The 121,896-nt window shown below is 60.7% G+C and overlaps 1 protein-coding gene across 1 annotated transcript; it reads right to left on the reverse strand.

The window, feature by feature from the left end:
• Positions 1-25,292: 25,292 nt before the first annotated feature.
• On the reverse strand, positions 25,293-109,451 carry ADGRB1 (adhesion G protein-coupled receptor B1). The gene is made up of 31 exons (XM_045561042.1): positions 109,004-109,451; positions 95,922-96,916; positions 85,381-85,542; positions 84,446-84,556; positions 83,854-84,018; positions 83,481-83,645; positions 82,877-83,041; positions 82,332-82,496; positions 82,054-82,155; positions 80,431-80,537; positions 80,025-80,219; positions 79,674-79,742; positions 78,896-79,004; positions 75,137-75,280; positions 74,521-74,596; positions 74,212-74,314; positions 72,634-72,677; positions 55,476-55,617; positions 48,827-48,930; positions 46,784-46,886; positions 45,630-45,780; positions 45,035-45,104; positions 43,354-43,420; positions 41,207-41,292; positions 35,711-35,882; positions 33,238-33,333; positions 31,061-31,100; positions 28,015-28,697; positions 26,868-26,903; positions 26,525-26,632; positions 25,293-26,065 (listed from the first exon to the last, which is right to left on the reverse strand). Exons 2-31 carry the CDS (start codon positions 96,694-96,696, stop codon positions 25,868-25,870), a joined length of 4,713 nt encoding a protein of 1,570 aa, XP_045416998.1. The 5' UTR covers positions 96,697-96,916; positions 109,004-109,451; the 3' UTR covers positions 25,293-25,867.
• Positions 109,452-121,896: the final 12,445 nt, after the last annotated feature.

Genomic DNA, 121,896 nt, shown 5'->3' on the forward strand with positions numbered 1-121,896 from the left:
AGCTATGTGGATGGAGGTGTTCGACCTTGGCTGGAGCCAGAAAGGTGTCTGAGCTGTTCTTACCTCACCAGCCATTTGGAGTAAACTCACAAAGCTGTGCTTGGGCACATCTGAGCCGTCAAATTCCAAGTCCCTTTCAGAGGACTCCGAGTCCTCTCAGGAGGATGAGGTACCCATGACTGCCAATATTTCTGTAAAGAATAAAGAGCGGGGTTTCTCTTCTGCTGAAAGTGATTATTTTCTTAGGGTATTTCATCATGGGTGGTGAAAACATGCAAAGAATAAGGCTTAAGAATCAGAAGAGGTAAGTTTGGCTCCTGACAGACTTTGCACCTCCCTACAACACTTCCTTAGGCAATCTGCTTAACCTTTAGAGCCTCTATTTCTTCACATGCAAAGTAAGTATAATAAAAATTAACATGAGAATCAAAAGAGGTGAGATTATGTGCTATTAGGTATCAAATTTCAGGATCTCAGCCTGTCCTTTGGATCACATCTTTTCTCTTGAGCTCATAAGTGCCTTTTATCAGTGGTAGAGAATTGTAGGGGTGAGGAGCGCTAATCCACAGGACTATGAAAAATTACTATAAACTACAAACTTATATTACAGTCACGTATACCCATAATCTTAGTTAATAGGGGTAGAAAAGAAAAAAAAAAAAGCAGGCCAGGTGTGGTGACTCACACCTGTAATCCTAGCACTTCAGAGGCAGAGGTGGGAGGATCACTTGAGCTCAGGAGTTCAAGACCAACCTGACCTCCCGCCCGCCACTCCATCTCCACCCATCATGTTTACAGGGTTTGGCGGCTGCCTCTCACCCAATTGCGGTATAGAGAGATATGCATTTTATTTTACTTGTGTAAAAATATCGGACGATGTGGAATAAAGAGCTCGTTTCTTAAAAAAAAAAAAGAAAGAAAGAAAGACCAACCTGAGCAAGAGTGAGACCTGTCTCTACTAAAAATAGAAAAATTAGCCAGGCATTGTGGCACACACCATAGCCACAGCACTCTGACCTGGGCAATAGAGCGAAACTCTGTCTCAAAAACAAAAAGAAAAGAAAAGAAAACATAGCAAATTAACTTAGGCCAGGATCAGTTTACAACCACAGGAATTGTTTGTTTATTTATTTAAATGTTCTGATTTATCTTCATTAAAGATTTTAACCACTCCATGTCTTATGGAATAGACTGTATCTCCCCAAATTCATGTGTTGAAGGACTAACCCCCAATGTGACTATATTTGGAGATAAAGCTTTTAAGGAGGCAGTTAAGGCTAAAGGAGGTCATAAGGGTGTGGTCATAATCCAACAGAATTGATGGCTTTATAAGGGGCGAAAGAGAGAGATCTCGGTCCACCATGTGAGGACACAGGTAGATGGTGGCTGCCTGCAAGCCAGAAAGAGGCATCACCAGGAACCACAACTGCCAGCACACTGATCTCAGACTTCTCAGACTCTGGGGCTGTGAGAAAATAAATTTGTCTAAGCCACCTCGTCTGTGCTATGTTGTTATGACAGCCCTAGACTGAGGCAACTGTCTTCTAGGTACTACAACACTGCTGTGCTCCTAAAATGCTTAACTTCACACCGGGAAAAAACACACAGCCCCAAGAGAACAGCTTTTCTGCACCTGCTGTTAACCCAAAGCCACATCATACTGCAGTGCTGCCAGGCTGCTGCCGCCGGGGGACAGCCTGGCCCATAACAGCCACATTCTCACCTTCCTCTCTCCTGTCTCCCCCCGCCATATCCATCCTCTGAGCTCTCACTTTGTGTAGGACCCAACCAGCTATTTATTAGTATTTCTGTCCACTCCTATGACACTTCCACCCACAATCTGGCCAACTACATTCACCCCAGTCCTCTTTACAGGACCCTGCTCCACCCCTATTCCCAGTTCTAAGGGCGAGTAGAACTGCAGACCCTTAACAGGATGGGCTGTGGGGTCAGATTGCCTGGAGGGGGATCCCAGCTGTGTCCCTGTTTAGGTTAGCGTCTGGAAGCCTCAGCTGCCGCATCTGTAAAATGGACATGGGTAATAGCGCTCACCAAAGTGCTCTAGACAAGATGGGTGATAGTGTCCCCAAAACGTTGTAGAAATCGTCAGAGAAGGCAAGTTTTGAAAGGGCTTGGCTGAGCCGAGCCGGATTAAGAACTGACAGGTAAAACCCGTTATAATGAACTCCTATGAACTGGTGACAGTTCAACCGTAGGCGGCGCGTTCCTTGAGCTGCCGTTTCTTCTCCCATTGGCCTCTGGGCTGTCAATCAGATGCTGGCTCCGCCCCTGCAGTGCCTGACCGTTTTTCCACCCCGATTCGCCCCGCCCCTTTGCAAATAGGGTCCCAGGTGAGCGCAGCCCCCTAGCTTATCGCGAGGCCACGCCCCCGGCCGCGGAGCATGCGCGCTCTGGGGCGCGCGCGTGCATGGTATCTTCAGCGAAGCCCTGACAGAAAACGTTTGGTTCATCAGACTGCTCCCTCCCCAGTCCGCGGGGCTGCAGCCCGAGGGGTGGGGCGCTCCCTCGCCACCACCGCTAAGCGTTCCCAGACCCGGGAGAAAGCCTGGGTTCCCGCTCCTGTACCTGAGCCGTCGTTGACCGTTGACGCGCCCTCCGCGCGCAGCGGGGCCGGCGGCGGCTCACTCCCCGCGTGGGACTGCCAGGGAGCGCGGTCATTCCAGTCTTGGGGAAAACAATTCTTCCCCAGGGGAAAGTTTTTGTTTTAGAATTAGTCCAAAATAATTTTGGTTGCCCTGTGTGAAAACCTGAACCTAACTTTTCAGAGTTTTATGTTACTCAGGGATGAAAAGAGGTTCACTTTCAAATGTACTCCACGTTTTAAGAAGGGACTGTGGCCGTTACCGTGTTCACATAACTCAGAAACAGCCCGGGCATAACATCAGGACTTGGCAGAAAGGGAGTTCTTAGGGAGGGGGTTAAACCGAGGTAAACTGCAGGGAAAGTCGGGCAGTTGGTGCAGTTGTGAGGTTAGGAACCTGCTAGATGCCTTTTACACCTAGCGCCGCAACTGGGAAAACAGCTCACTGACGCCGGCGCGCTCCGTGTGCCTGTGTGCACACTGCACGTGCCTGTGTGTGTAGTAAATGTGCGTGTGTTTGCGAGCGTCCCTGGGTTTGCGAGTGTGCACGTGTATCTTTGTGCCTAGAACACCTCCACCCGGGCAGGCGCGCTTGGTGCAGGACGCAGGAGCCAGCGGCCGGTCCCCCTCGGACTCTGCGGTGCCTCTGCCGCCTGCTTCCGCCACCCGAGGTGGCACAGTGCCACCCACTGCTCTGTCCCTCGCTTGTGCTAGGTGCCTGACCTATCCCGCTGGAATCTCCTTATCCTCTCTTTAATTTCCGACTGCCCAAGGCACTCTCTCCTCCGCCCCCTCTGTATCTCTCTCTCTCCGCACGTCTGGGTGGCGGAAGAGGAGAAGGAATTCTTTCCCCGCCTAACATTTCAAGGGACACAATTCACTCCAAGCCTCTTCCCTTTCCAAGCCGCCTCCCAAATGCTCCCGGTGCCCGCAACTCCTGATCCCAAACTGAAAGAAGAGCCTCTCCAACCTCAAGCCTTCTTTCTCGTCCTTCGCTTTCCTCCTCCTCCTCCCCTCTTCTCTCTTTTTGGCAGCCGCTGGACGTCCAGCGTTGACGGTGGCGGAGGTGGCAGCCTAAGCCACAGCAGCCCTGGCAGCGCCAGCTCCAGCGCACCCAGCCTGCTTCTCCAGCCCTGTCACCTGATCTCCGGAAAGGAGCTAAGCAGATTCAGGCAGCTGAGGCTAAGCGGCTGCAGCTGCGTTAGAGGCTGCGGCGGCGGGAGGCGGGATGAGAGAGGAGCGCACGCGACGGAGGAGCCCAGCAGCCGTCCGCTGCAGCCCAGGGACAACCTACCGCCAGGCGCCTCAGAAGATGGGACACAGCTGACGCGGGAAGCCGCAGCAAGTCCGTAAGCGGGCCAGTGGGGACACCAGCACACAGCCGGTTCCCCCCTGCCAGGGCCCCGCGACGCGCCTGGCGACCAGAGCGCAGGAGCTCAGTCCCTGCGGCCGCTGCAGGCTGCCCGCCGGCGCGGCGGGGGAACGGGCGGCGGAGTCTCCCTACGATCGCGCCGCGGAGGCCCGAGCGCCAGTATTTCTGGCGGGGAGGCGGGGAGCCGCGGCGGGCTGCAGTGGGAAGGCGGAAGGTGGGGTCGGGCAAAGCGCTTCATTGGACTTTTCGCTATTGTGCGCAGCCCTGAGTGGCGCGGTGTCGCCTGGTGACGGGAAGCGGCCGGGGTCCGACAAACCAGGGCTCGCCTGTGCTTTCCTACCCACTTTTGCAGTTGCTCGGGGAGAAGGAGGTGCCGGGGACCGGGGCGCTGAAGGGGCTAGAGTCTTGGGGACCGAAGCTCTTTCTCCATTCTCCTCCCGCGCGGGCCGCACGGGCTCCGGCTCCCCCTCGCGTCGCAACGGCCCTGTGCAAACTCCGCGCCTGCCGGCAGCGGCCGCAACTCCGCGCTCAGTTGCCGCGGCGGCTACGCGGGGCATCGGGCGGAGGAGCGCGGCGACGCGGGGAGCTGGAGGCGCGGCGGCACCGGGGGCGGGCCAGGGGGAGACGCGAGCCTAGGATGAACAACGCCAGCCGGGTGCCGCCGCACCCCCCCAGGCTGAGCCCCGCGCCGCCGCCCCACCGCCCTACGGCCGGCTGGTCTTAGACGCGGCCGGCGTTCAGCAGGGGCCGTGGCCGGCGCGGCTGAGCCCTCAGCAATGCGGCCAAGTACCTGAAGGAGCTGACCCGGATCATCGCGGGGCATCAGGGAGCTGTGCAAAGGCCCACTCGCTAGGTGACCTATGTTCGCTTGACCCTTGTCTGTAATTGGGAAAAAGTACCCTGCAGAGATAAATCAAAGCAATTAACTTGTAACTGATTGTATAAACTTTCCAGCTGCCTGTCATAACATTTGTTGTGCTTGCTTAATGCCTGAAAGAATGCTCCTTAATTGGTGTCGTTTCTGTAAACCTGCTCGCTTAAAGATTGCAACCGAAACGGGGGTCCGAGGCTGGTCCCAGACCCCGCAGCTGTGGAGAAGATGATATAATGTTGTTTCTACCACCGTGCCTGAAGTCAGGAGGCTCTAACTTAGGATAGTATAAAACCTCCCTGCTTTTTCGGCTCAGCACCATTCTCTGTACCTGTACCCTAACAGGGCAGGGGGTGGTCGCTGGCCAGCTAATAAAGACTCATACTTTGGCTCAATTCGGTCTGTGGGTGGTCATTTCTCGCACTGGGCACTATAACAAGCTGGAGCCGCTAGAACGCCAAGCTGCTGGAGCGCACCAGCGACACCTGGTCATGTGTCCCGACTGGCAGCCACTGGGCGCCATTCCAGAGCTTGGGGCCACCGTGGGGACGAGTCGGGGGCTTGGGAACTTCCTGGGGACCTCCGCTTCTCTCGGGGCTCGCCAGGGAGGTGGGCAGAGGCGGGGAGCACCCAGGCCAGACAGGAGGCCGCTGGGCTCACTCCAGGAACATCCGGCGGGGTCGTGCCCCCGACCTGGAGCTCAGGGTCGGGTGAGGACTGGGGTCCCCAAGAAAGGGGGCTCCAGGGAGCTGCCAAGTGGTCCCAGCGGCCCACTTTCCGCCGACAGCGCGGGACTCTGCCATGCCTGGAGCTCCAATGTTGGATTGGCCTTGCCTCGGGTCGAGGAGCGGTCCAGGAGCTGACCAGGGGCTCTGGGCAGCAGAAGCCAATGGGGAGCTCTAGGCACAGCTTTACCTGCCCAGCATGTGACTGCCCCTGAGCCAGGCTGAGGGGCCACAGCAGTCAGCAGCCCTAGGAGCTTAGAAAAGGGAGTTTAGGGGGGTGAGCTTATCAGGAGCCTCATGAAGTTCCCAGGAAAGTACTGCCACCGTGGGCTCTGGGAGCCAGTGAGGGCCTCAGAGCAGCTGGGAGAGACTGGCTCAGATGTGATGTGATGAGGTTTAACATCTGCCGCACTGAGGTCACTGACACAGCCCTGTGTGTGGTCCGTGTGGATCCTGCAAGAGTGTGATGAGACAGAGGGAGCCAGCCGGATAGGGCCAAGGCGGTGGGAGGGGGTTGTTCTGAGATGGTGGCAGTGAGGAGCAGGGTGTCTCCTTGAGAGAAAGGAGAGCATAGGTGGTGCCTTCCCCAGGCTCAGTCCTGGCAAAGTGACACCTGGGCGCAGCCCTGGGCCCTGTAGTTCTGCATGCTGCCTGGAGCACAGGGCCTGGCAGGTAAGGTTCTCTCTAACTAGGAATGGAGGGAGAGGCCTGTGTTAGGCTCCCTGAAGCAGCTCCCACTTTGATGCACAGAAGTGAGCCTGTCTGCCTTTCTCATCACTCCTGTGGCCTCTTGTAAAGGTCAGCCCTTCCCCTGATGTCACCAGCCACCTGGCAGGTGAGGAGGCTCCCATCCTCATCTCTGTTCCCTCCCTCCCCCCAGGCTCTGGCTGCTAGGGGACAAACAGACACCTGGCCTAGACGTGCCTGCAGTACACACAGGAAATAAAACCTGCTCTCTTTTCCAGGCATTTGACAAGCTGCTGCTGCTCAACCCTGCAATAGAAGCAGAACAAATCTTAATGTCACACAACTCATTATGAAGCTCCAGACGAACAGGTGCGTGACTCAGCTCTCGTGCTCAGTAAGGCTGTGACGCTGCACTTGCATCCAGTGACGCAGGTGCCACAGCTATCAGGAGCCATGGGGGCTTAACGGGAATGGTTGTTGGTGATGTGCTTGGAGAGGGGGTGGCCTCTGTGTCCTTCTCTTCACTGTGGACTCCTCGGCTCCTCTACATTCCTCCAACCCATACGTGCCTTCTTCCTCCCTGTAGCCTAGAAATGTTTTCATGCTAGCCACTGAATTCAGTATTCAAAAGGGGCAAAAATACCAACTTGGAAGTGTTAAATTTTCCAAACTCCCCAGTGTTTCCAACTTTTGCCATTGAAAGTGTAGTCCACGAGCCAGCCATGTCAGCATCACCCAGGAGGATGGAAATGCCGCTCTCAAGCGCCAGCCCCAACCAGCCCAGGGAGCAGTTGCGCTCTGACAAGATCCCTGGGCAATGGGGGTGCATGGTACCATTTGGGAAGTGCTGTGTTAAAGCATGTCTACAAACGTGATTCCTACATTTGCTTCAAAGGGGATGCCTTTTGTAGGCAGACACATTTATTTCTATTTGTGTGGTGAATTGCATTTATAGATTTGCATATGTTGAACCATCCCATTCTTGAGACATCCCATCTTGTCTCCAGGGCCCTCTTGTCTCTAGGGCTCCAGGCCATGCTGCAGCTCACTCTACTGTGGCTCAGATGCCTCTGAAGGCTGCAAGCTGCTTCTTGCCCACTCCCACCCACAGCTGTCACAAGGTGTGATCTAATATTAACCACAAGCACCATCTACTAGCCCAGAGACTAAACTGAGTGTGTCATTATCTAAATAAAAATCCAAAGGTAAGTTGCAATAAACAGATTCTCCAGATGGGAAAGAATCAGCAAAAGAACTGTGGAAATATGAAGAAGCAAACTGAAAGGACACCTCCAAAAAGGAACACCTGCTGTCTAGCCATGCATATCACCCAAATACAGAATACTAAAATGACAGAAGAAGATTTTCAAATATGGGTTGTAAGAAAACTCAATGCTTTGCAAGAGAAAATGGATAACCAACACCAAGAAACCACACACAAAAAAATCCAGAACTTGGAAGAAAAATTCACTAAAGAAATTGAAATATTAAAGAAAAATCAAACAGAACTTGTGGAAATGAAGAATTTATTCAAGTAATTACAAAACAGTGGAAAGCCTCAAGAATAGGGTAGATCAAGCAGAAGAAAGAATCTCAGGGATTGAAGATAACATCTTGCAATTAAAGAATTTAGTCACAGAGATACAGCAGAGAAATAAGAGAAAAGATCAGAGCCTACAAGAAATGTGGGACTATGTGAAGAGGCCTAACATGAGAATTATAGGAATCCCTGAGGGTGAAGAAGAATATACACAAGGGTTGGATAAACTATTTGATGTCATGGAGGAAAATTTCCCTGGCCTTGCTATAAATCTAAATACCCAGGTAGAAGAAGCTCAAAGGACTCCTGGGAGATTCATTGCAAACAGGAAGACACCACAACACATCGTCATTAGACTAGCCCAAATAAACAAGAAAGAGGCCCTCCTATGAGCTGTAAGCTGAAAGAAGCAGGTAACCTTCAAAGGAAAACCCATCAGACTAACTGCAGACTTCTCAACTGAGACCTTACAAACCAGAAGAGACTGGGGCCCTTTTCTGACTCTTCTCAAACAGAGTAATGCCCAGCCTAGAATCTTGTATCCTGTAAAACTAAGTTTATTCTATGAAGGGGAAATAAAGATCTTCTCAAACAAGCAAAGGCTGAGGGAACTCATCAAGACAAGACCTGCCCTCCAGGAAGTACTCAGAACAGTGTTACACATGGAGCTGTACAATAAACACCAGTGTAAAAGCATCCAAAAGCTAAAGGTCAAAGGCCAGATGCCACAATGGCTCAAGAGAGAAAACAAAGTAACAAAGTTCAACTGAGCAGGATGAACAGAAATCTTTCCTTACTTACCAATTCTTTCAATAAATGTAAATGGCTGGAACTGCCCACTAAAGAGACATGGGGTGGCCGAATGGATAAATATACATAAGCCAGGTATCCTCGGTCTTCAGGAAACACATCTAACCCACAAGGATGCCTTCAGACTCAAGGTGAAGGGATGAAAAATAATATTCCATGCAAATGGAAGCCAAAAGAGAGCTGGCATAGCAGTTCTGATTTCAGGTAACTTAGTCTTCAAATCAACACAAATAATGAAAGGCAAATATGGACAGTATATAAGCAATTCTAAATGTTTATGCACCTAACTCAGGTGCACCCAGATTCATAAAGCAAATCCTACTTGATCTAAACAAAATGATAAACAGCAGCACTGTAATAGCTGGGGACTTCAACACCCCTCTGACAGAACAGGACAGATCCTCCAAAGAGAAAATAAACAAAGAAACAATGGACTTAAATAGAACTCTAGAACAAATGGGCCTGACAGTTACAGAACATTATACCCAAAAACCACTGAATATAAGTTCTTCTCATCAGCTCATGTGATATTCTCTAGGATTGACCATATCCTAGGCCACAAAGCACATCTCAAAAAATTTTTAAAAATAGAATTATACCATGAATCTTCTCAGACCACAGTGGAATAAAATTGGAAACCAACTCCAACAGAAACTCTCATCTCTACACAAAGTCATGGAAACTAAACAACCTTCTGCTGACTGATTATTGGGTTAAGGAGGATATTCAGAGAGAAATCAAAAGATTCTTTCAACTAAATGATAAAGAAGACACAAGCTATCAAAATCTGGGGGAAACAGCTAAAGCTAAAGCTGAGAGGAAAATTTATATCCATAAACACCTGCATCCAAAAGACAGAAGGATCACAAATCAACAATCTAATGAATTGTCTCAAAGAACTGGAAAAGGATGAGCACATCAACCCCAAACCCAGCAGAAGAAAAGAAATAACAAAGATCAGAGCAGAACTAAATGAAATCGATAATAAAAAAAACTGTATGGAGGATTAATAGAGCAACAAGTTGGTTCTTTGAAAAAATAAACAAAACTGACAGGTCTCTTGCTAGATTAACCAGAAGTGGAAAAGAAAGGACACTAATAAGCTCAATCAGGAATGACAAAAGAGAAATTACAACTGATACCATGCAAATACAAAACATCTTCTACGAATACTACAAAAACCTTATGCACATAAACTTGAAAACATGGAGGAAATGGACACTTAGGAACACACAGCCTCCTTTGCCTCAATCGGGAAGAAATAGAATTCCTGAACAGACCAATATCAAGTACCACAATTGAAGCAGCAATAAAAACCATTCCCAAAAAGAAAAGTCCTGGACCAGATGGTTTCACACCGGAATTCTACCAGACAACAAAGAAGAACTGGTGTGTATCCTGTAAAAATTATTCCACAATATAGAGAAGGAAGGAATCCTCCACAACATGTTTTCTGAAGCCAATATCCACCTGATACCAAAGCCAGGAAAGGACTTAAAAAAAAAAGAAAACTACACATGGGATGGTTCAAGATATGCAAATCTATAAATATAATTCACCACACAAATAGAAATAAGTGTATCTGCAGGAGTGTGAGTAGACATGGAAGGTCCTCTGAAACCATGTCACAATGAAGAAACCAGAGGCTCTTACAGCAGAGGGAGAAGAGGTTCCAAAGTCCTAACCTCCAGTCCCAGGTCGGATACCTCCTGGCTGGGCCTCCCTGAGGATGTCACTCAGCATCTCTGAGCCAGATTCTTCAGAAGAAAAGCAGAGATTAAGAACAACCACAGAAACCATCTCAGGGCTGCTGTGGGGCTACCTGAGGCAGAGGATGTGAGGTAGTTGACTCACAGAGAATGCCAGTTGGCTTGGGGACCCAGAGAGTGAAGCTGGGTCTCCCCTATAGTCAACTAGCTAGACCTGTGGTTAACTCCCAACTCAGATCATGCAGCTATGGAGTGGACTTCCTAGAAGGTAGTGAGCTCCCTATCACCAGAGGTATTCAAGCCAGATTTAGATCTGTACCCTCCAAACCATGAGCCACCAGCCACATGAGTGCTTGGAATGTCACTGGTCTGAACTGCGATATGGTATAAGTGTAAAACAAAAGTCAGATTTCAAATACTTATTACAGAAAAAATGTAAAATATCTCAGTATTTTATATTGATTACATATTGAAATGATACTGTTTGGGATAAATTTGATTAAATAAAATATCTTATTAATTTCTACCTTTTCGATGTGGCAGGTAGGAAATGTTACATTACATGTGTGTCTTGTATTATCTAATATTTCAACTGGACAGCACCAGATGGAATCCTGGGTGCTCAAAGTGTGGTTCCTGGAGCCGCAGCATCTGCATCACCTGGGAATTGATTGGAAATGCAGAATCTCAGGTGTCACCCCAGCCCCACATATGGAATCAGAAGCTGCGTTTCCACACACTCCCCACGGGACTCATGTATACACTAAGGTTTGAGAAGCCCTGCAGAGCACTCGGCTGGAGGTCTCAGAGGGGTGCCCATCTTTAGGCAGAGGGGGTGGGAACACCTGGCCTGAAGCCCAGCCCATATCCTGTGACCAGTCTTCTCTCCTAAGAGATGGCCTGGGTGGGGCTGCCAGGCCAGGCCAGCAAAGGCGCAGTTGCTGGCCACTGTGATGTGTTTGGGATGGACACACCACCAAAAGTCAAGCCCCATTAGCTGATCATATCAGAGTGAACCTCAGGACTTTTGCATGTGCCACTGGGGAAATGCCAAGGCTCTTTCTGGGGGACTTGAACCTGGAAGTAGCCCTGGACCTGCAACGGCCACACTGCTGCCCCGAGAGGTGACCCTGGGGTTGCTGGAAGCCAACACTGCCTCTGTCCAGACCATCCCCTGGTTTCCCGGTTCCTCAGGCCTCCATAAAGTCCCCTTTCACCTGACATGCCTTGAGCTGGGTGTCAGTTTCTAGCACCCAAGGGAGCCCTGCCCCCTGCACGCCCATGGCCTGCTCCTCAGATCTATGCAGGAAAACCAGAACACTCAGGGAGACATGGCTGCCAAGCTCAGGCAGAGCTGGGGACCTGACTGGAGGGTGAGGCAGGGGTGTAAGGCGGGCCTTTAAGTCTCGGCATGGGGTGGAGAGCCCTTCCTCCTCAGTCCCAGAGCCTTAGCAGCTCTCACAGGTGCTCTGACTAAAAGACTACATTTCCCAGCATCCCCTGCTGTGGCCAATGAGGATATACGCAGAAGTGTGGGGCGGAGCTTCTGGGAGTCTCTCCAAGGACAGGTGATGGGTCCTGTCCTGTTGGTCAAAGTCAGGACTTGAGGGCCACAGCTCCAGAAGCCAGCCCTGATCCTCACCCCAAGAGGCAGTCCTTGTTAGTGGGTCATTCCCAGAACGAGGCAACCCACAGGGTGAGAGCGCTGGTGAGGAGCCCGTGACCCTAAATGTGAGGCTTGCTGCTTGTAAAGGTGCCCTGGTGCAGGAACCCTGTTTCCGTAGCAGGAAACCAAGGCTCAGGGGGAAGTGACTTCACAGACTGACGGGGTCTCACTCGACTCCTCTCCCTCTGGTCCCACGGCCACTACCCTAGAAGCCCAGGCCAGGATGACTCCTTCCTGCTGGCCTGTGGGTGCTCAGCCTCCCTTCATCCTGGCAGCTCGCTTCCGAAACAGCTCTCCACGGCCAGCACTGAGGCCCGAGCCTGAGCAGGGGGAGGGCCCGGGGAGAGGAGAGGGCTCAGGGCTGGAACGTTCTCAGGTGCATCCCGCATCACTGAAGGGCTGTCAGCAGGACACCCACATGGTCCGATGGCCCCTGCTCCATGTGGGAAAGGACTGGGTGCCAGGGCAGCAGCAGGGGAGCAGGCAGACTAGAGGTGGTGGTGGCTTGGCCTGGTGGCAGTGATGGGGATGACCATAGGTAGAGCTGGTGGCCTGCCGGACAGGGAGGGGTCAAGGAGGGATGCAGAAGGTACAAGGGAAAGGGAGGCATCAGCGTCACTCCTGGGCATCTGGCCTGCTGGTGGTGCCATTTCTATTGTCAAGATACCCCCAAAAGTTCATCAAGGGAAATTTTAAAGAGAAGACCCCTCCCCTAATGCCTCACTTTGGTTATAATAACAGGAGCTTCCACTTACTGGGGGCCACTGCCAGCCACGGGGCAGGCACCTCACCCTGGGGCTCCACTGCGGGAAGCTGTTCTGGATTTGGGATTTGTCAGGGCAGGGCTCCCCTGTGTCAATGGCACCCGGAGGTGACATGGACCCACTCCCCTCCACGTGCACACCCGACTGCTCCTGCCCTGTTTCCCTGGGCTCCCGCCACACAGCAGCCTTCTCCCAGCCGTAGGCCCTTTGTCCTGGCTGGCCCTGTCCCTGGAAGCTCCCTCAGCCCGCGTCAGCAGGTTGGCTTCTTGCTGTCATTCATGTGACCTCAGGGTCACCTCCCCGACCGTCCCAGCTAAGGGAACCTCCCTGCCCTCCCCACCCTAGTAACTTCCTGTCACAGTCTCTGTTCTGTTTCCTTGATACCCTTGGTTATTCATGGTCTTCCAAAATGTTTCAATGTCAGTGTTGTTTTTAACTTGAGTGCTCACTTGTGTATCGCCTGCCTTCCTCATGAGACTATGAGCTCTTTGAGGGCAGGGAGGCTGACCGCTGGTCCACTAAAGGGCTCCTGAATGAATGGATTGTGGCACTTCAAAGATGTCACTCAGGCTGAGTGCCTATTACATAGCAAGTGCCCCCAAATATGCCTACAATCCATCAGTGGACTTTTGGGGCATCCCTACCATGCACCAAGGCAGCATGGGCGGGTCCTGCCACACACATCAGTTCATTCAAACTTGTTAAACAGCCCTGTGGGACAGGAATCATCATGTCCATTTCACATATCTGGAAATTGAGGCTTTCAAAGGTTGAGACCTGGGGAAGGCACTCAGCTAGCAGGAGTTAGAGGTGGAAGAGCCAGGCTCTGCCGCATGCACCTGTGCCCAGGCACAGGTAGGGGCCATGTGTCAGTGCTCCAGTGCACAGTCCCAGCTGAGTTCAGCATTGGGGTCATCCAGTGGTGTGCCAGGCATGTGACTGAAGGTGCCCCCAGATGATCCTGGCAGCCCAATATCATGTCATCCTGGCCTTTGAGTCTGCCCAGCTGAGACTTTGTGGACAGTGGCCTGTGTATCAACCCCAGTGTGTCCTGCCCAAGTTCCTGAGCCACTCCCAGGGAGCTCAGTTCGCAGACCCAGAGAGGAGCTCTGCACACGGAGGTATGGACACTGCCGCTCCTAGAGACTGCACAGTCCCCAGGTGGCAGGTGGGATAGGTCTGTGCAAACAGGGAACAGGTACTCTGAGGGAACGACGTTAGCTGGGAAAAGGATAAACTGGTGCTCAGACATCTAGCACCAGTCACTTTCCAGGGACCCTCAGACTCCCAGAGATCCTTCTCTGGCCAACTGGGACAGTTAGGGTGGGGGTGGGGTGCAGAGAGGAGGGAAGGACCGGGCTGTGGTCCTGGCTTGGTGTTCCTGCTGGACCTGGCATCTCCAGGCCGGATCGGAAGGGTGCTTGGGATAGGCTGACCCTTGCCAGCAGCTGGCCCTCTCAGAGTCCCCCAGGCTGGACCGTCTCTGCCGGCTGTCTCGTGTTCTGGGGGCTTCCACATTCAGATGTCTTCCAGATGGCCGGTGCCCCTGCCGGAGTCTCCTGGGCATCTACCTGCTGGATGCCTTTGTGCATCCACTGGCCTATGGGAGGCTTAGCCAGTTGGTGGCCAGCAGCAGCTGGAAGGCGGCCCTCTTCCCTCCTGGGTGGTGTCAACTTTTCCTGGGCACGTGGGGAGGGCGCACAGGCAGCCAGTACCCGACCCGGAGGTAGAGTATGTCCAGGCTGAGAAAGAGGTGGCCCAGGCAGCGCTGTGCTTTCCAGTTTGTAGTCCCTGCTCTGGGCCAGGCCCCGCCCGTGGGAGGCGGGGCGCAGAGCCAGGTCGGGCTTAGGTTGGGGCCAGCTAGCACAGGCTCGCACCCACCCGTCACCCATGTGCATCGCGGGGCGAGCGGGCGTGTAGAGGCTGCCCTCGGGTGGAGGGGATCACACTGGGCCCAGAGCCCTCGGGCCTTGACCTGCTGGCCTGGCCAAGCCTGGATCGGAAATCTGGGGCTGGTAGGGCGCACCAGGTTCCCCCGCCCCAAACCCAGTCCAGCTTCAGGGGAGCGCGCCCCCTTCCGCGGAGCTGCTGGCCCAGCGGGTGTAACTGGCTCAGCCTATTCCTGCCCACCCATGTCGATTCGAGGGTGCGCGCAGCCTTCTCTGGGATCCCGTTGTCAGCCCGGCCCCCGAGTGGGCAGAGGCCGGGTTGCCCGCGCAGCGCAGCCATGGGGCGTCCGAGCGCCCAGTGTGCGGGCGCCGCGGCCTCTCCAGCGCGCTCGCGGCGACACCTGGCGGGCGTGGCGGGTGGTGCAGCTGGGCCTCGCTCCGGGGACGGACCGCTCAGAGCAGCCTGGCTGACCAAGGTGCTGACCTCTTCCTTTGACGGACACCCGGTCCAGGGAGCTGGGGGTGTCGGACTGGGCTCCAGGTGGGAGGTGGGCGCTGGAGGACAGAGCAGAAAACTCAGGCTCAGGCCACCTGAGCAGCACAGGGAGGCGGGGGAAGGGTCTGTGCCGGGTGCCCAGTGCTGACTTACAGCCGTTGGGGTGGAACTAAGCCTCCCGACACTTTGCAGGGCTTGGTTAGCCCTGGCTTGGGGTCTAAGAGTGTGGCCCCCATGGGTGAGCGGGGCACAGGGAGGCAGGGCCGTTGTGCCAGATGTCAGGCATTTGCCCCGAAGATCTGCCCACCACCCTGCTCCAGCCTGCTGTGTGTCCGGGGAGGTGGCCTGTATGGCTGCGTCACTGGACTCCCTTACCCTCTGGCTTCTGTTAGGTCTGGCCAGTGGGGAGCCCTGGCAGGATATAGAGTGAGGGGGAGAGATGTTAGTGTACTTAGTCTCCCTACTCCCTCCCTCAGGGTCACCTAGGCTGGCTGCATGCCTGGACCACAGGTGACAGGTCCTGTCAGGAGTCATCTCCACACAGCTGTCTCTGGAAACCGTCCCCTCTTCCCACACCCTTCGGGACTAGGGTGGTAGTGAAGGAGTCCCTGCTTTTGCTTGCTGTGGGGAGCTGCCCCGTCCTTTGAGGTTTCCCTGCTCCTGCCCACACCTTTTTAAAGTGCTCCTTTATTAAGTCCCTCTTCAAATCACAGGGGTGTCCCCAGGGTGCTGGCTGCTCCAGTCCCCCAGAACCGCAGGCCGGGGAAATTGCAAAGGGACCCTGGAGCAGGGCCCAACTGGAACTTTGTCCAGAGTCTGATTGGATCTTCTCACGCTTGATTTCGCAGGGGAACAAGCGTGGCCTTCTGCCTCCAAAATTCCCAGGTTATATTTCTGGATTGAGCGAAGGGCAGGGAGAGGGGAGGAAGCCCAGCCAGGCCTGGGAGATTTGTCTCCTCAAAGGGGGGCCCACCTGGGCTTTGCGGGTCACAGCACCAGACACCAGAGCAGGGGCTGCAGACTGGAGAACCCATGGGGGGCCATACAGGTGGGACTGGGGACCATTTGTGGGTCTAGAAGGGACAGCGGCCCTGGCTCCCACCCTCACTGTCCTGCTAGCATGTGGCCCAGAGAGGCAGCCCTCCCCAGAGGAGCCAGAAAGCCCGACTTTTGCGTGAAATCCCTCAGTTTCTAAATACTGGCATTGGTTCAAAGAGTAAATTCTATTTAATATAGATTTAGGGGCACAAGTCCAGTGTCATTACATGGATGTGTTGTGTAGTGATGAAGTCTGGGCTGTTAGTGTGGCCGTCACCCAAACAGCCTGCACTGTACCCATTAAGTAATTTCTCACCCCTCACCCCCCACCCTCCTGCCCTTCCGAGTCTCCAGTGTCTATTGTCGCACGCTCTGTGTCCCCGTGTACCCACTATGTAGCTCCCACTTATACGTGAGAACATGCAGCATTTGACTTTCTGTTTCTGAGTTATGAGTTATTTCACTTAAGATAATGGCCTCCAGTTCCATCCATGTTGCCGCAGACAGGATTTCATTCCTTTTTCTGGCTGAGTAGTATTCCATGGTGTATACGCACCACGTTTTCTTTACCAATCTTCCATTGGTGGGCAATTAGGTGATTCTAAATCTTTGCTATTGTGACTAGTGCTGTGACAAACATATGAGTGAGTGCAGGTATCGTTTTGATGCAATGATTCCTTTTCCTTTGGGTAGATACTCAGTGGTGGGATGGCTGGATCCGAATGGTTGTTCTATTTTTAGTTCTTTGAGAAAATCTCCTTAGTCGAACAGAAAATTTTAAACACTCTTTCAGCCAAATCTGAATCCCTGGCCACCATTCTGGGACTTGGAAAATATAAGCCCCCTGACGTTGTTTCTGATCTCATTTTCTTGTAGGGTTCCCTGCTTAGATCATGGGCTGAGAGCCCCCAGGAGACAGTGAGTGTGAGAGCCCAGAGCCCGGGTTCACCTGGTGGATTTAGAATCCCACTGGCACCTGTGTGCACAGTTGGAGCCGCTGGTGGCCGTGATTTGGAAATGCCCAGTCTGCAGACTGCCTGTCTGCATGGTTAGCCACCCCGGCCGCACCAAGCGCCTCAGCCTCCCTGACCCCCTCCCAACACCACAGCTCTCAGCAGCCACTGCCCAGAACTCCTAGCAGCAGAGGCAGAGGGAAGCCAGAAGCAGATCTGGAAGCTGCAGTTTGGGCTCATTTCCTGCTGGTGACGCCCCCTCCCCAGGCCACCCCAGAGTCACTCTACCTTGGCATGATATAGTCTACCAAAAGACAAGTGTGCTTGGATTACTAAATGTCCTTTTGAGATGAAGAGCAATGTTCCTCTGTGGGTTATGTGGCTACCATTTCAGTCATTCACTCTTTAGTATCTTTTAATGGCATCAGATTATTTTCCAATTATTATGTCACCGAGGTCAGTACCCTGAGGGGTTTTGTTGATCTGAGGTCTGAGAAGGGGAGCTGTGTGCACAGGCTTGCTCCGAGCTGGTTCTGGGAGCCCCATCTTTGGCCCCTGTCATAGTCAGTGGGGCCTCTGTGGACTAGCCTGAAACCCTCACCGCCACGGTGTCCCTGGGAAGGCATGCTTGCGGCTTCCAACCACCTGTTTACAAACCAGCATTTGGAGACAGGTCCCCTTTGCCTGGGGGACTGCTGAGAGTCTCTGGGACAAGCCAGCAGATACCCTGCCAGTGGCCCTGGGTTGCCTCTTTCCTTCCATGGGCTGGGTGTGTGCGGAGCTGGCTTCGTTCCTGGGCAGAACCAGTGGCTGCCCTGGGGGCTGATGGGAAAGCATCTTCCCCAGCCCACACCCCTCCCCGGGGACCTGTCACTGTGCCTAAAGCAACACCATTTGTGTCACTACCTGGAAGAGGGTGAGGAAGCAGCTTTGAAAGCTCAGTGGCCCTAAGCCAAGAAAAGGGGCGAAGATAGAGACAAACTTCCTTTTGGTGTCTCTGCCTGCCCTCCCGGTCCCAGTCCGGTTCTCACGGTGGGGTGGGGTGGGGGAGGCTGGGGGGGCCGCACCCAGCAGAGCAGAGAGCACAGCTCCCCACTGCTGCTCCAGGAGAACGTGGGGGCGGTGCAGGAAGCAGGTGTGGCTTTGGAGTGATGCAGCCATAGTCACCTCCACCTGAGACCTGCTCCGGCCTGGCCAGACTTTACCTCCAGTCAGCACTTCAAGAAGCCCAGGCCCAGAAATTTCGTATGTCAGCACGAGGGCTTACTTCTTGTTGTGTCTTTAGCTTGGAAACGGAAATTGCTCTATTTTTTCTGACAGCCCTCCACCATTGCAAATACCTCGTGCTCAGTGTCCCTCCTGTTGGTCAGGCGCACGGCTGCTGTGGCCTGGACACCCTCATTCAGACCCCAACACTGGTTTCCGCCTGTGGCTTCGGCCAAGTCGCCCACCCGCTGCCTCCATGTCCTCTCCTGTGAAGGGGGGCGATGATGATAGTGCCTGCTGCCCCTGAGCCCCGGCCCCTCATGGGTGCCGTGGGAAGAACACACGTGGCTCCGTGACTGCTCCTGTCCTCACCAAGGCCCCCTTCTCTGGGAGCCTCCGCCAGGAGCCCCAGTGCCACCCCCAGAGTCCCTGCAAGCCCGGCGCATGCACGAGCAGTGCTGCACCCAGATGAGTGGGGCCCGGCTTCGCTGCCCCTCTCAGCCTGGCCCCACGGGCCTCTCCGTGCCGCCCACTCGCTCACTCCGCCAGCCACTCCTCCAGTGGTTGTCTATTCCTGGCACATCGCAGCCGGGCCTGGAAGCAGGGGAAGGTGGTCTGTGGACCCTCCCCTGTGTGCTCTGGTGGGCCCCTCCCAGTCCACCCGCAGTCAGATCCCACAAGGGCATGCCCCACCCTGAGGGGGACCGAACCCCCATACCAAAGCCTGGTGTAGAGCACTCAGTGGCTTTGGAGGGACTCAGAGCCAGGGGTGAGGTGAGGTGAGACCCGTGAAGAGGGAGCCCTGCTAGCTTTGGGGCCAGGAGCCCTCTGGCAGCCACAGGCAGAGATGCCCGGAGGTTGGTGAGGGTCTGGGGGACAGGGATCCAGGAATCAGGACATTTCTAGGGTTGGTCAAGCCATGGTCCAGGCCTCAGCTGTGTGACCCTGGCCAAACCCTCTCCTAGTGACCTGTCAGTGACCTGGGTGGGCCAGAGCAGCACCTCAGGGTGGGGCCTTAGAGCTGAGCCTCTCCTCCTGTCCATCCAGCAGGTGGGGCTCTGCTGAGCACCTGAGTCCCCCAGGCCTCTGAGGACAGGCACCCTCCTGTGCCATCAGTAGCTGCCTCCAAGCCTGGCCTCCTGGTTCCGCCCACCTCCACCTCCAGGCTCAGCCTGTCCCTGCTCTGCACCCCTCCCCCTGCTCTCAAGCTCCTGTCCCCTGGCTGTGCCCCTCCTCTCTCCGACAGTGCAGCCCCCAGGACCTGTCATACCTCCCCTTTCCTGCCCTGGGCCCCCAGCCCACTTGTCCACAGGGAGGTGAAGTGTTGCCCTTTGGGGGCACTGGGTGGAGTCCGTCACTTGCTTCCCCTCTAAGGGCTGGGGGTCCCTGAGTCTGGACATGGGCTGGGAGGGCTCAGGAAGGACAGAGAGGAGAGGCGGGTGGGGGCAGGTGGAGGAGCACCCCACTCCCGTGCAGACCACGAGACCAGCTGGGACAGGCCCCTGTGTCGCCAGCACCTGGACCATCCCGGAGCCCTGGTGTGTGGCCCCTGAAAGTCCAGGCAAGAAAGCCCAGGAGGTTGCTGAGGGGGTGCTGCTTCCTGCCTCCCTCCCACCCCCTTCCTGGGCGGGGTCCATATGGTGTTCCCAGAGAGCCTTCTTGAGCCCGCAACACCTCCTCTGCCTTCCCGGGACAGCTGGCCTGCGGGGGCACCCAGCTGCCTCGCCACCCTGAGCTGGGGTCCCTCTTCCCCCAGGAGGCCGGGCGTGGGGTGTGGGGAGGGAAGGCCACCTGACCTCAGGAGGTCCTGTGCCCGTTTGCAGCCAGTGTCCTCTGAGATTGGGGGCATGTGTCTGAATTTGATTGTTCTGAGATTCCATACATTTAAATATAAGTTTCTAGAAGAGTAAATTCTTAGATTCCGTAATTATAAATTCCAGAATCCCAAATGCAAAGAGCTGTCATCCCTGGTGGGCTCTGGGCATCTAGAAGGAGCCAGACTTGTCAGGCCCCCAACCCAGCGGCCTGGAGACCCTGGGGTGCTGGTAGCTGCCCTGCTTGGTGGCGGCCCTGGCTCGGCTTCCGGCTCTGCCATGGCCTTATTTGGAAGTGTTTCCGCTGCGCACGCGGCGGGTGACTTGTTCACGAGCTATTCGGGGATGTTCCTCCCTCCTGGTTATTTTTAGGGCCTGACAGGGTACTCGGGGAGCCCGCTGCTTCCCAACTCCTGGAGAAGTGCCGAGTCACAGACTGCTGGCCCCAGAGGGCTCTCAGAAAGCACCCAGCCCTGCTCCTGCGGCTCCCGTGGGGAAACTGAGGCCTCGAGGAGGAGGGTCCAAGGCAGGGCCAGGAGCAGGCTTGGCCCCTGCCTGCAGCCGTCCCTGGGTGCCCAGGCGGTGGGAGCACAAGGCTGAACCTCCCACCCCAGGCCCCCATGGCAGGGTCTCACCTACCTCCGTGGGCAGCTCTGAGCAGACCCAGCTGGGGACACAGGATGCCCCGGTGGGCAGAGGCACAACACATGGGGTCCCAGGAGGTGACCCGCCCCATCTCTGCATGGTTCCCCAGCTACAGGTGGGTCTGAGGCCCCCCAGTCCACGGGGAGTAGGTGGCAGAGCAGGAATGTGGTGGAGGCCGGGGGCCCCTCCTGGTTCAGTGCACTCAAAGGCCTGGGGCAGCTCCCGGCAGGTTCTTGGCCCCCTCCCCAGGATCCTAGGGTGAGGCCTCCTCAGTTCAATGCCTCAGAGCTAAGGAGCTCACAGGGGACTGCAGGGGGCTAGGGCTGGCATCAGTCAGAAGAGGGCTGCCTGGTGACTCCTGACCCTGGCCACCTCCCAGGGCAATGGATGGCTGAGCTTGAGGGTGGCATAGCAGTTTCTGGGCTTCTTGGGTGAGACATAAGCTGCTCTGTCATACTGGAGGCTCTGTGCTCCCAGACACAACTTCCCATTTCAGGAGGAGCTGGGGGTGGGGGGAGCAGGGCTGTAGGGCACTCCTGGCCAGTGGAGGGTTCTGGAACAAATCCTGGAGCAGGAAGCACACTGTATTTGCTCCTGTCTGGAGTCAAGCCCTGTGGGAAGCAGGGCCGGGGGAGTGGGTGGGCCCAGCCTGGAGGGTCCAGGCGAGGTTGGGGGGTGGACCCACTAAATGGGCATGGAGCAGCCATACACGGGTGAGAGGGTGGCCAGTTGGGATGGACAGAGGGGATGAGTAAGAACTGAGGAACAAAATCCGCTGAGGGGAAAGGGAGCCCTCTCATATACTGCAGCACAAACCATATAGGTTAGACTCAAGGAAGGACTTACTGACAGCAGGCTTGACTGCTGCTGGGTGGGGGGCAGGGAAGTGGGGTGAGGGAGGTGCCTGTGAAGGGCTTTGCCAGAAGGAGTCTCTAGCCTGCCTAGAAGCAAGGCCACTCAGGGCAGGTGCGGGGAAATCTTCTTCAACACTATTTGTGTCGGTGACAGGAAGGGGAAGGAGAGACAGAAGTCAGGTGAGAAGGAGCTTCCTCCACATCTCAGGAGTGTGGGTGCTGATAAGATGCACAGTGCCTGGGCGGCTGCTGCTCCTGTCGGTTCCATCCCCCAGATGACTCAGAGACTCTAGTCATTGTCCTTATGTATCCTTCCTTCCATTCCTCCACCCATCCATCCATCCATCCATCCATCCATCCATCCATCCATCCATCCATTCATCCGTTCACCTACCCACCCATCCACATACTCAAGCATTCATCCATTCATCTAACCATCCACCCATCCATCCATTTATCTAAACATCCGTCCATCCATCCATCCTCCAGACACTCTCAGTCTGTAGGAGTGGGAGACAGAGTAAGCTGGTGAGATCATCATTTCCAATCCCATAAGCACCATCACCAGCAACAGAGATCATGGTGACTGCTGTCTCGGGCATCACAGCACCGAAATCTCTGTCCACCACCATCACTAAGCAACCACCATAATCAGTTCTATTACCATCACCATCTCACCATCATCATCATTGTCACCAACACCACCACTATAATCAGCTCGATCACCATCACCACCACCATATCCAGTCCCAAATCTAACCACAAATCTATCACCACCTTTGGCCCCTCACTGTCACCATTCTCAGCCCCACGGCTCTCCCTAGGGCAGGGTTAGGTGCCGATGATGGCAGAGGAGGTGCTCTCAGCTTCACCAGTGACAGGTTGCCAAGGAGGGTGGCACTTGCACAAGGAGGCCAAGACAACCAAGGGAACACAAGGCCCAGGAAGATCTTTCTGATGACCTGGTCAGCTCTGGACTCCACAGGAGAGAAGTGGCTTCTGGTGGGGGATGGCAGGTGGAGATGCCACTGCTGCTCTTGGGAAAGTCACCCACTGTGGGGATGGTCCAGAATTAGAGCCAGGGGAGCTGGGTTCCTGGTGCAGCCTTGCTCTCACTGCCTGTGGGACACTGGCAGCATCCCTTGGCCACCCTGGGTCTGGGTGTCCTCACCTACAGATAGGATCACGGTCCCTGCCTTGCTCAGAGCACATCACTCTGAGCAGCTGGCTGAAGCAGAGAAACCAGCAGCGATCTGAGAGGCACCTGTCCTAGCTCTGAGCGTCTCCATGGCCCTTGACCCAAACACCAGCCAGCTGTGCCACAAGAAGGTGACTGGGCAGACCCGAGAAGGGCTCAGGGGTTTCAGCAAATCCTGTGGGGCTGCCCCTGGCTGGCTCCCTGCTCTGAGAGGCATGGAACAGACAGTAATTTCTGTGACGAGTCATCACGAGAGGAGGTCATGGAGTGTAGAACAGCTGTGAACACTGGGGCAGGGACATGGGATGTGGCCTCTCCCAGCACAGACAAGGCCTCCTGGGAGGGAGGGACAGCAATGGAAGAGAAATTAGATTCCGGCCACAGACTGAGTTTTGACTATGGTGACACTGAGCCCTGATCCTGGTCCCATACTGAGTCCTGACCCTGGCCACACGCTGAGGCCTGACCCCAGCAGTGCACAGTGTTCTGAGTTGTTCCCCTTGCATGCAGGAAATGTGTGGTTTGGGTCCTTCTTGCTGTTTTTTGTTGTATTTTGTTTTGTTGCAGCTTCTGTTGCAAGTGGTGCTGGGTGTGAGCAGGGGCTGGGGAGGTTCAGGGAGCTGCCCCAGTCACTCCGCAAGGACAGTGGTGACCCGAGTGCAAGCGCAGCCCTCAGACCCTGGCCTGTGCCATGTGCTTCCTTCCGCAGGAGGGGAACCGGGGCTCGGTGCTTTCTCCATGTGCTCCCAGGTTCCTTCCACCTTCCTCTGTACCTGCGGAAGGATGAGGACGTGACCGCAGCCCACAGCTTGGCACCTGAAACCCTGGGGCCGGATGGGTCTGGGATTCGGGATCTGTCTGGGTTCAGAGAGAGAGTAGGATGTGTGTGACATTCACTGAACATCCCGGAGGGGCCACAATAACTGCATTAACCTCCCTGCAGCCCATGTACTCGTGCATTCTGGGGTTCAAAGGGACTATGTGGAGCCCGGCTCAGTTTCGGTCAGGTTTTGTTGCCAAATCTGACCAAAACATTTAGGTTTGGGGGTGTTTAGATTGTGGCTCAGGGACTGTGCTTTCTGACTGCCACACCCGGGGCCTTTGCTCCACCTCCTCTGGCCACTGCAGACACACTGCCTCCCTCCCTGTCGTCCACTCACCATCCTCCCACTCAGTGTGGTCACCTGTGGTCACTTGTGATCATCTGTGATCACCCTCAGTCACTGTGGTCACTGCGCCCACCGTGCCCACCAGGCACCTTCCCCGTGCCGTCCCTGCCACAGGCGAGCACTCCGGGGTTCACACTCACGTCCACACGCGGGAGACCAGCAGGCACTGGGCAGAGAGGGTGTGACAAGGCCCTGTGTGGCTGCAGAGGGCCCAGGCCAGGCTGTGCCCCCCTTAGCAGCTGGGCTTGGCGGTGTTTTCATTTGGATGACATAGTTGGGGGCTATAATCTCGGGGTCCTCGGGCCTCCCAACGGCCCACCCTGCACACCCTCTGTCCTGGGCCGGCAGCCTCTGTGACCACTGCCTCTAGTGGCCTAGCGGGAGTGGGGAACTGTGGGGTTTGAGGAGGGGGCCCCACAGGTCAGCCCCCTGCCTGTCTAGGAGCAGGTTGCTCTGGCCCTGGCGACCCCCAGGGTGGGGAGCATGGTCTGAGGGACAAGGCCTGGCTAAGGCTAGTGTTCCCCAGCCTGGTGGCTCTTCCTGCTCCCACCCAGCCAGGCTTCCTGCCAGGGCTCGGGCGCCCCCTGCTGGACATGCGAAGAGAGGCGGGATGTGCATCTCAAAGCTCCTCAGAGATGTGGCCCTGGGACAGGATGGGGTGGGGCAGGGCAGGGATGTGCCTCTCCTGGAGGTTGGGGGCTCTAGGCATGTTCACATGTGTCCCCCACACCCGTTCCCAGTCAGACAGGATCCCGGCCTGGGGACAGGAAGTGCCCAGCGATGGAGTTCGCCTGCCCCAGGACCAAGGCAGACAGCAGGGCAGGGGCTGCAGGACATTGAGGGCCCACTGAGGGCAGCGGGATGGAGGTGGGAGCCCTAAGACTGAGGCTCCTTCCCTCCCTCGCACCCCCTGCCTGTGCTTTGTTTCCACTGCTGACTGTCCCTCCTGAAAATGACTCAGGGGACAAGGGATGTCAGATGTGTCCCCACTGAAGGGCCGAGGGCTGCGTGACACCCACCTGCTGTGGGGACAGGAGGGAACAGGGGGGCTCCCCAGCAGATGCGACACCTGGGGAGCCATATGACCACTGGCCTGTGAGACCAAAGCCCAGATGTCCTGGCCCAGGGCAGGGCGGCAGGAGCTGCAGGGCCCACCTGGCCTCCCCTGGCCCTACCTGCCCGAGGACAAGGGGACACAAAGGCCAATCAGCAAAGCTCACCTCGGCGGCCAGGGCCAGGCCAGGGGATGCCCACTGCACAGAGGAAAGCCACACCGGGAGGATGTGGGTTTTTAATTCTTTTTATTGAAGAAAAGAAAAGGAGAGAAAAAATAGATTCCCCCCTGCTTCTCCCTGGAGGGGGCTCAGTCCTGCCCCTGGGGGCTGCGTGGGTCAGAGGGCTGTGCTCTCCACCTGGGTCTGGGGGCCCAGGGCCCTGGAAGGTGTAGGGGCTGGCTGCTTCCCGAGGGGTGGGGGTATCTAAAAAACGGTGCCAGGCCGGCCGGGCCAAGCAGCAGCCGCTCGGGCGGGCATCCTGGGGACGCTGGCCCCGCTGGGCCCGTCCACTGTTCGCGGCTGCCGGCCTACCTGCCCACCGGGGCTCGGCCCGAGGAGGGCAGAGTCTGAGGCACCTTCGGCCTCTGGAGCCCTGTGACTGGCCTGGCTGCCGCCTCCTGTCCTCCATCTGGCTCTGGTCCCAGCACTGCGGGCTCTCTGCCTGGCCGCCGCTGTCCGAGCGCCCTGAGGCTGGGGCGCGGGCTGGCCCGCTGCCCACGAGCGTGTCTGTGCCCGTCCTGTGGCACGAGCGGGCAGAGCAGCATCCCTCCTCCGTGGCCCAGTGCGTGGCCGCCGCCCGCCCGCTCAGACCTCGGTCTGGAGGTCGATGATGTCCTGGCCCACCAGCGGGATCGTGGCACCCGACTTCTCCCACTCCACGCTCCGCAGCTCCATCGGGGACGGCGCCAGTGGCTCCAGCTCCTTCTTCACCCACGTGGGCGTCCCGTGGGCTTTCCGAAGGCTCTCCCAGGGCCGCTTGTTGGGCGTCTGCTGTTTTTCTGGCTGCTGGGGTCCCGGCGGTGGGTGAGCAGGACAGAACAGAGGCAGACAGGAACCAAGAGAGTGAGGAGGGACCAGAGCTGCCGGGAGGATCGCAGGGGAGGCCGGAGCAGAGGGGCAGCAGCATGAGCACATCACCCCCCAGGCGCTGCCAGGAGTGCAGCTCCCAGGACTGGGTCGGGGTCTGGGGGGCTTGTGGGGAAGGGCAGCCTGGAGGCCCCACCCCTGTTCAGCCCCCTGGCCCCGGCGTGGCAATGGGCACTGTGTGGTTTCCTGCCCTGCCACACCTGCGTGCCCTGCTCTCCTAGCATGGCCGGCACAGGCCCGTCCTCAGGAAAGGTGGAATGAATGACAGTGAGTGAATGAGTGAAGGGAGTGGGTGGGAGTGGGCAGAAGTGGGGGAAGAGGGGAGAAGGCAGCCTGACCCAAGGGCTCCCCCCACCCACCCCCTGCCCTCCAGACCTTGGTGTCCGGGCCCAGCACCTCCTTGTCCTTCTCTGCGGCATGCTGCAACTTCCGGTTCAGGTCCTGGAACATGTCCTGGTGCCTCTTCCGGGTGTGCATGATCTTCTGCAGGTGGCCGGGGTGGGGGTAGAGGGCTGGCAGTGAGTCCTGAGCCAGGAGCAGGGTACCGGCCCGTCTGTCCTGCCCACCCTGCCCCTGGCCCCTGGGGACTTAGCTCTCAGCCCTTCCACATCCTGTCTCCCCTCCCCTCTGTGCCTGCTGGAGTGGCTGGGGCTGCCTGGCTGTGGGGCTCAGAGCAGGCCTGGCCTTAAGTGTCTGGGGAGGCAACTTCAGGACCCACCTCGAAGTCCAGTTCTGCATACCGAGACTTCCGCCGCTGCGGGGAGAAGGGGCTTGTGAGCATCGGCAAAGGGCTCCCTGAAGTCTCCCAGACCACAAGTCCAGGCCTCCCCTTGCCCGAGAGTGGAGACCAGAGTCCCCCTGACCCTTCGCCTGCCTTCGGGAGACCTGGGGACGTGCGTTCGGGGTGCACGCCAGGTGCCCAGGCTCCAGTGCAGGCTTCTTTACCCAGAGACACGGGGAGCCCAGCCGAGGGCTGGGGGCACAGGGTGGGGCCCCTGGGGCTGCAGGAAAGAGGTCAGAAGCTGAGGCCCCAGGTGACAGGGACAGGTGGCAAGTGTGTCTCCCAGGCCAGTGCCCCCCTCCCCAGGCCAGTTTGAGCTTCTCCTGGGCCAGGAGACCACAGAAGCCCGAGCCCTCCTCCCCTTCCAGCTCAAAGGCACCTGCCTGCCCCTGGGCCACCCCCACATGAGGCAGCCCCCCCAGCTACACACTGGGTGTCAGGGACCAGCACCAGGACTGGGGAAGGGTCTGGCTTGGCCTGCCCAGGACATGCTCCCCAGGGCCAGGGAGACCTGGACACAGGGCCACGTGCTGAGCCCTGACAGAACTTGGGGACACAGGGTGGCATCACCAGAGGCTGAGAGCCAGGAGGTGGAAGCATGTCTTGGGGGGCCTGGGGGCTCCCCAAGCTTCCACCTCATCTCTGAGCCCCATGTCTGGAAGGTGGGGTGAGGCTCAGGGCTGCCGCAGCCTTCGGGTCATGCACACAGACTCGCTGCCCTGGCCGCCCAGTGGGCTGGACTCGCTCCCCACGCAGGTGCACACTCGGCTCGGGAGGCCCTTGAGCCCTTCTGAAATGGGGTGAGACCACCCCTTCTGGGCCTGGGGTGGGGGCCACATTACAACAGGTATGTTGAGCACATGCTGCACACAAGCTCGCCGTGCTGAGGGCCCCGCAGGGCCTGGGAGCCAGGCTGGAAGGCAGAGTGTGCGCACTGGCGCCCCGGGCCAGGCCCAGCCACCAGCTAGCCCCACGTATGCCTGTGCCCCTTCTTACTGGCAGGGGTGACCCTGGCTGCCAAGCAAAACCCACAGCGGCTCCACCTGCCCTGCTGACCGGGTCCACCCACCACCCTGCCCCTCACCTCCAGGGAGCTCACGGACAAGGTGGAGACATTCTCGTTCTTGGTCCCTGCCCCTGCGCTGGGTCCTGGGTGGGCCGCAGGCTCCCCTGCCTCCCCCAGGCTGGGGGGCGCAGGCTCCAGGGTGGGCGGTGGGGGTAGGGGCTGCTGGGGTGGCGGGGGTGGGGGTGGTGGGGGCGGTGGCGGCTGGGCGGGGGGTGGCTCGCGGGAGGGTGGGCTGCGGGCAGGCAGGCCGGCATCGGGCGCTGTGCTGAGGTGGATGAGGCGGGTCTGGGGCATCTGGTCGATGTTGATGCTGTATTTGGGCTCCTCCTTGGGCTTGGGCCGCAGTGTGGCCGTGGCCGTGGGCAGGATCACGTAGCTTGTGTCCAGAGCCTTCTCCTGGGCCCGGCTCAGCTCCGAGTCCAGCTTCTTAAAGATGTCCCCATCACCGACAAAGGAGGACTTGGACGCCTTGTCCTTCTTTAGGGTCAGTGAGTGGTTGGGGAAGTCAGGCAGGGGCCCGCCGGGGTAGCGGGGCGAGCCGTGCAGGTGCAGCTTGGACACGTTGGCCGGCAGGCTGTTGAAGTTGGTGGGCGGCCCCTTGGTGTGGGCCAGCTTCAGCTTCTCCTCCTCGGGCAGCGACGGCCGCTTCAGCGTGCCCGTGATGGTGGCTGTGCGGCAGGCCGCGATGTCCTTGTTCAGCACTGCAGGGGCCGTAGGGAGACAGCAGGGACAGGTGGAGGGGGTCAGGGCAAGGCAGGACGGTCCCCAGCAGGAGACAGACCAGTCTGGCCCCATGCTGCCCCCTCCTCCTGAGAGCTCCAGCCAAGTTCTGCTGGGTCCCGGGTTGGGGGGTGACCTCGGGCACATGTCGCCAGCTCATGCCTGAGGCTTCGGTATCTGGGGTTCCTTTGCTTTTTCAGATGAGGCTGCCACATGGGGTGCCTCTCCCGGAGCACTCCCCAAGAGAACAAATGGCTGTCACCCACACACTGCCCTCCCCAGCAGCTAAGTAAGGAACATGGCTCCCCATAGTGGCCAGAACAGCCTGTTCCCCTGGGAGAGGCCCCGGCCGGCCCCTGCCTGCTCCTGACGCCCACAGCGCTGGCACCAGGCTCTGAGTCAGCGAGGAAGGGTGAGCCCAGACTGGAGTCCAGCAGCTCCGCGGGTGGCTCTGAGGCCCAGCCGGGCTCCCTGGGGCCCTGTACCTTCTGTCACAGCTCCTCCTGTGTCGGCCACGCCTCATGGCCTGAAAGCATTTGCCGGGCTCTCAGCCTCTGCCCTGAAGGCCACCTGGTCCCAGGAGGTGACTCCCCCCTGCACCCAGCCACCTCTCTCCCCACAGCTGCACCGGGCCCAGGCTGTCCTGACCTCTGACCTGGGCTCCGGTTTGCCCTACGTCCCACCTGCCAATCAAGTCAGCTTCCACTGGCCAGCAAGGAGAGCCCACAGCTGCCACCCCCCGCCCATGGGTACCCACCCTCCACACCTCCTCCTCTCCAGGGTCCCACTCTGAAGATGCAGAGTCGGGGCCCCTCCTTGGGAAGCCTGCCCTGACCCCCGCACCCCTGCCCCATGCTGACTGGTACCTGGCCCCCTCCACCTGCCTGGTCAGCTGCCCAGGCCAACAGTCACTCATTGTCCTGGCCACGCCTTTCTCTGGTCTCCTCAGAGTTCCCAGGCCACCAACCTGGGCCCTCTTCCCCACCCCCTGGACAGCAACACTCTGTGCCACCTCAGCTCCGCCCTCTCCCCTCACCCAACCCGCACAGCCCGGCAGTGTGCCGCCACCTTCCCCGCCAAGGCTGTTCACCCCTGCCCAAGGGTCAGGGCCACCTCATCTGTCCCAGGGCCACCCCACAGCCCACCAGTGCTGGGGGCCCCCACCTTCCATATCCCCCACACTTTGCTCCCACAGGCAGAGCAGTGTCCCGCACAGTGGACGGGCACATGGACCTTCCCTGCCCACACCCAGCTGCAGACGGATATTCCTTCCAGGCCCCAGGCCCCTCGCTGGGCACCTCGGTCACCTCTACTTGCAGAGCAAGGTCTCTCCCTGGACACACTCAGCACTGCTGCATGGCCCCCACCCTGCAGCTGCGGCCACTCACCACACAGCCACCCACTGCTCACAACCCAGACGGCGCCACGGCCACCTCGCTAACAAGGAGCAAGGGCTGGGAGAGGCCAGCGCATACCCAAGCAGGCTGGGCTGGGTCACTGATGCCCCAAGTCTTGGGGTCACCTTTTGGGGAGTTTTGCCCACCCAGGCTGTCCCAAACTATCTACCAAGACCACCTCTAGGGAAGGTGATCCTCAAAGTATCGGACCACCCGAGGGAGCGTGGCCACTTGGCCCTTCCACAGCCAAGAAAGACACCACCTGCCACTGCCCGGCCATTTCCCAGCGCTGGGGAAAGAGCAGACATTGTTGCCTGGTACTTGGGGGTGTGGGGAGGAGCTTCCTCTCTTCCAGGAGGCCCAGTGCTGGCCTGGGGCTCAGTGCCAGGACCTTCCCCCCACTTCCTTCCGGCTGCCATCGAATCCCCAGTCTGAAAGCTCGACCCGCCTCTCCCCAGTGCTTGGACTAGTGATGAAGAAATGAAGGCGACACAGACATGGCTCTCGAGGAAGACCAGGCGGGAGGCAGGTGGGCAGGGGTGGGGTGGAGGAGGGCGGCCCCACGAGGAGGATGGCAGGTGGATGAAGGGGCCGTGGGTGCTGAGAGGGGGCTGTGCTCATCACCTGGGGGCCATCATGGAAAGAGAGGAGGTGCCGGGTCAGGCAGGAGAGGCCTCTAAGAGCCCCACCAGTACCTGCTGAGCACGGGTTCCAGGATAGTGTTCTGGAAGCTTCTTCTCATGCCCCATAGACCCTCCTGCAGCCTCAGGGGAGCGCGTAGGAGTGGGGGCATGGCGGCCGAAGCCACTGCACGGGGCCTGAGTCTCCAGCTCAGGCCAGGACTGCCGGGGGGAGGCGGGCGTGGATGAGATGGATGCGTGGCGTGAAGAGAAAGAAGCAAGTGGGCCGGCCCGGCCACCTGTCGCTCTCACCTGTCAGGCGCTCACCTGATCTACAGGCCAGATCCACGTCCTTCTCGAAGTCGGTCTGTAAGACAGAGACAGCAGAGTGGGGTGAGGGCCATGGGCTGCCGCCTGCAGGGTGTGTGCACGTGCGTGTGCAGGCACGCTCATGAGGTTGAGGGGTCCACACGCTCGACATGCCCACATCGGTGACTGTGCCTGAATGCTCTTGCCTGTGTGTGTGTGAGTGTATCTGTGTATGATGAGCGGGTGCATTTGTGTGCATATGTTTATGCCCGCAAGTGTCTATATACGTGAGTGCTTCTGTGTCTATGAATGTGTCTATGTGAATGTGAGAGTACTGTGTGTGCATGTGTGTGCCAGCGTGTGCATGTGTGTATATGTGTTTCTGTGTGTGCAGGGGGCACATGTGTGTGTTATCCCTCCAAGGTGTCTATGGAGCAGCTGACCCCCAGCCCCTCTGGCTCCATGTCCCCGTCCCAAGTTTCAGGAGCAGCCCTGGGGCCTGCAGTACCAGAACTATCCTGTCCTCACATCCCTCCAAGGGGCCCCACACCAGGGCCACCTGCTGCCACAGCCCTGGGAGGGAGAGGCAGGGACCAGTTCGGCCACCCCTCCGGCAGTGGCATGGTCCCTGCTACAGCACTGGCAGTGCAGGAGTGGGTGGCTCTCGGTACCCATCCACGCCTGGGCATGTCCTTCTCCAGGGGCCACAGGGCTCCAGGGGACAGGTTGGCCCTTATTCTCAAACCTGAAGATTCCTTTCCTGCAAACGCAGGAATTGGGTTGGCTGAAGATGACAAAGTCTTCCCTCTGGGGGCAGAAGTCAGGCCAGGAGAAGCGTCAGAGGAGGGGAAATTGTGTTCCAAGAGACAAAGTACCTGTTGGGGCCCGTGAGACCTGCTCCTTTCCAGATGGAGACACTGAGGCTGGGTGCTGGTAGGTACGCTTGGACATCACTTGGTGAGCCAGAGGTGGCCTCTTGTCCCCAGAGGACCTGACCCTCACCCACTGGGGCTGGATGCTGGCATCTGCTGAGGCCCTGCCTGTGACCCTCACAACGACCATGAGGCAGCTGGGCACTCGAAGACCTAGGGGCACCTCCTGCTGCCAAGGTCACTCTGCACCAGCGGGCAGCGGACTCCCAATGGCAATTTGGAGAGTTCACCCAGGTTGTGACCATGGCCTAAAAGGTGGCCTGATGGGGTGGGCGTTGGGGAGGGCTCCCTGGAGGAGGTGACCAGCCAGAGTGTGCAGGGAGCAGTGTCTGGGGTGGAAGTGTACTTGAACCAAGAGGGGTGGGAAACCACTCCAGCTGCAGGGCTGGGTCGAGACAAAGCCAGGGCAAGCAGCTGCTAGGGCCCTGGGGCCTGCAGGGCAGAGGCAGGGTGTGTGGTTACACTCTGCACGTGAGTCCCCCCAAACGCACGTGTGGAACCAAGGCAGGAGGACCCCTGTCAGTGGCAGGTCAGCCGATGGAGGTGGAAGGAGGAGTCCTGGGCACAGGGCTGTGAGGAGGAAGGTGCCGAGATGGGGGTATGGCAAGGTGGGGGTGCACGGGAGACAGCGAGGGACATTTACACACAGGAGCGCAGCGCTTGGGTCCTGGGATGCAGCCCTCACAGTGGGCCTGTGCAAGGTCCTGGGTGTGGATGGGCTTGAAGGAGGGCAGGACCACACTCACACAGCCGGGGTGCGCAGAGGGGAGCCCAGGAAGAGGTGGTGGCTGGGGCACAAGCCAGTGGACAGGCAGGAGGAGGGAGGCAGCAGGTGGAGGTGGGGTGGGAGTGGACAGGCCAGGCTGGCCCCCAGGCATAAACCAAGTGAAGCAGGTCCTTCCCTGGCCTGAGACCGAGGGTGGTGAGGTTTGGTGGGGGAGGTGTCGGGGGCAGAAGGGCAGGTGACAAACAGAGGGTGGTGTCTGGCCAGAAGGAACCACTGTTGCCAGGAGGTGGGCATGCAGTAGGCGCCAGCCTCCACCCAAACTTCTCATCAACTCAGCCTTTCCCAGTGGAAAATCCTGGACCAGCAATTTTACCTTGGCAGGCCTCAGTTTCCCCAACTGTAAACTGGGTTTGTAGTTCCTCCTAACAGGGCTGCCAGGGCCTAGCAGAGGTCTGGGCACAGGGAGCACCTGGAGGCACCTGGTGAGGGGTGCCAAGCAGGAGGGCGGTCTGCATCCCCCGCATTCCTAGTCCTACCATGAGCTGGGCATGGCCGTTCTGGAAGGAGCCCCCGGAGTCCCCATTGCCTTCCTCCTGCCGATCGACCACACGGCATTTCACAGCGTCCTGGACCTGGGGAGGGACAGCCGACAGTGTGAGTGGGCAGCCACCCCTCTCCCGCACTGAGTCACAGGGACCCCACCAGGAGCAGCATCTGTGCGGGGTGGGTGCCACGGGGAGGGCATAGGGGCCCCGCAGCAGTTGGGGGCTCCCCTCACAGGGCCACCACTTTTCTGCAGGATCATGACCCGGTGGAGAAGGGACAGAGACGCCCGCGGCAGAAGAGCCCGGCCCGCTCCCCTCGCTACACCCTTTGTAGCACAACTCAATCCCGTGGGGCTCCTGGCCGGAGTCTGCCAGTAAGGACCTGCCATCTGCCTGAGGGGGGTCCAGGGCTATCCTGAGTCACCAAAAGCCTCAACTTCCTGACTGCCCTGGGCCCGCCTTGCCCTGCGAGTGTCCGTCAGGGGAGCGAGGGCTGTGCCACGGGACGGCCAGCCTTGCTCCTTCCGTCAGCCTCGTCGCTAATTGCAACACGCCCGCCAATGACGAGAGCAGGCCCTGTGGGGGGCTACAGGGGACAGCCCAACCAAGCAGCCAGCACAGAGCTTGTCACCAGAGAGGCTCTGCCAGTTACGCAGGGGACGTTATTGGGTCAGGACACAGGAGGAAACAGCCGACTGTCCATCTCCCACGTGACAGCCGCCTGCCGGCTGCTCTAGGCAGAGCCTCTGTCTTCCCGAGCAGATGCTCCGGGGGGCTCCGGGGGCAACACTGTGCAGAGGGAACCGTGGCTCCCTGGAGGAGCAGTCCTGAGCGGGAGCCGGGAGAGGTAGAGGCGGATGTGCCGGGGGCGCCTGGCTGCCACGCACACACCCATCCATCACGGCCCCGTGGGCCCTGCTCCCTCACCTCAGCACGTGTAGCCCACCCCTCCTACCACGCAGACAGGGGCGGAAGCCCAGAGAGGGCAAGAGACTTGCCCAAAGCCACGTGGCCCGTCGGAGGCAGGGCCAGGTCTGAGGCCAGTGTCTCCTGGCCTCTGGCCCTCTGATAGCAGCTCAGTCTCATAGGCCGCCCCACCAGGCAGGCCTTCCTCCAAGCCTGTCCCTCAGGGACCTGCCCCAAGACATCCCCCGAGCACCTACTGTGCGCCCAGACACCAGCAGACTGTGATCCAGGAGAGGCAGATCAGAAGGCGCCTTCTCTGGGGATGTGAAGAAGAGCTGGGACTCCCAGAGTCTCTCCTGTCACCTCTCCAGGAACCTACCTGGCCAGCCTCAGCCCCAGAGACCCAGACTCTATTGCACAGATGAGGGACTTACCTGTCAACCTGCAGGAACGTTTCATGCCCATAGGGCTGGCTGGGCTGCTTGGCCCAGCCCCCGCCTGGCCCGTCTTCCTCACATGTTCCCCAGTAGCCTCAGAGGCTGAGGACCTGGGCAGGGCTCCCGGCCCCTCAGCACCTGGCCAGGTGGCAGGGCCCCTCCCTCTGGGGCTGGAGAAGTCTGGCCCTCAAGTCCCTGTCCCACCCACCATGGGAGGGTATGGGGTCTCTTCATCCCCAACCCCAGGTTCTTAAGTTTCCTAGCAACAAGGCTGCATATGTCCCACCACCAGGTGCTCTGCCTCCTTTCCTTGGAGCCCCTCCTCTCCACTGCTCCCTCTGCTCCTCCATCCATCCCTTCGGGAGTCCCCTGCTGGCTGTTGTAGAAATGTACAAATCTTCTCTCTGACTCCCGTCTTTGCTACTTTGTGGGAAATGGCCTCTATTCGTTCTCTTTGTCCTCCCGGATCTGTGTGCTCTTGAAAAGGCCCTTTACCATCTTCCCAGGCGGTTCCAGGGAGGAATGGGGGCCACCCACCCACTCCAGGCCTTCAGCCACGTCCTGCCTCTGATCTAGAAGCAGATGTCTTAATCCATGGATGTCACATGCATGTGTTTCCACATTTCCACCTCTGCAAGACGGGACACTTCACCCTATTCGCTGCCACCAGCCACATGGTAGTTGGGATGCAGTTTGGTGAAAACCTTCTATTGACACTTTTTTGGAAAGGTCCAGAAAATGCTAGAAGTAAGAGTCTCAGCTGCCCTGAAAGCGGTTTCTCTCTGTCCCTGGTGCCTGCATTCCTGCAGACCCCACCTGCCGCTGTCCCCCAGGCCAGCTCTGGGCAGCAGGGCGTCCTCAGGAAGAAGTCGTTACGTTAATGATTGAGCCATTTCTGGTAGCCCGGCTGTGTGCTAGACACAGGGCAGGGTCCCACTGTTGATACCCTTCATGACGTAAGTGCGCAAGTCTGCACCCTATCGGGGATCACTGAAGCCTAGAGCAGCATCGGGGGCCTGGAATCTCCCCACCGAGGGCACTGGGGAAGGGCCATCGGCCACACGGCAGCCCCGAGGACACCATGGGTGCCGGTGCCCGACACAGGCCGGGCGAGGACCCACCTCTCTGCGCAGGATGCAGTGCACCATCACGATGACGAAGCCCTCCAGCGAGTCGAACACCGCGAAGAGGATCTGGAAGAGGGCGGAGCGGCGGTCGGTGACAGCGAGCACAGCCGACATCCAGGTCAGCGCCAGCAGCGGCAGCACCACGCAGGAGCTCCACAGGGAGGCCCTGGGGACGGAGGGCGTCAGCGCTGCCCCGGCCCCGCCGCCCATGCCGGGTAAGGGGACACCCCACCCCACAGCCCCCAGTGGAGCACCCGGCCGAGCCCCGCCTCTGTGACTGGGGGCTGGGGCCAGGCCCCTTGTCCTCTCTGGGGTCCATCTCCCCCAGGGTCCCCCAACCCCTAGGCTGTGACCTGCACCCTCTCTCCTCCATAGGACTCCCCCCCCAACCTTCCCCACACCCTGCCTCCCCTCTCTCCCGAGACCCTAGGCTGGGGAGGGGCCCTCGGTCAACAATGAGGTCCCAGCACCTCCCTCAGGAGCCTGAGGGGGCCGGGCAGGGGTGGAGCTCTTAGAGAGAGACTAGGCTCCCTAGTCCAGGACAGACAGGGGAGGGAAGGGGGCTGGAGGGGCCAGGGCCTGGAGCTGCTGGCTCTGTCCAGGTCTTCAGCCAGCCCAGGCCCCAGGCAAGGGACCCAGGCCCGACTGCCGAGAAGGTGGCTGTGGACGAGGGGCATTTAGCAAGGGGGAGGGGGCCTGAGCCCCATTGCTCAGAGGCCAGGGGGCAGAGAGAAGCTGCAATGGGACAAGACAGAAGACAGATGGATGGACAAGGCCAGGCAGGGGGTCCGAGAAGACAGACAGACAGCAACAGACAAGCCGACAGGCATTTCCTCCTCTTGGCAGGCCTGCTCTGGCCACCCCTCCCACCCCCCTGCCCTCTCGCCTGGACCTGTCCCTGTGGCTGTGCCCCTCAGCACCACCCCCTCTCCAGGAGCCCCCCAGGTCCCCCTGGGAGCCATGCAGGCTTGGCCCTGCCCGTACCACCTCAGCTCCATGTGTGGCCTGAGCAGGTCTCCCCGTCCTCACAGTGGGGGGACACTGCAGTCTCAAGGAACTGTGGACAGACAGCACCACTGGGTGCTTAAGGAATGTGCCCTGTCCCCGTCCCAGGCACTTTCATGACCCTGGGGGCCACTGGCCTGGGGACCACTCAGGGGGCACCCAGGCCTTGCCCAAGGGCCGCCAGACTCACCGTCACACCAGGGGAGGGGCTGGCGTCAGCTCACCCACTCTCCCCCCAAAGGAGAAGCAGGGGGTGGGGCTGGAGGACTGAGAAGGGTGCGGGGTCAGGCACCAGGCGGCAGCTGGGGCACCAGGGCTGGGGAGAGGAGTGAGGGGGACTGGGGTCTGGTCAGGACAAGGACCCCCAAAAGCAGAGGGCTTGGCAGGGGTCTGGAAGGCAGCAGCTGCCTCCAAACTGCACACTCTGCTCCCCCCATGCCCGACTCCCCCCGCCCTGCCCCCGACCTGGCTCAACCACAGCACCACTCCCATCTACACGGGGCCCAGCCCAGGGGACACCTCGGTCCTTGTCCTTGTCTCTCTGGGCCTCTGGTGGACACAGCCAGCCATGCCTGCCTCCTGGAGTTTCCTCCTCCACCTGGCCCTAGGTCCCAGGTCCTCCCTCCCAGGCCAGAGCCTGCTTTTCTCCAGCAACACTGTCCTAAGAGAGTCGCCTGTCCCCAGCCTCAGCTGTCACCACCTACCCGTGGCTCTGACACGTGCAGGCCCAGTGCCTGAAACCACAGCCGCCGACTCTCAGTGAAACTCCTTGTCCTGCCTCAGCCAGCACCCCCCAGGTCTCAGGGGACAACTCCTCTGGCCTCCCACCCTCTGGTTAAGGTCAGAGCCAGGAGTCACCCTGAAGGCCCCCTGTCCCGCCCACCCTCCTGGGCACAGCACAGGCTCTGGTCACCTCACAGGACTCCCTTTACCCCCATACAACTGTGGGGTCTCCTGGAGGCCCCCCACCTCCCACAGGTCCTTTTTACATGGAAGCCCTGCCCAGGCACGAGACCCTGGCCCTGTTTCAGAGGCTGCTCTGCTGACCCGGCCGGTCTGCACCCCTTCCCAGGGCTGCGGTGGCAGGCACAGGCCTTGTCTGTTTGCTCCCTGCTGTGACCCTGCACCCGGTACAGCGGCTGCCACCAGGAGCCCCTGCACAGAGGTTCATATACCCAACAAAGCACTCAGTGACACTCCGAGCAGGACCCTTTCCCAGCTCTGGGGCTCCATGGTAGGGGGCTGGCTCATCTCTCTCCTCCCTCCCAAAGCAGGCATTCTGTGAACCTGCCCCGGGAGGCCTCAGTCCCACGAGACATCTTCCCGCTGCCTCCGTAGGTTACAGCACTCGCAGAGCCCAGGCCCTGCAGCTGCAGAAACACTTCTGCAGAGGCCGGGGCAAAGGACCTGGGAGGGTCCAGGGCTGCCAAGGAGCTCCCCGCTTGGAAAGTAGATGCCCCAAGGTCTGTGTGGGAGGTCACCACCTTGGACTTGCTGCCTGACCTCCTCCACTAGGAGCAGGTAGAGCCCCCAGAGCCCCCACGGTGTGACTGGCGCTGACACGAAGAAAGGGCAATGCCAACCCCAAAGAACAGCATCCTTCCCGGGGCAGGGTGGGCCAGTGTGGATCCCACGCACAAGCTGGCCCACCCTCCTCATTTGGCCCTTTAGCATGACCCACCCGGGCCAGTGCCCGCCCCGAATCTGCTCCTGCGGCAGGTCACACAGCTCCACAGCCAGTGCCCTCTCCCATGGACAAGAGAACTCTCGGGGCTGGGAAGCCCCGACGCTGGAGGCCAGCTCCCTCCAGCTGCACCCACAGTGCCCACCAGCCCCAGGGCTGCCGGGTCACACTCAGCCTTGGGCCGTGGCTGCCTCTCGATCTCCCACACACGCACACAACACTCCCATATGCACGCACACACCTCTACACGCTCAATGCTTGCACACGCGCACACACTCGCACACTCGGAGGCACCCAGTCACACTCATGCACATACACACAAACTCGGCTGTGCTCTCACACACACAGGCACATACACATGTGCACACTTATACACCTATGCCCACACCGAGTCACACCTTCACACCTGCACACACATACACTTGCACATATCAGCTGCATCACTTGCATGCACGCACATACACCCCAGTTGCAGTCACACACACACGCACGCATGCACCCAGTTGCTCTTCCTCACACACACTCTCATAGGCTATTGAACACTCACACAGCCCACACCGGGCAGAAGTTTCCCACCAGGCAGGCCCCCGGCTTTCCCCCACCCTGCCACAGAGATCTGGGAGCCTCGGGCCCAGGCACCTGCAGTCTGGACTCTGCACAGGCGAACGGGAGCAGGGGTGGCGGGAAAACACGTCTGGAACCGACACGCCGCAGCACGCAGCCCAGCCCCACACCAGCCCCTTCCCAACTGCAACCGTCTGCCATGGCCACACCCTGCCCACGGCAAGGCCTGGCCTGCTCCCTGCCTCGCGCCTGTCCCTGGTGCTGCCAGGCCCTATGGTTGCCTTGCCGGGAGGATGGAAGGGAGCCTGGGGGAGCAGAGGGGAGTAAAGGGTGGCCCAGGAAACCCAGAGTGGACGGCAGGAAAGAAAGAAATGAAAGAAAAACATAAAACAAGCAAAATGTGACTTAGAAGGGAGCAGAGCCCTGCAGGCAGGGCCGAGGCCAGGAGGCACTAACATGGCATTACTGGTGGCGTCGGAGGTGGCATCGGCAGCAGAGAGGACTCCACATTCGGCACATTTGAGGGCACGCCCAAGGGGGGGCTGGGGCAGCTGACTGCAAGTGAAATTAAAAGGCTGAAACAAAAGCAAGCCCACTGTTCTTGTGGAAACCAAGGGGTGCAAAATAAAAGAGCAAAACCAACCACACAGGAGTCCAGCCCAGAGCCCCGGCAATTCGGCCGATGGTCCTGGGGGCTCTTGTGCACCTAAGGAACCCAGGCCTGGGGCCACAGGCTGCACAGGGCCGGGCGTGCGGGGAGGGAGACAGTGCGGGTGTCCGTGCACTGTGTTCAGCTGAGGGCGAGCTCTCTGCCTCCTGTCTGCACAAAGCAGCAAGTTCCCTGGGGGAGGCTGCTGCCGCCTTCCCCTCACTCCTGTGTATCCACGAGGGAGATGACCCAGACAGAGACGTCCTGCAAGTCCTCCTGGCCCTGTGCATGTGTGTGGGTGCATGTGTGCTGGGCACCTCCCCGTCTACATGCCATGTATGGGCTGGCACCGGGGAGGGCAGGCAGTGCACAGGGCATCCATGACTGGGCTCAGCTCCAACAGCGACACGTCCCCCCAAACCTCAGTTTAGCCTGCTGTCAGATGGGAGTGTAATATCAGAACCGCCTCTACGGTTACTCCGAGAAGCAAGCAGAGACATCAGCACCGGGCGCGCTAGAGGGATTGCTGCCGCCTGTGCCGCTAGGCAGTGCTCGGTGCTCAGACCCTGGGGCAGCCACTGTCTCAGGAGCGTGTGCAGGACAGTGTGCTCAGAAGCAGGCGGGGCGAGGCCATAGGGAAGCCTGCTCCAGCCTCCACTCGCAGGCTGGAGAGGAGGCCCTAGGGCAGGGCCCAGGCCCAGGGCCCCCAAGGCCAGGCTCTCAGCCACTGTGGCCCCCAAGGAGACCCCATGCCAGCTCAGCTGCTTTCTAACCAGGGCCAGAGCTCACCACCCAAGGGAAGGTTTCCTGAAGCTCCTGTCCACTGGGGTAGGAGGAGCCAGGAAGAGAGAGTGAGACAGAGACAGAGACCGAGCAACTGAGCAGGACGGGCACAGAGGGAGGTGGGGACCCCACGCAGACACCAGCGGGGGGAGGACACAGAGAGCAGGGGAGGTGAGGCAGGGGCTCAGAGGGAGGGCAGGACATAAGGGGCTCGTCTGTCCGTGGTCAGGCCCCACGCCACGTAGCTCTCCTTCTGTGACCAGGGCCCCATCCCTGAAAGGTGGAGCAGCAGCACCGTCCCGAGTGCCCCCCTCGCCCTCACCTGGGCCCCGCTACCTGCAGGGCAGTGTGCCCCATGGGCTCAGGTGCCCCCGCAGCCCACCTGTCCCCTAAACTGTCTTCTGTGATGAAGGTCCCACTAGGACCATGAACGGCTGCACGGAAAGGGGACACCCCCTCAGGGACACACAGCAAAGCTCGCAGAGTGGGAGGGAAGCCTGGGAACCGAGCACCTGGCCTCGGGGCTTCCTAAACAATCCACTTCACTGCTCCTCAGGACCCTACAGATCCCACCCTGACAAAGGTCAGATGGAGAAACTGAGGCACAGAGTGAGACCGGGGCGGGCTGTGAGCCTGAGCAGGCATCTGAACTCCGTGCCTCAGTTTCCCTCCTGGCTGCAGGGTCCCCGGCCCTGAAGTCTCAGACTGGGCGATGGAGCATCCTCCATCACCAGGGGGCTTGGGGCGGGCCGGATCTGGGTCTTCTCGACTCCAGGCAGGCGAGGAGCTTGGGCCCGGGGCCTACCCTGCCCGCTCCTTCAGCTTCTTGTCCGTGATGCCGTCTTTGGACACGAGCTTGTTGAACACCAGGATCCCGATCACCATGTTCACCTGCCGGGCAGAGACGTGGGGTGTGGGGGCCGGGGGACCACCCACGTGTGCACGGGCTGACTGCAGACACAGAGACGGCGGCCCCCGTCCCACCAAGGGTCATCTCCAGCGCCTCCACCATGCAGACCCACCAGGCGAGGACCCTCAGGTGACCTCCAGCCCAGCTGCCTCTCCATGCACCACCCCACACCATCAGCACCTCTGCTCTGCCCCTCACGTCCCTCCAATGCCAGGGAGCTCAGCAACCCCCAGGGCTGAAGACGCCCTCCCCAGCCGGTACCTGTTTCGGGGATGCCCTGCATGCTGGCCTGGCCGGGGTGCACTCCTCCCACACTCTGCTCTGTGCAAGACACCCCTCCCTCCGACGGCTTCCTCACCTCTCCTGACACTCCCATGGCACCAACTGCCGCCTGCCCAGCTGGGCACCTGCACCTGGAAGGTTCTCCTTGCTGTCCAAGGTAAGTCTCTTGTGCTGCTGCCCAAGCTCCCACCAAGATAAGAACTGTTCCCAGAGCACCCCTGTGAGCAGCCTCCACAGCTCTGGGACCCTGGGGTCTCCCCTCTCTTCTGGCCTTCTCTGCTGGGATGGGGGCAGAGTGCCTGCTCATACCCCACTCCACCCCAATCCCATTGCCAGAGGGTCCCTAAAGGCCCTCCCTTCAGGCTCCCACTCCACAGAAAGAAGCAGCTGGCACCCCAAGGTGCAAGGACAGACCCCCTCGGGCCCATGTTCCTGCAGCAGGAGTGTGGGGGACCCTGGGACTTGGTGGGCCCCTGGACCAAGTACCCCACACCCTGCAGCCCTATAGCTGCCTGAGCTCGTGAGTCCGCACGCAGGGCCCTGAAGGGAAAGTTTCCAGACTCGGTCGGACACCAAAGGCTCATCTGGCCTGACAGGTGGCATCTTTCCTGGGCAGCCTGGTTTTCTACGTGGCCGGGCTGGGACGGGCACCCTGCCTGTAGCAGGCCCTGTTTGGGCCCAAGTCCAGGGCCTGGGCTGCACCGTGGATCAGCGTCAGCCCCTGCCCTCCTGATGCGCCCTGGGAGGGGACATGTGGGGCTGGGGGCTCCTGCCTCACGTCCTCCTTCCCCAGTCCCCAGGTGCTGAGGCCAGCCCCTGGAGGCACTGACAGGCCTCCCAGACTTCCCCACCTCTGCCTGGGTGGCCTTTAAAGAATGCCAGCGGCCAGGGTGCTAGGTAGGGGCCAGGGCCTCCCAGGGATGAAGCCCCAGGCTCCTCCAACCTGTCTCCTGCATGGTCAGCCCCCACCCCTGTTCCTCTGCCCCATCCAGCCGGTGCCCCGCCCTGCACTAGGAGGTGGTGCAGCCCTGTGGAGAGAGCGCGTAGCAGCAGGAATGGACATGGACATGGACACCCTCTCCAGGGGGCAGCAGGGGAAGGGCAGGTGAGGGTGGCTCTAGAACCCTGATGCTCCACCAAGGGGCACAGGCTGGCCCAGCCAGTCTCATGGCTGGACGCAGTGGAGGCCAGCAAAATCAGGCAGGTCCCCCAAGGTCCTCTGTGACCCGGGGACAATAACCCTGCGTGTGTGTACCTGCCACAGCCTTGCACTCCTCATCACACAAACGTGGGGAACCGGTGGGAAGGAAAGTTCAAGGCTCAAGAAGGAAAGGTCCTCACTGCCAGGCAGTGGGCAGCGCGGCTCAGCAGTGGGCACTTACGGTCCCGCCTGCACGCTCCCCGTGGCTTCCGTCACCCATCCATCCATGTGTCCCCACCCCTCTCCTGCCACCCACTCACCAGACCTGCGCAGATCTCCTGGCAGGTGGCAGTCAGTGCCCAATAATCAGGTGAGCTGATGCTCACAAGTATGAAAGGTGCTACCCCAGCCCGGCCCCTGTGCTCCAAACACCCTGAGGGCAGGTCGGAGAGGGGCTGTGGGTGCCACCCACCCCTTGGCAATCAGGGCGACCCTGAAGGGGCAGAAGGTCCACCCCAAGCCCCGGCTCAGGAGCAGGTGAGAGCACCAAGGCTCTGGGAGGCGAGGGGCCAGGCTGGGACAGTGGGACAGTGGGGAGGGGGTCCGAGTGGGTCAGTACCAGCACGACGGCGGCCGCCGGTCCCACGAAGGCATAGAGCAGTCCCCCCTCCAGGGAGAGCCAGCAGCTGGGGAGAGACAGGCCATCAGTGCCACCCCCACACAGAGAGGACACTGCCAGCAGCAGGGGGGACAGGTTGTCAGTGCCACCCCCACACAGAGAGGACACTGCCACCCCCAGAGAGGGCACTGCCAGCAGCTGGGGGGAGACAGGCTGTCAGTGCCACCCCCACACAGAGAGGACACTGCCACCCCCAGAGAGGGCACTGCCAGCAGCTGGGGGGAGACAGGCTGTCAGTGCCACCCCCACACAGAGAGGACACCGCCAGCTTCTCAGGAGGGAAGGAGATCAGCTGGGAAGCAGTGAAAAAAGCCAACACTTATTAAGCACCTCCTGTGTGCAGGGCAGTTCACACACATTCTTTAGCTTTAGAACCCTAGGGAGCCCCCAGGCAGCCATCGTCATCCCATCTTACAGATGGGGACACGCCCAGAGCAGAGTATGCACCTACTTAGAGCCACACAGCAGGAGGACCGGGCTGGCAAGACAAAGGTGGCTGGACACTCCCTCCTTCCCCAGGCTTCTTCCTGGGGCCCTGGGCACACCCTCCTTCCTGACATGATGTCGCTGTTGCGCTGCCTCCCCAGCCCACTCACCTCGGGCCTGTGGTCTCAGCAGCTGGCCCTGTGCTCACACATCTGGGCTGGCCCCTCCCCACACCCAGGCATCAGCCCCACGCTCCTCACTTCTCTGGACCCCGCCCACGGTGCCCACAGGGACCCCAAACCCAGTGAGGGCAACTTAGCTTTCCCTCTGCCCTGAGCAGTCTGCCCTATGTTGTCTGTCAAACAAACTCCTCTTCTCGCTTCAATGTCCCCGTCCCTTCCTGATTAACCCCTTCCTCCAGCAGGTGGGATGTCCCCTCCTCTCATCTCTGGGGACGGTGCTCAGATTCCCCTCCTGGTGCCCACCCCCTGGGTCCTCATCCCTGCCCAATCCCCAGCACTTCCCGGAGAGGCACTCCAGGGCCCTGCTGCATGCTGTCCCCCCGCGGCCTCACTCAGCCGGCACAGTCACCTCCTCCTGACTCTCACTCCCCACCGTTCCCTCCCCACAGCCGCAGCCCCTCCTGGCTTCAGTTTCCTGCTGCCCTCACTGGGTCCTCCTGTCCCATCCTGCACCCCAGATCCTCTCTCCCCACCTCTGGAACCCACACTGCCTCTAGGATGACCCTGAGCCTCCTGGCTTGGCATGTAAGGCCCCCAGGGCCTGGCCTCAGTGACTCCATCTGGGAAACGGGCCCGCTGTGGGGCGGCACCCACTGTGCCTGCAGCTCTCACCCTCATGCAGGCCTCCCCCTCACCAGCACTGTGCACGGGCGGGCTCCCCACTGAGCAGACGGGGCAACTGAGGCTCATATGGGTAAGGGGCCTGCCCAAGGCCACCTAACTAGGAGGTGGGAGGCTCTGACGGCCCCAGCCCCACTGCTCTCAATCCCACTGCCCACCGCGCTGCCAGGGAGGAGCTGGCTGGCCGGAAGGAAGAGCTCAGCCTCCAGCCCCCAGGGCCCCACCCTCTCGAGCCTCTGGGAGCTGGTGCCTGGCCAGCCCTCACCCCCCAGGTGGCGGAAAGCTCTGGGAGGCCATGTGGGCACCCACCACACCCCACTGTCCCGACTCACTAGTTCATGGTGCTGTACCCTTTGGCCTTGGTGAATCCCACGGAAATGGCCACGACCAGCGCAGGGAGCCCTGGAGAAGGACCAGAAGAAAGGGTGTTGGGCCCCACCCAAGCCCCAACACCCCCCACCTCTGCCCAGCCCTGCCTGTGGAGGGCAGGGGGCCAGGGAGGTGCCGCTAAAGCCCCCGAACAGAGGGTGAGGCTGAGTGCGAGAGGACAGGAAGTGGACAGACTGAGGACCGCAGAGCTAGGCGCGGGGCCGCCAGACGAGCAGGGAACACAAGGGATGCCACCACGTTTGAACTTCAGATAAACAAGGAATCATTTCTTAGTATAAGTAGGTCCCAAATAATGCACAGGACACTTTTATACAAAGAAATTATTTGTTACCTGATAGTCAAATTGGACGGGGCGCCCTGTGTTGTACCCGGTGACCCTGCAGAGGGCCCAGAGGGAGGACCCCACCCAGGTAGCAACGGAGGGCCGGGGTGGCCAGGGGCACGAGGGGGGCTGCAAGGGGCAGGAACGAGCAGCAGGGCCAGGGGAAGGACGGCCTGGAGGCTCCAGAGGGAGGCCCCCGTCCGCCCACCGCTCACCCCAGCCCAGGCAGAGGAAGCGCTTGCGGATGAGGCGTTTCCGGAGGCGGCCCGTCACGGCCATGTAGGACTGCCAGGCCTCGGTGAGCACCCAGCAGAAGGAGGACAGGAAGAAGAAGTGCAGGAAGGCGGCCACCAGGGTGCACACCACCTGGGCGGGCAGGTGGGCGAGAGGACACTGGGCAGGCGCTCCGTGGCCCCACGCCTGCCCTTCCACCCTGAGGGAGCCGCAGCGCCCGGCACCCTCGAGGGGACCAGCCAGATGCCCAGGCAGGAAAAAACCTACCCTGAGGGGCTGCTGAACATCTAAGCCCCCTGCCTGGGTGCTTGCGTGACCCCATCCACAAACTGCCAGGGACAGACACCGACCCTCACTGCCTTCCTCAGCCCTCACTCACAGACACATCACTCTAAAGCCCCAGCTAAGACCATTCATTCAAGATGTGGGGACCCCAAGGCCCAGAGAGGGCATGTCACACCACAAGAACACACAGCAAGGCCCAGACAAGCTCATGGTGGCCATGAGCATCTGCCACAGCACTCAGCAGGGTCTGGGAGGCCAGGCCTTCCCTCTGTCTCGCTGCAATCCCTCTTGCTGTATTTTGTCTCCTGCATCGTTAGAGTGGCCCCTTGAGGAAGCAGAGGTCCCCACCTGAATGCTGGGCCTGCTGTGTTTAGCTGGAAAGGCTGTGGAGGCCACAGGGTGGGGACCGGGGGTGGGCGTACCTGGGGAGGGTAGGCTGAAGGGCCCCACCATGAGCTGCCAGGCTTGGGGCTGGCCAGGGTGGTGGCAGGAGTGGGGAGAAAGGATTTAAGTCAGAGCTTGTCAGCCCTGGTGACACTCCCCCAGCCCTGACACTCAAACTGAGGCTGAAAGGGCACAGGCTGATTCCACCCCAGTAGCTGGGTAGGGACCTGAACTGATCTCAAAGGGCCAGTCCAGCTGAGACTTTGGGACACAAACTGCCCTTCCTGGCCAGCTGACCAGCTCCCTCTGGGAGAGCGAGTGACTCCACGTGACTCAGGCAGCTCTTCCTGCTCCCACCCCTGCCTGCCTGAGCTCCCAGGGATCCCATGGTCCAGGCCCCTGCTGGGCCCACCCTCACTCCACCCGAGGACACTGGCATGTGCGTGGCAGGGAGGAAGCCGCCTACCTTGTTGCGGGTCTGGGTCTGCCCAATGAGGATGAGGGCGTTGGAGGAGATGATGGACAGGCAGAAGTTGATGAGGATGACAGACCGCTCTGAGCGGATGTACCTGAGGGAGAGGGCAGGGGGCCAAGATCAGTACCTAACAGGGCCTCATCTTCACAAGGACTGCGATCCTGTGGCCCACACCAAGACCATGGCCCCATTTCCTCCCTACAGTCACCACCACCGCCCCCACCATCATCACCACCATTATCATCAACACCAGCACCATCACCATCACTACCACCACCACCACCATCACCACCACCACCACCATCACCACCACCATTACCATCAACACCACCACCACCACCATCACCACGATTACCATCACCACGACCATCACCATCAACACCAGCACCACCACCATCACTACCACCACCACTACCACCATTACCATCACCTCCACCACCATCACCACCACCACCACCATCACCACCGCCACCACCATCCCCACCATCACTACATTACCACCACCATTATCATCACTACCACCATCACCACTACCACTACCATTACTACCACCATCACCATCACCACCACCATCACCACCACCACCAGCAAATCACAACCATCACTACCACTACCCCCATCACCACAACCACCACCATCACCACAACCACCCCTAACCCTTGGGGAGTGAGCTGCACCCAGGTAGAGCACAGAGGGTACAGGGCTGAGCTTCAGGAACTATTACATGGCCCTGATGTGCTGCATAACTTTGGACAGGTCATGTCCTCTCTCTGGGTTCCCATGTCCTCATGGGACCATCAGAACTATCCCTGCCTGCAGCTCACTGGGGTGGAGTGATGGCCAGTAGGGCTCAGCAAAGCAGACACTTTGAAAACCGTAGGCATAAAACCTCCGCACATCAGAACTAGAGTTCGGAGCCCCTCACCCCCACAGCCCTAATCCCCAGAAGTTTGGGGAAACTGAGGCCCTAGGGGGATGGGCTGGCCCAGGGAGAGGAGACAGCCACGTTCCCCTGCGCAGCCCAGTGGGGGAGCACTGGATGCTCTGTCCTCAGGGAGGACAGTTGAGGACACCTGCTGTTAGCCACTATGGGTCACCAGGAAAGTTCAGGCCACCCCTCCCCAGCTGGTCACATCGACCTCTTGTTGCCCGAACTTGGACAGCAGCCAGGCGTCAGTTCCGATTATCGGCTGACATCGGCACTGCCCGAGGAGCCAGAGCAGCCAAGCGCAGCAGCCACACATCCTCTGGACACACAGAGTCCCAACTAGGTCTTGCCCAGGCAGTGACCTTGAGGTCACACTCCCTGTTCCAAACTTCTACTCAACAGGGCTGGAAGCAGGAGAGGGGACAGGACCTGCCCGGCTGGCACAGGCCTGCAGTCACACTCACGCCTGGGCCTGGGTGCTCACACGGGAGCCTGTACACCCAGGCTTGTTACTGGGTCAAATATGAGTTCTCACTGCACGTCTATCCACACCTCCCCGGGCTCCAGTGGAACCCCGAAAACCCACAGGCTGGCACTCAGGACAGACAGCACCTGCAGTGGGAACGGGGCTGAGTCCCTGCACCCCTGGGAGGAGCTACTGGAACTGGGGAGCCAGCAAGGGCCCTCGACCGTGCGGCCTGGTCCTGGGCCCTAAGGAAGGCTGTGGCCTCGCGGGTGCAGGCATGAGGACAGACAGGGAAGGTGCAGGCGTGAGGACGGACAGACAGGAAAGTCAGGCGGCATGGGCGTGTGCCCGGCAGGGGGTGCGCTGCTCAGGGCTGGCATCTGCCAGGGAATGTGCTCAGGGGACAGTACAAACTGGGATCCTGCTTCTGTGTCGCACAGTGTGGGCACAGCTCGAGTGGTGGCAGCAGCTGTCAGGACCCTGGACCAGGGTGGGGGACGATGGAAGTGGTCACTGTGGGGCTAGTGTCAGTGGCAGAGGTGGAGGCGGGGTGCCGCCTTACTGGTGGCAGTGGCTGGGAAGACAAGAAGGGAGGGAGGGAACGGAGCTTGGGCCTGAGGGCTCCCCGGGTGGCACCCACCTCCACACAGACACGTAGATGATGACCAGCATGAGCAGGGTGAGTGAGGACACGCCGCAGCCCACGATGAGCGTCACGGATGGCAGGGTTGCCTTCTCCATGTTCTGCAGGTTCCGGGGAGACAGCAGGGAGTGAGGTGCGGTGGCCTGGGAGACCCAGGGCTCCTCTCTGGGGTGGAACCTCCTCTCTGCCGCCCCGCCCCTCGGCCAGCCCCAGCCTCCTACAGAGGATGATTCCAGAACACACCAAGGCCCCCCCACGGAACTTCTTTTCTGGGCTGTTCCCTTCTGTTCTGGGAGCTCTTGTCCTTTGCCGAGGGCAGGGCCCTCACCCTACACTGGTGCAATCACAGTCATGTGCCCAACGACCAGCCCTTTGTCTCCATCACAGCAAGGACTCCCCATTTAAAGAACAACCCCCCACATCTCAGTGGGTCAGAGAGGCGCCAGGCCCAGCCCTGCCTCAGGAACGTCCCCCGCAACCTGAGACAGCCCCCCAGAGTCCACAGCCTCTGCTGTGCATCCACCTGTGCCTGAGACTCCACTCCCACCTGCCCCCCACAGCCCCACATGTCACCCCAACACCCCTGTACCAAAGTCCTACCTCGCCCCTCCCATGCCTCTGCTGGGGCAGGGGCTGCGCATCTCACTGCCCCCCACAGCCCTGGGGGCCCAGCCTCCGAGCCTGCCTCTCCAGATCCCCAGAGCGTTTTATGAAATGCCACCAGAGCCACCTCTCTCCCCTGCTCAGACCCTCCATGACTCCCTGCCCTGGGCTTTGCCCGCATGTCCCACCTGGCTCTACAAAGGCCCCGGGCTGGCCCTGCCCACCTGCCAGCTCCAACTCACCTGACAAGACCACCCGGGCCCCACCTCAGCGCTCTGCACCAGCAGTTCCCCACCTGGAATACATGTCCCCATCTTCCCGTGGCTGTGCCTCTGGCCACTCCCATCCCAGCTCTTCCCCTCCTCAGAGGGCCCTGGGCCGGCACAGATTCCACTGCTCCCTCCCACAAGCCCAGCGCAGCCTGAGCACGCCAGGCTGGCCCACCTTCTGCATGGACACGTCCACCTGCGTGCCTGCCCCGCCCGTGGTCCGAGTCGTGAGCCTCGCTGCGTCCCCAGGCCTAGGGCACACCGGCCAGTGGGCGGACAGAAGGAAGGCCTGGCCAAGTGCAGAGCTCAGAGACAGCTCGAGGGATTAAAGAGAAACAGCTCTGCAACTCTCTCCTGGCCTGCGGCCCTGCAGCTTTGCAGTGAGGAGGTGAGACCAGCGGGAAGACAGGGCCTGGGGGAGCAGGGTTTCCTAGGGGCTCTCCCACCCCACCCCGGGTCTGCTGCCTACAGAGCAGCTCTCAGACCCCGCTGACCCTGGCATGCTGTGGAGGTGACGCTCTCCCACCCCATGAGCTCTTAAAGCCTGGCAACCTTTCCCTCCTTGGGGCCCCAAACCCCTGAGCCCCAGGGCCTGCCCCAGCCCACCCAGTAGGGCCCACCCTCTCCCTCAGCCATGCTGCCCCTGCCCTCCACCCACCCATTCTGCACTGCCCTTCCAGAGCCGGAAACACCACCTCCTCCAGGCGGCCTGCCCTGTCTCCCAGGCCCCTCTGGTGTTACCTTGCCAGCCCAGTCCCACTCGGGGGATGACTGCCTGTCCCTGCGGCTGAGTGCCCTCCATGTCTGTGAGTCCCACCCGTCCCGCCCAGTTCTGTGGGCAGCCCTCGCTGCTGCCTCCCCCAACACTTGGGGTCTGCCCGTAGTCCCTCCACCTTCGTCGGTGCACCTTGCGTCCCCCAGGCTCTCAGCACCCCTGGCTCCTCCCCCACAAGGCCCAGCCGCCTGCTGACTGCTCATGTGCCAGGCCTCGGGGGTGGCCACCTGACCAAAACCAGAGCGTGCCTGTGGAGCTCCAGGTGGGGGCTCCGAAGCCCCCGCTGGTTGAAGGCCTCTCCCACCGGCCATTCCCCTGCCTCCAGCTTGGACCTCCCGCCCCCAGTTTTTGGGTGCTCTGCCCCCTGCCCCTCTCCCCACAGGCCAAGGTGAGGTCTGAGGCAGCCTCTGGGCTCCTCCTTGGGGTGATGCAGGCCGCACGCCCGATGTGCACAGACATGCACGGGATACCCCCACACCCGGCCCTCGCCTCCCGGGCCCTGGTGCCAGGCTGGCTCCTCCCACACACTGGGCCCTTTGCTCCAGCTGTGCCTCCCTGGAACAAGGCCAGACTCCTCTGTGTGCAGAAGCACTGCCGCCCCACCAGGCTCTCGAAAGCCACCACCTCCAGGCAGGCCCCTGATTACCCCAGGCCTCTTGGCTCTGTAGGAGACCCGGACTGCGAGCCAGGTGGCCTTGCCTACCTCAGCTGTCCCCCATGGGGAAATCTGCTCAGGCACCTTTTTCTGCATGTCATAGCCTGGAGCTCAGGCCTCAAAACAGTGGCCCCTGGGACCAGAGGTCCATCAACCAGAGACTTTACCAATGCAGAACCTGAGGCCCAGGGCTAGGAGGATGCCAGTTGGATAGGGACAGGTAGGGGGCAGGGTGACCCCAGCAAATGTTTCCAAGACACTGGGCTGGCCCACGGCTGGCCATCCACGAAGGTCACGGGCGGCTGAGTAAGTGGCTCGCGCCTGCTCCGTGGCTGGCTCCAGCCCAGATCTCCGTGGCCATCTGCTTCCGTCTGCCCTCATTAGGCCTGGCAGCCAGAACCCGCCGGCCCTCCCACCTGCCTGCCTGCTCCTCCTCCTCCCGCCTGGCTCATCAGTCACCCCTGACAGCCCCAGCTCAGCAGGTTCCGGATGACGCGGGGAGGGCACAGGGGACAGCCTGGGCAGGCAGGGGTGTCAGAGAACTCCAGGGCTCCTCTGGAGGGCAAGAGACTGGCCCCAGCTCACACAGAGAGGAGGCAGAGCCAGGCCAGCCTCCTGTGGAGACCAGCTCCCGCGCCAGGCTCAGGGCCACCCCAGGGCCCTTGCACATGCCGATCCCTCTGCCGTGCTCTTCCCTGACCTTCACAGGGCCGGCCCCCCTCCCACCGTGGACATCACCACCCACAGAGGCCCCTCAATCTCAGTCTGAACCAGCTCTCTGCCAGCACCTGCTCTTGGCCCCCTCAGGGCGCTGGCGCCCCCCATGCTTTTCCTGGTTGTTTACATGGTTATTGCTGTTTCCACCACATGAAGTCCCAACTGCCAGTCTTCTCCTCAGCCCGATATGCACCTTGTGCCCCCAAAGACTGATTCCCATCCTACAGTGCCTGCCACCCTCGTCCTGTCACTGCTCCAACACCATCTATGGCCCCCAAACATCCGTGAGTTCCTGACTCCAGTCTAGACTAAGCCCTGAACCCTGCCATACAACGAACCCTGACCCAGGTCACACCCGACACCTGAATCCAATTACACACTAACCCCTGACCCAAGTCACACGCTGAGCCTTGATCTCGGTCACACCCTGAGCCCTGATGCTGGTCATACACTGAACCCTGACCCCAGGGACATGCTGAGCCCTGACCCTGATTTCCAACGAACTGTGACCCTGGTCACAACCCACTAACACAGTCTGAGGCACATGACAGGAGTAATGCCCACAACAACTGCCCCCTGCAGACTGTTTACTACATGCCGCTGTGCAAGTGCCATAAATACCTTGACTAGTTCAATCCCCACTACACTCTGGGACAGGTGGCACCGTCCCTCTCACAGGTGTGACTCAGAGTGGTTACTCAGCCTTCCGGCAGCCGCAGCCCATAGTGGCACAGCCAGCATCTGCACCGACACTCTGGCTCCAAGCCCAGCTCTGGGGGGGGACTGTCTTATGCCCCTCGCTCCACAGCCCTGCCGCTTGGGTGTGCCCTCTGCACCCCATCCCTACCACCGCCTCCTGCCTTTGTTCGGACAGCAGTCTCTTGAGGCCACTCTGTCCCTGGGATGCGCACAGCCTCTGCCCACTCAGACCCCAGTGCCCATGGCCAAGGTGCCAGCCAAGCCCAGCCAGGTCCACGCCAGCCCAGCTCAGCTCCCTACCTGCTGGCTGCACTGTTATACCCTCACTCCTGCTGGTATCCCTCTGGCACCCAGACCCACTGCCATCCTCTCTCCCCTCTGCCCTCCGGAGGACACTCAAGTCCCCCCACTGGCCCCAGGCCTTGCTGATGGTGCCTATGTCCCTGCCTCCCCTGCCCACTGAGCCCAATGCTCATCTCCCACTCCTGTGCCAGGGCAGCGTCCTGCCTTTCTCAACCCCCCTGGGATGGCTGTAATCCTCCCCACAGAGCTCAGCTGGTGAACTCCTACACACTCCTCAGGGCCCCACGCCAAACCTCCTCCCAGTGCACTGCTCCCCAAACCATGCCCAGGTGGGAAGGAGGCTCTTGCTGAGCTCCCTAGAGCCCAGGCTCCAGGCCTGTCTGTGCACACCTCTACCCCAGCATCAGACCCTGTGCCCGGTGAGGGTGGGCCCCAGGCACTCAGAGGGTCCACAGAGGAGATGAGGAACAAGTCAGTGATGGACTGCACCACAATGGCAGTCTCCCCTCCACTTGGTCCCTCTGTGCTCAGTGTCTAGGGGGTCAGCCCTCAGCAGGGCCAGGGCTGCCGGGGACAGGCAGGTGGTGTTGGAAAGGAGAGGCAGACCCTGGGGAGCTCTGATGCAGCCCCTGCAGGAGGCCGTGCCCACCCTGCCTCCTTCCCAAGCTCAGTGAGCTCACTCCCAGGCCAGCAGCTGGAGCCCAAACCGGGCCAGACACAGTCTGCCCTTGAGGGAGCCACAGAACCAGGCAAAGCCGGCCACTCGCCCATCCCACAGGTGAGGACACTGAGGCTCGGTGAGGCCAGGCTGCCAGCTACTGTGCCCCAGCCCCGGTGCCACATCTGGGACAGCACCCCACAGCATCCGCCTTTGTGAACTGATGTGGGTGGGTTGGGCCGATGCCAGAAGCCCCTGGCAAAGCCGGGACTCTGCCTGTCTGCCTCCCTGCCCCACGTGATGCTGGGCGCAGGTCAGCCTTCCTGGAAAGGCCTCTTGGAGTTTCCCCAGCACCAGCCACTCAACAGCCCCTCTCTGAACATGCTGTCCAAGCCAGGCCACTCCAGAGCGCAGCCCTGGTGACCGAGGACTGCTCCATTCCAGGAGTTCTCCCCATGTCACCTGGTCATCACTCCTCACGGCCAACCGTGGGTAGTACAGGGTCCCCTCCATTTTACAGGGGAGGAAACTGAGGCTCAGAAGGACTTCACGCCAGGCCAGGGTCACAGCGTGTAAGATACAACGCTGTGTTTCCAGGTTCCCACAATGACCTCCCACGGGCTGGGAGAAGACGAGGAGGAGGCACACAACCCACTCAGTCCTCTCCTGCCCTAGGTGCTCCTCCCACACCCTAAGGAAGAGCAGCTACCCAGAGCCCGAGGCTGGGCCCCAGGAAGGCCGTGCAGTGAGAGTCTGCTGCTTTAACATCGATGACCATCTACACAGAAAGCCACCTCCTACAGGGAGCCTCCAGGATGGCTGTGGCTGCTGCCGCAGGGACAGCGACATCCACAGTCTCGTCTGAGGGGACAGCCTAAGGGGGAGTAGTAGAGTTAGGGCCAGCCAAGATGTGCACCAAGACCTTGAGCAAGACCTCCTCCCAGCTTCAGTGTCCCTGCCTGTCAATGGAGTTTAGTGGCAATGGCCTGCAGGGTCCCATCTGGCTCTGACACTGTGGGAGACTCCAGCTGACAATGTCACCTGCCCTCCCCACTTTCCAGAGAACAAAGAGGGGTGGCTGGAATGTTCTCAGAAAGGCCTGGAGCCGTCTTCTGTGTGGAACTTGGGGGACAAGCTACGCCACCCCCAAACACCCTACCTAGGCCACATCCCCCTCCCCAGTGGGCCCTGCATACCCGCTGCCCAAGTCCCTTCCACATGAGGTCTAGGGTGAGGGTCTCAGTGGCCCAGGGGCCTGGCCTGCCTGGGGCCAGGGGGTGCAGCCCCGCTGGTCCTAGGACAAGAGAGCCCACCAGCCCCAGTGGGCAGGGCCCAGCACCCAGGGCCCCAGCCTGAAGGCTGGCTGTCGCCATAGAAACCGGCAGCCCCCACAAGAATCCCAGGAACAAAAAGGAGGCCCAGAGATGAGGCCTGTCTGGGGAGGGCTGTGGACCTGGGCCAGGACCCCTGCTTCGGGACACAGCCACCTCCTCCGCAGGCCAGGCTCTGCTTGGAGTAGGTGGGAAAAACTCAAGGAAGGTGGAAGCTCCTGCTGCCTCCTTGCTCCTGGTAGGCCAGGACCCACCAAGTGTATGTCCCTCTACCAGGAGATGCTGTCCCCAGCTCCAGGGCTCAGGACCCAACCTGTCTCTCTCCCTGAGGACCCAGCTTTCTCCAAGGTCCCAGGCCTCCAAGGAGAGCTGAGATGGGGCCCACCCATCAGTCACTTCCCAGGGGTCCGGGCTCCTCCCAGTCCCCAAGTCCACACCGCCACCCACTAGGTTCCCACCACCCTCGCCAGAGGTACACTGCCGGCTGGCCAGGCCATGGTGGCTGCTGGGCGCTGCGACCCCTCTGGGGCAGGGAAGGGGCCGGCGGCTGCCCACCCGCCGGCCGCCCCGCGGGGCCCTCCCGCCGCCCCCGCCCCGCCCGGCGCCCCTCCCGCCGTCCCGGCAGCGGGGTCTCACCGCGTCGGCGCTGAGCTGGGCTAAGATGGCGAAGGTGGAGAGCCGGTCACAGAGGCAGCGCGTCCGGAGGGCGTCGAGGGGCACCGTGCGGCAGCCGCGCCACGACCAGGGCCCGAGCTGCGGGGGGGCGGAGGAGGAGGGTCTGGGGGCGGGCGGGACACGAGAGGAGACAGGCGGCAGCGTCAGCGGCGGCGGGGACGCGGGCGCCCGGGCCCCCCAGCGCGGCTCCGCGCCCCGGCTCCCCCGCCCCCCGCACCTGCGCCCGCAGCCGCGCGCCCGCCCGCCCGCCGCCACCAGGCCCCCGGGCCCCGGCGCCCATGCCGCGCTCCGCGCCCGCCGCCGCCGCGAGCGAGCCGGGAGCCTGAGCCGAGCCGGGAGCCGCCCGCGGGAGCGCGGGGCGGGGGCGCGGGGAGGGGGCGGAGCGGCTGGCCCGGGGCCCGGGCGCCCGCGTCCCCACCGCCCCGGCTCTCCGGCCCCCCGCGGGCGCTCGTGGAGCTGGCGGGTGAGAGCGGGTGTGGCCGCGGGCGCGGGGCGGCTCAGAGCGGGGCGGGGGCGCTTCTGAGCTCTCGGCCCCACAGCCGCGGGCGCTGGCTGGAGCTGGTGACCTTGGGGCCGCACCATCCCCCACATCCGCTGCCCGGGAGCCCTGTCCCCCAGGGCCCAATCCCCCAGGGCCTGCTGCTCATCTCCTGGGACTGGCACAGCCTTCCCTGCGCCCGACCCAGGCCCCTGCTGTCTATAAGCCCACGACTGCCGCCGCCTTTTGCATTTAAGCACAGGACTTGTCACGTTCTTGGTGCACCAGGGACTGAACTGCTCTGCAAACCGCTCCTCCTCCTCCTCCTGCTACTGAGCCAAATCTCCCCACCCTTCAAGGCAGACCTCTTGTCCAGAAACTTCAGAGTGTCCATCCTTCACAGACCCGGCCCACAGCTGAGCCTGCCCTCTCCTGCCTGCTGGGGTTCAGCTTGCAGAAAGTGCCCAGGGAGGGCCTCTCTGGGGCTGAGTTCACATTCCCTGGGCCCTCCTAGTGGCAGAGGGGCTCCAGGCCTCCTGAAGAGATAAGCCAATAGTTTGAAGTTGAAACTGCAGTCGGAGGAGCCACAGCTGAGAGTGGTCTCCTTCCAAACCCAGGCTGTAAGAGGCATCAGCCCTCTCTAAGTAACTGGGACCTAGCTCCTACCCCAGGATTTCAGGAGAAAAGCCCGGGTCTTCCGACCTCTGCCTATGGTCTGCCTTAGAGCCTTCATGCTGCAGCTGCAACCGTTTCCAGCCCAGGAATGAGGAGCTGCATGGTGCCTTGCAGAGCCCTCAGCTCAGCCCCCTCCACCATCCCACCCCACTGCACCAGCAGGGGCTCTGAGGCCCAGAGCCAAAAGAGACCTGCCTGGTTGCACGGTGGGTTGGTGCTCTCTCCAGCCTGCCCTCCCCAGAGAAGCCTGGAGTGCCGCCCACACATACGGCCCTGAACCACACGCACAAGCGCACAAGCTGAGTGCTGCTGCAGATCAGACACCTGGCTTTGAAGTGCACCTTGGCTGCATCCTAGCTCTATGACCTTGGGGAGCTGCCTCCACCACCTCTTGCTTCAGTTTCCTCATCTCTAAAATGGGGGGTGGGCACTCAGCACACCTGGCACAGTGCTGAGTGGCACAGGGCTGTGCTCGGCGCACGTGCCCGTGGATCTCCAGCTCCAGGTGTCGGATGGCCCAAAGCAGTCTCGACTGAATTTGGGGCATTCTTGCCCAACCTCCTTCCTTGTTTCCCTCCATTCGCAGCAGCCCACGGAAGCAGCAGCAGAACTTTCTGAGATTCAGGCCCAGGGGAGAAGGGATGTGCTCTGGGTAAGCTGGGAGACCCCTGAGAATGCCCTGACTATCTGCTTTTAGTAGTATCCCCCACCCCCTCGGGGAGAGACTTGGTCCTGTTTTACAGAGAAGGAAATCTGCGGACTGGATCGCAGGCCAGTCAGAGCTGGGAGGAGGGCCCAGGAGCTGGCCTCAGGCCCTGCAGGTCTCACTCTGGGCTGCTTGGCCCTGGGAAGCCCCCTCCACTTTCAAGTGCGGTGTGAGGAAGCCAGGTCCTTGTCCCATGGGGCCAAGGCTCTGCGGCCCCATGCTGACCCACCCTAGGGGCCTCCGTAAAGGGAAGTCACCGACGCAGGCAGGAGCCATGAAGGGCCCTGCACCTTCAGAGACACCTCTCCCTGGGCCCATGTGAACCCCACAGGCCCCAAAGGGCAGCCACAGCACTGTCCCCAGACACTGGGATGGAGGCCAGGGACCCAGGCTGCCCTGCATGGCCTCCCTGCTGCAGGCCCTGTGTCCCCAACACAGCACGGCACAAAAGTCAAAGCCCAGGGCTAAGACCCCTTCTCCCTCTCCTGCTGAGCACAGAATAGGACGCTGACCTAGGCAGGACGTAGGGGTATGGAGGGAACAGGAAAGGGAGCGTGGGGTGCCTGGAAAGTCCTGGAGCTCCCAGTGGCACTCCAGATCCTGTGCCCCGACCAGAGGGTTTTTCAAGATCTCGCTCATGTGCACCAGGCATGCCCCACTTGCCATCTCCCCCATCCCCTGCACCCTCCAGGGGTAGGAGCCACTGTCCCCATGCCACAGGGGAACACATGGGGCAGAAGCCAGAGACCCAGCAGGGGCACAGAGTCACAAGGGCCTGGTTGAGTCCAGCTCCTCGGGATGGCCTGTCCTGATGCCTGGCATGGGTGTGTGGCTGCAGTCTATGTCTGACCAGACACCAGGAGGGCACCAGAACACGTGAACTCCATGGAGGGCGAGTCCTGCAGGCTGCTTCTGTCTGTGCTGCTGACTGGCCTGTCCATGGCTGCCCTGAAGGACAGGGCTCTGTGGCAGCCAGTCCTGGGTTCAAATCCCAGCTCTGCTTCTCACAGACCAGGCATGGGCACGGCCTCAGCCCTCTGTCTGCGTGGGGGGTCCTGGAACCCAGATGCCCACCTGCCTGAGGGTTGCTAGAAGACTCCGATGGGACAGTTCCCTGAGGTCTGGGGTGCAGAGAGCCTGGCTGGCTGGGGCCAGCTGGGGCCAACAGCCTGGCAATTTCCCAGCCGCACTGGCGAGTCCACAGGACGCCAGGCTGACAGCTGCCCGCCACTGCCTGGGAGAACGCCAGCATGGGAGCCAGTGCCTAGCCCGCAGGGCTCCTGCCGTGGGCACTAATTAGCTTATCAGCCTCCCAGGGTCGGGGGAGAGAGGGGCTGCAGCCCGCACTGCTGAGGAGTCAGGCCAGGGCCTGCCCATACAGCCTCAGCCTGTGCAGGGCCCGGGGAGGCCCCTGTCCCTGGTCTGGAGACCTGGCTGGTCAGGCTGGCGGCCCAGGTGGCAGGCAGCCGCTGGCCACTCTGTAAGTGGCTGGCCCCGGGGGCAGTGGCTTGGGGACTCATGCAGACCCTGCAGGACTGCAATGCAGGTGCCCCAGCCCCGGCCCCTCTGCCCCTCCAGTGTCCTCCTGGCCTCAGCAGGCCTGGGCAGTATATCAGGGAAGCATCCTCAGCCCCCCAACATGTAGCCTGGGGACAGGAACCCTTCCCTGCCCTCAGTAATAATGGCTTCCACTCTGTGCTAAGGGCTTTCTGGCATTGTATTATTAGATCTTTGCAATAACTCTCAGGTCAGCTTTGTAGATAAAGAAACCAAGGCTCAGAGAAGTGGTAATTGTCCAAAGCCACACAGCAGGGCAGCAGTAGGGCCTAGATTCCAGTTTTTATCTGTTGGGCTGCCCCCTCCTCCCAGGGCCTGTGCCTTCTGAACCTTGGCTGAGTCACAGGTCTAAAAGGGGCCTGAAGGGCAGCGTCACACTGGACAGGGAGCCTGCCCTGCCCTCGGCCATCACAAGCCAGGAGAAGAACCCGGTTAGTGAAGGCTTCTCAGGAGTTACCTGAGCCTTCCTTGCTGCACTGGACATCAGCCAAGGACTGGCCTTTAGCAAGACAGATGGAGGGGTGGTCCCTGACCTGAAGACCCTTGCTTGGATCTTAGATACCTGTCGACCTGGGGAAGGTCAGAAAGCCTCGGCCCTCCTTCTTTTAACAAAACCTCTAGGAAGCAAACTCTTATACCAGATCCCAATTCACATCTGGAAGTTCTTCCCCAAGTCTGACTGAAATCCTTCCTGCTACAGGGGACACCTGTTCCCGTCTCTGCAACACAGGCAGGTCATTCCCTCCGTTTGCATACAGCGACTGCTCCCACACGTGGGAGACCATTTGCCACCTCTTTTCTAAGCTACAGAAACTTGGAATATCTGGGTCACAGAGCCAGGCCCCCCCCTTCCTGGGCCCAGGCCTAAGAAATCTGGGTCAGTTACACCTGCTCCCTGCTCCTTGGGCCCAGGGTGAGAGAAGGAGCTGGGGCAGTGAGACCTCCCAGGACCAGAAGAGCAGGGGCCCTCCCTGCCTGAGAGGAGTGGGCACCCAGGGGAACCTGGGCCCCTCAGACAGGCCCAGCCACTGCCCAGCCCTCTGTAAGCCACTAGTGACCCCACCATGGGGACTCCTCCCACTCAGCTCCTGCCAAGGTCACCAAGCACCTCCACATCAACAAACTCGAGGAATGTTCTATTTACCCACACACCTGTGGCCCCCGGCACACGTCCTGACACACCACAGTCCTAAAGACACCCACCATGGGCACGCCAGTGGGGACAGGTGCTCAGCCAAGATGCTATGCGCGAACAGAAGGAAGGGCACTGCCAGCTACCGCACGCCCCGACCTCAAGCCCCCACTGCTTGCCCGCAGCTGACCATCCGCAGGTCCCACTGGCCTTTCTTTCTAAATGCACAGAGTTTAAGCACTGCCCACCCTCCTCAGCCACCTGCTGGCACCCACTGCCACTGTTCCCCCCGACTACTGCGGCCACCCCTGCCCTCCTCCACCTGGCCTCCTACAGCACCAGTGCGGTCATCTGAAACACGTCAGGCCACGTGGCTCCAGAGGTCCCTTCCTTTATTGCAGCAAAGGCCACACAGCTCCCGGGGCCCACAGGGACCTGCCAAAACCTCCCTGACCCAACCTCCCCACTCTATCCTCTGCCACACTTGGGCCATGAACCTCGACTCCCTGCAAACCACCCAGGAGCCCCCTAAACCCAGCAGTGGCCAAGGCTCCCTGGGCAGCCCCCAACCCAGTGTGGACCCCCACCCTCAGCTCCCAGTACAGGGCCACAACCTGTCCCCATGTCCCAGGTGAGGGTGGTTCAAGAAGGCCTCACCAGCTGGCTATCATCATGGGACATCAGGGGACATCAGTGATGGAGAGGGCACACCAAAAGCTCATCCACCCACCACAGCAGTGCCTTCATTACATTCAGGATGCCTCCTCCCAGCCCACGAAGCAGGTGCTATTATGGGACTGTGCGCTGTCGGGGTCCCCTTGGATTTGATGGGCTAATTCACACTCCAGTGTGAATGACTCATAGGGTGTCCTCCCACACAGCAGAAACAAGCCAGGAGTGGGCACAGCATGCCCCAGTGGGGGAATTCAGGTGCTGGGCAGGGAGCTGAAACAGTGTCTCTGCAGGCAGGGGCTTCTGGGAGTCCCCAAAACTAAGCCAGGCCTTCAAGATCCTTAATGGGCTGGCCTCCACCTGGAGCCCTCAAGCCAACACCTGCTCCATCACCATCCAGGTGCAAGCCCCAAGTAATCACACTTCATCCACCAGGAGTGCCCCTCCCAACCCTACCTTCTTGGCCACAGATCAAGACTGGCATTGTCTCCTCCTCCAGGAAGCCTGCCTGGATAACCAGGCTTCCCACCTGTCCTTCGCATGAGGACCTGACCCCTCAATCAGACCCTGCCCTGCTGCTATGCGGGGCTCCCTTCCCTGTGCTCTGCCTCACTCAGCAGCTCATGTGACTGTCCGGCTTGCACAGCATAGCACGCACACACCTTCTCCTGCCTCCTGTCTTGGTTAGTCCCTTTGACTACATAAGCCCTGTTCCCTGGCTGATCCAGCCTTATTCTTCAGGCCTCCCTTGAGCCACTTCCTCCTCCAGGAAGCCTCCCTGACCTCCCCCTCCATGTCCAGCCATCTGGCTGCCAGTCTGGGAGGATCTCCAGGGGCCCAAGTCAGCTCTAGCCCCTCCCAGCTCAGGGCCCCAGGGCAATGCCTGGGGTCTGGAGGGGACCCTGGCCTCTGTGACCCACCAGTGCTATGGTTTGGACACCCGCCTGACCTGGGTCTCACTGAGTCCCAGCTGCCAGGTGAGACCCGAGCCTCCTCAGGCCTGGTGGCCCCACCTCTGGGGCTGGCCCTGGAGTCTCTCCTGCTGCTGACCGTGTCTGAGCCTCACTCAGCACCAATGGGTCTGTGACCACGGCCTCCAGAGCGTCTCACGTTCCCCACCATGCGAGATGCCAATCTCCTGGCTCCTGCCCGGCGCCCGCCACACTGAGTCAGGGCTTCTGAACACAGACCTGCCCCTGGGCTGGAAACCTGCCCCTCCCAGGGTCCAGTGGCTCTTCTCCTGACACACCTGGGCAGGGGGCACAGAGGCCCAGGGCTGTCTGTCAGGCAGATGGGGACTCCTAGAGTGGGTGGGATGCTGGGCTAAGAGGGCTGCGGTCCTGCCCACCCTGTTCCTCCTGCTGACTCCTCCCCAGCTCAGGGGCTGGCACTCAGAAAGCCTGCCCTGGGCCCTGGCCCCTCACTCAGAACCTCACCTGTGGCACCTGCAGCCCTGTTCTGCCTGACCCATCACCCACCCTGCAAGCTGTGGGCCACTGCCTGGACACCCATACCCCTCAAGCTCCGGATCCTGGTGCCTGGCTGGAAGGTCAAGTGCGTGGCATGTTTCTCTCTCACTCACTCAGCAAGCACCTCCTGGCCTGGCCTATGCCCCCATGGGCACACCTCTGGCTCTGGCAGATCCCAAACCTCCTCTATCACAGCCAGCCCAGCCTCACCTCCTCTGAGATGCCCTCCCAGACTGCCAAGGCCCCACAGGTGCTTTCCTCTGCTCTCCACCCAATTTTCCTATCCACCCTGACTGGGCCCCCATGACTGCACCCCCATGACTGCTGCACTGGCTCATTAACTGTGCCATGGGCAGGTCCTGCTGCCCAGTAAGGTCATGGGCTGCAAATTCACCGAAGAGCTGAGACTACCACCAGCAACACCTGTCACCACAGCCTTCACTTCATAGCTACCACTGAATCCAACCACTATTAGCAACACATCCACAATACAACCACTACTACCACTGTCACCACCATTATAGCATGGAAACCATCACCATCATTACTACCAAGTCACCACCACGACCAATACCATCATCAGTCATCAACACCACAATCATTACCATGTGCAACACCATTACCATCACCACCACTACCAACATCATCATCAACACATTCATTACCACTGCCACCACCTTCATCACCAACACCATCACCATGATCAATAGTACTCTGATTACCACCTCATCCCTACCAACACCACCACCTCCACCACTACCACCATCACCATCACCATCACCACAATCTCTATCACCATCACCACCACCACCATCATCACCACCACCATAACCACCACCATCACCATCATCACTATCACCATCACCACCATCATACCCACCATCATCATCACCTCCATCACCACCATCACCACCTCCACCATCATCACCACCACCATCACCACCATCATCACCACCACCATAACCACCACCACCACTAACATCACCACTGCCACCACCACCACCATCACCACCGCCACCACCACCATCATCACCATCACCACCACCACCACCACCTCCATCACTACCACCATCACCATCACCACCACCACCATCATCATCATCACCACCATCATGACCACCATCATCACCACTGTCATCACCACCACTGCCACCACCACCATCACTACCACCACCATCACTATCACCATCACTACCATCACCACTACAGTCCTCTTCCCCATTACTGTCCCTTCATGGGTACCACAATCGCCACCTGATCACCCAGAGTCCCAGCATCACCTCCACTATTAGCAACATCACCATGCCCTCATCACTGCCACTGCCACCACCTCAGCAGATCTGATCCTAGCCTGGTAACCACCATCCAGGCATTCAACAAGCATTTATCCAGCACTCACCATGTCCAGGGCACAGTGTAGGTGGGACCCAATCTTGCAGAAGGTCTGACCACCACTGTTGCCATCAACATGTGGCAACTGGAACCCAGGCAGCCACACCACCACCAATGGCTGTCACCCCTGACCCCTGACCAGCCCCCAGGCATCTCCCAGCTCACCTGACTCCCAAAGACACAGTCTGCTCAGGTGACTTCAAGGTCATTCCACAACCCTCTGCTTCCAGGCACCTCTATACCAAGGCCAGGGCAGGAGAATGGACACCCATGGTTACTTGGCTAATCTGAAAATCCTTCCTGTCCACCCCAAATCCTGCCTTCCCACGTCCCAAGTTGGCCCCCCACAGAGATGAGAACACTCAGTCACCGCCCTCCCTCTACTGACAGCAGGGACCAAACCATTGCGCTATCTGGGAAGCTGGGGTTTTGACTGACTTTTCTGTCGCAGTAAGTGAGCGACTGCACCTCAAGCAGAGTTCCACAGGTGCGGGGCAGGCTCCCAGGCACGTCCCCACGGCACCCTCTGCAGCCACCCCTCCACCTGCCCTCGTCACTCCTCTTCATGGGAGCCCCGTGAGGTGTGCTGGGCTCCATAGTGGAGGAGGGAGAGGGGGTGGGGACCTGGCAGACATATCCGCCTGCCTGCTCAGACCCAGGCAGCGCCAGGCGGGAGCCAGGAGACTGGTATCTTTCATGGTGGGGAACATGAGAGCCCTGGAGGCCCCAGTCACAGACCCAGCAGGGCCGAGGGAGGCTCAGATGCAGTCAGCACTACAAGAGGCAGGCAGGGCCTCCAGGCCTGAGGAGCCAGCTGTGACAGCTGCTGGGGGCCATCTGAGTGTAAAGGAGCTTGGGGGGCACCGCAGGGTCGCTTAGCCCTGCTGGGGACCCCAGGTGAGCATGGCCACCATTCTGAACCCTGGAAGGGGCCGGGGCCTGTCAGATGGGTCAGGGCTGGCGGATGTCAGGGCTCACCTTCTCTCTCCTAAAGAGAGGCAAGGGGGTTCAGGTAAGGGGCTCATAGGGGCCCCTGGCCTGAGCAGTCCTGCCTCCCTCCAGCTCTCTGCTCCCTGACTCCGACCTCTCTCGCTGACACCTTGCTGACTCCCGGCCCTCTGCCTCTGGGCCTTTGCACATGCTGCGCTTGGGGCCTGCGCTTGGGGTGTGTCTGCTGCCCTCCTGCCTGGTGCTTCCAGCTCACTCTCCACAGCCAGCACAGGCCCAACCCCCAGGGAGCCCACTCTGAGTTGGCCCCACATCTCCAGTGAGTGGGGTGGCCTGGCCTCACCCCTCTGGCCCAAGGGTGGCACTCTGTCCAAAGGGCTTGCTGCTGGCCCCTGGGAGCCTTCCTGGACCCGCAGGGCAATGGTGGCGCCCACTTGCTGAGCGATTCCTGGCTCTAGATGACTGACACACATCGTGCTGTTGAACAGTCACGGCAGCCTGTCCTACAGACGCGGGCACCAAGGCTCAGGAGGTGGAAGGCTCACCTGCAGCCAGGCCACCCCGTCAGTAAGGAGCAGGGCCAGGGTGTGAGCCCTGCCCTGTCCCCTGTTGAGCCACCCCTGGTGCCCAGACCTGCCAGGTGCCTGGAATCCCCACTTGGCCTGGCCCAGGGAGGGGCAGGACTGATGGAACACCTGGCGGGAACGGTGTGGCCAAGATGGAAGCCTGCAGCGGGTAGGCCTGGGGAGTAGTGGGCTGGCTCCCAGGGGCGAGGGGACAGGGGTCTGGGCAGGTAGGTGGGGGTGGAGCATCTGCTGTGGCCCACCTGAGCCTCCATCATGGCAGAAGCCCCTTCCCAGCCACGCTTCTTGGGGACTGCAGAGGCTGAGCATCTGGCAGGATTTTCTAGAAGAAAGAGAATGGAGGGGGGTGGCGGGGGGAAGGGCGGCAGCTCTGGGCCCTTCTGGCAGCCACAGTTGCCTGGAGGCGCCAGGCGGGCGACTGGCAGCAGCTCCCTGGATGGGGGCAGGGGACACACTGTCTCTCACTACTGTGGCCCTGGAGGTGGGTACGCCCCCATCCCATTGTACAGCCGAGGAGACTGAGGCCTGGGCTTGCACAGCCATAGTGGTCAGAGCCCAGGATTCCCCAGCCAGAGGGAGGGGCTGTCCTGGCTTGTCAACCCCGGCTGTAAGACTCACAGACCCCCAGCCCTTGGGACACAGGGACCCAAGCAGGCACCCACAGGGCAACCCACAGCCATGCCCTGGGCAGCCTGGGCTCCATGCCTCTCTGCTTTCCTCCTCAGAGGGCCCCTCGTCCCCCATCTCTCAGAGCAGGAGGTGGTGGGCTCTTCAGGGCCAGGCATCCCTGGTGGATGTCCCCTGGGCATGCGGTGTTGGGGGGCACCTGGAGGGCACATGTGTTCAGGCAATGAATGAGTGAGTGAGTTAATGAGTGAGCCCCAGGCCCCACTGAGATGGGGCACATTCCAGTTCTCTGAGCACACACCTCCCGGGTGTCCTGTGTGCACCGGAGCCCTTGGGGCTGTGCTCTGCTGCAGTGGGTGCCATCAGGGAACAGGGACACACTGCAGATCGGGGTCACCACTGGGGAGGACAGGGCAGGGATGCTGGAAACCAGCAGAGGGTCTCCCTGAGAGCGTGGAGGGGCACTGTGGGGACTTCAGGAGGGCCAGGGGGCTGTCCCTACCCCAAGTTCAGACCATGGGAGCTTGTCCGTGGGCATGACCTCGTGACCCTGCCCACTCCTTCCAGCTCTGACACGGGCCGCGAGCCCCTTCACAGGTGTGGAAACTGCAGCCCAGGGTAGGCCTCTGCCCGCCCTGCTGCCCCACCCGAGGACAGGAGAGATTCAGGGAAAGCGGGCGCTGGGGCAGGGGGCCCGGCCAGGGGGCTCCCGCCTCTGAGAGCAGCATCCACCCTTCCCCCACGCCTGGGCCGGGCCCAGTTGGGGAGCAACGCACACCCTCCTTCCCTTGCTTGCTCAGGGGCGCGGATCCTGAGGCCCTTCCCAGGCCACCAAAGAGGCCTTCTGTGTTGGGCCTGTCCCTCCCCCCGCTCCCCTCCTCTGCCCCCATCAGGGACCAGCCGGCGTGGGAGAAACGGGGCTGGGAACCGGCTGCTGACAGCGCCTGCAGGACCCTGCCAAGTCTTCCTTCCGCTCCGCACCCCGCTGCCCTCACTGCCCTCTCCAAGGAGACCAGGAAAGGGCTGGGAGGGGGTGAGGCTCTTAAAGGGACCAGGATGCTCGCTTGGGCAGAGACCCCAAGGAGGGCCAGGTCTGGGTCCCCTAATGTCTTCCAGGACAGCGGCCCCTGGCCTGGGCCTTCAGTGGGAGGCAGGCCTGGGGCCGCACAGACCAGGCTGGAACAGTCCCTGGGGTGACCCTGGGTTTGCCAGAGAGCACTCTGGGCCTCAGTCTCCTCAGCTGTGAAATTGGTTAACAGAGAAAGAGCAGGCTGAGAAAGCCCCTGCGAGTGAGATGAGGCCCCTAACAGTGCCTGGCCCCAGGTCGGGCTTCTGGGAAGGAGCTAAGCAAATGTCCCTTTCACACGTCCCCCCTTCACTCCCGGCCTGTCCCAGGGTCTGCTCTGCTGACTCAGGACCAGGAAAGCTCCACATCAGGCAGAATAAGGGTGCTGAGAGCTCACAAACCAGGGAAACTACCAACCTGGCTGAATGGGAGCATCCTGCTTGCGGGACTTCTCAGGGCCTTTATAGGGGATGCGTGTGTGGACCTGGAAGCATGTAAAAGTCTGCCCTTCCCAGAGCCCTCATGGGGCTGGCATCTGGCAGAACAACTCCACAAATGCCCGTGCCGCAGGACGAGGGCTTCAGGCCTGTGCCCTGGGCTGTACTAATGTCCCCACTCTGGGCCTCGGCTGAACCATTTTTCAAGTGAGGATACACCCGAAGATCTTTCCAGCTCTGACTATTACACTCTATGTAACTCTGGGTTATTTATTTTTAAAAGGAGTTTTAAAAAACTACAAACCCAGGGTGGTGGGGGCAGGGGCGAAGAGGCAAGGGGAGGGGCAAAAACCTACCTAACAGGGTACAATCAACACTTTTCAGGTGACAGGCACACATAGCCCTAACTCAAGCATTACAAAAAGTGTCTACGTAACAAAAACATTGTACCCCCTAATTATTGTGAAATAAAATAATAAAACACATAATGTAAAAATAAAATAATAGCAATAAAACAAACAAACAAACAAAAAAAGACCACAAACCATCTGCAATCTCACATGTGTGAAATACCAGGGAGCTGTCCATTCAGGACCACAGAGCTCAACTCCCAATGTACGCTACTGGCCTTTATCAACTCGTCACCCAACTCCACTCTTTTCTCTGCCCATCATCCACTCATACACCCATCCATCCTTCCATACATCTATCCACAAATCCATCCACACACCCACACATCCATCCATTGCCCACCTCTCTGTCTACAGTGGGCTTAATAGCATCCCCTGAAAATATATGCCCAAGTCTTAATCCCCAGAACCTATGAATGTGATCTCATTTGGAAATAGGGTCTTGGCAGACTTAATTAAGGGTCCTGAGACGACATCACCCTGCATTTAGGGTGGGCCATAGATCCAGTGACTGGAGTCCTTATAAGAAGAGGAGGGCACACAGAGACACAAGGGAGGAGCCAGGTAGAGACGGAGGCAGAGACTGGAGGGATGCTGCCCCCATCCAGGGAACACCAATGAATGCCTAAAGCCACCAGAAGCTGGCAAGGCCAGAAAGGACTCTCCCTTAGAGTTCCTGAAGGAGGGTGGGCCTACCAACACCTAGATTTCCCAATTCTGGTCTCCAGAACTATAAGAGAATGGATTTTTGTTGTTTTAAACCACCCCGTTGTGGTGATTTTGGTAATTTGCTGTGGCAGCCCTGGGGAACTGATCAGTGAGAGATGCTGGAGGAAAGGACGGCAGGTGGGCTGTGGCTGGGAGGATGCGTGGATGGGTACAGATGGGGGTGGACAGAAGGAGAGAAGGTGGGGGTGGCTGGAAGGATGGGAGAGTGTCGTTCACCCAGCCATCGCACCGTCCGCCCATTATGTCCCTGCCACCGGGGAACCCACACCCGCACTCCTAAATCTGGGTCCTGAGCACTTCCAGGACAGCTGCCCCTGGCCTGGGCCTCTGTGCGAGGCAGGCCTGGGGCCGCACAGCCAGGCTGGAACAGTCCACTGGCACACGGCCAGCTGCCACGGGTCATCCACACACCCACTGTCCACGGCACCCACCACGGATCCATTTGCCCATCTATTCCTGCATCTGGCTGCCGGTCATTACACTGCTCATAAACCATTATTGATCCACAACAGGGCAGCGCTCGATTCTGGGCATACAGACATGACTTTGACATGACAGCCACTGCCCCCCACTTGAGACACACAGGCTGAGGACCTGTACAGGGATGTGCTAACATATGGGTGGTCTCTCCTGGTTTGAACATTTGGAAACTCTGCAAGGCCCCCTTTGCTCCCCATTTCTCCCCAGCTTCCCCCTGCCCAGGACCCCACTGCCACAAGCCAGCCTGGTGCAAGGGTGGCGGAGCAGGAGCCCTCGAGTCATGCTGCCAGGCTGGGTTCAGGATTGGATGATCCAGGATGTCCGGGCCCAGAAGGGTGGGACTTGGTCACATACCTTCGGCTGCTGGGGCAAGGGGTACTCCAGGGACTCTCAGGGCCCAGGGTTTACAGAGCACGAGCAAGTGCCTGGAGTGTGGGTGTTGGGCCCACATGTGCAAGTGTGTGTGTGTGACTGGGGGTGAGGCAGGCAAAGGGTCTGCACTGTGGGTGGAAGTCTCTGACGCATTCTTTCCAGGATGAGTGTGTCACATGGTCAACTGTTACATTCAGCTAGAAGAAGGGGTGGCCCTGCAAACACATAGCATATACATAATGCACGTGAACATGCACAAGTCACGCCAGCTGAGACACAGAAGCAGGACTCAGCCCGTGACCAGGATCAGAACTCAGTGTGCAACCAAGGTCAGGGCTTAGTGTGCAACCAGGATCAGGGCTCACTCAGTGTGTGACAGAGTCAGGATTCAGTGATGACCAGAGTCAGGGCTCAGTGAGTGATCAGGATCGGGGCTCAATGTGACCAAAGTCAGGACTACATGTGACCAGGATCAGGGCTTCATGTACAGCCAGGGTCAAGGCTCAGCCTGTGACCAGGGTCAGGGCTCAGTGAGTGACCGGGGTCAGAGCTCAGCTTGTGACCAGGGTCAGAACTCAGTGTGTGAACAGGATAAAAGCTCATCTGTGACTAGGATCAAGGTTCAGTTATGGATCATAATTACAATCTAAGAGGTCACTATTTCTTAGTGGATGGTCACTGATGGCCCTCACTTCCCTGCCCCCACACACCACTGCACTGTCCACACGTAGAATCCCTCCCAGACACATGGGACTCCTCCCCCCGTGCACACACACAGACCGCTCCCCGGCACACTGCTAGAAGCAGACCCAGGGTCAACAGGGAAACGGCTCCTCAGGGCTGTGCAGGGAGGAGCCATCCAGCTCAGAGCAGATGGCAGGTGAAGGGCTGACTCCCTGTCGGCTACCGCCCACCCTCTTGGACTCCAGCCTGCTCGGTCCGGGGCAGATGGCCTCAGTCAGCACCCTGGGTGCTCAGCTAGACTGCAGGCCCCTCAGGGCTTCAGCTCCTTGCAGGCAGCAGGTGTGGCCCAGAGCCCAGGTTGTGTCAAGGATCAAATAGGGACCGTGGGTTCAGAGCTGCCAGGCCCCGCTCGGCCACAGAACTGCTCAGACCACACTGGCACCTTCTCCTGTCCTTACGGCCCTGAGGCCCCAGGCACTGAGACCTTCACATTCCAGTTCATCCACACCAGGGGAGGAGGGGCAGGTGGAGGCCACGCCGATGCCCAGGGATGTGGCCCCAGTCCTCTCGCTGCCCTGACCCCTAAGACTGTGGTCTGGGGACTTGATCCTGAGGGAACGATCAGAGGTGCAGGCAGAGCTGCCACCGCAGACGCTGGTCCTGCAGCTGTTTACCTTAGTGGGGAGCAGGAAGGCTCCCAAGGGCCACCAGGAGGGGCTGGTTGGGTGAGCCAGGGGACCGGCCCTGGGAGCTGCAGCTGGTGAGCAGCCCGAGGGAGGGTTTCGGGGCGGTGGGGAGGGGCTGTGCCAATGTCAGGAGCGAGACGGGAGCAGCCCACAGCCGCAGCACCACCTCCAGCCCTGAAATGCAAACCGCAAGGGCCGGCCTGTGAGCTTCGAGCACTTACCGGGTGCTTTTTCTTTTTCAACTCTTTTTCTGATTTCTCTTTTTGGACAAAGAGCTTGTGCTGCTTACACAACCCAGAGCAAAGATCAGCCTCAATCAAAGCCAGAGAGCTGCCCCCGGGCTGCGGGGCTGCCCCGCCTCTCCCGGCCCCAGAGCAGGAAGGGCCAGCGTAGTCCCCGGAGTACGGAGGAGAGGTCACGAGGGCCGCGTGGCCCGCACACTCCCACTCAGGGCCTTCGCGCTGGCTGTTCCTTCTCCCGGACACCACGCACACAGTGCCACATGGGCCAGGCCTCTGCTCACACACACCTCACAGAGGCCCCCATGGCCCCTGCTTGGAAAAGCACCTCAGCCACCTGCCACCAGGCCCTGTCGGCTCCACTTCCTGCACATGCATGACCTGACACTGTCACATTGTTTTCCTGGTCACTGTCCCTCCTCCCTGGGGAGAGGAGGAGGCTGAGGGCTGGGACATTCTAAAGCAGTGACCTTGCCAGTGGCAGACACCAGCAAAAGACGGACGGTGGGCTGCAGGGTGGATGGTGGGGGTAACGGAGGGTAGATGCGGGCTGGTGGCGGGTGGCCATTCCGTCCCCACAACAGCCCCCACCATCCAGCCTCTCACCACGTTACAGCCTCCCTCACCCCTGCACCCACCCTGCACCTTTCCCTGAGCCTCCAGCCTTGGCCTCCCCTCCACTACCAGGCAGCCGTTCTCCTCTGGCACCAGGGAAGCCTCCCCTGGCCTCCAAGGGCACACACCTGTCACTGCACTGCCCATAGCACAAGGGGCCATTGTATGTGACATCACCGCCCAGGTGGCCACGCTGGCCACACTCACTCACTTGGCCTGGCAGGGGTGTGGGAAGGCCTGGGGTTGGCAAGGCCAGAGCAGCGAGGGGGCTGGGCCTGAGGGATGTGGCAGCAGGAGGTGGGCAGGTGTAGGTCTCAACTCCCGGTTTCCTGGCCAGAACCTCCCTGATACATGGGCTAGAGTCCCACAGCGTGGGGAAGGCCCTGTCCACGAGGCCCAGTGGTCAGCAGGACCCAGCTGCCATCTCTGCACCCCATCTCCCGAAATCCCAACCCAGCTCACCTCTGGAGGCACTCACACTCTTGGCCTTTGCACAGACACAGTGAGGCCCCTCCTCACTGCCCCTGGCCTCACAGCCGGGAAGACAGCCCCACTCTGGCACACCCACTCAGGGCCCCTGAGATCGAGACCCATAGCCGGGCCACGCTGTGAGGAAGCTCCCTGGGCAAGGAACCAGCGTCCACCTTGTCCTTGCTGTGCCGCAGCACCCGAGGCGGCTGGCGCCTAATCGCTGCTTGAGAACTGAGCAGAGACCACACGGCCATGTGACATGGCCGAGGACCCAGAAGCCCACGCCCCATCTGATGACTCTGACCCTCCAGTCCCACCCCAAGCTGCCCCATCTGCTGCGGCGATGCTCCCCAGCTCCCGGGCACCCAGCACCCACCCTCAGACCCGAACACCAGGACGGGACCTGCTCTTGGCATGGGCGGTGCAGGCCAGGAGGTCCCTGCCCCTCACCTGGCCCAGGTTGGTCCATGCCCCCTCGTCCCCTGCACTGTGTGCTCCCTGGGAGGGAGGCGGGAGGCAGGGCGTAGGCTCCAGAGCCAGGCCTGGGCAGGGATGGCGGGGAGGACGGAGCAAATACATGGATGGGGGGACGGCGGCCCCTGACCTAAAACCCACACCCATCCCCTAGGGGACAGCCCCTCTGGCACCCCACCCCAGAGCCCTGAGGCCACAAAACCCAGGTGAACTTACACATCTGTCTCATCCCACAGGATACAGGTCTGGTTGGTGGTGCCCTGGGAGAGAGAGGGAGAAGTCAGGGCCCCCTTCCCACCCCGACCAGCCTCCACCCACTGGTCACCTCTGGGACCCACCTACAGGTGTGCCAGGTGCTCTGCCTAGGCGGCCCCCAAACCAGGAGAAAACTGAGCCCAGAGTGGAGATGAGAGTGACCCAAGGTCACAGGGCCTGGAGCCACTCCAGCTGCCCACTGTGTAGCCTTGGCAGCTCCTGTCCCAGCTCTCTGAGCCCAGATACGATGGCAGGCTGGGCAGCAGTGGCCGAAGCCCATCTCTGATGCCAACTGGGGTAATGGGAAGACCCTTCCCTGGGACAGAGTGAACAAGGGTCAGGCAGGCATTTGGCGGGGCCTCAGCAAAGCCTCTGTGCAGCTCTGATGTCCGGGGTCCTACAGGCTGAGTCCAAGAGCGTGCTCAGAGCGCCGCCCCGTGCTGCAACAGTGGCCTGCAGCCGAGGGCGCCTGTCCCAGGCAGCTCTGGGAGGGTCCCCCCATGCTAAGATCCTTGGGGCTGCACACGGGGCGGCGCTCCTGGCATTCACGGGAATCGCTTAGTCCTCACCCAGGCCTATCTGTTCCCACGTGATAAGGGAGGAAGCCCAGGCACAGAGTGGTGGGGACACTCCCTCAACATCACACAGCTGGAAAGGACAGAGCAGGGTTCTGCCCAGGGCTTCCTGCAGCCCTGGCCTGGGGCCCGAGGCCTGGCACTGCCCTGTCTTGGTTAGGTGACCTGGGGTAGCTTGCCCCTTGGGCTCCTGGCTCTCAGCCCATCCAGGGGCATCTTGGCTCCTAGTTCTCTGAGGCCCGACAGGGTGCTCTGAGGAGCAGGGCCCAGAGGGAGCTGCAGGAGGCCCTAGGTGAGCTGTGACAGTGCCCACAGGCCCCACAGAGCCAGGGCCGCCTCCTCCTCGTACCCAGCCAGGCACACAGGCCAGGAGGTCATGCCTGTCTGGGGTCACACAGCAGCGGTGACCTGGAGCCCGGGGTGCCTGTCCCAGACGGTTCTGGGCGGATACCCTCGTGCTGAGAGCCTCCGGAGCCCGCATGGTTAGGCCTGGGGGTCTGCCTTGGGGGCCTCCCGCTTCACGGGCTCCTGGGGGCCAAGGGGCACTGGGCCACCCAAGGGAGTTCGGAGCCTGGCGGGAGGGGAGGCAGGCCCACTCGCACGGCCGCGGACCTGGGCTAGGTGTGCAGGGCAGGCTCCGTGTTGGGAGAGGATGACCTCTCTTCCCTGGGAAAACAAGCAGGCCGCTGGCCCCGGGAGTGGAGTGGTTAGACTCAGACAGTGGAGTCAGATGCGGGTGAATTCAGGGCCACACCAACCTGCTGTGTGGCCCTGGGTGAGTCACCGCACCTCTCTGAGCCTCAGCTTCCCCATCTATGATTTGGGAATAAAAGCAGCTCTCTTGCAGGGCTGCCTTGAGACTCCAAGGTATTGGTGCCTGAGAAGTGTGATAGGAATCGCAGGAACACGGTGTGCACGTGCGTGCGTGCAGACGTGTCAGTGTGCACACTTGGAGGACACTCACGTTGTACATGTGGGCAAACTCGATCTCCAAGGGTGTGCGCAGGGAGCGAGGGGGCGGCTTCACAGTCACAGAGATGACCTTGGAGTTCAGGACGGTCGTGTTCCTGGTGCAGAGCCAGAGGAGCAGGTGCGTCAGGGGAGCCGGCCCAGAGCGCGCCCCACGGCCCTTCTCCAAATGCCCAGCGAGGGCCCTGCACCCTTGGCCACCCTCTGTGCCATGCGCATTGTCACCACTCCTCCAGGCTGCCCCCAGCCTCCCCTGTGTCCTGTGGCCAGGGTGCTGCCCACCCTGCCTGCCCACGTTACCCACCTCTGCAGGGCCAGGAAGCTGCCCAGGTTTCGGTAGAGCACGGTGCCCACCACAAACACCGACGAGTCATCAGCCTCTGGAAGAGAGAGCACCGTCACCTCCCGACCTGCAGCTCGGGGCGGGGCCTTGCCTCCCGGCCTGGAGCCTGCCCTCCCTGGCCTCTGGCACCATCTGCAAGGTCGTGTCCATGGCCCGAGCAGGTGGGGAGGCCTGTCCTCACCCCTGGACACAGCACTGCAGCTGGGCAGCTGGGGCGACTGCCTGGGTCTCAGATGGGAACAGGGAGAGCTGGGCCCTTCCCCAGTGGCCCCTGACAGGTGTGGGACAGGCCAGACAAAGCTTCTCTTTCCAGGAGCGAGAGTCTCTGTCCCTCCTTGCAGGAAGGTGGCCCATTTTGTCCCCTCAGCAGACTGCCTGGGTCGTGGGATTGACAGTAGGCAATGCTCGCAGGGAGAGGAAAGGGGGCTTCCTGGAGACGGGGACAACTTGGGGACACAGAAGAAACAGGGAGCTGCCCCATCTGTGAGGCAGCAGGCTAGACTCCAGAAGGCAGGTCCCAGGGTGGTGGGCCCTCACTCTCCTGGGCGGGCCCCTCCCAGCCCCTGGGGCCCCTCACCTGGCAGCCCCGTGGAGAAGACACTCTTGGACACAGTGACCCTGTCCTCCGGCACCCTGGCCCAGTCACCTGTGGCCCGCCAACCCTTCATGGGGAGGCTGACGTCAGTGGCTCCGCTGGCTGGGAGCTTGTGGATGCTGAGGACTGGTGGGGGCAGGGGGAGATAGAGACAGAGGGTCACACTCCAGGAAGCAGGCCTGGGGATGCAGGGTGACGCTGCAGGGGCAGGTGGGCCATGTCCCCAGACTCCAGTGAGGCTGCAGAGCAGGGACAGCAAGAGGCAGGCATGGGTGGGCTGGGTCTGCCTGGTCCTGATGAGTCCAAACTGCAAGGGGGTCTTGCCCCAGCACCCCCCACCCCGTGGCCCAGAAGGTGGTCAAAGGTGGAGTCTGAGGTCCGCTCTGTGGCCATCAAGGGATCCGCAGGGACTGGAGCGCCCACCTCAGTGCCCCCTCCAGCTCTGGCCTGTCCACACGCTTCCCTCCTTGTAGGCCGGGTGGAGGCAGCCCCACCTTGCAGAGCCGGGGAGATCAAAAGAGACAGCATGGGCCGGGAGGGGTGACCTGAGCTTCCTCTCCTACTCTGGGAAGGGTCCCTGAGCTCAGGGCGGGGTGGTGGGGGGCATGGGTGGTGAGAGGTGTGGGTCTGGGGAGGCCATGGAGGGGGAGAGTGCCTGGGGAAGTGCAGCCGGAGGTGGGTGCTGGCAGGAGATGGCTCCAACCCCACTCGGTGGGGGCCACGGCCTTAGCCCCATGCAGGCCCAGATGAGCTCCTGCCTCACGGACACAGCCCAGGGCAGGCTCTGTCCTAGGCATGGAGCTCCCTCTCCAGCTCCCCAGCACCCCACAGCTCCTTCCAGCAACCAAGCATGTGGGCAAAGTGGCAGGCAGGCCTGGGAGGACAGGGCAGGGCAGACAGGGGGTCCCCACAGAGAGGCTCCCTGTCCCTCCTCACGCAGCACCCCGTGGCCTAGGGTGGGCCCTGCGCTGAGCCGCCCGCGTCAGATGTGGGGGACAGGGGAGGGCTTAGGAGCCAGGCCGGGCCCTGGTGGAGCCCTGGGGCCTCCCTGCAGGGTGTCCTGCCCCACCAAACCCAGCCCATTCCCACGCTGGGCCACGTGCCCTTGCTTCACGATGCTCAAGGTGACTGCAAACCCCCACCTGGCCCTGTCCTCCCTGGACTTGTGTGGTTGCCTGGGGACCAAGGCATCTTCCCCACAAGAGCCCCTGGGGGCAGGCACAGGCCCTCGTCTCTGGAGCCCAGCACCCAGCACGCGCTGGCCTTGCTGCTGTGTGCTGCGCCAGTGGGTGAGCAAATGAAGGCACCCATTCACTCAGCACACTGATTGAGCACCTATTGTATACCAGGAACTGTAAACAAACAGAAACCCCTGCTGGAGTCACCGTGGAGTGGGGGAGACAGACAGAAAGCCAGGCAGAGGGTAAGAGATGGTCCCTGATCTGCTGGGCGGTGGTGACCACGGGGAAAGGCGATGCTCCCAAATAGGGTGGTAGGGAAGCCCTCCCTGCAGAGGTGACCTCTGGATAAAGACCTGGAGGAGGTGAGGCCGCTCATTCCTGGATGAGTGTTCTTGGGGAAGGAGTGGGGGGGTGAGGGGAGAAGAGGGGGGAGAAGGCAGTGTCAGTAGTGTCCAACACCGCCGAAGGGTCGGGCGGGCGGCGCCAAGGGCTGACCACAGGGTTCTGCAATCTAGATGCCCCTGGTGACCCCATGGAAGCAGAGGGCGCCCGGTGGGAGGAGGGGCAGGAACAGAGAACCAGTAGTGCAAAGGGAGCTGCATGGGGGCAGGGGCAGAGGAGATGGCTGGAGCAATGTCCTTGAGTGGACAAAGGTGGGAACCCAAGACACGGGGTCACCGAGGGAGCATCAGAGGGCGGAGCTCAGGCCCAGGTGCGAGCCAGGCAGATGTGCATGGGCCGCCCTCTCCCACTGGCTTCCAGTTATCAGCAGCAGATGGTGGTGTGCTGGGCAGACCAGCAGGGGTCTGGGAGAGTGAGTGAGGGGCTGAGAACAGGGTGAGCGGGGCCTGGGGGTGCACAAAGCGCATGGGGTGTGCTACGGTTTGAATGTGTCCTGCAAAAGGTTCCTGTTGGAAATTGAACCCCCAAATTCACATGTTAATGGATTTGGGGGTGGAGCTTTGGGAGGTACTTAGATGAGGTCATGAGCGGCCCCCAAGATGGCATCGGTGGCTTTATAAGAGGAGGAAGAGAGACCCGAGCCAGTAGACTTGCTCAGTCTCGCCATGTGACGGCCTCTGCTGTGGATGATGCAGCAGGAAGGCCCTCGCCCAACGCCATTCTTGGACTTCCCAGCCTTCAGAATCGTGAGCCAAGTCAGTCTGTTCTTTACAAATGACCTCTTCTTGGGTATTCAGTTACAGCAACAGAAACGGACTGGGACATGGCATATGGAGTACTGGGGTGAAGGGGATGCATGGGGTCCACAGGGTCCATGGAGTGTGTGGTCGTGTGGGGTACATGAGGTGGGCAGGGTGGATGAGTGATGAGGGGTGACCAGGAGCCCAGGGCCTCCTGCGGTGACAAAGGGCTGGCCTTGAATGTCCATCGGCTCAGGGCAGCTCCCCTGAGGCAGGAGGTCAGGGACCCCAGGGACCATTCTGCACCCCTCCCTGTGGGTCCACAAGCATCTCACCTAGGACCCGGGGTAGGGGAGGCAGGAGAGCACCTGGAATGCTGACACTGGGCTGGAAAGTCCGAGGCTGGCCAGCCCGGGGCCATACCGACCCCACTGCCTAGGCGACTTTGATAGCGCCTGGGCCTGAGTCTCCCCACCTATGAGAGGAGGCCTGGCCTCAGAGATGCCCCAGCTCTGACTGAGCTCTGGGATCCCAAGCTCCCAAGGTAGAAAGGAGCGCCAGCACTCGGACCTCCTGCTTGGGAGCCATGCGAATGTCCATCTGGCCCAGGGCAGCTCTGTCCCTGCTGCTCCTGGGGCATTAGCGTGGGGGCTGGGTCAGGCCCAGGGTGTATGTGCTGACTAAACCCAGCGGGTCTTGGTCACATCACTAGAGGCTAAGCATCCCACCAGGGAGGTGACAGTTTTCCCCCTTGGTGCTGTTTGGATCACAGCTGTGACCAGTGCCCACTCCTGTGTCCTCCCCTGTGAGGGAGTCCCCGACCTAGGTAGGGAAAGTTTGGGAAATGTGGCCCATGAGAGGTATTTGAGGGCACTGTGGTGACAACCATGAAGTAGCTTGCTGTGCGTATGTGTGATGACAGCTGCCGTTTACTGCAGGTCTCAGGCCCTGTTCATCTCAGCACTCCCTGGATCCCCTTAAGACGGGCACCATTATCGTCTCACTTCAGAAAGGAGGAGCCCAAGACCTGGTTGAGCCGTGGAGCCAGGTGGAGTCCCAGCCCACTGACAAGGTACTTCTGGGACCGGGGAGCAGGGAAGGGGCCACACAGCCCTGCCGCCAAACCTCAACACGGGGGAGGGCGCTGGGGCTGGCTGTGGGTGCGGTGCCGGGGGGTGCCGGGGAGTGCCGGGACTTTAGGCCTGGTCTGGGCTGAAACTGGGGGTTCCCTCACCAATCCCAGGAGACCCGGTCTGTGTAACTGAAAACGGAACCATCTCAGAAACCGGCCCTGGAATGGCCTGCACAGCGGTCCGGTCGCTGCCTCTTGATGTAGATGAGGAAACCGAGGCAGAAGGGCCCTGCCCAGGGCTGCAGAGCATGACACGGGAGGTTGGCAGAGGGAAGGGTGGACTCACCCAGATTGTCTGTCACCTGGTACGCATCCCTCAAGTCCTTCATGCGGAAGCCGATGACGTCCACGAAGTCCTCCACCAGCCGGAACAGCTCCTTGGCGTTGGGGCCCATCTGGGGAGCAGCACGGAGGACGCCCGCGTCGCAGCTCCGCGAGGCCGCCTGCTCGCCCAGCTGGGACACAGCTCGCCTCCCTGGCCCTCTGCCTGCCTGCCTTCTCTGTTCCCTCTTTCTCTCGGCCCTGTTGGTCATTTCCTGCCACCACGAGGAAGCAGGGCCAGTGACCTCTGAGTATCCACCCCTGTCCTGTGGACAGGAATGCAGAGGCCCAAGGGGCTGCTGTGCTCCGGCCCTGTGGGGGGCCCAGGATGGAGCAGGGTCTCTGGGTAGCACAGCCCCTCGGGTGCTGCCCTGGGGACAGGAGTGGCAGCAGGTTCAAGGCCAGCCCGGGAGGGACGGAGGCAGACTGTTCCTCCCAGAGATAAGACCCACTAGGTCCTGGTCACCTCGACGTGCACTGTGGTGGGCACGCTCTTCCCCTCTCCTCTCTCGGCCCTGTGAGATGAGCCGCTCTCCTTTGACAGATGAGAAAACGTAGGCTCGGAAGTTTACATGGCTCAAAGTCACACAATCGGCAAGAGGCCACGCTGGGATTTGAACCCAGAGCCTTCCAGAGTGCCCAGTGGGCTGGGCCCTGGGCTAGCCTGCGACTTAGGGAGGCACCAGATGTGCCTGCATCTAGCCGACCCCGCCGGCCATGAGGGCCCCAGATACGTGTCATACCAGCTGGGCCTCCTCCCACTTGTCCCGGTTCTCCTCTGCCAGCAGGTTGCTGATGATCTGGACAAAGTTCTGGGAAGAAGAGGAGGAAGGGCCAGGGAAAGAGAAAAGGTACCAGAATCATGGCTCAGCGTGTGACCAGGGTCAGGGTTCAGCATGTGACCGGGATCAGGGCTCAGTGTGTGACTAGGACCATAGCTCTATGTATGACCAGGGTTAGGGCTTGGCCTGTGACCACGGTTGGGGCCCAGGCTATGGCCAGGGTTGGGACTCAGTCTCTGGCTAGGGTCCAGGATGGCTCCCCAGCCCCTTTCCCAGGTTCCCCTCCTTCATGATGGCCCCCTGGGAACCCACCTGCACATCCCCAGGGGTGGGGCTGTAGTATGCCCTCCGGAAGATCTCTGTCATGTTCCTTAGGACATCAATGGTGGACAGCAGGTCCCCACTGTAGCTTGTCCCATCCTGGGAGATCTCCACCAGCGTCTGGATGACCTCTGAGACCCCCTCCCCCGGCAGCCCTCGCTGAGCCTTGGCCAGGTGCTCCCGGGTCTGGGGAGGGGGGAGAGGGCTGGATGCCATCACCTTTGCAGGACACGTCTAGGCCGGTACCAAGGACCTCCCATGCCTAGAGAACCCTCCGCAGCCCCCAGCCTCATGTCCAAATGGTAGGTGTGCCACAGGGACAGAGCTTCTGGGGACAGGGCAGAGAAGGGCCCTGGAGTGAGGGGGCGGGGCTAGAAACCCCAATGCTGAGCCTCACCATCATCTGGATGTTTCGGTAGTCGATGGAGACACAGCGGATGTAGGTGGGGGTCTCCCAGTAGGCGATGCCTTCCTCATCCAGCTCACAGCGTCGCAGAATGAGGCCTGGGGAGACCTCCCATTTCTCAGGTGGGCGTTCACTGCCCAGCACAGGAACCCCACGCAGGGCTCTCAGACAGGAGACCCTCTGGATAGGACCTTCCAGCTCCCAGATGCAGGGGTCTGGCCACAGACTCACACCAAGGGCAGAGCCGGGGCAGGGCCAGGCTGGCTTCATTCCCTCATTCAACACATGTCAAGGACACCTGCACCAGATGCTGCGATCTAGCAGATATCAAACCTTCGGGCACCCCGCTGTGCAGAGGTGGAACTCTTGGCCAACCCAGACAGCTTCGGAGTTCATCCAGGGCCCCTGTGGAGCCCCTTCCAACCCAGAGTCCTGGAGAGCCAGCATCTGAGTTCCCTGCCCAGCTGCATCCACAGGGCTGCAGGGGCCTCTGCCTGGCCTGGAGACACTGGGGCAGCCTCGGGGTGCCGTGTGGCACCAGGCATCAACAGCCTCAAGCACAGGCACACCCTCTGACACAGACCTCGCTCCCAGGGAATCATCAGAGAAGCAGGGACGGCTGCATGCACATAAGATGGCACTAGCCACAGAGCAGCATCATGGCCCTGACACCCGGCAGGCACCGCAGGGCAGGGAAGGGGCATCTGCCCCATGGCTTGATTTAGGTGGGGCCAAAAATAAGGGGCACTGAGAGACGTGGCCACAGATGCAGACAAAAGGCCAGGGAAGGCACGCCCCCACGTGATGCTCCTTTTCTTCATTCTGCTTCTCAGGGTTTGCAATATGCTACCGAGAACACGCACTGTTGTGTCAGCAAAAAAGGGAGGGGAGCGGCAGCTGTGGCCCGCAGAACACAGCACCCACCGCCATCCTCGCCCGGGACCACCCCCGCCCTTCTCCACAGCCCTGTGCAGAGAGACCTACATTGCCTCGTTTTACAGATAAGAAAATTGAGGTTCAGAGAGGTTAAGTCACTTTTTGAAAGTCATACAGCAAACAAGAGCAGAGCCAGGGTTTGAACCTGGGCTCCCAACCTCACTGCCTGCTGCCTGGCAGGCACGTACACCACCCACATCCCCGCAAACAGGAGGGGCAGGGAGACCAATCCTCGGTGCGGCCAAGCCCCTTCCCCAGGGAGCCCACCCTACTTCGGCCGCCCCTCCCAGCCCCCTAGTCACTCCTCAAGCTGGCGCAGGAATTCAGACTGCTGGCCTTCAAAGGGGGCCTCCACTCACTGGCCCTGCAAGCCCAGGGCAAGGGCATTAACCTCCCTGTGCCTCAGTTTCCCACCTATAAACGGTGGTGACTTCATGGCACTGTTGAGGCTTAATAGACATCTCATGTGAAGGGCCTGGCATGGGCATTGGCCCTTAGTGAGAGCTCAGGACACAGTGGCCAAGGCAGTGGTCGCCACAGTGTCCCCATGCTCCTAGCTCCTGGCCAGTGCTGTGCGCGGCTGTCAAGGCTCCGCCCCTGGGCTGACAGCTTCTCGGAGCGGGGCCTGCGTGTCTCACACATATCTCTATGAGGACAGGACAGGAGCTCAGCCCTCACCTGTGGCATTTCGGGGACAGCGGACAGCGGCCACCTCTCCTGCCGGGGTCTCCTTCCAGATCACGGCCCCAAAGTTGTCCTCGTCACAGATCTCATGGGGCTCTGCCGAGGGGCCAGAGTCAATGGGGGTGGCAGGGGTCAGGAAATGAGAGCTGAGTGTTGGCAGCAGGCTCAGGAAGGCCAAGACCCCTCCAGGACATCTGCTGGCACGCCCAAGCCCACCCAATCACTCCCAGCCCCCCACCCAGAGCCCAGCTGTGGTGTGGGAGGGGTCTCACCGGGACACCGCTGGGTGCCACACTGCCGGTACTCATCTTGGGGGCCCTGACAGGCTGCTCCCCCGAAGAAGGGCCCAGAGCAGATGCGCTCCCGCCGCTGGCTGCCACCCCCACACGTGACGCTGCAGCTGCCCCACGATGCCCAGGCTTGCCACTTGCCATCCACTGCAGGTGTGGCCAGACACGGAGCCACAGGGACACAGGGACACGGGGACCCAGACAGCACAGGGGTGGTGACAGAGAGACCCAGGAGTCCATGCCACACAGGTAAGGACATGGGACATGAGGACAGGGAGACGCAGGGACCCAGGGGCAGGAAGCCGTGGGAGAAAGGACATTGAGACCAGGAGAGGAGAAACCAGAGGTCAGCTGGATACAGGGTCAATGAAACAAATACCTCACGTGCGCCCTGCTCCCCCACAGTGGCCCCGCACCCCGCTGTGCACCCCGCTCCCCCATGGCCACATGCCAGGGCCCACAATAACCCCCCGATGGAGCCCATCCCCTCCCTCGAGGCCCCCATCCTGGCCCAGCACGGCCCTGACCTGGGCACTGCTGCAGGAAGCAATCTCGTGTCTCCACCCAGTGGCCCTGGCACTCGGCGCCCCCGTAGGAAGGCCCGTTGCACTCGCGCGTGCGCTGCTGCCGGCCCTGGGAGCAGCTGGCGGAGCAGGCGCTCCAGCTCGACCACTCGTTCCAGTTTCCATCCACTGCCCGGCCCGGGGGAGGAACAGGACAGGAAGCCAGCGTGAATACCCAGCGCCCCACTCACTGGCCTGGGACTATTGTGTGAACACCCCAGGGGGCCACCACCCCAACATCCAGCCTGGGACAGAAGTGTGAACACCCCAGGAGGCCACCACCCCAACATCCAGCCTGACATAGGGGTATGAACACCCCAAGAGGGCCACCCCCACCATGTAGCCTAATATGTGATTGAGGACACACCCTAGGGACCCACCACATAACACCCAGCCTGGGACATGGGTGGGAATGCCCCAGCGTTACACCTCAACCTCCTTCCTGGACATAGAGATTCCAACCTCTGAGCAGCCTGAGGTGGGTGTGAGGTGGGCCAAGCCAGGCTCCTAGGACTGGCTCTCCCCCTGCTCCCCTCTCCACCCCCACAGGGCCCTCCCTCTCACTTACCAGGGCACAGGGCAATGTTGCAGAACTTGGTTTGCTTCTCAGGGCCCTCACAGGGGTTGCCTCCAAACTGCGGGGGCCTGCAGGTACGCGTGCGGTCCCGAAAGCCACGGCCACAGGTGCTGGAGCAGAGGCTCCAGGGTGACCACTCGTCCCAGGCACCATGCACTGCAGAGGGAAAAGAAGGCACTGCTGCCTTCTGCCCACCTCTGTGCCCAGCCCTGCTGCTGACCTTGGCCCCCCACTGCCCTCTGCCCCCCACCCCACTGCCCCCAACCTCTGCTGCCCCCAGTCCCCCACTTCCCCTGGTCCCCCACTGCCCTCTGCCCCTCACCCCATTGCCCCAGACCTCTGCTGCCCTTGTGGCCCTGCCCACCTGGGCACACGGCGGAGTTGTTGCACAGCCGCTGCTCGCGCAGGGGCCCGCTGCACTGCGTGCTGTACGAGGAGGACACGCAGAAGCGTGTGCGGGTCTGCCAGCCCTCGCCACAGGTGCTGGAGCACACACTCCACGGGGACCACTCCTCGGCTGCCGGGTCACCTGAGGACCAGACTACAGCATCACGGGCCTGCGTGCGCCTGTCCGCGGGGCCGCAGTCAGACCTCGGAAGGACTCCCCAGGACGAGGGCCGCCCTACTGGGCGCAGGCAACAGGGCTGGAGCCGGAGCCCCTGGGCCTCCGAACCAGGCCTGGTCTCAAGGACTGGCCATTTTCTCCACAAGACTGGGAGGCTCTAAAGGCCAGCCTGTGCCCTCTCTGGGCCCCTGGGGTCTGGCCCAGGACAGGCCCCTTCACCTCATACCAGTTCCACTAAAGCCAGTCTGCCTGAAGACAAGAGCCCCACACCTAAGAGCTTGGTCTAATTATGGCACATTATTAAAGTTATCACTTATAACCAGCAGCAATTACCAACACATGGTATTTTCCCGAAGACCTGACCCCACCCATCCCCCTCCCGCCAGCTCACCAGTCTGGGGGGCTGGGAACCCAAAGTGCTGCAGCTCGTCCCCCAGCTCCTCGCGCCGCCGGGCATCCGTGGACCGCAGGGACTGGCTCCGGGAGTTGGTGCGCCCAGTGGCTGCAGGACGGTCTCAGTCAGCACCCGTCCTGGAGCTGGCGTGGGGTGCTCTCTGCCCTGGGTCCTCTCTGTCCTTGGCCACGGCAGGCAGGGCCTGCCAGCAGCCAGGCCACCTGGCCCCACTGGACAGTTGGGAAATCAGGGACCAGGGCCCTGGCCCTGGCCCCAGCCCCTATGTGATCAGGACCCCTCCCTGTGCCTCCAGGGCCACAGGCTGGTGGTCACCTGCAGGACAGCACCTCTAAGCGGCTACTGCTCTCCCCAATTCGCTGTCCCACCAGCACCCCACCACCCTCCTATGGCAGGGCCTGATGCCCCACGGCCCTCCCCAGGCTCCTGACATGGGATCTTCTGCCCGGGAAAGTTCATGAAGGGAAAAACAACCCAAAGAATGACAGTCTCATTACAACTTGATTTAACTTTATGGAAGCAGCTAAAAAATGCATGAGGTCATTACAGAGCCTTGTTAGAGAAATATATTCTGGAGGCAGGATCCAGCTGGGGAGGCGGACCTGACCAGGGCTCCCTAGGTTGTGGGGAGAGGGGGCAGGCCCCACGGTCAGATAAGCAGCTCGCCCCATCTAGTCCCACCCAGCCCCAGACACCACCCTTCCTCCTTCCTTGGGGCCCTTACCTCTACCGGGCCTCGCCCCCACCCGTGGCTGGGCTCAACCCCACGGCCCCGCCCCAAACCCAGGTCCTGCCCACCCTCCTTCCATCCTGGCCCTTTCCCGGCAGGCCTCGCCCCGCCTCCTCCAGGCCGGGCCCCGCCCCGCCCCAGCCCCTCCCCAGGGCCCGCCCACTCCGCGCGTCCCCGCACTCACGGCCGCAGGCCTTGCGGTTGCACAGGCGGCCCTCCTCCAGCACCCCCTCGCAGCCGCCTCCTTCGACGCCTGGCGCGGGCAGGCAGGTGCGCGTCCGCGTCTGCAGGCCGCCCCCACAGTCCCGCGTGCACTCGCCCCACAGGGACCACAGCTTCCAGCCGCCTGGGGGGAAAACCGAGGGCGGGGTCAGGGCGGGGCAAGGGAGCTCTGGCCGGGACGGGGTCAGTCGTGCGGCACTGCGCCGGGCAGAGGGGCAGCGGTGCTGGGGAGGGCCTGGCCGAGGAGGGCCTGGGGACCGGTGCCTGCCCAGCTCCCCGGGCACCCTCTGGAGGGCTCAAATCCCACCTGAGCCCGGAGGTCCCCAGTGTGGGGGCGGGCAGGGTGCAGAAAGGATGAATGGATGACCGCCCTTAGCAGGCATCCTGGTGACAGAGCTGAGGGCAGAGGGGCCTTGTGGTTAAGGCTCTCAGTGCCCACAGCTGGAAGCCAGGCCCCACACCCCCGCACCCCCCTATCCAGTTTCTGGCCCCCCGCGCTGCTCCTCAGAGCCTCAGCTTCCCTGCCCACTCAGCAGAGGACCGACCCTCCACATCCCCAGGCCTCCACATCCCCCTCCCCAGCTATGACCTGTGAGCCACTGCCCCTATCCCACACAGGGACATCAGAGGTGGCCAAGGTCCCACACTTGGTGGCCAAGCAGGATCTCAAACCCAGCCCCACCATGCCTCCCCCGGACTCAGCAGAGCTGGCCACCACTGAGGGTGCCCGGGATCAAAGCACTGCAGGTGCCCCTGGCTGCCCGGTTCAGGCCTCTCATGGGTCTTCCTGCACGCTGGCACTGACAGTACCCCCTGCCTTCACTGACCCACGTTCCCCCAACAATCCAGACCTCATCCCTGAGGGCCTGAGCCCCCTGGTGGCTGCAATACTACTAAGAACACTGGGGACCACCTGGAGTTCCCGTGGTCCTAGAGCACTGGGGAGCCAATGGGGGGCAAGAAACAGGAGCACCCCACCTGTGGGCAGCGCGTGGAGGCTGCATGGGGACTATGGAAGGGCTGCATCCAGGCCTTCTGCCCGGATCCCTCCCACTGCATGGCACTCTGGCCTCTGCCATCCACTTATCTCCAGTGGTGCCAGGGCCCACACACTCCCACAGCAGCAGGCCAGGGCGGACTTTCAAAGGGCCAGCAGCTCTCCCTGAGTGCCTGCTCCTAGCCAGGCTCAGAGCCAGGCATTCGGCACCCAGCGTCTCTGGGGAGGGCGCCCCTGACATCACATGGCTTAGGGGATGGTGAAGAGACTGCTGATGGCATTGCCAAGGCCCACTCCTGGGACCCACTCTTGAGCTGCAGCCCCTGCCCCATGCTGCCTGCTGGGAGAACCGAGGACCAGGCTGCTTGCTCCAGGCCAGAGCAAGGGAGCCCCCCCAACCAGGGGCCAAGAACCAGGCTGGCTAAGGGCAGGTCACACATGGCCAGTCAGAAGGGCCTCTGGTACTTCTTGCAGCCTTGGTCTTATCTGTGGCTTAGGGGAGGAGCCCCCATCTCTTGGGGTGGAAATGCAGACTGCAGGAGACCCCAGAGTGGGAAGCACCTGTGGTGACCCCACCACCCACAACAGGGAGGTGTCACCTCCCTGGCCTTACACCCATCATCTGCAAAACAAGGATAATAGCAGACTTCCCAGGACTGACCAGTGGGAAGATAAACAGCAATGAAGGGCTGGGGGGTCAGGGTGGACCCCTGGGACCCCACGTTGATTTGCAGCAAACCCATTGTTCAGAGAGCTCCCATCGGGTGCTGATCTGTTCTTCCCATCCTGTCCGGAAAGGTAGCCAGAACTCCTCCCCTTCCCTGCCCCTGTGCTAGGAAGGGACCAGCAGGGGGCGCCAGGGGCAAGTGAATGGATGCATGGGAGGGACCTGAGCATCATCAACTGTGGCGGGGAGAGGCTGACCCCCCTGATAGGTGGATAGGGTGGGAAGCGGAGTCCTCCATGTCCCCAGCCCCTAGGCCTGCTGCGGAACCTTCTGTCCCTTCCCTCACAGTGGCCACACTCCCACGGGTCCCGGAGAGGCAAAGCACTAGGGCGGAGGGCACACAGCAGCTACGTCCCCAGGCCCTGCACCGGGGGAGGCGGGGGTCCCCGGCACAAACTCCAGCAGGCAGGTCAGGGCCGCACCTGCCCACAGAACAGGCACAGGTGACTGGCTCTGAAGAAACCCGTGACCAGCCCTTCATTGCTGTCACATGCCTTAACTCAGGACAAGGAGAGGAACTAGGACTTGAACTGGGTATCAGATTCCAAATCCCCCCCCCCGCCCCCAACTAAGGCTGCCTGCCAGGACTGGCCAGGGCCCAGGCACTCGGCCTTGTGTTGTCACCTGTGGAAGGCACCCCATGCCATGGTTCTGAGACAGGGGAGCAGAGGAGCCTGGGGAGGCAGGCCTGGAGACAAGGACAGGGTGGCACGTCCTGCCTGTACTCCCCCCCCCATTGCCCCAGCCCAGCCCCCATGCGGAAGCCTGAGTGACGTGGAAACTGGCAGTGGGTGGCAGAGAGAGGGTGTCCAAGCCAGGCTAATCGGAGGATGCCACTTGGTTCCCATGGCAACTGCTGCAGAGTGCAGCCTTTCGGGATAGACCCAGGTTAGGCCTCAGCTGCCAAAACACCCACTATTTCAGAGCTGGTTACCTTGGTGACCCAGGTGGTAAGGATGTGGTTGGGGGTGGGGGGAGAAGAGGTGGGGGCACACCAGGAGAGGGTGGGGAGAGGGGACCATGGCCCAGAGGATGAACCCTCCCCCCCAGCAAGCATAACCCTGACTCTGGTCACATTGAGCCCTGATCCAGGTCACACCCTGAGCCTTGACCCTGGGTGCATATTGACCCCTGATTCTGGTCACACACCGCTTCCTGACCCTGGCTGTATACTGAGCCTTAATCCTTATCATAGACTGACCTCTGATCCTAGGCATAGAATCCCCGATCCCCTATCACATACTGAGCCCTGATCCCAGTTACAGACTAATCCCCAACCTTGGCCATGCTCCTGCTACTAATGGATGTTCAGAAAATGGTAGCTGCTATTTTTATTATCGTTTTAGTTTTTAATGTGTGTTCCCACTCATAGCAGACACTCAATAAATGTTTGTCCAGTGAAGGCACTGGTGCCAGAGGGGGAGGTACCCAGGAAGGACCCACAGTGCAGGGCGCAGAAGTGCTCAAGCCACCCTTTGCTGGGTGGCTACCATGTGTCTAGGCTGGGTGGGTTGCAAGGGGGCAGTGGGGGAGTGGGCAGGGCTGGGGGGTGGGCTGCCCCTCCAGGCCCGGAAAGAAGTTGCCATTCTTCCCCCAGTCAATGCTCCCTCTGTCTGGAAGCCTCATTTCCATCTCATTAGGGGGATGAATAGAGCCAATTAATGGCCCCGGGCAGCCCGGCCACCCAGGGGAAAGGGTGCGTGGTGAGGGGGTCCGGGCATCCTTTGTAACCTGGTGCCCCAGACTGGAGGCCGTGGGCTCCCCAGATCCCGCACCCCGTGTTGGCTGGGCTGGGGGTGCTGGTGGAGTCCCTGCCTCCCGCCTGGGGCTCTCCTCTGACGGAGGAAGCCGTGTGTTTCCGTCCTCCTCCAGCAGAGGTCGCCCGAGTCCAGCAAGTTGGGCAGCACTTGGTCGGCTGGTCAGTTCCTGCTCATTCCCACCCCTGCTCTGCCAGGCAGAGCTCTCAGGCACCCACGGCATGGTCCAGGGCCGATGCCCCCAGCCCAGGCTCCCAGGAAGACCCTTGACTCCCCTGCCACCAAGTTAGGACCTATTCTGGGGCACCTAGACTCCTTTGGAGCCTGGATCCAGAGCCCCTGCAGGGATGTGAACAGGTCGGCTCCCTGAAGCCCCTGCCCAGTCCAGCCTGTGCTCCACAGCCCCTAGCCCAGGGGGTCATGAGTTAGCCCCCCCAGCAGCCAGCAGCCAGCTGTCCTCAGAGGTGGGCACCCTGAGCCCCCACCTCCCACACCACTTGCCAGCTGAGGACGAGAAGAGCGTGGTGCTTTGTAACGTGCTGGGCCTTCCCTGAGCCCCTTGGCACCATCTCCTTTAAGCGTCACACAGGCCCTACAAGCAGGTACTGTCCCATCCCATCCCCACCTCACAGAAGGGAAACTGAGGCTCACTGAGCTGGCCCAGTTGGCAAGTATGCAGGGGCTCAGGCTCTCTTATAGCTCCTTTCTCTAGGTCAGGCAGGTGCTTACAAGCCCGAGAGCTTGGGGCCCACCCTGGGCACCTGGACACCTCACTGCCCCCGGACCTCGGCTGTCAGGTGGGGTGGCAGAGGCTGCCGGCTACTGACTCCACACCCCTCCTCTCCATCTTTGCAGGAAGTGGAACATAAAGGCAGCCGTAACTCTCACCCCTCCTGCAGCCAGGCAGGCGCGGGGTGCGCTCCGGCCTCCAAGCGGAGGCAGGTGACGTGCCCAGGGCTGGGCCAGCCGTGGGAACTTCTCAGTGGATGATGGCACCCACGTGCACATCATTTCCATGGGCCCTTCCTGCTACTTCCATCTGGAATGGATGTTGTCTACGATGGGGACTGAAGCCTTCTTGTTTTCTAGATTTTTCTAAATTGGCCCTTGTGCAAAAAGAGCGCTCCCCTGGCTAAGAGACAAAGCCAGAAGTCCCAGACAGTGGAGGCCCTGGCACCTTTCCCAGCCCTCCTGTACTCCCTGTCACCCCGGGCTCCACCTGGAGCCCAAATCACCCCAGTCCCGATTCCTCCTCCGCCCCTTCGGCCCCGATACTCCAGGCTCCAGATGCTCTTTACCAGGTGCAGGGTGGGGACGGGGGTGTCCCGGAGTCCTGGAGTCCTGGGGCTGGAACTGAGCCAGACTCTGGCTGTCTCCAACGGCCTCGCAAGGGAGTGTGGGGGTCACCGACCATGTGGGCCCAGGGCCGAGGGGTGATGGCCCTGGAGGCAGGGCAAGGAAGGGGAGGTGCGCCCCCACTCGGCAGGTCAGTCACAGCCCCTTGGCCAGCGTCACAGCCCCCCACAGGCCTGCCCGGCGGAGTGCGTGTGGGTTCACACAACACACCCAGACTCCAGCTCCACCTCCCACCCCCAGCCCCTGCAGACACACAGGGGCACCCACCGCACACAGGGACACACACAGACACACAAACACAGGAACACACACATGTGGACACACATAGGGACACCCACTAGGACACACACACAAGGACACACAGGGACACACACATAGGGACATACACACATGGACATACACACAGGGACACCCACAAGGACACACACAAGGACACATATATAGGGACAGACACAGACACACATATGACATTCAGGAACACACATGGGCATACAGGGACACACATGGACACACAGGGCACACACAGAGACACACAGGGACGCACACACACTCGCTTCCAGCCCCCAGGACACTGCTTTTTCATTATCTTACATGTTGCTTCTGCAATAAAATTCTTTAATTAAAACATGAATATTTAAAACAACCCTTGAGAGAAATGGCCCCATCTCATCGAAGGCAGAAAAACGCAGAGAGACGATGGGAGACAGGCTGGGAGAGGGAGAGACAGGCCAAGGCCCGGGTGGGAGTGGGGGCCCGGCAGCCACAGAGGGGGCGGTGGGCGGCAGGCAGCAGAGGGAACAGTTGCTCTGGCCTGAGGAGTGTTCACAGAGTTTGACGCGTGACATGGCCATGTGGCATTTGGACAGGCCGGTGGGGGGCAGGGCTGAAAATGGGCCACAGCCTCGTCTGGGCTGCCTGCTCACTTGGACAGGGATGGGTGGACAAACCTGTCCCAGCCTCCCTGTGGCTGCAGTGAGAGACAGAGCTCCCTGGGCACAGGGCTCAGCATGCAAGACCCGGGGGTCGGCCATCTGTCCCAGCCTAGCTGTGTGTCTTCTGAATAGTTGTCTGACCTCTCTGGTCCTTATGCCACCCCATCCCCCCCCAAAACTCTCTGAGCAGAACTCATTTCAGAGGAAACCCCTGAGGGTACCAGGTGGTACCACCTGGTGGCAGCATCAAGTGGTTCTGCTGTCAGCCTACCACTTACAAGCTGTGTGACCCTGGCCACTGCCGTAATGTCTCTGTGCCTGATTTCCCTGCACAAGCATTTACTGAGTGCCTGCCACATGCCAGCTACTGTTCCACACTCCGGAGGGCACATCGGTGAGCAGGCAAGTACCCTGCTCTGTGGTGCTGACACCTTAGCACGGGCAGACAGGGAAGCAATGGACACGAGCAAGGGAAGTGGCACAGTGTGTTCACAGGGCACGTGTGCTGTGGGAAGAGGAACAGAGATAGGACGGGTCAGAGAGCCGGGCTGGCTGCTGACATTTTAAACAGCACAGTCAGCGCAGGCCTCACTGAGAAGGAAACACCTGAGCGAGGACTTGCAGGAGGAAGATACCCTTGAAGCAGGTATCTGGGAAGAGTGTTTCTGGCAGAGGGGACAGCCCGTGCACAGGCCCTGTGGCACAGGCTGCCTCGATGGGGAGCCTATCTCATGGGCTGCTATAAGTGTAAACTAGCTTTTCAAAAAAAAATTTAAATTAAAAAAATCTTTTTAGAGACAAGGTCTTGCTCTGTCACCCAGACTAGAGTGCAGTGGTGTGATCACAGCTCACCGCAACCTGCAGCTCCTGGGCTCCAGGGATCCTCCTGCCTCAGCCTCCTGAGTAGCCAGGACTACAGGTGCACATCACCAAGCCCAGCTAATTTTTTTTCTATTTTTTGTAGAGATGGAGTCTTGCTATGTTGCCCAGGCTGGTCTCAAACTCTTGGGCTCAGGTGATCCTCCCTCCTCCACCTTCCAAAGTGCTGGGATCACAGGCGTGAGCCACCGTGCCCAGCCTAGAGTAAGCTAGTTAACGTGTGGATGCTTCTGGCACAAAGTAAATGCTCAAGAAATGGCTGCTGTTATTACTGTCAAGATCATTTTTGCTCCCATTGTCCCGGAAGCATCAGGGCCATTGGGGTCCAGGGCATGGGGAGTAGGGTCTGAGCTGTCTCTGGGCCTGTCCCACCCCACCCTACCCATGAAGATAAGCTCCCTGCTTCACGTGGCTGCCAACCAAGCGCACAGGCTCTCTAGCCCATGTTCCCACCAGACTGCGGCCCTGCCCCGCAGCCTCTACACTGTGCTTTGTCAAAACTGCTGCACGGAGCCCAGACTCAACACACACAGACACACGTGCATACCTTGCATGCACACACACACACATGCATGCACATGTGCACACACTCATGTGTGCACATACATTTGCCGGTATGTCTATGTGAGCATACATGTACACAATGCACTGCACACATAAACACAAAGCAGTGCACACATGCACATACATAGGTGCACACACAATACTCACAGGTATGCATGAACACATGCACACATGCACAATGCACTGCATTCATGCACACATGTACATACCATACCTGCACAGATGCATGAACATACAATGTACTGCACATGTGCACACATGAACACAATGCACCACACACACACATACAATGTACTGTATACATGCACACACATGCACACACACGCATACAACACATACCATGCATGCACACACATGTACATACTGTGCTCACACACATGTACATATGTGCATGATGCACTGCAACATGCAAGCATGTGTACACGCATACACACAAATGCACACACACCATACTTGCCCACACTCATGTATGAGAACACACCTTCCCTCCTCCTGAGCATCCCTTCCAGGCACTCCCTTTCTCAGAATCCCTATGCACATCCCAAGCTGCCAAAACCTGGTCTCCACACGTCCCTGCCTCTAATCCGTGCCTGCTCCCTGAGCCCTCTGGAGTCGCCCTGCCTAATAATAAGTGAGAATATTGATGTTTCATCGTCAACATTGCTTCTGCTTAGAAACACTTCACCCCAGTCTTCATTCCTCACGGCAATCTAGGAAAGAAGTTATTTTTATTTTTCCTGTTTTAAAGATAAGGGGCCCGAGGGGATGAGAGAGCTGATGGAACTGCCCAGGCACACACGCGAGCTGGGTCAGGCTGGGATCTGAATCCAGGCCCTGGGGCTCTGCATATGTGGCTCCAACTCCACTTCCAAGCATCCACTGCCCCACCCTGGCCCTGTCCTGGTGCTCCAGGTGCCAGAGCTGCCTGCTTACAAGACACTCCCACCTGGATGACCACAGGATCTCACACTGAAGTCCCACTCTGGCCTCCGGATCTTTCTCCTCCTGTGTCCCCCACCCCGCTTTCCCACCTTGGGTTATGTCCTCATGCCTGGCCAGAAGCCTGGGAGGGGTCTAGCCTTCAGTCTAGCCTTCTCCTGCCTCCATGCCCACGTCTTTTCATCAGCAAGTCATCAGCTCTACCTCCAAGGCTGTCCTCTTCCCTCCCCTCTGCTGCCACTCCCTGACCGGGCCAGCATCAGCTCCCTCCTGGATGTCCCAGGCTGCTCCTGGGACCCGACATCCATTCTGCAATCGCAGCCCCTGCATCTCGCTCTTCTGGCTAAAGCCCTCCCGGGGCCCTTCAGTTCTCAAGATAACCTGCAAACTTCACCAGGAGGCCTGGCCACCATGAGCTGCCAGGCTCCTGCCAGGGTCTACACTTAGTAGGTGCTCAGCAGAGGAGTGATGTGCCACGCTTCCTCCAGCGCCAACTGCACCCGTCCCACCGGCACCCTCTGCTCGTCAGCGTGCAGCTATCACGCCCAGCTCTTGCCAGCTCCACACTGCCCTGAGCAGTATTCGGCATTTCCCTGGCACAGTCGCTTCCCTGCGATGCTAATGAGGACCAGCTCTCTCGCACTGGGTGTGATCGTGGGCCGGGCCCCTGAGATCCATCACATCCAATTTGACAGAACAACCCTGCAAAGTCGTCAGTATCTTGCAGATGAAGGAACCAGGCTGAGAGGGGCTAAGTGGCCAGGAGCAGCAGGGCAAGATGCAGGGCCCGGTTGTCCTGCACCTCCCACCCCCACACCAGCCACCACCCCATATTTCTGCTCCTCAAAGAGCCCTCCATGCCCTCAGCTGCATTCTCTCTCCAGGCCCCTTAGACTCCTGTCCCCACCACACCACAGAAGCTGTCCTTGCCAAGGTCATGGTGACCTCCACTCTGCCGGGCTGCAAGGTTGGTCCTCAGCCCCTCCTACCTGGCCGCTGGTGCCACGGGATGCAGCTGATGGACCCATCTGTCTTGGTTTCCTGGGCCCTCACAGCCCAGGGGCACTGCCCCCTCCTCGGGCCACTGGAGAGGCCAGCTGAGCCTCAGGCCTCTTCCCTCCCGAACCCTCAGTTTCCAATCTGAGATCCATGGCCCCGGGGCATGAACGCATCTGTGTTCCTGGATCACTGGCTTCTTTTGTGACCCTGCGGAGCCTATTTTATGCCTTTAAAGACATTATTCTGAGGAGTCCATAGGGCTCCCTGGCCCCTGGGAAGCTAAGGCCCCCAGAGGTCCTTAAGGGCCCCCACTGCCCTACGATGACTCTCCAGCAGCAGGTCCCCAGCCTGGCCTGAGCAGCAGATGTGCTGCCAGCACCTGCCTGGCATTGCAAACTCAAGCCCCTCAGATGCCCCCACACCCCGCATCCCATCTCGGCAGCAACCCCAGCCTCCCAGGTGCTCTGACCAAGACCCTGGGCCTCCTCCTCGCTCCCACATGTCCCAGGAATATGCAAGGCTGCCCTCCTGCACCAAGGCTGGTCAAGCCCCTCCTGTGCAGGCTCCAAGGACCAGCCCACCCCCCTCTCCCACCTCATGCCTTTGCACTGGCTGTTCCCTCTGCCTGGAATGCTGTTCCCTCACGGCTCCCAGAACTTTTGAACAAGGTCTCTGGTGCGAGTAACCTCCCTGATCTCCGAGTGCCATGGCAGCCCCGCCATGATGGCTGGCCCTGCCCCGTCTCCGCAGCCCCCTCAACGCCCAATGCCTCTGCTGCCCCTTACTGTGTGGCACCTTCCTCCCTCCAGTGAGAAGGTGGCTCTAGAAGCAGGACTTTGTTGCTGTTTCCCCTGCCCAGCCGCCGGCGCTCAGTAGCGAGCCACTGAGTGCGTGATTTGTGTGGCCACACCAAACTCCACCGGAAACTCCATCTCCTGCCCACGCCTCCAGAGAGCCCACTCTGCTCACCTCCACACAGCCTGGGCCGGCCCCAGCATGGCCATCCTTGCCAAGAGGCCCCTGTGTCCTCTGGCCTGGCAGCCTCTGGCCCATTAGAGCTGCCCTGCTTGGGAGAAAGGAGGGACCATCGCCCAGCCAGGAATTTCAACTCCTCGTCCTGGAGGAAATTAGGTCCCATTATCCCTTCCTTCATTTGTTCATTCAACACTGGACAAGCACCTACCAGGGGCCAGATCCCATGCCGGGCCCCAGCTCCCTACCCCGGGTCCACCTGCAGTGAGCATGAACTCTGCGCTCCCCTGTCGGGCTGCTGGCTGTCACCCACCCCCATCCTGTCGGCAAAACCCCTGTCCGCAGAGCCGCCTCTAGGTCTTCTCCCACCCAGTCACTCACCTGCAGCGCCGTGCCCGCCCCGGTCCTGGGTCAGGCTGGTGAGGCAGTTCTCAGGGCCACCAGCCACAGCGTCTCTCAAGCAGACGTCCCCACGGGGAGCCAGGGGGCCAGAGGCAGGGTCGCTGGTGTCGCCGCCCAGGCAGGCACAGGGGGTCTGCATGATGCCACAGGGGTGCGAGCTGCGGCTGCCAGCCAGACAGGCGTCCAGCCAGCGGCACAGCATCTGGCAGGCGGCCCGGCTGGGGTTGCGGTTGCCCACAACCAGGTACTCCACGGAGAAGTCGTCGCTGGGCCCACCCGGGGGGCCAAGGTCGTCGTCATGGGGCGGCAGCTGGCGCCGCATCTGCAGGAACTGCTTGCTGGCCTGCAGGAAGGCGAGGGGCGCGGAGGGGTCGCAGAGCCGCAGCACCTCGTCGAAACTCTCCACGCCCAGGTAGGTGCGGGTGGACTCGAGGAAGGAGTCGAACTGGTATGTGTGGACGCGGCCTAGGCCACCACAGGGCGAGGGTGCCTTGGCCACCTTCATGTAGAGAGTGTAGCGTCGCGGGTCTGGGTTGCGCAGCGTCCAGGAGCAGCGCGAGGCGTTGGCCGGGAACACGGCGGCCGCGGAGAAGTAGCCGAAGAACTTGCCCTGCACCAGTGTGGCGCACGGCTGGGCCCCCGGCCCTGTGTCTGCCCCGACAGCCGCACGCGCCCGGCGCCCCAGCAGCAGCAGCAGCAGCAGGAGCGGGGCGAGGATCCAGACGGGGCCCGGGGCGGCGGCCTGGCCCCTCATCCTAGCTCGCGCGGCCGCCGGGCTTCTGCGGGCTGGGCAGGCAGGCACAGGCCAGGCCTGGACATGCCAGGGTCCGGCGGCGGGCGGGGGCAGGGGGCCAGGGGTGGGCGTGCAGGATAAGGGTGGGGTGGGGAGAGGGCCCGGCTTCAGGTGACAGACAGGGTAGCGATGGCTTAGAAAGTCCAGGGCCCTGGCACCTGTCCGTGGCCACCAGCAGCAGCTGGAAGAGAAATAGCAGAAGGGTGAGAGTGAGCCCCTGGGGAGGGGGCTCTGGGCCTCTCCAGAGCAACCTGGCTCCCAGAGAGGGCAGGAGGGCTACAGCCACATGCAGGCCTGGTGCCCTCCCAGGCAACTGCTTGGTACACCTGTGTCTGCCACCTACCAGCGTGTCCACGGCAGGGGCAGGGCCCAGCCAGGGCAGGAAAAAGTAGCCCCTGCCCCACCCAGGCCTGAGCCTCTTGGCTGTGCCTGTCTGGCCGGTCAGCCTGGCATGGCTCCTATGGGGCTGACCCACTCTGAGTGCACAGAGCCTGGCTCTCCCAGGCTCTCTGTTCCCTCTCCTAGCTGTCCTTTGTCCCCACTTGCCAATCTCCCTCCTCCCTGGGAAGATTCTGCCAACCCAACAGGAAGGTAAGTGGGAGAGACAGTGGAGGAGAAAGGTCACTCTAGCCGTGCCCCTAAGGCCTAGAGGGGGTGCAGACCCCTATAGCAGGAGTGACCGGATCCTTGGGGTGAGGGGTTCAGACTTGTGCCTGCTGTGACTGCCATCAGCCGGCCTCCTGCCTGCCCTGCCGGCCCCAGACGTCCCCACATGCATGCCTGTCAGGAGCCTCCCCTCTGGCTCCCACTCACCTTCTGTGCCAGGGCCCCCTCGCCCCATCGTGCTGGACAGCTCCAGGCACAGGGCCTGGGGAGGGACAGGGTGTGGAGCTACCAGGAGCCACTTTGCTCCACCCCTGCTTCTGCAAGGCCAGCACCATTACCCATCATTTCACATGGGGAAACCGAGGCTCAGAGAGAATAAGTGACTTATCCAAGGTCACAGAGTAGGTGGGAGAACACAGACAGGCCCCAAACTTGTGCCACTGGGGGACACGTCCCAGCTCCAGGAGAGGGCCCTGGCTGAGTGACTGTCCACATACACTGGGCACATGTGAGCCACATGTGAGCAGGGGCGCAGCAGAGCTGCCTGGCTCTGGGCCTTGACAAGTTCCTTCTGCCTTCAGGCCTCAGTTTCTCCACTGTCCCCAAAGCCCCTGCCCAGGCTGTCTGTCGCACAAGCCAGTGGAGCGGGAGGGGAGCTGCAGCCAGTCCCCCTCCCCCAGCCAACCCGGCCTCCTGGTGCGGACGCCTCTACTCTGCTGACCGCGCACACGCCGGCCGCCTGCCCACGGGACTTGCCACTTCCTGCTGTCCGGGCCCAGCTGGCCGGCGACACAAGGTCAGTCACCGCTCTGCAGTCCCCTCCTGGCATCCTTCCTGCACAGGCCTTGGAGGCAGAGCAGGGAGCTGGGTTCGGGGATCCTCCAGGCCTGGCCCCAGCCTGGGCCAAGGCTCTGAGCTGGTGGGAGCTGGGACACCGGAAGCTGGTTCGGGCTGTGCCTCTGGCGGCAGTGTGGCCTTAGGCAAGTCCCTCACCACAGAGCCTCGGTTTCCTCATCTGTAAAGTGAGGATGGGAGCCTCACTGCTCTCAGCAAGAGGGTAATTTTAGCCAGAGTGTGCAGGAAGTCACCCGGCAGGGAGAGGAAGCAGGCCAGGGCTTCTGGACTCCTCTCCCTCCACCCCGGGGGCAGAGGTGGCCAAAACCCAGGCCTCTGTGGTCTCCCCTAGTGGCAAACCTTTCGGCCTTCCAAGAAGGGAATTTTTTAAAGAAGCACAAACCTACAAATCAAGCTTCTCATCCTTATGCCTCGGGGGCAGACCTGGGACGATGCTGCCCATGGCCCCTGCCTCCCAGAGGCCCCTCCTCCAGCCCCACCCCTGGACACGCTCGGGGTGGTCGTGGACATGGGCATCAAAGAGCCTGCCTCCCTGGCCACCCACCCCATTGTATTGATTATGAGAGGCCATGGCCAGGGTCCTGCAACTAGTCCAGGACCCCCGAGGCCCCCGCCCAGCCTCCTTTACCTGGTTGCAACAGGTCAAACTCAGAGCCTCACCTGAGCCCAGACCAGCCCCAGCTTCAGGGCCGTCTCCCCTAGTCCCAACCTAATGTCAACGCCACCGTCAGCCCCCAGCCGGAGCCCCATGCCCAGGCAGGCTCTCCCCCAATGCCCCAGAGTCCCAGGAATCAGCTGCAGCCTCAGGCTAATGTGGCAAAGCCCAGCAGAAACTCCAGTCCCACCTCCCAGTTTATGGATGGGCACGCTGAGGTCCACAGAGCAGCCATGCCATAGTGGGGCCTCAGACCTAGTACTGGGCACCTGGGCCAAGGTTCCAGCCCAGGCCCACTGGCCAGTGCCTATGTTCTCTGGGATTCCACAGGGGGCCGCTGCAAGGGCCACCAGGGAGTGGGGAGGGAGCAGTAGGGCTCAGGCCACTCCCTGGCACTCGGACATCCCCTACAGTACTCAGACTCAACTGCTCCAGCCCAGGGATCTGGGAAAGGCTCTTTTGGCCAAAGGCCGTCCCAGCTGACAGGAGTTTGAGAACCACAGAACCAGCTTGGCCCTGCCTTTTCTGGCTGGGTCACAGCACAGAGCTGGGCAGGAGGCCCGGCCTGTCGGTGTGGACAACTCGTCACTTGCCAGCAGGGCACTGGCCCCCACCTGCCACATCCACCCTCTGCCCCGCCCCCTGCAGACCTGCCAGTCCTGCAGCCAGCCCAGGTCTCCTTCGATTCCACCTGCCTGGCCCTCTGCCACCGGCCGCTCGGAGCCGTCTCACATATAGACAGGGCCAGGGACCTGGGACTACCTCCTCTGGCTTCAGTATCCCTCGTGCCAGGCCGAGCTGACAGTCAAGCCAAAATAGGGTGGGCATCCAGGGGAGGCGTCCTGAGGGCGAGTGGGGGTCAGAGCCTGAGCTGATCTCCATCCAGGGTCCCTCTGGCCTACTGGGGCAGACGGAGCCTGTGTGGCATCCAGGCTAAGAGGGCTGTCAGTAGGGACAGAGGGTCACAGGAGACTTCCAGTAGGCCAGTGGGGGAGGGGTGGTGGCCCTTGCTGAGATGGGGCAGAGAGAGACGCCAACCTGTGTGGTGTCTGTATGCATGCATGAGTGTATATGGCATGTGAACATATGTGTGTGTCTGTATACACAGTGCAGGTACGTTTATGCACATGAGTGTCCATGTGTGAGCACATGCACACACACATGTAGCATGTTTATATAAGGTCACATGGCAGGAGGAGAGCCCTGGGCCAGAGATGAAGCCTGGGAGGGTGCGTTTAGTGATCCCCAAGGGTCAGCAGCCTCAGGGAAAGAGGACCAGGCCTGAGGCAAATGCTGGCCCCGCCCAGCACAGTGGCACCTTCTGCCCAGGATCCCTGGGCTGGCTCACACCCTGTCCCTCAGCCACACCCAGCACTCAGGCCCCCTGGGCCAGGAGGGTGCCAGGGGGCCCCTGGAGGGTTGGACTAGACAGACTCTAAGTCCCAGCACTTAAAATCCATGCCGTGCTTCTCTGACAAGTGCCTTGCCTTCCCTAGCAGCAACTTGGCAGCCTCACCCCAAAAGGGATGGTTCATGTGTCAAGTACCCTGAAGGTGGACACCTGGCATGGCTCATCCTCGGCCAGCCCAGGCCTGGCTGAATCCTGAACCCACCCCGTCCCAGGCCTCCACAGAGGGGACAGAAATCTGCAGACCACCGGGCCACAGCCAACGGGCTAGAAAGGCTCCTGGGCTCTGGTCCCTGGTGCTGAGGAGGTCCAGTGTGGTCACTGCTCAGCCTCTCATGAACCGTCCACAATTCAACAAGACAGCGTCAGCCCTCTTGCAGGGAGCCAGCACCTGTCTCGGCCCCCGCCCAGGGGCCCTTCTCTGGTGATGGGTTTTCTCCATAACCTGAGGCCCCTTATGTTCCCAAGGACAGTGACCAATTAGCAGCAAAGCTCCTCGTCTAGGCCCCCACCACCCCTGCCACTTTATTCAGGGTCAAACTGGTTGCCAGGCATTGCTTCCTGGTGTCTAGCCTCCATCCCTTCTGCTGTAGAAGAGGCTGGCTGCAGGGTGGCCGCAGGGTGGCTGCAGGTCCCTGGGCAGGGGTGAAAGGGCAGAGGCCACCAGGGCTGGGAGAGGGGGGCCCAGAGGGGCTGGACAGCAGGAGCCAGCCATGCCTGGCTGGGGATGAGGAGCAGGGGTCACGGCCAGGAGGAAAGGCCCCTGAGCCTGGGGTTCACCGAGCACTGACCACAGGCCAGGACAGGCCTGGCATGGTGGGGGTTGAGCCCTCAGTCAACCTCACGGCATTTGCGGGAGGCAGGAGATCGAGACCCCAACGTAGCACCCCCTCTGTGAGGGCACCACACCCACCTCCTGCCACCTCTCAGGCACTGTCCGCACCATGCAAACTGAACACCCCCGGCCCAGCCCCCAGCCCTGGGTTCCAGTCACCCTGCATCTCGGCTCCCACTGTCCACCTGCAGGGGTGCTGTCCGAGATCCTCCTCACTAGGCCACTGGGCACCTCCTCGAGGCTCGGCACCCACCCCTGCTGTCCCAGGCCCAGTCCACACCCACAGACCCGACCCCAGGCCCAGGCCTCCCACGTCCCCTCCCCGCCCACCCCAGGCCGCCAATGGCATCCCCAGACACCAGCCACAAAAGGCACACTGTTGTCCTGCCGGCCCTCCGAACAGTGCCCGCCTGTGTGTCCTGAGAAAAGGCTGCACTGGGGGAGGGAGGAGGGCACCCTCGGCACTGACTGCCCAGGGGGCTGGGAGGCGGGTGGCCGGCCCTCCAGGGGGCCCCCAGACTGAGGCCATTCGGGCAGCCTGGTCACCGGAAGCAGAGACAGCACTGCCACACACCTGTGGGGCCCTGGCAGGGCCTCTGACACAGGACACGGGCCCGGGACAGCCTGTTTGCGTGTCTCAGGGGCTCAGAGACACGAGGAGGGGTCACCAGGAGAGCCTGCCTCCCCGACCCATTGTCACCGTCTGCCCACTGGTAACCTGTGCCAACTAGGCCCCATGGGCAGACCTGCAGTATAGCTGGGCTGTCCTCGACGAGGCCTAGTCACTTTCCACCCACAGCAGGGGGCAGACCCAGGAGTCAGCACATGGCAGGGCCGGCCCCCTGGGGATGGGCCCCAAGGGCACCTTCTTCCTCTGTCCACCTGCCTGCCTGGGCACAGGGGCCAACCAAGGAATCTGGCCAGAACGAGGGAGAGAGAAAGGCAGCCCCTGGAGGGTCCACCAATGGGGCCGGGGCAGAAGGGGCCTGGCCTGTGCTCTGCCCTGGCATACAGACCCTCATCCAATGCCCCCACCCAGAGGGCAAAGCGATCATCACTTTCACAGACATGGAGACTGAGGCCCAGAGAGGCTAAGCAACGTCCCCAGATGACTTTGGAGGAAGAGACAGGTTGTGCCAACCCCCATCCCACTCCACTGCCCCAGACCACCTTGGCCAAAGGGTCAGAGGCCAGCTCTGCAATGGGACTTAGGCCCCTGGCTCACTGCACCGTCCCTGGCCTAGGGCCTGTCACCCAAGCCACTTGCAGGCCCTATAGACACTCCCTGTGCTCAAGCCTCCCCCAGCCTTTGTCTGCCCTCCCTGCCTGCTGTGCTGAGGTCCCAGGGACATCCCAGGGCAGGTCTGAGGCCAGAGTGAGGATGGCTGCATCATACAGGAGCTCTCCCCAAGGGCAAGGCTGCCTACCAGGTGGTGAGCTCCCCAGCACTGGAGATGGCAGGGCTCCCAGCAGCAGTGGATGGGATCACAGTGGGAGACTGTTGCTTAGCCTGGATGCCCATCGTGGCAGGTCTCCTGGCTCTTGGCTTCCCCCAGCACCTGCCCTGCCCTTGCCAGCCACTGCAGCAGGACTGACCATCAACCCAAGGAGGCAGGGCAGGCACTCTGAACCCACGCTGAGCCGGGGAACTGAGCCTCCCTGAGGGGAGGCTGCACCCTGGGAGCAAGCCCCACCTCGGGCCTCCAGACACCGGGTGAGCAGGGGGGTGTGTGGATATGGGGGAATAGCCACAAGGCCAGACGTGAGCTTTCGGGAGAAGCAAGACTGCAGGAGAGGGCATGTGTCCTGTGGGTGGGGCAGGCCGGGCACCAAGGGCTCCAGGATGTGCGTGTGGCTGTGTGTGAACGCTGCATGTGTGTATGCACATGTGCACACAGGGAACAAATGGGTCCATGATTATGCAGGGGGTAAGTGTGCAAGTGGTGAGTGTGTGAGAGAATGTGGGGACATACAGTGTGTGTATGTTCCAACTCTGAGTTATAAGCGTGGGTATGCACAGGCAGTGTGTGCTTATGTGGTGTGAGTGTGCAAGTGTGTGCACATGCAGGGTGTGTGCATGTTCCTCTTGTGCATTATAAAAGTGTGCGAGTGTGCATGCGTGGGACGGTTGTACATGTGGCATGTGCGCAGGCATGTGTGAGCACAAGTGTGCACGCAGAGTGGGCAGTGCAGTACGCGGGTGAGTTGACAGCAGCTGCAAGTACATGCACACATCTGCGAGTGTGCCAGCGGCGAGGGCGGGACTATGCATGTGTCTGGGCGTGCTGCGGTGAGATCTGCACCCGCACAGGGACAGGCTCTCTGAAGCTAGGGCATGCAGGGGCACAGCACAGTGGGAGCAGGGTGGTTGGGGGGCCTGGGGCTTTGTGGGGCTCCCTCCACACCCATTCTGGTTTGCCAGAATCGGTGATGTGGGTCCCGTCCATCTCTACACACCTTGCTGTGCCCCCAAGGCACCTAAGTTCTGCCTCTCTCCTGCTTCAAGGAGCCCTCAACCCCACGTTTCAGCCAGGAGTCAGAAACCCCAAAACTGATCCCCAGCTAAATGCGAAGAGGGGACAGCCTGGGAACAGGAGCCTGCGTGCCTTCCTACCATCAGGCTGGTTTTCATTTCTTCGTCCACCCCATCCTCTGAGCTCCCAGTAATCTGCGCCCCCCACCCCCACTGAGGCTCCGACTTCTGGCTGCACTGGGCCAGATGGCACAGTCGGGCCACAGGGGCCCAGGGGATCTGCTGCACACTGGGGTTTAGAGAAAGCTGCAGGGATGGCAGCCGTACACCCCCGGAATGAGCCCTGGAGAGGGACACCCAGGACAGACTCCACTAGCAGTAGGACCAAGGTGGGAGCCCAGGAAAGGCACAGGAGCCTGAGGTGAGGGCCAGGGGATGGACCCTGCAGAGGGGGCAATAGGGGTGGGGTGATGGCCGGGGCTGACAGATGAGAATGCTGCTGCCAGTTGACGACTGGGAGGAGGAAGGGTGTGCGAGGGTGCAGGTTTGTGTTTGTGAAAACGGCCATGCAGAGGAGGCAGGCAGAGGGGCAGAGGCCGACCCAGGGGCCCTCCGGGTGAGGGGAGCCCAGGGCCAGGACAAATACCTTTCCACAGGCCTGGCCCCCAGCCCATCGGTGCCCCCCAGTATACACAGGGCACTTCCCTGTCTAAACCACTTACAGCATAAACACACACACAGAACATTCCGGAAGGGCAATAGGAACCCATAGCAGGGGTGACCCAGGGTGGGAGGACCAGGATCTTCAGTGGGAAAGGGTCCTCTGGCAAGGATCATTTTTTGTTACTTTCTCAACGAAAATGTGTTAAAATGAAAAAAGAAGAGAGGGGAGGTGGACAGGAGTTGGCACACTGGGCCCGGCCCCTTCAGCATGGCAGATGCTGTTTCCTGAGGTCAAAGCCTCACCTGAGCCACACAAGTGAGGAAAGTGAGGTGCACCTGAAGGTCACAGGAGCTCACGGCAAAGTGCAGGGACCTGCACCCCTGCGGGGTCCTGCCCCTCTGCCCGCAGTGGTGCAATGCCTGGGCGATGGGTATGTGAGGGCTCTTCCCTGGGCCCTTCCAGCCCTGATATGCTGGGAGTGAGCACACACCACCTCCTGGGATGCGAGCGTCAATGCTGTGTCCCTGGAGCATGCACCCATACTCCTTCCTGTATGCGTGTGTGCACACGAGCACGAGAGGGGGCACTGTGTGCATCCATGTGTGCAGCTCACTCCGTGCTTCTGCCGGCATGTGTCCTCATGAGCCCACAACTGGGCAAAGGTATCAGGGCAGTGGCATACCTGTGTTCTGAGTGCTACTTTGCTTTGTGAGACACATGTGCTTGCCCTGTCCATCGGTTTATGCTGCATGCTGGTGTGTGACCCAGCTGGTCAAAGGTGCAGCCACCATCTCTTTGGCGTGCCCACCAGGCTGAGTCATCAACCCTGTTTAAGCCCCTCCCATGGCTCCCCCATTGGACTCGGCACCCAGGACACAGGCCCAGGCCTTCAGGGCTCTGAGGTGTGACCCTGCCCCCTCTGAAAGCCCAGTCCTGCCATGGACCCTCCTCCCAGCTAATGTCTATTCCTCACACCTGCACTGCCCCAGGGCCTTTGCAAGCCTATTGTCTCTACCCAGACCTTCTGCCTTCACCACCCACCTACCCACCCCTTTTGCGGGACCCAGTTCAGCTACTGCTCCCTTAGGAAGCCTCCTGAGGGAGCCCCCTTGGGGTTCGCAGGCTGCCATCTTGCTCTGGATCCATCCTCCCACCAGCCTTAGCACTTGGGAGAGGGTTGGACAGGGACCAGACCCTCCTCCTTGCCCACTGCTGTCTCCCAGTTGTGAGTGTGTGCACGTGGGCACCCACACATTTAGTGAGCGCCACTTCATCTGTGTGTCCGCGGTCTGCGTACAGGGGATCCCGGGCCCTGTGTGTGTTTACCCAGAAATTACAGCTCTGCCCAATGGCGCAGCTGAAGCCAAGGAGGCCGGAGAGTTCCTGGGGACAGTGGGAGAGGTGGGCTTGCAGGCAGGGCGGGAGTAACAGACCCTCCAGGTTCAGGGGCTTGGATGGGGGGCGGTTAGAGCTTTCCCCCAGGGTGAACACCAGGCAGACAGAGGAGCTACCCATCGCTGACGGCGCAAGGTGGTTTGACTAAATCCTGCACCCACAGCCACATTCACACGACACCCGCGCCTCGCCACGCGCACACATGTGGAAGTCTGCATGCCTGCACACACGTGCCCACAGCCTGGCCGGAGGACACGCACGTGCATGCGTGGCACACATGTACACATGCACACAAACACGCTTGCTCACGCCCGTGCACAGCGTGCGGGGGACGGGGGCCAGAAGAGTGGTGGGGCTCGGGCTGAGACGCGAGGCGCGTCACCCGCCCTGGCGGCGGGAGCGGACAGGCGAGCGAGACGGCGCCGCCGCGGTCCGGGTTGCCCAAGATGGGGCCGGAGCCGCGGGCGGGCCGCGGAGGAGACGGAAGGGGCGGGCAGGGCCGGCGCGAACGCAGCGCGGGCGCCCTCTCTCGGCCGTCCGGGGCAGCGCGCCCGGCCCTCCGCCCTCCGCCACTGCAGCCCCGCGCCGGCCGCCTGGGCCTGGAGCTCCCCGCTATCCCCAGGGGATGGGCTCCGGGGCCCCAAGGCCCTCTCCAGGAGGCAGGGCCGGGCCAGGGGGGCGAGGGCGCCGTAGGGGGCTGCTTGGGCTTGGGGCGCTCGCCTGGCCCTGCCAGGGGCCGCGCTCCTGCCGGGCTCCGCGGCTGTGTGGCCGCAGGCCGGGAGCTGCCTCGGGACCCGGCCCGCCGGGACACCGCAGACTCAGCACGCTGCGGACCCAGCATATTGGATCTCGGGACGAGCGCGAAGGGTCAGGGCTGTAAGGGCTCCGAGAGCAGAACCTGCGCCCCATTTCACAGACGCGGCCACGGAGGACCGAGGGGGCCGGAGCCTGGGGGCACGGGAAGGGACTTGGAGGGCTGCACAACTTGACTGTGTCCCCTCCCTGGCCCGGGATCGGGATGAGTGTGGCGTGATGCAGAGGGCTACGAATCGCCCTCTCTCCGCCCCCGCGCGGGACCAAGGCGGAACAAGCGCCCTTCCCCGGGATCGGAGGCGGCAAAGTCCTCGCTCGCGCCCCCCGCGCGGCGCCCGCCTGCGGAGCCGCGCGCTGACCTGGCGCATCCCAGGCCTGGGCTCGGGGCTCCTGGACCAGCCTTCGGTCTCCGAGATCGAGGCGCAACAAGTCTGAAAGCAGCGCCCAGGAGCAGCGAACAAGCCGAGAGGGAGGGCGCGGGGCGCTCCGGGATCCCCGAACGCGCACAACGTCCGCCTCCGGGGACCGGGCGCCGGCGGCGGGCGCGCTGGGGCTGACTCTGCGGGCTGCCCACACCCGCTTCCAAGGTCCCGACTCTGCGCGGGCGGGGGCGCGCCCAGGAACCCCAGCTCTCCCCTTCGCGTGCTTGACCTTGCTGGGGTTCTCAAAGCCGGACCCGGCGGCACCCCGGCGTGCGGGGCGCAGAGTTTCCCTGCCACCCGCGGGTCCAGGAGGGAGAGGCTTCCCCCTCAACCTCTCTCTTTGCCTCCTCAGCTGCGGGGGTCGCCGAAGAATGGAACGCTTGAGGGTTCTGGGAGACGTTATAGTAGCCTCTCCAGACCCCAAACACGGTATACCACCTCCCAAATATGAAAAGCGACCCTGGCCTCCCGTTCCCCCACGCCTCCGCCCGCGCGGCCACTGCTTCTCCCCCGCGGAGGAGCTCCTTCATAAGGGGGGTATGTTTGTGTTTGTCGGGGAGGGCACTGAGGGTCTCCTTGGATCCCAAGGGTGGGGCCGGAGCGCGGACCTCCCAGCCCCCTCCCCAACACATACGCCCAGCTGCTTCTCTGGAGTGGGGGTGCGCCCCCTTGCCCACCCACACGCCTTCCTGCCTTTCAACTATTCGGGAGCTGCCGCTGAGGAATCTGAGCCCCAGCCCCGGGAGAATGATGGGGAGCTCGCGGAGGGGAAGGGTGCTGAAGGGGAGGGGATTAGGATTCTTCAGATCCTAGTCCAGGTTCTTGCCCTCCAAGAAACTTGGAAGCCCAAAATAAGAGTGGAAAGGTCAGGGTGCCCAGCGGGCCTGGGTCTGGAGTGCCAGGCTGGGCGCTAGCTGGGGCTGCCTGGGAGTGACCAAGCAGGAGCCACCGTGGCCAGGCGGAGGGACCGGGCTCGGAGCCGCAGCCTCAGACAAGCCCTCTCGGCCGCCTTGCTACGCGGAGGTTCTCAGCTCCGCCGTCCCCTCCGAGGCCGGAGGCGCGCTCAGCCCTGCTCAGGGGGGCGCGGGACCAGCGGAGAGGGTTCCTGGAGGGGTCCAGAGCCCACAGCCTCCCCAGGAGAGGGTGGGGGCCATGCTCCTTCCTCCAGGCAGGTTCCCGCGGCACCAAGGAGCGCGGCGCGGCGGCAGGCAGCGGAGGGCCGGCGGCCTCTGCTCGCTGGGGACGCGAACCCGGAGTGCCCGGCGCCCGGCCCCCATGCTTTGCGCGGAGAGGGCACAGGGCCGACCCAAAGTTCAGAGCGGCTTATCCGCGCGGCCTATCCGACCGAGTAGAAAGGTAGACAAGGAAGGAAGGAGCGAGGGCATTTGAATGTATGTTTGGGGGGGGGGGGGCGCTAAAATAGCCCTCCACCCAAATTGAGGGGGAAAGGGCCTCTCCGGGGAGTCTCCATTGCCAATGCCCAGTCTATGGGTGAGGGCTTCGAGAAGGAGTCTGGGGGCTTCTCATGCTGGCCCCCAGCCGTGTGCGGGGGGTGGGGGGTGGTGAAGGATGTCTCAGGCCCCTACAATGTCTGTAAGGGGCTGTGGATGTCATTAGAAGAGGGGACATACTCAGACTATCTCTCCCAAGCCTGCCCGGGTCTATGTGTGGCTGTGGGGGGCCGATGAGGGGTTCTTTTAGACCCCGGCCAGCATCTGTGTGTGTTGGGGGTACAACGGGAACGCCCTCCCCAGCCTGCTCTGGGTCTGTGTATGTGATGGGGAGGGGGTGCCAGCCTCTCAGGCTGTGTGTGTGTGTGTGTGTGTGTGTGTGTGTGGATTAGGGGGGGAGGTGAACAGCGCAGAGCCTCTCCTACGTCCAGGGTCGCCCCCTCCTCAGCCTGCCCAATGCGGGCTCACGGGGACCTGCCAGATTCTGTCGCCACTGCTGGAGGAAGCAGGGGGCTGGCGGGGGTGGGGGGAGTCCAAACTCCCGAGCTCCGAGCGCAAACCTCGGAGCTGCGAAGAAGCCCCAAACGGCGAAGTTAGGAAGTCCGGGCGCCCGCCCCTCCCCCGACCCCCTCCCACCCTCGCTGAGCCCCCTCCCGCCGCGCCCCCAGCCCCCCGCCGAACCCTTCCTTACCTTCCCCAACAGCAGCGGCCCCGCCGGCGAGGACTTGATCCGGCGAGTTGCAAATCCCCGGGAGCGCCCCGCGTCGCCGGCGGCCGAGTCGGGCGCCCGACCGGAGGGGGGGCTCTTCCTGCCGCCTCCGCCCCCGGCCGGCTCCCGGCCTCGCTGGGACGCCCCCTGGAGCGCACCCGCCGGCGCGCGCAGGCCCCCTCCCCTCCCCCAGCGTGCTGGAGCCCCCCGGGCGCCTAGAGGGTCCTGATGCCCGCGCTGCGGGCGGTGCGGGGCGCGCGGGCCCGGGCCGGGCCAGGACGCGGCGCGGCCGCCTGTGCTCCCGGCTTGCCGGCTCCGCGCTCGCTCCGCCGGGGCCGCCGCCAACGCCGCGCCCGCCGCCGCCGCCTGCGCCCGCCGCTCCCTCTCCGGCCGCCGCCGCTCTGCTCCTCTCGCCTGCCCCGCTCTTCTCGCCTTTTTTCCCCTTCCTGAGGGGGGGGCGAGCCAAGCCGAGCCGGGGGCGGGGCGGTGCAGGGAGGAGGAGGAGGAGGCCGAGGACGATGAGAAGGAGGAGGAGAGAGGCGAGAGCTGCTTCCCCCCACCCGGCTGCCGGCGCTCCCCAATCTCTCGCTCTCTGAAACTGGATCCCGAATCGGGAGCCAGAGACTGCATTACGGATTACATCAGGCTTTATAGAGCTTCCAGATCACACATTAGAGGGGGAGCGCGAGCGGGGGGCGGGGGTGGGGGGGGAGGGGAGCGCTATAAGGGGGCGCGGATAAAACGCGCACAGGCGCGCACACCTAGGAAAGCCCTGCTCCTGCCCCATGCAGCAGGAAAGCCAAGAGTTGGGTCTCTGCTCTCTGCTGCTCCCAGGAGCAGGGGAGTGGCTGCCGACTGGATGGATGGGTGATGGATGATGGAAGGACAGACGGATGAATGGAGGGAAGGAAGTTGGGGGTGAGCACAGACAATACAGGTGCGTGGGTGGATGGGACATGGAAGGATGGATGAGGTAGATGGATGTAGACGGAGGTGACAGGCAAGGGGAAGGGATGGATGGATGGACAGATGACTGGAGACACTGGGGGGGAATGGATGGAAGGGTCGGGGGTGGGAAGGTGGACCGGCTGGGTGCATGGAGGAGAGAGGTGAGTGAGGCTGGAAGGGGTGGCAGGGTAAGGGATGGGTGGCCTACAATTGCAGGACAGCGTGGATGGGGGTGCACAGACGGAAGGATGATGTGTGGAGGGGTGGGTGGGAGTGGGTTGGTGGGCAGGAGACAGCCAGAGGCGCACACTCCAGGCCCATCCAAGGGGATCAAACGGTGGGGGTGAGAGGGCCACTCTGAACGGCCCAGGGTGTTTCATCCAGTCCTTCCTCGGGAGGACTCCTGTTCTGTGAGATGCTGAGGAAAGGGGCTTGGGGAGGGAGCCAAAGGAGACTGGCTTGAAAGGGAGGTCTAGCCCGGCATTGACCCTGCGCAGCTGTCCCCAGGCATGTCCTCCTGCCATCCGTTTTCCTTTGACTTGGTGACATCGGAGACATCCCAGTCCCACATTTGGATTTTGTTCTTCACCAGCTGGTGGAGATAGGCCCCTGTGGCTGCCTGGTGTCCAGGTGCCCAGAGAGGGCTGTCTAGAGTGAAACCAGCATCTTGGAGGAATGACCTCAGCTGAGCTACCTCAGGGTCCTTATCCACCAGGAAGTTTCTGCCTCAAGCTTTGCTCCTGTCTCACCACTTGTGGTCCACTCTGAATGTAAGACCCTCTGATGTATGTCCAATGCTTTGCACACTTGCCATCTTAGCAGGCCACTGGTGTGTTGCTGTCCAAACCTGACATCTGGTCCGTCTGTCTGCTTCTCTCAGCAGACCCAGCCAGAGTCCCCATTGGGGAGCCACCCCTGTCACCACCACTATTAATTCGCAGTCACTGTCACACTCTCAGCCTGAATGCCAGCACCCACCCTGACACTGACACTGTCCTGCCCTGGTCCCCAACCAATGCCACCTCCCCCCGCCACAACTCTGCCAGGCACCGGGGCAGGGGAACTCAAGTCAACCAGGCACTATGCAAAGCCCACCAGAAAGCTGTGCCCCTGAAGGCCAGCCTGTGGCCTCCACTTCTAGGAGTGTCCTGAGGGACTGATGAGAAGGGCCACAGAGGCCCAGACCACGAGGCAGTCAGGGAAGGGTGGGGGAGGTCCCCATTCCCCTCCAGCCTCATGGGCAGCACCATACCTCCTTCTTCCCAGGAAAAAGGCCTTCATCCCCATGTCTTGGGAAGTATTATAGACAAAAAGGAGGTGGTGCCCCCTGGCCACCTCTGAAGACCCCCAGCCACTCCTGTCCACCCCTCCCTGCCAGGACTTGGCTGCGGGTGCCCTTGCTCTGGTCTCCTCGCTGCATTGGCATCCGTGGCCACCAGGGGGCCTCTGACATTAGGCCAAGAGGCAGCGGCAGCTCTGAGTGGGATTTCAGCCCCCTTCTGCCAGCAGAGCACCTCCTCCACTTTGGGATTGGGTCTGGGGGTCTCAGGGCAAGGTGGAACCTCTCCCACTTGGTCATCCAGGGTGGAGAGGTCTCCCCTCTCAGATAGGGGCTTCTCTGCTCTGCAGGGCTGTCCCTCCCCCCCCCCCCGCCCCGGCCCCCTGCCTGGAGCTCCCCACTTCCCTCCCAACCTGCCGCTTTAGAAAATCACCCCCCACCCCAGCTCCTGATCTGGGACCCAGGTAGTTCCACCTCCTGAGGAAGAGAGGAGGGGGAAGGGTGAGCTCGGCCTCTGAAGATCGGGTGTAGGGAATTCCTTCCACTCACTGTCCACATGGACTGACTCCCAGCTGCCTGCCCCCAAATAGTCACACTCACCCTGCTGCAGCCTCAGTTTCCCTGTTGGTACAGCGTATCTAGACCTAATGACTTTGAAGGCTTCTTCCAGCCCAGACACACCAATATTCTTGACCGCTAAACCAATGACTGATTTTCATGATATTTGCCCCCAATTTACATCCCACACTCCCCTCCCCCAGCACCTGTCCAAACCCTGACCCTCACCACTGCATACGTCACACCCAAATTAGTTTCTCTTTGAGAGCCTGGCCACAGCCCCAAGAAAGCCAGGTTGGGTTCAGCGCTCAGAGGCTGGAATTTCTGGCCCCCTGCTTTGCCAGCCCTGTCCCGCTGCACCAGGGGCTAGACTTCCTCAGGCAGGACAGAGGGAGCACGACCCTTGACACGTAAGCACTGTTCAAGGCCAATCAGTCCCTGACCACAGCCTTAAACTCAGCTGTGACACCCCTCCTGAAGTCAAACTCATTGACCCCTGACCCTGGTCGCACATGAGCCCTGACCCCATGGCAGTTTTACACTTCCAGACCTTTGCCCCAAGGCTACATGGAGACTCTAAGGCATCCCTGTGGGATGGGAAGCAGAGTAGGGGGCAGGGCCAGGATGCCCCCAGAGTGGGGCAGTGGGAAGCATGCCTCCAAGACCTATCTGTTTCCAGCCATTTTCACATAGGACTGTCCTGTCCTCAGGGAGGTCACATGGGAGGCCAGGGCAAGCAAGAACCAAGCTCCCTGACTCTTATCCTGGGCTCCCCACCCTGCCTTCAGGGACCCCACAGGGGTGAGCCAACCCTCCCTGGAGCTGAGGTACATGGGGGCGGGTGGGAGGAAGGCAGGGTTTCCAGCCACTCGTGAACTCTGCAAGCAAGAGGCTGAAGGGCCCCTATGTGTGGTGGGGGCTGAGCACAGTGAGTAATTAGCTGATGCACATGCAGAATAATTAATTGTGGATGCAACATGCTGCAATTAGCCTCCCAGTCAGGACACACAGAGCTCTTGCCATGCCACCACTCAGGCGGGCCACCAAGGCCCTGCCCTCTGCCAGCTTTGTCCTGGTGCACCCCCAACCCCATCCCACCCTCAGTGCAGCCCAAAGGGCCCCCCATGTTGTGAAAATGTCAGGAAAGGATGGGAAAAGTGGGAAGACTGTCTGAGAAAGTGATACTGAGGGCAGAGGATCCCATTAACAAGGTTCTAAAGGGTGAGGCTTAGCTGGCCTCCTCCTCCAGGAAGCCTGCCTTGGTCTTCTTATTGTCAGGCATGGCTCCTTTCTGTGTCCCAGGCACATTGCAGTCACCTCTGTCTCAGTACACCCATCAGCAAAGTCAAACATTTCAGGACCCTCCCTGGTCCCTCTGCCCAGAGGCCCATGCTCCTGCCTGGGCCCAGAGGAGGACAGCAGTGCAGCCAGCCTCTCCACAAGGATTCTGCACCCTAAGGCCCGCCCAGGGTTAAGGATGACAAAGACAAGCACATGGTGTGGCCTGGGAAGATGCAGTCAGCTTCAGTTCTGTGAGGTTCCATACTCCTTCTGCGACCAGCACCTGTGCCAGCCCAGGCCCAGTCTGCACATGTGGAGGTTACTCAGGTGTGGCCTGCTCTCTAGCCATCCCAGTCCAGGGCCAGAGTCTGGGGAGAGGGGTTACAAGGAGGTGGACCCAGCCACCCCCACCCCAGGCCTTCGGGAATCAGACAAGACCCTGGGAGGCCGACATTCCCTCCCACCACCCCTGTCCCTTTTCTCTCTTCCCTCTTGGCCTTCCCTCACCTCTCCCCTAGGTTGCCCACCCCTGGCCTGGGGTGGCAAAGGGCAGAGAAAGCCTGACCCCAAGGCCCAGGCACCTGGGTCCAGAATCAGTTTCTAGAAGCCTCTGTCTAGGGAACCTCTTGCAATGGTGGCAATGTCCCACGTCTGCACCGTCCAACAAGGCCACGGTGGCTGCTGAATGAAATGTGGCTCGTGGCCTGGGGAACTGAATTTTTAATTTTACTGACTTTAAATTCATTTAAATTTAAATAGCCACTTGTGGTTGGTGGCTACTGCATTGGGGAGCGCTGCTCTGGGTGGTCATCCCAGCCAGGGTCTGGCGTGCACCCAAGTCCTGAGGCTTCCCCTCCATGGTGGGGCTCCCGGGAAGAGGGTGTGAGTGCACATGCTGCGGCTCCAGGCCGGGCAGGTGAGCAGGTGAGCCCAGCACCCTCCCATCCCCACATAGGGGCTCCAGGCAAGAGTGGGGCTACCTTAGGGTGGGATGCTATAGTTGCCACAGCCAGATGGGCTGGGTTATGTCCTGGCACCTCCATTTTTTAGCTATGTGACCTTGGGCAAGTTACTCACCCCTCTGTGCCTTACCTGTGTTATCTGTAAAATGGAGACAGTAGCCAGTACCTACCTATGTGGCCTTGGTTGGGATTGCAGGAGCAAATTGGCAGGCCTGGCCTGGACTGTGAACACCCATGTACCTGCGGGTCTCCTGCTCTCTGCTGCCACGCTTCCCGGCCGTGCTGGCTCACAGCCCCCTGCTGCCTCTCCTGCCTGCACAGCTCAGCCCAGCGCACCAGGCAGGACCCCTTTTTCCAGGCCCTCTGGCTCAGCAGGTGTGCTGCAGATGGAGGCGTGGCAGCCCACACCCCATCCCCTCCCGGCCCGACCCACCTGCAGTGCCCCAGGACTGTGGTTTCCCTAGGACCCATGACCACTCCACATCGTACCCATGCTCCAGCCCTGTGTGTGCACCCACCAGTACCCACACCCTGCAGGAAGGCCTAGGCTAGCTGTGCTCCCCTCCCCGCAGGGCAGGGAGACAGAGATGTCCCTAGATTCCAGGCTGCTCCAGCCTCAGCCCTTAGGCGAGTCCCTACCCTTGCCCTTAGCCCAGGTGCTCCGTCCCGGCCATTCCCACCTCCTCTTGAATAAGGCCCTGGAGAAGCCAGCCTGCCTGCCCCAATCCTGGGGCACCAACCTCCCATCACGGATTGAGGGGTCACTTAGGTGATGCCAGGCAGGGCATATGCTTCTCTTGGGAACACCTGAGGAATGGATACCTGGGAGCCAGGCTTGCCCCTCAGGGTGAGCCCCTGCAGGCTGGGGTGGGGGGGAGCAGAGACCAGGGGCAAGGGAGCAGGGAGGGGAAGGGTTAGGGTTGGGAGAGTGTCCAGTCCCACTTTGGACTCTGCCAAGCCCCTCCTGTGGTCGCAGCGGCCCGTGTTGGGGCTGGCAGGGGATATCTCCCTGCACTCTCCCAGAATGGCTCAGAGAGGCGCTGGCCTGGGCCACACAGCAGGTCCTGGAGCCCAGACCCCAGGGCAGGCTGCCAGGGAGGAAGAAGAGGGAAGGCACGTTTCCTCAGCTCTCATTTGGGGGCCCGAGGACTAAGTGCTTCGAAGAATTTCTCTCACTCAGTCCTCGTGGCCGCTGGCAACGTCTGTGAGACCCAGGCCGCCACACAAAGGGCCATCAAGCCAGGACCCGGCTGTAGGCCTGAGGGTGCCAGGTTTTCTCCTGGCTGTGGCACGGACTCGGAGTCCTTGGCCTTCTCCTGAGGACGAGCTTATGTAACCGGAGGGCCTGCCCACCCTGCGGGCTCCCTCCTCGCCTGGCCTGGCCTCCCTGGGAGAGGAGGAGGCAGGGAGGGCACCGGCAGGCTATTTCAACCACTTATTCTCACAACTCTCCTTGTGAGAACCGGGTGTCATCTCGGGTTTTCCTAACACCCCCAGGGGCAGGGTGGAGGAGACAGGGAGAGGCGAGGTGGCACCAGCCAGTCAGTGCTGCGACTATGGGGCTCCCAGGGAGGGGGGTCCTTCAGGGCCTGCAAGACCCCTGCAAATGGTCAAACCGGATGCATATTCTCTTGATGTGTCCTTGGCAGCTATGCAGCCAAACTCACTCCATTCCCTAACTCCTCTGTCCTCGTGGCAGCTGCCAGATGTGGCAGGGGCGGTCCCATTCCAGAGCTGTAAGAACCCGCCCAAGGTCACACAGCCAGGGGCTGGGACCCACACCAGGGCTTTCGGTCTGACCAGAGCAGGGGCCAGAGTCGTGAACTTGTTCTTTGCAGGGAGCCTTAGGATGGACAGGGTGGAAAGCGGGGAGGGGGAATGTTGCCCACACAACCCCAGGCCGGAACCTGTGCCATACCTCAGAGTGCTCTTCCCAGTCCTCAGCACTGACCCTGTTTCTAAAGAGAGTTCTGACAGCTTGTCACCATCTGAGCCCTGGCCCTGGTCACATACTGATCCTGATTCCTCATCACAGACCAAGCCCTGGTTCCTGAGCATTGACTGGACCCAACTGTGGGCACATACTGATCTCTGACCCAGAACCGTAGACTGAGCCCTGACCCCCATCACATCCTGGTCACACTCTGAGAATGGGCATCCATTGCAGTCATCTGACCAGTATTTATCAAGCCCCTCTTTCAGTCCTGGCATCCTGCCCATACCCGGCATTCTTCCCCACACCCCCAGCACCTTTGTTCCCAAAGCAGAGGCTTTGTGGACTTCAGGGCCTGTGCGGACAACTGTCCCATCTTCCCCTCCCAGCCCCTGTCGGGGCTTAGTGAGCCCCCGGGAATGGGGGATGCCAAGCCAGCTCTGGGAACTCTCAGTTGAGGAAGACTCAGCATTTCTCGAACACCGCAGGGAATAATGTCACCACAACCAGAGAGGCTGGAGCCAACAGGAGTGGAGGCTGGAGGTGGCCTCGCCGGCTCTGCAGCCTCCTTACCTGCTCACACCCAGCACACAACGGGCTTCAAGCGCAAGGGACAATGAGTCAGCCCCTCTCAGGCCTGAGCCATATTCTCCCCCAACCTCAGCTGCCCTGCCCAGCACCCCCCAACGCAGGTGTGCACCCCCCCCCATACACATCCTTTGCCATGCTCAGCACAGAGACCCTGGTCATTTGCAGAAGAGAGATGCCACCTGGGTATCTGCATGTTTCCTCCCCAGCTGTCAGGCCCTGATGTTCAAGCCCCACTGTCCCACTAGGGGGCTTCACTGTCTTCAGCGCTTACCAGGTGGGGTGGCTGGTCCAGGCACCCAGGGCACAGCCCAGCCTGGGTGATGGGTGCACAGACAGACAGACCTTTGAGGGCAGTAGACACATGACTTCTACTCTAGGGCTTCTCAAAGTAAGGTCTGAGACCCATTGCAGGGGTGAATGGGGCAACATTCTGGTGGTGGGGTATAGGGGTCCTCATGGCCTTGAAGCCTGAGGGCCACCTGGGGACATGGGGGGATGGACTTGGCTTAGATGACTGAGTCCCTGGCCTCATGCCCTGAGCCTCCTAGGCAGTCCTCCACCCCTGCCGGCCCAGTGGTGTCTGTCCTGTGCCAGCAGGACCTCAGCAGTGCAGCCCTCGTCCTCTTTGGGGACCCCTCGGTGTACTAATAATGCAGACATGGATGTGCCCCACTGTGTGTAGACAATACCCCCATAGGGGCTGTCATCTGTCCCTCTTGTATGTGGGAAACTGAGGCTGGGCTGGGAAAGTGGCTCACCCAAGGATACCCAGCTGTAAATGCTGGAGCCAGACCTTGAACTCTATACCCACGCCTCCCCCTACCTCTCCACCTGCCACAGAGGGGCTTACTTGCCCCCCAGGCACACATTTCCAGGGGAATGCAGCTCCCCTGTACTAACCTTCCAACAGCGTGATGCACCAACAGCTAACACGTGCGTGGGGCTCAGAGCCTGGAAGCCTAGAGGGAGAGATGACTTCCACTGCAGAGGAAGCCAAGGCTCAGAGCATGGAGGTGACCTCCCTGAAGATGCGAGGCCTGAGAGTGGAGAAACCTGGACTTGAGCCCAAGTCCCCATGACCCCATGAGACCAGGGCATCCCTCTGCCCTCTCTTGAATGTCAGGGATGAGGGGCTTAAGCTCAAAGACCTAGAATGCTTTCTTAGTAGGAATTTCAGGGCAAGAGGTCTCAGGAGAAACTTAGCTCATTTGCATGATGGAGACACTGGGTCCTCCTGTCCTTCCTCCCACAGTCCTCACACTATTGCATTTTGTCCTCAGGCTGGCTTCCCAGGCCCGCCCCCAACCCTTCCCACCACATCTTGCCATGACCACCTCTAGGGCAGAAAGAGAAGAAAGCAGGCAAAGGGGTTCTGCCTGCACACATCTCCCTTCTCAGGGGTGGAGCTGGGAGGAGCATGGGGCCAGCTCGGGGGCAGGTGCCGGGACCCTTATCAGAGGTGAGGTTATGGGTTGAATTGCATCCCTCAAAAACTTGTATGTTAAAGTCCTAACCTCCATAGCTAAGAATATGACCTTGTTTGGAAATAGAGTTAGGTTGAGATGGGGTCACATTGGAGAAGGGTGGGCCCCCACTGCAATATGACCAATGTCTTTTCAAAAAGAATGCCATGTGAAGAGGCAGACAGACACTGGGGGAGAAGACCGTGTGAAGATGGAGGTAGAGATTGACAGGTCACTGCAAGCCAAGGACCACCAAAGATTGCCAGCAAGCACCGGGAGGCAGGAGAGAGACGTGGGGCAGTCTTCCCCAGGGCCTCCAGAAGGAATAACCCTGCAGGCACTTTGATCTTGGACTTCTAGCCTCCAGAGTGGTGGGACAATGAATTTCTTTTGTTTAAGCTGCCCAGCTCATGGCATTTTGTTACAACAGCTCAAGGAAACTAGTGCAGAAAATGAGGCCCACCTGCACCAAGAGCCTTCCTCTAGCATCTACTTGGTCAGAAGTGGGTCACATGTGCCAAGCTGACTGATCATGGGGAAGGGGACAGGGTGCTTCTCTGGCTCAGACTAGTCATGATTCATCCCAGATGGTACCTCCAGCCAGGTGCAAGGGGCAATGGCCAGTGAAGAGGCCCACAGACCACCCCATGCCAGGAGGCTGGGGACATGAAGGGGTTTGGCGGAAGGGCAGGAGCTGTCGGGGGTTTGAGTGGCTGGAAATGTCATGGAGTGGGTTTTCCAAAAATGACTGCAATGATACCTGCCCTGATGCCGACACTACTCCACCAGTGGGAGTAGTCTGGATCCCCCCTCTTTGCATCTGGGTGGCCTCGGGACTGTATTGACCAGTGTGCTGGAGGTGACGCTGCCTGATCCAGGTCCTGTCACTCCCACCTGGTTGCTAGAACACTCACTTTTGGGACCCCAAGCTGTCATGTAAAAATATGACTCCATTAAAATTAAAAACTGCTCTGAAAAAGACAATGTCAAGAGAATGAAAAGACAGGCCACAGACTGAGAGAAAATATTTGGAAAAGATATCTGTTAAAGTGTTGGTAGCAACATAGGCAAAGAACTCTTAAAAACTCAACAATAAGAAAACAACCCAGTTTAAAAGTGGGCAAAAGACTTGAACAGACATCTTACCAAAGAAGATGCCTTATACCGATGTATCTGAACAAGCATGTGGAAAGATGTCATTAGGGAAATGCAAATTAAAGCAACAGTGAAATGTCACTACACATGCATTCCAATGACCAAAATCCAGAATACCAACAACGCCAAATGCTGGCAAGGAAGTGGAGCAATAGGAATTCTCACTCACCGCTGGTGGGAATGCAGAATGGTCCGGCCACTTTGCAAGTTTCTCACAACACTAAATTCACTCTTGCCTTATGACCTAGCAGTCACACTCCCTGCTACTTACCAAATGAGTGGATAAGCAAACTGTGGAACATGCAGACAGTGGAATATTATTCAGCACTGTAAAGAAATGAGCTACCAAACCATAAGAAGACGTGGAGGCACCTTAAATGCATGTGCAGTGAAAAAACCCAATCTAAACCGGCTGCATACGGTAGGTTCCCACTATATGACATTCTAGGAAAGGCGAAATCATGGAGGCAGTAAAGAGATCAGTGGTTGCCAAGGGTGGCGGGGAGGAGGGATGGATTGGCAGGGCACAGAGGACTTTTAGGGCAGGGAAACGACTGTCTGATGTGTAAAGGTGGATACATGTCATATACACTTGTCAGAATGCAAAGAACATATGATACCAAGAATGAGCCCTCATGTAAACTATGGACTGTGGTTAACCGTAGCATATTATTGCCTTGTCACTTGTGACAAATGAGCCAGAATAACACAAGATGTAATAACGGAGGAAACTGTGGGTGGGGAGAGGGAGAGAGTGTGTGGGAATTCCACTTCCAGATCAATTTTTCTGTAAGCCTAAAAATGCTCTAAAAAGTAATCTATTAAAAAGAAAGTACTGCCCTGAGCTGGCCATGTTGTGAGGAAGCCCAGACCACGTGGAGAGGCCGTGGCGACGGGTTTCTGTCCCTAGCCCCAGCTGAGGCCCCAAAGACAAGCCGTCCCCCTAGGCCTGTCAGAATTCCTGACCCACAAACTCCACAAATGCAGTGATACAGTTTCTCAGGCTGTGAGTAGCAGGCTGACTTGTCACATGGCAGTGGCAACTGCTGCAGGAGGGCCCTGGGCAGGGGAGGAGTTGGGGGCAGGCGGCCTTGCAGCGGGTGCAGGGCTCGGCTGGGAATGTGGGCTTCACCCTGGGCCTGGGAGCTCCCACAGGTTTGAAGTAGGGAGAGCGACAGTCACATCCACAGCCCTACAGACAACCTGGGCTGGGAGTGGTGGGACCAGCCAAAAGGCAGGAGTTGAGGAGGCATCGGAGTGGAGGTGTGAGCTCACCCCGAGAGACTGTGTGCCCAGGAAGGTGGAGGAGAAGAGGTGGCACCACCTTGGGCCACTCTCTCTCCCAGGTATAGACCACCCCCATTTCCCAGCACCCCTGCACTCAGGTGTGGCCATGTGCCTGGTCCCAGCTGATGGAGTGTGGGGCCCTCAGAAACCCCAAACCTGCTTGGTGCTCTCCCCCTGCTCCCTAGGGGCTGGTGGGTTCCAGATGGAGCAGCCTGGGTTCCAGTCACTGCGGGACAGAGACCATCCCACCACCCTGGAACATAAGCCCTGAAGAGCAACAGAAAACATCTAGTGTGAGCCGTTATACACCTAGAGCTGTCTGTGACAGTGGCCGGGGCCACCCCAACTACACAGAAGCCCAGGACTCGGGAGGAGGCCTGAGGTCAGGTTAGAACAAGGCCCTGCAGGCCGCCCCAGCCAGCTCCACCATGTACAGATCAAAGTTTAAAAAAAAAAAAAAAGGAAAAATGTGGGATTTGACTCAGATTCTATCATGGGTGACTTCCTCACCCAGACTGAGTGTTGGGGGTTTCCAAGGCATGGTGGTCATTCCCAGCCACCTAGCAGGTGGATAGGTCTGGCATGGGACCCCTGCCCACAGGCAGGGGCTGGGCTCCTCTAGCTGCCCACTTGGAGCCCAGGTGACATGGAGGCCAGCTTTAGCCTCCCGACTCCTATGCCAGTCCCAGCAGGGAGGGCCTGGGCCTGGGCCTTCACCTGTGTCCCCTCCCGAGAGGGAGGCATACACCATACCTGGCTCCACTCCAGGACACAGAACAGGCAGGGCACAAAGGGGCTCTTGGGCCCCCCAGCTCAGCCCCATAGGGTCCTCTAGTCTATCACTCTGCAGATGAGCCCAGAAGGTTCAGCCTGCCCACCACAGGGCCACCTCTGCCTGATGGAGTACACCTGAGAGCTGGGAAGGTGGCTTTGGGCCAGTCCCTTGCCTATGCTTGGCCTCTGGCTCCCTGTGGGTTCAGTCCTTTGGAAGGGCAGGTGTGAGCACGTCCTCCAGGGCTTCAGAGCCTCAGAGGCCATGAAGCCCAGGCCCCTCCCCACTTACCAGGCCTGTGTGGTCCACCAGCTAGGCATCCCTCCTGCCTTGTCCAGAGACCCTGCCCATCCTGAAGGAAGCCTCCCCTTCCCTGGAGTGAGGGTGCCTCCTGCCTCAGTATCCCCACATCACTCTATTGTTGACACACTGTGGCCTGGGACTGACCGTGAGACCTCTTGCATCTCTCCTCAAAGCCAGAGTTCCCACTGGTGGAGACTGAGTTCAGGGACTGCACCCTGGGACAGCTAGATGAAGTAGGGACACGTGGATGCTTTGCAAAACAGAGACAGGAGTGCTGGCCTGTCCAGTTTTTAATCAGGTATTGATGTTTCAAAGCCTTTTCCTTCCTCTTCTGACTCTGCCA

This window comes from Lemur catta, chromosome 9, assembly GCF_020740605.2.
Source record: "Lemur catta isolate mLemCat1 chromosome 9, mLemCat1.pri, whole genome shotgun sequence".
NCBI lineage: Eukaryota > Metazoa > Chordata > Mammalia > Primates > Lemuridae > Lemur > Lemur catta.

Coding starts and splice junctions, on each gene's coding strand:
- ADGRB1 (XM_045561042.1), bottom strand. CDS start 96,696: ATGAGGGGCCAGGCCGCCGCCCCGGGCCCCGTCTGGATCCTCGCCCCG. Junction 80,538..82,053: donor CTGTCCCCGAAATGCCACAG/GTGAGGGCTGAG, acceptor AGGTCTCCCCAG/GCCTCATTCTGCGACGCTGT. Junction 26,066..26,524: donor TGCTGGGCCCGGACACCAAG/GTCTGGAGGGCA, acceptor GGACCCCAGCAG/CCAGAAAAACAGCAGACGCC.